At 55.2% G+C, this 121,896-nt stretch overlaps 3 protein-coding genes and 1 long non-coding RNA gene across 7 annotated transcripts; 2 read left to right on the forward strand and 2 right to left on the reverse strand.

Annotated features, from left to right (window-relative positions):
- The first annotated feature begins 39,813 nt into the window (after positions 1-39,813).
- On the forward strand, positions 39,814-103,392 carry NFIC (nuclear factor I C). 4 transcript variants are annotated; one of them, XM_025293164.3, is made up of 11 exons: positions 39,814-39,970; positions 49,716-50,247; positions 79,639-79,710; positions 83,904-83,978; positions 84,915-85,038; positions 85,670-85,794; positions 91,587-91,712; positions 93,663-93,847; positions 94,408-94,555; positions 96,472-96,557; positions 100,760-100,912. In XM_025293164.3, exons 1-11 carry the CDS (start codon positions 39,941-39,943, stop codon positions 100,775-100,777), a joined length of 1,521 nt encoding a protein of 506 aa, XP_025148949.1. In that variant the 5' UTR covers positions 39,814-39,940; the 3' UTR covers positions 100,778-100,912. The 4 variants fall into 4 exon arrangements, with proteins under 4 accessions (XP_025148949.1, XP_044803855.1, XP_025148950.1 ...); XM_044947920.2 differs by lacking the exon at positions 96,472-96,557 and having other exon boundaries at positions 100,760-103,392; XM_025293165.3 differs by lacking the exon at positions 94,408-94,555 and having other exon boundaries at positions 100,760-100,895.
- Positions 103,393-110,070: 6,678 nt separating this feature from the next.
- LOC123327510 (small integral membrane protein 24) lies at positions 110,071-111,911 on the reverse strand. Its single transcript, XM_044947924.1, has 3 exons — positions 111,679-111,911; positions 111,476-111,587; positions 110,071-110,489 (listed from the first exon to the last, which is right to left on the reverse strand). The coding sequence occupies exons 1-3, from the start codon at positions 111,755-111,757 to the stop codon at positions 110,369-110,371; spliced, it is 312 nt and encodes a 103-aa protein (XP_044803859.1). The 5' UTR covers positions 111,758-111,911; the 3' UTR covers positions 110,071-110,368.
- Positions 111,912-113,339: 1,428 nt separating this feature from the next.
- Positions 113,340-116,852, reverse strand: SMIM24 (small integral membrane protein 24). Its single transcript, XM_006047871.3, has 4 exons — positions 116,089-116,852; positions 115,243-115,348; positions 114,917-114,982; positions 113,340-113,702 (listed from the first exon to the last, which is right to left on the reverse strand). Exons 1-4 carry the CDS (start codon positions 116,153-116,155, stop codon positions 113,537-113,539), a joined length of 405 nt encoding a protein of 134 aa, XP_006047933.3. The 5' UTR covers positions 116,156-116,852; the 3' UTR covers positions 113,340-113,536.
- Positions 116,853-120,074: 3,222 nt separating this feature from the next.
- Positions 120,075-121,092, forward strand: LOC123335136. Its single transcript, XR_006553488.1, has 2 exons — positions 120,075-120,346; positions 120,995-121,092. It is a non-coding gene; the product is annotated as an uncharacterized LOC123335136 (long non-coding RNA).
- The last annotated feature ends 804 nt before the right edge of the window (positions 121,093-121,896 follow it).

The raw sequence follows: 121,896 nt of genomic DNA on the forward strand, positions 1-121,896 counted from the left end.
GCTCCGGTGCCGGCTGCACCCAGTCCCACTGCCGCCTCCCCCTCCCTCATCCACTCCTAATTGGAAGCCTTAAGGGCCAGCAGAAACCTAGCGGCCACGTGCTCTCCGGCTGGACCTCACCTCTGCCCCTTCAGAGCTCCCGGCAGCCCCTAGCCGGGTTGGGAAGTCTTGCCAGTCTCTCCTGCTGCCAGAGTGAGGCTAGGACATCGGCTCACACAGGGAATCGACTGGCCGCTTCTCATGGAGTTTAGGCACACACTCGGTGCTCCATAAATGCACAGCGATGATTAGATGATGAGATCAAAGGGATCCCCCTGACTCACTTCTGCTCAGAAGTTGGGAGAAGAAAGGGAAAAAGTCAACCAGTGACGATCGCATCCCCTTCTAAGGGCTTCTGTGTTTTGTCCCATCACCCCCTCCCACCCCACCATTGTCCTCAGTGACGTCATCTGACATCTTGAAGACAAGGAGAGTGAAGCCCAGAGAGGCCCAGGAACTGGTCTGGGATCACACAGCCAGCCTCGGAGGTCACCTTGTTTGTGCACCGGGAATGCCTCTCTCTCCCCAGCTCTCTAAAGGTACCATCTGCTGTCCCTGGCTTCAGGGCCCCACCTGGACTTAATGAGGCTTGGGGCCCCAGCACCACCCCAGCCAGCATCCAGCACAGGGTGGTGGGTGTGTGGGAGGGCAGGGGGGTTGACGCCCCCCACTGCACATACGCCAGCTCCCTCCCAGTCCAGCCTTTCTTCCCTGATAGAGCTGATGGGTGGCTGGTAGACAGGGGAGGGGGGAGACAAGCCACGCTCCTTCCGGGGGTGGGAGGGGGATTCCCAATCAGAGGCTCATTCACAAATCCTTGGTTGGTATGACAGTGCTGACTGCTCACACACACACATGAACACACACACACACACACACTCACACACACACAGGGCCTGCGACGGCCTCCTCGGGGTGTGGGTGGCCACTTGCAAGAGACCAGCCTGGTGTGTTTCAGACCAGTGCATCCGCGCCCCTCCCTCTCCCCCTCAAGCCTGTAATCTCCAGCTCTGAGTGTCCCTCAGAGAAAGCCCCTCGCCCCGGGGGGCTATGGAAGCCCGGACCCCGGACCTGCACCCCTGGCGGCCGGCCCAGCCTGCGCTTCTGACCGAGTGAGGCGGCTCGGGCCGCCCTCCCCTCCGTCCGAGCATGGAGGTGCCCGGGCCCCTCGTGTCCAGCAAGCCGGGCGAGACCTCGGTCAAATGGCAGCTCTGCTACGACATGACGGCCAAGATGTGGTGGATGGTGAGTGAGGAGGCGCCCGCCATTGCCGGGCAGGGGCTTGGGCAGGGGCTCAGACCGCCGTCTCGGGGGGCAGGAGGGGACGGAGGGCAGACGGGCGCTTCTCGCCACATTTTCCAGCCTCTCGGATTTGGGGACACTTGGACGTTGGTGAAGGGAATTCAGGCATGGTTAGCGGTTGGCGGTGACCCGTCCCTGAGTGTTTGGAAAATGGGGAAAGGTGATCAGAAGCGGGGAAACCAAGGCCAGACGATGGAGAGAAAGTCATTCCACTTGGAAGCATGGCCAGGTTGCCCAGAGGCAGCTGAGAGTCCGGATTTGACTGTGTCCAGAGCGGCCAAGGGCGCCAAGAGAGGCCATCCTCTGAGAAGGTTTTCAGCGAGTTGACTGGACCTGAAACCTTGCAGAGGCCGAGACTCAGTTGCCCTCAGGGCCTATGATGGGAAGTTCTGAGTGCAGGAAGGTATGGGGTCTGGGGGCTCTGGGGGCCAGATCAAAAGACAGAAGGCGGGAGGCTTGTGATCTGAGCCACTGTGGGACCCTGGCCGCACCTCTGCCCGTTTCTGTCCTCCCAGACCTAAGAGAGGGTATGGGCACCCCATAGTATCTGCTCCTAGGACTGGGCACCCTTCTGGAAGCTTCGAGGTAGATGGCCACATTCAGGTTCCAGCCGATGGGAGAGGAGACATTCTAGGGTAGGCTGTGGCACCTGGGGGCTGGGGGCTGGACATTTGCTGCGGCTCTCTGACCAGCATGAGGCCATAAGCCGGTGCACCATTGTCTGCCCCATTGTCCATCTATCCATCTGTCCCTCCAGCAGCTGGCCCGCCACCCAAAGTGGAATTGTGAAACCCTCTACCTACCTATACGGTTCTAGGTCTGAACCTGGGCGTGCTGTGTGACCTTGGGCCAGTGACTTGCCCTCTCTGGTCCTCAGGTTTCATCAGGTCCATCAGGGAAACGGTTTGGGGCCTGGACATCTCAGGCTTGGCAGCCAGTGTTCTCCAAGGAGAACTGAGCCTTAGATGGGAGATCTCCTATGATCCCTCATTACAGGCCCCCTGGAGTTGAGATGACTCAAGTTGGTTGGGGGCAGGAGGAGCTGGTTGATCTTAGAGTATGAAGGTTTTGGGGTCCACCAGTTCAGAGGTGTCCCCACCTTCCTGAGAAATGTTGTGCACTACTTTCACTTTTCATTCCTCATCTAGCCAACACTGATTAAACACTTACTGTGCCTCTAGGCCTGTTCTGCTGCTGAGGACACACCAGTGACCCAGACAAAGATCCCTTTCCTCTTGGGGCTGATGTTGCAATAAGGGAAAAAAGCAAAATCAGTGTGCAAAATCAGACTTAGTTATGATTGTGGAAGGGGTTCTAAGGAGCTGGAGGCTTTGAGTTAGGCTGGCCAATCTAGGAGGGCTTCACTGAGGAGATGACATACCATCTGAGACCAGGCAGATGACAGAATTCATTAGACGAGAAAAGGGGAAGAGTGGCCCCAGCTGCAGGCACAGCCCATGCAAAGACCCTGGGGCAGGACTGTGCCTGGTGTACTGGAGGAACAGTAAGGAGGCCGTGTGGAGCAGACTGAGCAAAGGGTAGAGAGGGAGGAAGGGAGGGCAGGGAGGGGATGGGGCCGGTCGTGCAGGGTCTTGGGAGCCATGGGGAGGACTCAGGCTTTTACCCCGAGGGAGGTCGGAGCCCTGAAGGGCTATGGGCAGAAGAGGGATGGGGCCTGTTTTACATTCTTTAAAGTTCCCTTGGACTTCTGTGGGGAGAAGGGATTGTCTGAGACTGACGTGGCAGCTGGTACCAAGGGGAGGCCGGGAAGATATGATGGGCACCTGGGGGATGGAGGGAAGTGGGTGGGTTGCAGATGAAGAAAAGCGAGAACCTGGTGATTAGATTGGAAGCTCAGATAATGGCGTAATTTGCTTAAAGTCACCCAGGAAGTGGCAGGCAGAGCTGGAAACTGGAGGAGAGAGCTGGGGCTGAAAGTCAGAAGTGAGGGGGCAATTTCCCATCACCTACCGCCAGGAACTTGGGAAAGTCAAGCACAACTGGCAGTTTGTTACAAGGAAAATGGTTCTGTGCAAACTTGAGGTCTTATCAATAGAGGTAGAAGCCCCAATACAGGGGAGGTTATGGATCAGCTATTGGGCTTCCCTTGTGGCTCAGCTTGTAAAGAATCTGCCTGCAATGTGGGAGACCTGGGTTCGATCCCTGGATTGGGAAGATCCCCTGGAAAAGGGAAAGGCTATCCACTCATTCTGGCCTTGAGATTTCCATGGACTGTATAGTCTATGGGACACAACTGAACAACTTTCACTTTCATGGATCAGCTAAGGACAGGTATCAAACCGGGATATATCCAGAAGAGGAAAGAGAATGGGGTTCAACAGCCTGCAGGTAAAGACTGAGACTTGGGACCTCAGCCCTAAAAAGCCTGGGCAAATTTGGTCAAATTCACCATCTTGTTCTGGATTCAAGTCTCAAGCTTGGTTACCTGGGCCCCACACAGAAGATCTGCCCCAGCCCCACCCACATGGAGCTCCCAACACAAGAGCTGAAACAGTGAGACCCAAGATAGGTTTTAAATCTCCCCAGGTGAGGCTGCCCTTGGGCACTGGGAGCCGAGGAAGTTGTGGGGGAGGGGGTTGAGGTCTGCGTAATGCCAGAGGGCAGGGTTCAGCCTCTGCAAGGGTCAGCTCATCCTTAGGAAGGAGGCTGAAAGGTAATAAGGCATCCATCACAGGAAGCATCCAAGCCCCACCTGGTGGGAACTGCATCCTCTTAAGTGGAGAGGACCAAGCGAGTCTAAAAAGGTCCCTTTATGCTCAGAGCTTCAAAGATCGCAAGGTGGGTGAAGGGACCAGGCAGCATTCAAAATGTGGGTCTGGACAGGGGAGTGTGGGGAGGTGTCCAAGATTTCAGTCTCAGTCCCCAGTACCCCAGGCAGCCTCTACGTCTCCTACAGTGACCGGGGTCTGTGGGACTGCCAGTGTCCTCAGAAATATTTTAACTGTTTTTTTCTTTTAATAATCAGAAGAACACTGAATATGATAATAATGAACATATAGCAATGAATCTAGCCCAGATTATGTTTATGTGTTTACCAACGCAGCCAGGAAGCATAATTGTTAATAATTTTAAGGAGGAAGGCAAAATGCACTGGGCCCTCAAAAGTCATAATGCAGCTCTGTTTGTTCACTCTCTGTTCATTCATTCAGAGAGCAAATTAGCTAACATTTCTGAGCCTCAATTTCCTCACCTGTAAAATGGGGGAGGGGAGCATGAATGATAAGGCCTCTCTACAGGGTCTTCGTGGGAAATCCAATGAGCTTATGAAGGTGGAGGTGTCTAGCAAGCTGTTAAGGGCTGTGCCCAGGTCAGGAACTGTGTGATACTCACACAGCTAAAGCAGGAGAGATTGTGGTTAGATTCTAGGAGGACTTCCATGGCTGCTCGCTCCATCTATTCAGCGGGTGCCTACTACGTGTGAGCAGTGAACCAGGCTGACCCAGCCCTGCCCTTTCTAGGCTCATGGTCCAGCTTGGGGTGGGGGTGGGGAGTAAGACAGAAAATGAATAAGCACAGGAGATAATTTCAAATTGACAGGGAAGCTGTAAAGACATAAGCAAAGAGAGCGTAGGACCTGACCAGGAAGCCCGGTGCGCAAGGAAGGTCTCTTTGAGTTGCAACCTGAGTGATCTCAGGGACTAAAGATCTGGAGGTAGTGAGCACAATGCATGCAAAAGCCCTGGGGCAGGACTGTGCCTGGTGTGTTGGAGGAACAGCGAGGAGGCCCCTTTGGCTGGAGCAGAGAGAGCAAGGGGGAGAGGGAGCGGGGGAAGGGGCAGGTCGTGCAGGGCCTTGTGGGCTTGTGGGGAGGACTTGGGGTTTTATGCAAGGGGCACTAGCGAGCCCTGGGAGGGCTGTGAGTAGCGGAGGGCCTCCCCATCTGCCGAGGAGGTCTCTCTGCCAGTCTGCGAGTACCGCCCGCTGCCTCCCCCGCCGTGTGCCCGGCGCTGGGGTGGGATTCGGGGGGCACGCAGTCTCCCCAGCCCCCGGCCCGCGCCCGCCCGGCCGCCGCCCACTCTGCCCACATCTGAGGGACTGAGGAGCCGGACAGTCTGCTGCAAACCACGGAATGTTTCCCGGAGCGCCCGAGCCGGGAATGTCGGCGGTGAGGAGGGGAAGGGCGGGGAGCCCCGGAGAAGAGAGTTGGGGAGACACAGAGAGCAGGGCCGGGGCGGGGGGTTGGGCAGTGCAGACCCGGACAGCACAGAGGGCAGAAGGGGTCACAGTATGCCACCCTCCACTTTACAGAGGGGGAAACTGAGGCATGGGATGGTAAATGGATTTGTCCATAGAGCTAGGGTTGAAGCAGCATAAGGATTCGAACCCAGGCCACCCGGCTGCAGAGCCTGGGGGCTTAGCCGCTAAAGAAGTCAGTGCGATATTTTGTGAATGAATGAAAGAAAGAAAGAATGAATGAATGGTCTCATAATTGAGTGAATGAAGGCAGCCGACACTGCCAGCCCCGCCTCTCACTTCAGCCCGAGACAACTAGTCCCTGACCACATGCATGAACCCCCCCCCCCCCCACCTCCACCCTGGCTCCAAATCCCAGCACTTTCCTACCTTCTAGGACTCCTGCCTCTCTTCCATCCTTTCTTCTCCTGGGCTGGCAAATGTGGGGTGTGAAGACCGTCCTCTGGGGGCCCCTGAGGCTGCCCCTCCAGGAGCAGGGTAGAGCTGGCTGCTGCTCATTCTAGAAGTCAAGAGAAGGGACAGAGTGGCCCAGAAAGGGACAGCACTTTTCCCACGATCACACAGCAAATCGCCATAACTTCACAATGCTGAGCCGACAGCTCAAGATAATAACCAACTGGAGTCTTCCCAACAAGCCCACGAAGGAGGCTTGTTCCCCACATTGCAGATGGGGATACAGGCTCAGAGAGGGGGCAGTAGCTGTATGAGGATGCAGAGATGTGCCAGGGCAACATAGTGGGGCAGGGCTTGGCTTCTGAAGCAGCCTCTGTCTCTGTCATCATGAGTGGCTGCTATTATGGGAGGTCAAGTCACCCAGGTGGTGAGTGTCACACCCTGGCCCTACACCAGCTGCTGACACGGTGCTCTGGTCCACCTCTACACCTGGTGGCCTTGTGAGGCTCTGAAAACCTGAGGGGCAGAGCCGAAGGCAGGGTGGAAGAGGCTGGTCCTTAGATGGAAACCCAGGGAACAGGCTCTGTTCGGGAGGGCTCCCTGGAGAAAGTGGCATGTGACCCAAGCCTGGGCGGGGGGATGCCAAGGCTTTCAGCTCAGCCAAGGCTTTCAGCTCAGAGAGATGGCAAGGAGGGCATTCCTGGCAGAAGGAGCCACACGGAAGCAGGTGTGGCGGTGGGGATGTGCTGGGTGTGACTGAGCTAAGGTGGGGAGGAAATGAGGTGGCAGAGGGAGGCGAGAGGGAAGTGTGAAGCCAGACCCTGGTGGGCCTAGCCTGCCGGGATGCAGAGCAAAGCCTTTCTTCTGGGGTAGCAGGGAGCCATAGAGGGTGTTTGAGCATGGAGGGGTGTGACCAGATTTCAGGCAGGTGTGAGATTTGGAAATGAGGCCAGGGGGAGATGGACGTGGTGATACACATGGCAGAAAATGAAAACTGGGCATGGGTGGGAGAGAGTCCCAAGGGGGTAAATGGGAAGAATGTGGGGGGGCCACAAGCTGTGGAGTGGGAGATGGGGGAGGATGTGAGGCTAATGCTGGGATCCCAGCTTCAGGGACGGAAAGCAAGGGTGGAATTGTTCCTGAGATGGGAGCATAGGGGGCAGGCAGGACTGTGGAGGAAGATGTTGAGTCTAGCGACCCTAAGGGATGGTCTGGGAGGGATACTAGGTAAGGTGTGGAGAAAACCACTGGGGCCCAAAGTAGTGCCTGGTTCATGTTATGTGATCAGTAACTGCTTGTCCATGGCAGGGAGGGACAAGGGGTCAGGGAGGGAGTGATAGAGGGATGGAGGGGTGGACAAGTGGGTGGATGGATAGATGAGTGAGTGGGTGGCTAGATGGATAGACTATGGGTGGATGAATAATTGAGTGGGTGGGTGGATGGATGGATGAGTGGATGGATGATAGACTGTGGGTGGATGGGTGGATGATGGATGGAAATAAGTGGATGGATAGATTGTGGATGATGGATGGATGGATGGATGGACATATGGACAACTGGATGGCTGAATGGACAGATGGGTGGGTGGAGGTTGAAGACAGAAGTGGCTGTCAGAGTGTGAAGGACAGAGGACCCAGTACAACCCGGGAAATCCCCACTGTAGGGCCAAGCTGGTGAGATTTGGGGGGGGGCAGAAATCATGTTAGTTGCCCCCTAACTGTCTCTCAGTGAGGCCCCCCAGGCCCTCTCCTCTGCCCTCACACCCTGTAGATGGCTGTGGGGCTGGATGCTCCTCTCCACACACACACATGGCTCAGCTCTGGGGGGCCCACCGCACACAAATCAGTGGAAAATTAAACTAGTGCCTGTGTGCTGGTTATCGGCGGCCTCAGCTGGGCCACTTAATGACCCCTTTCTGGGGATTGTTACCAGCTGGAGGTGGCTGGTGGCGGGGGGCGGGGGGGCGTCAGCACCAAGCCACCCATTCTGAAAGGGAGAGGGAGGGGGTGGTCCCTGGAAGCAGCGCTGTCGGGGAGAGGGGAAGGGCCATATCATGGAAAAGATGGCGCTGGATGCTAGGTATGGACCCACCTGGGCCGTGCATCCTGGTGGGGCTTCCCTTGGGACCTCTGCCCTGCAGTGCCTCCTGCAAAGGTGCCTGGTAGTTTCAGCTCATCTTTTAAGTCTCAGGTCCACCACCTCCAGACAGTGCTCCCAGACCAGATCAACTACTCCGGTCATTCACTCTCAGAAACATCTGCCCTGCCCACCCGTGTGTATAATCTTAGCCCCCTGGTTCTTATGCAAGGGAGTTAAGAGCAAGCACTTCACTTTGCCACTCGTCAGCTGTGTGTTCTTGAGTAAGTCACTTTCCCTCTTGGCGCCTCCTTTTCCTCATCTGTAAAACAGGGATGAGAATAACTCCTTCCTCATAGAGCTGTTGGGAGGATTCAGTGAGCTATTCAGGGCAAACTGGTAATTACTGAACACGTACTAAATGCTGGGCAGTGCCATTTGGGGGGGGGGGTCACTGAGGCCCACAGTTGGATAAACTGACCTGATACCATCATTGTGTCATTCAGTCCTGATTCCCCAGCTCCCATCCTGGTCTCCACAGTCTGTTATCCCCATAGTGGCCACCAGAGGGAGGCAGTGAGCATCCGAGTCAGGTTACACCTCCACCACGGCCCCTCCCTGTTCCCGACAGACTTCCAGGGCTTCTAACTCCCTGGGGGGAAAACCCAAGTCCTCCCTGTGGACCGCAAGGTCCTGCATAACCTGCCCCACCGCCTGCCTGCCCTTCCTTCCTCCCTTTCCCCTTCGCTCACTCTGCTCCAGCCACACAGTCCTCCTCTCTCTTCCACCAATGAACCTGTCACAGCCCTGCCCCAGGGCCTTTGCACGGACCGTGCCCTCTGCCCTAGATGCTGTTCATATCCCCTTTGCCAAGCTGGCTTAGTTTCATTCCTCTGTTTTCAGCTCAAATGGCCTTCAGAAAGCCCCACTTCCCAACTTTTGTCCTGTCCTTACTCCTCCCCCATTCTCCTGAATGCAGCAAGCACACGTTGCAATTATATTCTGTGTAATTCTGTATCCCCTACTGTGCCACAAGTGGGAGCGGGCATTTCTGCCCTGGCCTTCTCTGGGTTCCCAGTGTTCCGAATAAGGCATGACACACAGGAGGCACTGAAATTATGTATTGAAAAATGAATAAAGGAATATTAATAAATATCATGTAAATAATGTGGCTGACAAAGTGGTCACGCACTCCCATCTCTCCAAGCTCAAGCATCTTTATTCCCCCTCTGCTGGCTGACATCACTTTGCCGATTAAGGCCCATATAGTCAAAGCTGTGGTTTTTCCAGTAGTCATGTACAGATGTGAGATTTGGACCATAAGGAACGCTGAGCACTGGAGAACTGAAGCTTTCAAACTGTGGTGCTGGAGAAGACTCTTGAGAATCCCTTGGACTGCAAAGAGATCAAACCAGTCCATCCTAAAGGAAATCAACCCTGAATATTCACTGGAAGGACTGATGCTGCAGCAGAAGCTTCAATCCTTTGGCCACCTGACGCAAAGAGCTGACTCTTTGGAAAAGACCCTGATGCTGGGAAAGATTGAAGGCAGGAGGAGAAGGGGACAACAGAGGATGAGATGGCTGGATGGCATCACCAACTCGATGGACATGAGTTTGAGCAAACTATGGGAAATAATGAAGGACAGGGGAGCCTGGCGTGCAGCAGTCCATGGGGTTGCAAAGAGTCGGACACAACTGAGCGACTGAACAACAACAAAGGCCTTAATTGTGGCACGCAGGATCTTCCTTGTGTCATGGGGCATCTTTCATTGTGGCACACAGTCTTTAGTTGTTGCGTGTGGACTCCAGAGCACGTGGGCTTCAGTAGTTACAGTAGGTACATGGGCTTAGCTGCTCTGAAACACTTAGTTGCATTAGTTCCCCGACCAGGAATCAAATGCTCATACCCTGAATTGCAAGGTGGATTCTTAATCACTGGACCCACAGAGAAGTTTTTCATGTATCTTTTGAATTAGGGTTTTCTCTGGATATATATCCAGTGGGATATCCAGATGGAGTGGGATTGCTGGATCATATGGTAACTCTTATTTAGTTTTTTAAGGAACCTCCATGCTCCTCTTCATAGTGGTTGTATGAATTTACATTCCCACCGACAGTGTAGAAGAGTTTCTTTTTCTTCACACCCTCTCCAGGTGTGAAAGTAGGCCGTGGGGCCAGAGGCTGGGGGAGGAGACAGGGAGTCAGTTTTTAATGAGGATAGAGTTTCAGTTTGGGAAGATGAGAAAGTTCTGGAGATGATGGCAGGGATGGTTTGCATGACAGTATGAATGTGCTTAATGCCACTGAGCTGTGTGCTTTAAAATGATTAATATGGTAAATTTTATGTTCTGTGTATTTTACCACAATTTTTTAAGGTGCATCCATGCAGTCGGAGAAGGCGATGGCACCCCACTCTAGTACTCTGGCCTGGAAAACCCCATGGACGGAGGAGCCTGGTGGGCTGCAGTCCATGGGGTCGCGAAGAGTCAGACACGACTGAGCAACTTCATTTTCTCTTTTCACTTTCATGCATTGGAGAAGGAAATGGCAACCCATTCCAGTGTTCTTGCCTGGAGAATCCCAGGGACGAGGGAGCCTGGTGGGCTGTCGTCTATGGGGTCGCACAGAGTCGGACATGACTGAAGCGACTTAGCAGCAGCAGCATGCAGTGGACTTCAGCCCTTAACAAGTTGCTTTGGTTATTGATCGGTAACCATCTCTTGCTTGCACGTCAGGTGTGTCCAACTCTCTGCGACCCCGTGGACTGTAACCCACCAGGCTCTTCTGCCCATGGGATTTTCCAGGCAAGAGTACTGGAGTGGGTTGCCATTTCCCCCTCCAGGGCATCTTCCCGACCCAGAGATCGAACCTGCGTTTCTTGCATCTCCTGCATTGCAGACAGATTTTTACTGCTTGAGCCCTGGTAGAATCCCTCTGTTAGGACAAACCAAGTGATAGAGGCCGCAATGCTTATGGATCCCACGAGAGGGCAGCACGTGACCGGGAGACCTGCCCTAACCTTTTGATCCATATTCCCACGTTATCGAAGGTTTCCTTTCTGTTTCCTATCTTTGTTTTATTTACCTCTGGATTTCTGTCCTTTTTTCCTAATCCTGTCCTTCCATAGGCAAATGTCTTAAGTGTCAATGTGTATCTTCTTTACGTCTGTGTGTCCTTGAAAATGTATTTTGTTAGGCTGCACGTATAGGTAATAGGCCTGGAAGTGAAAGTGAATAGTGAGTGTTAGTGGCTCACTCATGTCTGACTTTGCAACCCCATGGACTGTAACCCCCCAGGCTCCTAGGTCGATGGGATTTTCCAGGAAAGAATACTGGAGTGGGTTGCCATTCCCTTCAGGGAATCTTCCCAACCCAGGGATCGAACCTGGGTTTCCTGCATTACAGGTGGATTCTTTACTGTCTGAGCCACCAGGGAAGCTAACAGGCCTGGGAAAATGATGCAAAAGTGAATGGTGTGGCTGTGTGCCAATAAAACTTTATTTATAAAAGGCAGGGCTGGGCTACATATTCGTCAAGGTTCTCCAGAGAAGCAGAACAAACAGGGGGTGTGTGGGTGTGTAGACATAAACAGACATAGGTATAAGTAGATAAATACATTTATTTTAAGAAATTGCCTCATGTACTGTGGGATCTGGCCAGTCTGGAATCTGTAGGGCAGGCCAGCATGCTGGAAATTCAGTTAAGAAGTGATGTTGCATCCTTGAGTCTGAAATCTGCAAGCTGGGCAGGCTGAAAACAGGCAGGACTTCTGTGTGACAGTTTTGTGGCAGAATTCCTCCTTTCGCCAGGAAACCTCAGCATTTGCAATTGGATCTTTCGACTGATTAGACGTTCGGCTGTTTCCAGTCTGGGGTTTTTAATGAGCAAAGCTGCTATGGCCATTCCTATGCGTGTCTTCTTGCGGGATGCTGCACCGCTGTTACGTGTTTATATCTACCTATGTCAACTGGTAGTGAGTGGCTGCTTTCCAGAGGGGCTGCCGTAGTCCACACACACATGGGCTCTCAGCAACCCTCAGCATCCCCCCTCTTTCTCATTTTTGCCTCCCTGACAGGTGTAAAGTGATACAACTGTGCTACTCTGCCCTGCTTATGGCGGACCATTTCTCCTCTCCTCTGAAAGCTGCTGGTTCATACACATTGTCCACTCTGCTCGAGGGGTACCATCTTTTTGAAATGGTTTGGAGGAGCAGGGCCACCATATTGTACACCTCCAGGGCAAACATTGTCTTGGAACTCAATTAGACTAGAGTGAGAATGACTCCACCTGCCACGTGCGATACAGCAGCCCTGATTAGGAGTTCCTGTACACTCCAGCTGTTGGTCCTGCCATTTCTCCTCCTGTCCCATCATCTCTCTATTCATTCTGTTCCTAGTGTCCTAGGAACAGAAATCTTTCATTTTAATGTCCTAGAACTTACACATCCTTTGCTGTCTCATGTAGCTCAGTTGGTAAAGCATATGCCTGCAACGTGGGAGACCTGGGTTCAATTCCTAGGTCAGGAAGATCCCCTGGAGAAGGAAATGGCAACCCACTCCAATATTCTTGCCTGGAGAAAACCATGGACAGAGGAGCCTGGCAGGCTACAGTTCACGGGATCACAAGAGTTGTACACAACTTAGCTCTATCTTTCTTTCTTTGCCTTCTGGTTTGTGCTTCAGAGGTTCTGTTTACAAAGTCATTTCCCACCCCCAGGTCCTAAAGTTCTTCTCCTACATCTTCTTCTGCCAATGGTCCCATTCTTTTTTTTCACATTTAGGTCTTTAATCCAGGGAGGCATCCATCTGTAGGTGACATCAGCCAGGGGGACAGTTTGAGTTTTCTCATGGACCAAGTCAGTTTTCCCCAAGACCATTTGTCCAGCCGCCCTAGTCTTTTCCTTGTTGGCTTGTGATGTCACGTCTGCAGATGTCCGAGGACACACCTCTAGGCTCTCAAATGTCTCTGATGAGTCTGTTTGAGTATTTTATTATAATTACTGTTAATTTTTTGGCTGTCCTGGGTTTTTGTTGCTGTGGGCGGGCTTTCTCCAGTTGTGATGAGTGAGGTCTACTCCCTAGTTGTGGGGCACAGGCTTCTCGTTGCAATGGCCTTTCTCTTGTTGCAGAGCAGGAGCTCTAGGGCACACGGGCTTCAGTAGTTGTGGCACATAGGCTTAGTTGCCCTGCAGGGCAGTGGAGTCTTCTCAGAACAGGGATCGCTCCCACATCCCCTGCATCGGAAGGCAGATTCTGAAGCCCTGGACCACCAGGGAAGTCCCATCATTTGATTATTTTAAACATCTTGACCCACTGGCTGCAATTGGTGAGATGTGAAAGCTTACTCTATTTGACAGTGGGGGAATCTGAGACTCAGGGGGAGGGAAGACAGTTCCTAAAGTTATTCTGTCAGAGGCTGAGGGGAGAGTCAGGACCGGAAGCTGGGCAGGTTGTTTTCTTTGGTTCTGTTACATCTGTTAGTTGTAAAGCAGGGGGAGGGGGATGGGGTCACAAGTTTTTTCTATTAAAAGGTAGATAGTCGATATTTTTAGCTTTGTGGACCATTCAGCCTCTGTCGCGGTTACTCAATCCTGCAGTTGTACCATAAAAGCAGCATATATGACATGTACCTAAACGGGATGGGTCCGTGCCAATAAAACTTTATTTATAAAAACAAGCAGTGGGCTGGATGTGGTCCCTGGGCCATAGTCTGCTGACCACTGGCCTAAATGTTTATCAGACTCCTACTGGGTGTCGAGCCCTGTTCCAGGCACTGGAGATACAGCAGTGACCAAGACAGGTGTACACAGACACAGCATCTAACAATGCTGAGGCTATGAAACAAACAAACAAAAAAAGCTAGGATGATAGGTGGGTGGCAAGTGGAAGGGGTGAAGGGAGGGACGGCCTTACAGAGAAAGTGTCCTGAAAGATGAGAAGCCAGCTTTAAGACATTGGGGGAATGTGTCCCTGGCAGAAAGCACAGTCTGTGCAAAGGTCTGGGCAAAGGACTGGTCCTGGTGTATTGGAGGAACAGGAAGGAGGCCCATGAGGTGCGAGCAGAGTGAGTGAAGGGGAGAGAGGGAGGAGGGGAGGGGAGGCAGGGGACGGGGCAGGTCATGCAGGGCCTTGTGGGCCGTGAAGATGACAGTGGATTTTATTCTTAGGGCGATGAGGAGCCATGGAGAAATTGGGGGACATTTTTCAGATGGGATTGGGTGGAGGCAGGAGTGAAATCCAGGAAACCAGAGAGGATCTGAATCATCCCCCACTGGGCAAATTTCTTCACCTCTCAGATTCTCAGTTTCCCCATCTGTAAAATGGGACCCATGAAATCCACTTAACCCCACAGCAAAGCAACAGCGCATGGAATGTTCATACCCGCAGGTTGTAAAGTCAGAGGCAGATCGGGGGTCTATCCTGAGCAGTTAGAAACCACGTGTGCTCGGTCAGTGCCCCACACACAGTGGACCCACAGGGATGTTACAGGCTATGAGCAGTGGAGGAAATTAGGTAACTGTCCATCTGGAAGATGGAAGAGCAGGAGGAGGGAGAGAGCAGAGGATGAAGGACTGAAGCCTGGCCCTGCTTGCCAACTCCTGCTCTGCCCCTCCTGCCCCCTCCCATCTCACTCTCCCTGAGTCTGCGCCAGTCACAGGGTGGGGGGATCCACAGAGCTGCCTGGTAGATTCAGTTACAGTGGTGAGTGTGTGTCCCGAAGGCTGGCGACAGGTGGCCAGCATGGGAGGAAGTGGATCATGGGCTGGACCAGCATGGAGTCTGCCCTGTATAACTGTCGGGGCCATATAGAGATCTAGGAGTCTCTCCTGCCCCCTCCCTGCCTCTGGGGACATCCAGCACCTGCAAGGAGGCAGCGGGAAGCCAGCCCAGGAGTTGGGAGGAGTGGGAATTCCACCCTCTCCCTCATCCAGTCCAGTTACTGCTGCTGGCCACGTCCCTGACCTTTCTCCCAGATCCCGGAGCTGAGTAATAGTTACCGGAAAAAGAAGTCAGCTCGCTGAGTGGTTGCAGCGCATCCTCCTTGGGGGTGGGAGTCATTCTGGATCCCCGGCCTGGTTATTGAAGGCCAGGGTACCATGGCTGTGATGTGTGATGGGAACAAGTTTCCTCTTCCCCTCCCCCTGCACTGTCTATCCCCTATTGCGCCCACAGTCCCCCAACACAGGCCCCCCAAAAAGTGACACTGCTGACCCCCCTTGGAGCTCCCCACAAGGCCTGATGGGTGGATGCAAAGGTCCAGGCATCTCTGGTTGCCCCATGTTTCCTTGCGCTTTAGTCCTGCAAGCGTCTGAGTCCAGGAGGAGCCAGGCAGCAACTTGGCCGGGAGCCTCGGACGGCAAAGGGAGCTGGATGCGAACCTCAGCTCCGTCACTTCTTTGCAGGATGACCTTGAGCAGGTGAGCCTCCCCTTCTGAGCATCAGTTTCTGCCTCTGGGAAATAGGAGCCATAAAACACCCCTTCCTGGTTTTGTGAGGTTGCCAAGGGATTCCCATGTGAGCGTCCCAGCACAGAGCATGTTCCCGAGTGGCTGTGCAGTACACATGAACAGCCCGCAGTTGTATGCAGGGTGCTTCCTGGGTGCCTGAGGAGCTGGCATTCCAGGGAGAGAGACAGACTACAGAGGAAAAACAACACATACTATCAAGGGACACTGAATGGCATAAGGAAAACTGAAATGATTGTTAGGCTTTATTATTATTGCAGTCAGCATTCGTTTTTAAAATATTTTTTATTTTTGGCTGCACTGGGTCTTCACTGCTGTGTGCGGGCTTTCTCTAGCTGCCGTGAGTGTGGGGCTGCTCTCTAGTTGTGGTTCGTGGGCTTCTCACTGCAGTGGCTGGCAGGCTCTAGAGCACAGTCTCAGTAGTTGTGGCCCTCAGCCTTAGTTACCAAGCAGCATGTGGAATCTTCCTAGACCAGGGATCAAACCCATGTCCCCTGCATTGGCAGGTGAATTCTTAACCACTGGGCCACCAGGGAAGTCCATCAGCAATGTTGATAGCCAATGGACAATGTGGCTAGCCCACGTTTCAGCTTCCAAGGCCTCCCAAGGTCTAGGATTATTCAGCACCAACTGTACACCATGCTCCAAATGTTTAAACCTGCAAAACCCATTCTCCAGAAGAGAACGTGAGGCCTCGGGTTTGTCCAGGGTCAGGAGCCGGTTGTGCAAGGCAGAACCTGGGAGTGGATCTGCCAGGTGGCACACTTCCTAGACCTGTCTCCCCCTCCTCGGGCAGAGCTGGCGCCCTCCCAGGGGAACCGGCCCCTGCAGCCCCAAGCTTCCCCCAGCAGGTGTCCAGGAGGGCTGGGTTGGGGAAGGGGTAGCCCCAGTGGAGCAGGGCAGAGCAGGAGCGGAATGCCACCTCCCTCAAGGCTGCCTGGGAGACGGCAGCACCTAATCCTGGCTCCAGAGGACACGTCGTACCCGAGATTATATAAACCAACCTCTCCAAGCGCTGGCTTAATTCTTTCAGGCTTTCCCCCGCATCTGTCATTCTTTAATCGGCCTGTTAACGGAGCTCTTGGCCAGGCTCCTCCCAGAAGGGGGCGGGGTCTGCAGCCTGACCTTAGCCACCGCCCCACCCCCACTCGGTGAAGCTCCAGTGGCCTCTGCCCACCCCCAAGTCCAGGTCTAGGTGGTGGAAGGGGCACAGGGGTGGGGGGCTGGGCGTGGTGGGTGCAGCGCGTGTCTGAGGGATGGGAGTGGTGATGGTGGTTGCTAAGTCGTGTCCGACTCTGTGATCCCATAGACTGTAAAGCCCGCCAGGCTCCTCTGTCCGTGGGATTTTCCTGGCAAGAATATTGGAGTGGGTTGCCATTTCCTCCTCCAGGGGATCTTCCCAACCCAGGGATGGAACCCGGGTCTCCTGCACTGCAGGCAGATTCTTTACCGACTGAGCTACCAAGGATGGAATCATAGGGCCTAAAGTGAGGACACCCAAGTCAGGCTCTGGCCCCTCTCTGACCCCAGATTTGTCCCCTCGGTTTCCTCTTCCAGAAAGTGGGGGTCCTGACCTCCAGGTTGTGAAGAAAGCCCCAGAAGGAGTGAATGCATAGCAGGTGCTCCGTTAACGCGGGCTGATGAACCGAGAGGTGGGATGCACACTGGGGCCGGGACAGCTTGGGACTGGACGTGAGGCCTCATGACCGTGGTGGTCCTCACCAAGACTCACTGTGTTCCTTTGTGAAGTGGAGAGGCCACCTCCCCTCAGCCCAGTCTGTTCAGAGAGTTCTCAACACAAGGAAAAAAAATTTTTTTCTATTTCTTTAACTTTGTATCTACATGATATGATAGATAAATGTACGGTGGTGGTGATGGTGGTTACGATGGGGGTGCTTTAGTCACTAAGTCTTGTCTGACTCTTTGCCACCCCATGGACTGTAGCTCGCCAGGCTCCTCTTTCCATGGGATTCTCCTGGCAAGAATACTGGAGTGGGTTGCCATTTCTTTCTCCAGGGCATCTTCCTAACCCAGGGATTGAACCCACATCTTCTGCATTGCTGGAGGATTCTTTACAACTGAGCCACCTGGGAAGCCCAAACATATAGTAGTCATCAAAAAAAAAAAAAAAAAATTAAATTAAAAAGTCTCTTATCCTTGAGAAAAAAAAAAAAAAAGAAAGAACAACAACAAAAATAAATAAATATGCAAGCCAGGCCTATTGCACAGACCGGCAAACCAAGACTGGGGTCCCCTGCCTCTGGGGCAGGGCCGGGAGAGTTGAGAAACCCAGAGGGCTGCCTCCCACCCCTCCACCTGATGGTGCCCAGTGGATGGGAGGCTGAGGAGGTGGAGAAATGAGCTGAGGGCATCAGTCCCCATGGTCCGATTCAAATTAGTGCCAACCTCTGCTCTGAAACTCTGTCCCTCCATTGTCAGCCAGGCCAGGTGGGCAACAATGTCGAGGTGCCCGCCCTCCCCACCCCGCGGCTCTGCCCTTTACATAACCCAGCAGCACAGCCGGAAATCACAGTGCCAACGACTCTCTCCCTCTGTAACCGACTTCCTGCCGTTATGACCCACCTTGGGTGCCAGCCACCCGCTCCCCGCCCCCCAGCCTAGGCGGCAGTGCTAGGACTTCAGTCCTCACCTAAGGCTCCCACTCCCAAGAAACGCCCCCCTAAGTGGCACGTCTACCTGGGTATGACCTGGGGCCCAATTACCAGGCTCCTACTGCCTTTCTGACTTGCTTTCCCTACTTGTTGGGTTCCCACTACCTGGCTGCTGGAGGTCGGAGGGCAAAGGGCGAAGGCCAAGGAGCTCCCTTTTAAGACCGAGAGGAGCAGGAGTTGCCCCCTAATTTTTAGAAGGCAAAGAAACTTCCCATTTGGCAGGACTTTTACGAGCAGCTGGCAGGAGGTGGGAGACAGCCCCCATGGTGGGAAGAGGAGACCCCCAACCCTACTCAGGGGATGTGGGAGGGCTGTCTCTGGGGCCCTCCTCTAGCCAGCAAGGCAGCCTGCAAAGAGTGGCAACTGTGATCATCATGTGGATGTGCCCATTTTACAGATGGGGAAACTGAGACAAGGATGCCTCCTGCTTGAGGCCACACCATCTGCGAGCAGCAGAGCTGGGGTCTGAGCCTTCAGTGGCCTGACTGTTGGGGCCTGGCAGGTGGGATTCAGGGGAAGAGGCCTCCTGGGCCCTGTGGGACTGGAAATCACAGTGTCACCTCTGCTCCTGTTGCTGCACGGAAGTGCGTGATATCTGTTACTTGCAGCAGCGCCCCCAGGCACGTCAGTGAGTTCCTCTCAGACCAATGGGGAAACCGAGGACCAGAAAACAGCAACTTGTCTGAGTTCCCATGCGACAGCGGGAGACAAGCAGCCTGGGGAGCCCTGAGCTGGGCGGTCATGGGGGCCAGGTGGGCTGTGTCCCCACGGCCATCCTGAATTGGTCAGTAGCTCCCACCTCACGAGGTCCCAGCCTCAGTTTCTCCATTCGAAGGAGAGATGCCAGAGACACAAGAGTGGGACTCTGGAGGCTGTGCCCAGGTCGGCATGTGTGGGCAGGCTCCAGAGTTCCAGGCGGTGCCCGAGTCCACACCCAGGTGCCTGTGCCAGGCCCTCTGGCAAAGGTGCTGGGTGGAGGCCTTCCCCAATGGCCTCTGTGGAAGTCTGGGCTTGACTCAGGCTACCACCCTCCATGGCATTCTCAATGTCCCCAGCAATGGCAAGCTCCCCCACAAAGTCACCAGGCAAACTAATGACCAAACCAGGATTCCAACCCAGTTCAGCCTGACTCTAGAGCCAAGGCATCTGGACAATATCAAAGCCCTCAGGGATACAGTTTCCCAGCTGCTGGGCATCCCCTGCCCATGGGGAAATGGTCATGCCTCCTGGAACTGCAGTCTCCCTGTCTTGTCCAGAAGGGTCGTCACTCACTTGCTCTTTGCTCTGCTCCAAGGGTATGAAATGTTTCCAGTAGGGGGAATATTTCAGGTACATTTCCTGCTCTATCAGTCTCCAAACCCAGGAAGTGCTACTAGGTGTCTAACCCCAGTCTCTCTTGCTGCTTTGCTTCCCTTGCCTCCTGTTTGGATGGCTTCAGGGATGAGCCCAGAGAAGCTGGGGGGCTGGAGGAACTGCACCCTGATTGGGTCAACAGCAGTGCCTCCCATCTTCCGGGAAGATTAGGGTGAAAGGCCGGGGAGCAGACCTAGCTTAGCAGAAACAGGGGTATGAGTACAAATGACCTGGGAAGCTAGCTGTATATTGCACAGAACCCTGGAACAGACCTGCTTGTCTCTGGGCCTCAATTTCCCCATCTATAAAATGGAGGCAACAGTCCTACACTCCTGAGAGGGCAGCTTTGAGAATTACTGCATTGAGTCTGTAAAAGAGTTAGCACAAAGTCGGGCCCCATCGGCTATTGATGTTCTTATTATGATACAAGTGAGTGAGTCTGTCTACACCCCAGGCACCAGAGGCAAAGGTGCTACCTGTGGTGACTGTGGGCAGGTGCCTCAATTTGTGCATCCGTGAAATGGGCTGAGTAATGGAAACATCAGTGGCAGGGGTAGAATGTGAGATAGTCACGTGTAGAAGAGGCATGGGAGGTACCTGGCACACAGTAGGTGCACAACAAAACCATCCTGCTTTCATTGTCCTCACATCCCTTAGCTGTCAGGAAGATGAATGAAGCCCACTCTGTAAAGGTCTGGCCCGCGGCAGGAGGATATATGCTTGTTGAGTAAATCGTGACCATCAGGCAGACTTTCTTGCACACAATGTTTTCCAGTTTCCAAAACACCTAGCCCTCTTTTGCAGAGTTTCTCCCCCGTGGACACTGAGGATATTTGGGGAGGGGGTCATTCTCTGTGGGGCTGTCTTGGGCACTGTGAGTAAGGAGCAGCATCCTTTCCACCCCCCACCCCCATCATGACAACCACAGATGTCCCCAGACACAGCCCAGTGTCCTCTGGAGGACAGAACCGCCCCGCTGAGAACCCTACAGCCTTGTTAGCACCCTCACGTTCAGAGAGGTCCTTTAGCAGAGGAGGGAATTAAGGCTCAGAGAGAGTGCACAGCACATCAGGGTGCAGCCAGGCTCTACAGTCTTCCCGGGCAACCCATTGCTCAGGACACTAGTCCCACCTGGGGAGGGTTGGGCAGTCAATGCGATCAGCCATGCCAAGGTTCCAGGAACTGGTAGAAGGAGCCCAAGGCATGCTACAGTTGCAAAATCTGAGGGCGGCATGCCTGGGCAGTGCCACTGCCTTGGCCCTGAGGGCACCATCAGGATAGAAAATGCAACTCAGAACTGGGCACCAGCACAAACAGTGGAATCCCGGGCCTGGGCATGGTGGGTGGAGAGGAAGGAGCCAATCAGCCTGCGCCTGGCCTCGAGGCCTATCAGAACATGCCTGGGTACGTGCTGGCCAATGACAATGCTCCAACAAGTCACGCCCCATCTCCAGGTGAAGCCCATTGGCCCAGCAAAGGGTTTCGGAGTGGCTCCCTTTAGGCCGCCAAATCTACCCCTCTTGGTCCCTTAGAGACATCCTTCTGCTGGTGCTTCCTAATCTGTGGGCCTCAGAGTTGGTTTGAGGGAGATCTTTGCTCAGATGTGTGCTCTTGGGCTGTTATCGCCTTAACAAAGCCGGAATTATACTTAAACGTTCAGTAAGTCATTCACTAAATACTTATTGAGCAATTGCCATGTGCCGGGCACTAAGGAAGTGAAGATGCAGAGGAAAAGCCACATTGGAAGGAGAGGAGTCAGGGCAGCAGGCATAGCACGTGCAAAGGCCCGGGAGCGGGACCTGACCGGGTGTGTTGGAGGAATAGCCCGGAGGCCTGTGTGTCTGGAACAGAGTGAGTGAAGGGGAGAGAGGGAGAAGGGGCAGGTCATGCAGGGCCTCATGGGCCGCGGGGAAGACTTATTCATCTTGAGGGCAACAGGGAGCCCTGGAGGGCTTTAGACACTGATAAGATGTGCTGTGCCACTTAAACACTGGGATTTGGGGTGCAGTCCTGCCTTTCTCTGGGCCTCCCAGTGGCGCTAGTGGTAAAGAACCTGCCTGTCAACGCAGGAGACGTAAGAGACTTCGGAGTTCAATCCCTGAATTGGGGAAATCCCTTGGAGGAGAAAATGGCAACCCACCCCAATATTCTTGCCTGGAGAATCCCATGGACAGAGGAGCCTGGCAAGCTACTGTCCATTGGGTCGCGGAGTCTGACACAACTGAAGCCACTTAGCACACACAGACACAATACGTACCTGTGGAGCTAATGAACATCCCAGCAAATAGCTAGTTTTACATAGTAGGTATACAACCTTCACCTGATCCAGCCCAGCCCCCTTTACCACCCACCTGGACCCAGCTCATCGCTCATCCTAGGCCCCGACTCCCACCTGTACCCTCAGTCTGTGCTCCCCGCAGCAGCTAGAGGGCGCCCGAGAGAACCTGAGTCCGGCCCCGCCCCCTCCTCTGCTCCTCGCGCTCCAGGGCTCCCATGTACCTGGGATAACAGTCCAAGTCCTCTCTGAGGCCGGGAGGCCCAGCTCGACCTGCCGCACCCTCTTCCTGCCCTCCCTTCCTCCCTCGCTCAGTATGCTCCATCCACAGGGACCTCCTTTCTGTTCCTCCAATACACCAGTTGTGGACCTGCCCCAGGGCCTTTGCAGGTGCTATGGCTTCTGAACCACTCTCCCTCTAGACACCCACATGGCTTCTTCTCCACCTCCTTTAGCTTATTAAATTGCACCCCCAAGCCTGACCTGCCCATTTCCCGTCCCCATCTCTCTCATTGTTTTTTCTCCAACTTACTCATCACCACCCAACATTGTACATTCCCCTTCCACGTCTTGCTCCCCACCTATCTCCCCGTTTGCACCATCAGCTCCATGAGGGCAAGAATTTTGCCCTTTTTTTGGTCCCCTATCGCATCCTCAGTGCCCAGAACAGTGCCTGGCACACAGAAGGTGCTGGATCAATGTTGATAGATGAATTAATGAAAGAAGACTATCTTTAACCCCTCTGCATATGTTCCAGTTCAGCCCCCACTCCCTTCCAGTATCCCCTCTGCCCCACCCCTGCCCCAACCCACCCCCCAGCTCTGAGGGAGCCCCCAGGGTTCCCTGGGCTGAGAGAGGGAAAAGCAGATGTGGTAAGAAGAACCAGGGCTCCAGAGTCTGGACAGAGCCCCCCCATACTCTGGCAATTGGGCAACCACCTCCAGCAGCCGTCAGCCACTTTGGCTCTCACCTGGAATGTGCTTTCTGAATTAGAGGAGGGGGAGTAATCGGGGTGGGTGTATTTGTGTTTGTGGGAAGGCTTCATGGCCTGGCGGCCTGGTGAGGTCTTGCTAGGTGACTGGCTGGGACTCAGTTCTGGCCCTATTCCCGGAATTGGGGGGACCGAGGAAACGGAACCGTGTGTGTGTGTGTGTGTGTGTGTGCGCGCGTGCAGATGTATGGAGGGGTCTCAAACCCCACCCAGCCCAGAAGCCCAGCATGGCCCATCTTAGGGGGCGCCAAGACCTGGGCAAGCCCTCTGCTCTTTCAGGGCCCAGGGTCCCTGCCCTGGAGCTCCAGAAATCTCTGTCAACCAAACCCAGTGCTGAGATTTCAATGATGAACAGATGGTCTCCGGCCTGGCAGGGAGCAAAGTGCCAGGCTGAGCCCAGGAGGGGCAGGGTGGGACCCCTAGAGGGCTCACCAGAGTCAGGAGCTCCTCTGTGTCCAAGGTGGGGAGAGTGCCATCCTCATAAGGTCCTCCCCGGTGTGGCCACGTCGTGCTTGGCAGAGGACTGCCTGGGGGAGGGCGGAGGCCTGGGCCTGCTGCCATGTCAAATTCCTCCCGGCAGCGGTGGGGGGTGGGGTGGGGAGGGAGAGGATTTTTGTTTTTTGTTTTTTTTCCAACAGAATCCAAAGGAGGAGAGAGAGCTGTTGGCAGGAGGAAGGGATTGGAGCTAAGCCTAGGCCGGGCCACTCTGAATCATACTCCTGGCCTTGCACTCTCGGCAGCTGGAAAGAGGGGGCAGGTGGTGGGGAGGATTGTGCTCTTCATCCTCTGCCTGCACCCCCTTTTCAGAATCGGGGGTAGCCGCCTCAAAGGACAGCAGACCTGGCCTTTAAGGTCCATGCCTGGCTGCTGCCCTGTCTCCCCCCATTTTTGCTTAGGCCGTTCCTTTGGCCTGGGGTGCCCTTTGCCACCATCTCAGGGTCTCCCCAAGCCACCTCGAATCTGGTCTTCCATCCCTGCCTACCTACAGGCCAGAGGTTGGAGCCTGAGGTAAAAAAAAAATTCAGTAATACCAATCCTGACTTTATTTAATTGTGACATTTTGTTGCTCCTAGATTTGCTGCAGATACTTTAAAAGATTATTTATCTTGATGACTGAGCTTTTGGTGCCATCTTAGATATCACACCCCTCGATAAGTGCCACATTGGCCTCACCCACATTGCAGCCCTGGGGATCTAGTTTGTGCCAGGCTGAAATCGAGGCCTGAGGATGGAGACAAGGCAAAGAATACAAAGGTCATGGGACTTCCCTGGTGGTTCAGTGGCTCAGATGTCATGCTCCCAGTGTAGGGTCCCCCCATTTGCTCCCTGATCGGGGAACTAAGATCCCACATGTTTCAAATAAGAGACCAAATGCCACAACTAAAGACCCCACACGTTTCAACTAAGACTTGGTGCAGCCAAATGAATGAATGAATGCAAAGGTCAGGCATCTAGTTCCTATCACTGGAGGCAGATGCTGAACCAGTGAGAGCCTCGGGCACCAGCAGTGATGGAGGAGCCCCAACATTGCACATATAGCTCAGCCGCTGCGTGACCCTGGGCAAATCATTTCCTTCCTTGGGCCTTAGTGATGTTTCTTCTATCACACAAGCTAATAAGGGTTTCCCTCCCTCTCCTTGAGGGCTCTTTGTGGATGAAATGGCTTAATAGCCGGAAATGGCTGCTTACACAATGTAAAGCTGTTATTAGGGCTTCAGGGCCACCTGTGGGCCTCAATTTACTCGTCTATAAAATGGGGGTAATGATACCTGCTACAGTTAACCTCCCAGGGACCCAGAGGATTCAAAGGGGAAGGATGGTGCTTTGTGGGGGAACTGTGTGAAGGCTGGGAAAGTAGGGATGGTGGTTTCTGTTTGGAAGACTGGACCCCCCGCCCCACCATCAAAGTAACACCTCCTGCAGAAACATTGAAAAGCTTACTGGCTGTGTGACCTTGGACAACTCCCTCAACTTCTCTGTGCTTCAGTTTCCTTATCTGTACTATGGGAATGATAACAGTACCTTCCACTCGGAGCCACGACAATGAGTTAAGGCAGAGATCAGCAAACTACGTCTCAAGGGCTAGATTTTTCTGTTCAGCCATTGACCTAAAGCTTTTTTGTAATAATTATTTTTAAAATTAATTAATCAATTGGCTGCACTGGGTTTTATTTGTGGTATGCAGAATCTTCATTGCAGTATGGGATTTAGTTCCCTAACTAAATCGAACCGGGGCCCCCTGCATAAGGAGGTTGAAGTCTTAGCCACTGGACTACCAGAGAAGTCCCTAAGCATGTTTAAATTGTTGAAGGAAATCATAAGAATACTATTTCATGACACATGAAAATGATGTGAAATTCACGTTTTGGTGTTTGTCAATAAAGTTTTGTTGGCACCCAGCCACACCCATGGATTGACAGGTTGTCCACAGCAGCTTTTAAACTACAAGGACAGAGAGAGTGGGTGCAACAGAGATCCTCTGGCCTGAAAGGCTGAACATAGTCATTCTCTGGCTCTTGGCTGGAAAAGTTTGCAAGCCCTGGGTTCCTTTGAACTGTGGTAGGCACAAAATGAGCCTGACCCAGGTGTGTTTGCTACTGTTATTAAATCTGGCCCAACCCCACCTCTGTTAACTTCAAACAGCCAGCATTTCCCTCACACCACTGAGGATTCTTGAGAGCCTGCCTTACTGCCTCATCCTATGCCATCTCCTCCACAATTGCCAATGGCTTGACACTTAGTTTGTTCCCAGTTGCTAAGGCAAATCTGCAGAGGACAGACTTGTGTCTCAGCTGATTTGTTGCTACAAACAAACACCTTCCATCATTCATTGGGTGTTAGGTCCCATTCTGCTGCTGCTAAGTCGATTCAGTCGTGTCCGACTCTGTACGACCCCAGAGACAGCAGCCCACCAGGCTCCCCCGTCCCTGGGATTCTCCAGGCAAGAACACTGGAGTGGGTTGCCATTTCACTCTCCAATGCATGAAAGTGAAAAGTGAAAGTGAAGTCGCTCAGTCGTCTCTGACTCTTAGTGACCCCCTGGACTGCAGCCCACCAGGCTCCTCCACCCATGGGATTTTCCAGGCAAGAGCACTGGAGTGGGTTGCCATTGCTTACTCCCATTCTACGCACTTGGCAAATATCAAATTATTTAATCCTCAGCATGACCCTCATGCTAGGAAAGATTGAAGGCAGGAGGAGAAGCAGATGACAGAGGATGAGATGGTTAAATGGCATCACCGACTCAATGGACATGAGTTTGAGCAAACTCATGGAGATGGTGAAGGATAGAGAAGTCTGGCTGGCTGCAGTCCATGGAGTTGCAAAGAGTTGGACACGACTGAGCGACTGAACAACAATGACTACTGTGTTCCCCTCCCCCATTTTACAGATGGGCAAACTGAGGCTCAGCAAGTTGAGTTGACTTGCCCAGGGTCACACTACAGCGATCTGAACCCAGGCTAGGCAGCTCCTGTCTGTGCCTTGAGGTAGAGATCCAGAAGCTCTAGTCCTTGTAGCAAAAGAAGCAAGGATTCAAAGCCTCTCTGGTTCACTGGCAAACTGTCCCCACCAGGTACATCTGAAGATCACTTAGGGCCAGCTCATTGATGTTTCACTCCCACCTATGGCCTCCCAAAAGCAGGCCCTGAACTCTGAGATTCTCCAGGAGAACTGGTCATCACTGCCAAGACAGGAAAGTGACAACCCCTGGGTACAATCCTGTTATGGATTTAGGTTGTTGTTCAGTCATTCAGTCATATCCGACTCTTTGTGGCCCCATGGGCTGCAGCACACCAGCTTCCCTGTCCTTCACTATCACCCAGAGCTTGCTCAAACTCAGGCCCATTGAGTCGGTGATGCCATCCAACCATATGATCCCCTGTCACCCCCTTCTCCTCCCGCCCTCAATCTTTCCCAGCATCAGGGTCTTTTCCAGTGAGCTCTTCATGTCAGGTGGCCAAAGTATTGGAGCTTCAGCTTCAGCATCAGTCCTTCCAATGGATTTAGGGGTCCAATCAGTAGCTGCTTTGCACCTGGACCTGATGGGGATGGGGGCAGCAGGGCTCTGCAGAATCCAGCAAGCCTTGGATTTATGGCTCACCTTGCCTGCTCCCCCACCCTTGCTGCCATCTGACTGGCACTCTCCCCATCACTCACCAGGTCTGCAATGATGCATCTGCTCCTGTGTTTGTTCAGTCTTGGCCAGTGGATGTAGAGCAACTGAAATTCCCTCTGGGGGGCGTGTCCCATGGTGCAACCACTTTGGCAAATAGTTTGGCAGGTTCTTATAAAGTCAAAAACACACCTACCACCGTGGGATCCAATCTTTGGCTGTGAGATCTTTGCCCAAGAGGAATGAAAGCTTATGGCCATGGAAGACTTTGACATAAATGCACTTGGCTATGACCATTCTACTCCCAGACCTTTACCACCACAAGGAGTGAAAGCAAATGTTCATAGGAAGGCTTGTGCCCGGAGGTTCATAGCAGCTTCATTTTTAAGAGTCCAGAACTGGAAACAACTCAGATGTCCATCAGCAGGTGAACGGATAGACACTGTGTAACATATCCAGACAGCGGAACACTAGCCCAGGATAGAAAGGCATGAGCTGTTGGTACAAGGGACAATGAGGATAAGCCTCAAAATAATTATGCCCAGTGAAAGAAGCCAGACACAAAGAATGTTATTGACACTTGGCCACACCCATTCGTTTACTTACTGTCTGGGTCTGCTTTTGTGCCAGAGGCAGAGCTGAGTGATCAGTGATTTAGAGTAGTTAGGAAGTAACTCTCTGGGCCTCCGTTCCCCCATCTGTAAAATGGGGCTAAGTCTATCACCTGCACACAGGGATGGGTATCTGCAGCTTTGGGACTGTGTGGCTTTCTTCATGTTCTTATGTAAGTGTTGAACACATGTTTTTAACATTCAGCAATTTGGGTTTTCTTTTTATTTTCCCTCTGCCTAACAAAAAATCTTGGAGATAAGTTCATTATCAGTGCTGTGGTTGAGGAACCCTAGTGTGTGTGTGTATGAATCTTTTAAATATACATTTAATACATACACATATTCTATAATGTACAAATATAAATTATATACTTAATAATAATTATACATGTTGTTGTTCAGTTTTTCAGTCATGTCTGGCTCTTTGAGACCCCATGGACTGCAGTACACCAGGCTTTCCTGTTCTTCACAATCTTCTGGAGCTTGCTCAAAGTCATGTCCATTGAGTCAGTGATGCCATCCAACCATCTCATTCTCTGTCATCCCCTTATCCTCCTGCTCTCAATCTTTCCCAGCATCAGGGTCTTTTGGCTCCTATGCATGTGTTTATATGTTTAGTATATATACATTTTATATGATACATTTTTTGTATATATAAGACTTAAGATACACACATGTGATTATTTTTAAAAATGGGATTTTAAACAGGCATTACCCCCTGAGACTTTCACTTATTCAGCAAATATGTACTGAGCCCCCACTGTGTGCCAGGCACTGTTCTCAGCATCAGGGACACAGCTGTGAACCAAGCAGACATCCTCCCCTCTCCCAACATGGAGCTGACAGTCTCTTCTCAGCACATCCTAATTTTGGGTTCATGATTTTGCTGTTTATTTGGGCTTTAGATGCTGGCATGAGTTTAATCCCAGCCTGACTCACGACTTGCACTTATCATTGTTCCATTTATTAGTAAATTTAAATGTTTGCTAATAGAATAAATATCCTAAATCCTCAAAATAAATACCACTAGGATAAACAGAACTTTCACAACAACTCACACCTCAGAAATGCTTCTCCCCCATCCTACTTTTTGGGCTCCTCTCCCCAGAGTTAATTACGCTTCTTAATCTGGAATGTTTCCTTTCTTTGCTTGAGAATAACTGTACCTCAAATATGTATTCCCCAAAAATGTTGTCTCATTTTAGTTATCTTAAATTCATAAAGACCCTGAGGCTGGGAAAGATTGAAGGCAGGAGGAGAACCAGACAATAGAGGATGAGGTAGTTGGATGGCATCACCAACTCAATGGACAGGCTGCTGCTGCTGCTAAGTCGCTTCAGTCGTGTCCGACCCCAGAGACAGCAGCCCACCAGGATCCCCCATCCCTGGGATTCTCCAGGCAAGAACACTGGAGTGGGTTGCCATTGCCTTCTCCAGTGCATCAAAGTGAAAAGTGAAAGTGAAGTCGCTTGGTCGTGTCCAACTCCTAGTGACCCCATGGACCGCAGCCTACCAGGCTCCTCCGTCCATGGGATTTGCCAGGCAAGAGTACTGGAGTGGGTTGCTATTGCCTTCTCTGCAATGGACATGAGTTTGAGCAAACTCCGGGAGTTGGTGATAGACAGGGAAGCCTGGTGTGCTGCAGTCTATGGAGTTGCAGAGTCAGACATAACTGAACAACTGAACTGAAATTCATAGAGAGACTCATGCTGTGCCTAATATTGGGGAGTTTTTGTTCCACTCCATGTAATATTGCTAAGTCCATCCCTACTGTTTGCCTGTGGCTGAGAACACCACTGTAGCTGATTACTATGCCATTGGGTGAATTTCCCAGAATGCATTTCTCTGTTTTCTTAGAGATGAGAATTTGGGTTGTTTCTGGGTGTCTGCCTTCTTCACAGTGCAGTAATGAACATTTGGGGGCATATTTCCTGGGGCAAAAAGTCAGGGTTTCTTGCGGTATTTATCTGGATGAGGAATGGCTAGGTTATGTGGCACATGAATGTTCAGTGTTGTGATTAATATCAGTCTGCTTTCCAAAATGGTTGCAGTGTGGAGGAGTCCTGTGTACCCACAGCCTCTCTAACATTTGATATTGTTGGACATTTTAAATTTGGAACAATGATACAGGGATGAAATTGGACCTTGATGTGGCTTTGTCATGCATTTTCGTGATCCCTAAAGAGGTCAGACATCTCCTCAACCTTCATGCACTTTCTGGCCACCCATGTGTCATCATTTGCATGCTTTCCTCATTTTCTTTTGGGGGTGGCTGCCTTTTTCATACTGAAACTTCTTTTTAAAGAACTGTACCACTCCATCAGAAGGCTATACTGTTCTATATAGCATGCATTCTCAGCACAGGCAAAAATCAGTTCTTGGGGAGTGAAAAAAATCTTACTCTTTTCAGGTAGAAAACATAGCTATACATATACTATATAAACAAATATTTGGTATATCTGTGGTATTAAAATTTCATAAGAGGTGATTAGGAAAAAAATGTCTAAAACAACCAGGGAGGGATAATGGAAAAAAGGCTGAGAAACACTGATTTATAGAAATTTGCCCAAGTCTGTGCCAATAAACATCATTGGGCATACCTTTTCCCAAGTTCAGGATAGACTCCCAGAAATTGAACCATAAGGTCTGAACTTGTCTTAGGCCTCTACCATGTGTGCCAAACTGCTTTCCCAGTTCATATATACTTTTACCTCCAAGTAATTTATGAAAATGCCTGTTTTACCACATCCTCACCAGCACTGGGTTTTATCAATTCAGAAATCTTTACTGATCTTGATGAGTGCCAAAACATGGTAAGTTCTTATTGTTATACTTTCTTTGGTCTCTATAAGGCTGGACATTTTTAATATGTTTGCTAATCAGTCTGTCTTTTGGGGATGTTCTAGGGTGGAAGAAACATAAGTCAACACATCCGGGAGAAAGGGGATCTTTTATATACAGTGGTGGTAACTTAACAGAGTAGTGTCCTACAGTTATCCAGAAAGCAGAACTTGTAAGTGATGAACTTGGATATTTAGCAGAGGGGAATTTCCAACTGTTGAAGGTGCAGATCAGTTTCTCCTTGCTGCTTATAGCAAAATGTGAGAGGAAAGAGATAGATGGAGAGAAGCACTGTTAAGCAAAAAGGAACCAAGACTTGATGATTTGGGAGAATCTCAGCTTATGCAGATTGCCAAAGAAGCCAAAATTAGGAGATACATTGTCAGGAAAGTGTCCTCTGGACCATTATCACTTACAGGTTGGGTGAAACTGGGCAAGAGTCTAAAACCTGGTCTGAGCCTCAGTTTCCTCATCTGTGAAATGGGGATATAGAGGTAATAGCACCCACCTCCTAGGGCTGCTGTAAGAGTAAATGAGTAGGTAGTCCTGTGTAAAGCATTTAACTCTATGCCCGCAGACCCAAGGATGGCCTTGTGGGCAAAATGACGGGTACGGGGGCAGCTTCCCGGCCTCCATGATAGCCCTCAAGACCCGAATCTCTGTCTGGCTGACATTAACCCACCCCTTCCCTCGTCTCCTTTCCCCTCTTCTCCTCCCAGGTACCTAATTCCCTGAGGCAAGGGAGGAGTGGAGTGTTCAAGCTGGGGATTAACAGAGGCCGATTAGAGAGGAGCTGGGAGCAGTGGGTCTCTGTCCTCCTCACCCTTTCCTCTCCAGAGCCAGAGCTGGGGTATGCGCCCTACTTTCTTTGGCTCCAGGTGTGTGCGACGGAAGGCCCACTCTAGAACCTCCCCATTCCGACCTGCGCGAAGCACCCGGTTAGAAACGTCAGGATCAGGACCCTTGGGTTTCTGATATCCTGGTTGTTGAGTTTCCCTCTCTTCTTAAAAATCCGGCAAGGGGGACTTCCCCAGCAATCCAGTGGTTAAGACTCTGCCTTCCAATGCTGGACGCAGGGGTTCGATCCCTGGTCTGGGAACAAGGATCCCACATGCAGCTGGGTGCGGCCAAAAAATTTTTTTTCAAGTGGAGAGAGGAAAGCGCAGAAGAAAGAAGAAAACTTCAGCGTCCCAGAGCGAACGCTCCCTGGACGCCTGAGATATAGGCTACTTACGTACCACTGAACATATGCTATGTTGGCAGGGCTGTTAACCACCGCTTGCCTGAGATTTTTTGGCCGGCCCCCGGTTTGCCCAGCAAGGCACAGAATGAACTTCCAGAAGCCCCCAGAGTCAGCTAGGGCTCTAGAAGGGCAGTCAGGGCCTGATTCTGCTCCCGGAGTGCTGCCTGCCCCGACTCGAAACCCTGGCGCTCTCCCTGTGGGAGCTGGGAATCATTTCCCCAAAGGGATCCCTGAATCCCCGAGCCCCAGCTGGGGGAAGTGAGGTCGCAGGCGGGAGGGGGGAACCCAGACGGAAGGACGGCCACAGAATCGCCTCCACCCCACCAGGTCTCAGCAAGCCCCCCTCGCATCGTCCCGGGGTTGCGCCAGACGCAGAGCCGGGGAGGAGGCGGGGAGAAGGGGGCGGTGCCTATTCTGCGGCTGCCCGAGGAGGGGGACTGCGGGAGAGCGCTCAGTGGGGTGGGGTGGGGTGGGGTGGGGGTGGGGGGGGCGCTGCGGCACGGCTTCCCAGCCCGCAGCGGCCCGCGCGGCAGGGGCGGGGGCGCTGACCCTCCCCGGTCCGGCCCCTCCCCCGCTGCGGAGGCTTCGCCATTAGTCCAGACCCAGGGAGGGGGCACCTGCTCCCCCCAACACCCACAGAGCCGCCGCGCGCGCTCCCCGCCCCCACCCCGCCTGGAGCCCCTGCGGGATCCCCAGGGAACCCCTGCCCCCCAGGTCTGTCACCCTCGCTGTCCGAGTCTGTCTGTGTCCCCATCTGTCCCGTCTCCCCGCTGTGCGTGTTTGTGTCTGTGTATCCGGGACACCTGCACTTGGGGGCAAGGGTGGCTGCGGCGATGGCCGGGGGGGAGGGGTCGTGGGGTCGGCATGGGGCTCAGACCGAGGTCTGAAGTGTCTTCCTGCGATTGTCAGTCTGTGTGGCTGTCTGAGTGACACCCTGCAGGCTGTGAATTTGTGTATGTGACAGCGTGGAGGCTGTGGGTGTCTAGGCGACCCCCTGCAGACTGTGAGCATGTGGGTCCCCTTGTATCTGGGTGACACCCGCAGGTTGTGAGTGTGTCTGTGTTGGTGGCATCCTGCAGAAGGTGTGCGTCCGAGAACCGAACCGAGCGTGGGCCCCGGGGTATCTAGGTGACACCCGCAGGCTGTGTGTGTCTGTAACACGTCTCAGGAGCGTCGCTGTGCTTTCTGTGTCGCTGTCGGAGTCGAGGAGGCCCGGGCCGCGAGTGTCCCCAGCTGCCTCTGTGTGTGTGTGTGTGTGAGCGCGCGCGCGCCGTAAAGGTGGATCCGCTCCCTCCGCAGCGAGCCCGACCCGGGCCCAGCGACCCGCTGCCGCGACCGTTCTCCCGGCCTCCCCTCGCGCGGGCCGGGCCGGGGATGGAGCCGCAGCCGGAGCCGCCGGAGCCGGGGCCGGGACGCGGAGCGGCCTGAGGCGCGGGCAGCGCGCGGGACCGGGGGGAGGGCGGGCCGAGGGGAGGGTCCTGAGCCGGGGGGGCGGGCACGGCGCGCCCCCTCCCTAGCGCGCTCGCTCCCTCCCCCGCGCGCCCTCCCTCGCCGCCTCCTCCCGCCGCCTCCGGCCCCCCCTCGCCGGGGACCGAGCGCGCTCGCTCCGGCGCCGGCCTCGCCTCCTCGCAGCAGCGCCATGGTACGTCGCCGCCCCCACTTTCGTTTTCGCCGGGGGAGTTTTTGGGGTGGTGCGTGGGCTCCCGGCGAAAGTTGCGAGGTCTAGGGGGGCAGGGGGCGGGGGCCGCCCGGGGGAGGGGCTCGATGCGGGGAACCCCCCTCCCGCCTGCCGCCCCGGGACCCCCGCCCGCCGATCCACCCCCCCGCGGCTGGGGGCGGAGCTGGCGCGCGGGGAGCAGCGGGGGACCCCAAGTGGGGGGCCCCTCACGGGCGCGGCGGAGTTAGAGGGGAGGGCGGGGCTCCCGAGAGAGGGTCCCCCCAGGCCAGGCCTCCGCCCCCTCCTTGGCCCAGCGGGAGGGCGCGGCTCCGGGCTCGAGACCCCCGAGCGCGCAGCCCGCTGGGGATCCGGGGTCGGGGAGGGGGCGCCCGCCGGGGCCGTGCGGCCCGGGGGTCGCGGCGGCCCCAGCGGGCTGCCCCGGCCCGGGCGAGCGCGGCGCGCCAGCTAGCGGAAAATGGCCGCTGCGGAGAGGGGCGGAGAGCGCGCAGCGGCCGCCGCCGGGCGCCTTGAACTTGGAGCCGGGCGGGCGGCCGCGCTCGGCGCCGCGCAGGGGCAGCCACCCGGCTGGCCCTAGCGCTGCCTGAGCCCCGCCCCCGGGCCGACCCCGGCCCTGCCGCGTCGCGCGACGGGTCCTAGCCGAGAGGGGTCACAGGGTCTAGGCCGGGCGCGCCCGAGGCCCGCAAGCGCCGGTAGCTGCACTTGAAGGTTCCGGTGTCCGGTCCGCCGGTGTCGGTGGCATCCACACTCGAGGGCTGCGTTTGGGGGCCCCTGTGCTCTGCAACGGGTCAACACGGGTTCCTGGGGGTGCATTCGAGGGTCTGTGCGGCTAGGTGGTCCCATCCCTGTCTGTGGGTCCCCAGGCATGGGGTCCTCTCCTTTATGAATCTGTGTATCTGCGCATCCACGTGGCTGTGTGTGTGTTGTGTTGCGTGTTGTTAGAGCATTGTTCAACTATGGGACAGTGTGTACGTGTTGGGGTAACTGGGCGACTGTGCCATGCGTCCCCGTGGGGCGATGTTGTGAAGCAGCGTGTCTGGGTTGTGTGTCCCCGGAGAATGTGATGTCCCTGGATGACCGTGGGGGTGTCCCCGTGTGAGTGGGAGGGGGGTTAGGGGGTTGCCACTGAGTGGGGAGCTGTGTCGTGTGACTGCGTCTCAGGGGACATTTCGGTGTCACTGTGTGCGTTTGACTGGCGCTGAGTGACTATTCCTGAGGATGGGTCTACGCTTTCTCCCCCACTCCCCCCAGTCCCTTTTTTCCCCCTAACCCGAGCTACCAGGTGGGGGACGGTGACTTCCTTCACTTTGCCAAAGCTCTGTCCCTTCCTCTCACTCCCCACCCAGTTCCTTCCAACTCCCCCTGCCTCGAGGTCCCCCATCCGCGCGCGTCCCCAGGTGGTCCCAGCTTGAGGTTTGGGCGCGAGGTGGCGCCGGGACGCGATCACTCGGCGGCGACGTCTCCCGCCAGGGGCTGCGCGTGCGCGGGGACCTGGCCCAGAGAGGGGCGGGGCAGCGGGGGTCCCCACTCCTCCTCTGAGGAGGTCCGGAGGGATGGGTGGTTACCCAAGCTCGCGTGGGTTAGGTCTGGACCAGGGAAGTGGCCAAGGAGACCCTCTGGGCTGGATGGACAGGGAGCCGCGCCGCAAGCCCTGCCTCCAGCACTAGTCTGGGACGGGCCAGACTCATGGGCACGCAGTGTTGTTTTCTCCCCTCCAGGGGAATCCCCACCGCGCCCCCACGCCCCACCCCAGGGCGCTTTATATAATTTTCTAAATATAAAAGCCCCAAGACTAGGTGCGAGTCTTTGGGTCTTACTTTGAACCTGCATCCCTTTTGGGGGTGTTGTTTGGGAAGGGGAGAAAAAGGGGTCCCACAGTGACATGGAATCATCCACACCCAATACTCGGGTCCTCAGCTCATGTGAGCTCCCCCACTCTCAGGCCCCTCCACAGCCTGTGCTCCCCACCCCGTACACCCACGGCCAGCGCTGAAACGCTGCCCTCCCCCACCCCCCACCCCCAGGCACTGCCCTCCACCACACTGGCCTCCTTCCCCACCTGTCACCGGGTGCGCAGGGGAACACCTTCGTGTAATCGCAGTCAGTAGCACACACCCGTGGCCCTCACAGCTATCTGTTCACAGCCACACATGTATAGAATTCTGCCCCTACACAGGTGCACACACAATCACACACAGGCAGGCAGCAGACACACAAACAGGCACCTGCATTTGTGGGAGGGGGAGGAGCCAAGCCCATCCCGCCCTCCCCCAGCACCATGTACAAGCCAGGGTCCCTGAAGATGTGGAGAGCAAAGACTCCATCTGTGGGGGCAACTTGGGCGGAGGCGTCAGCCATGAGGGAGGAGCAGGAATGCAGTGTGTTGTGTGTCACCGTGCGTGTATTGTGTGCGTGTGTGATAGTCACTCAGTTGTGTCCAACTCTTGGCGACCCCATGGACTATAGCTTCCCAGGCTCCCTCTGTCCATGGGATTCTCCAGGCAAGAATACTGGAGCGGGTTGCCATTTCTTCTTCAGGAGATCTTCCCAACTCAGGGATCCCGAATTGCAGGCGGATTCTTTACCGTCTGAGCCACCAGGGAAGCCTCTGAGTGAATGTGTGTGTGTGTGTGTGTGTGTACGCGCTGGTGTATAATCCTGGGAGGCATTCTGCCTATGGGTGCGTGTGCTCCTAAGCATGTATGGCTGTGTTGTGGTCTGAGTTTGTGATTGTGGCTGGTTGCACTTGTGTTGTATTTGGGGTTGTGCATGCCCTCGTATGGGTCTCTGTGTTTCTCTGTGAGTCTACGTGAGTCTGTGTGTGTGTCCCCTTGGGTCTGGGTATCTGTCGGAGTCTGTGTGACATGCGAGAATCTGTGTGTCTCCGTGTGAGGTGTTTCTGTACATCTGTGTATCTCTTCGTGACATGCTGGGTGTGTTTGTGTGCCTCTGTGTTGTATGTCTGTGTCAGCCTCAATGTCATCCCACCATCACTTCTCAAGGCTGAGGACCTTAACATCCCCCTTGGAGGTTCAATTTCTCATCTGTAAAATGGGGACACACAGGATGCCCTGCAAGGTTGGAGGAGGAATGGTCCTGCCCACCTGGCTGGAGCTCAGTTTGCTGCGTATGGCAGCTGGGGGGGTTCCCAGGCGGCTCCAGCTCTTATCTTTCCTCCCTGAGCTGCTCTTGCTTTTTAAAATTTTGCTGTGGATTCCACTCACATTTTAAAAGTTTGCCTTTTAATAACACAAGCCACTCATGAACATCTTAAGAGGATGTAGAAGTGCCCAGAGTAAAAATCAAACCTTCCTCATCACCCCCTCGTCACTTCCTCGTCACCTGTGGGACTCCCTACTCCAGAAAAGCCCTATTTTCACCCAGCTTTGTCTGAGCAGCTATACATGTAACAGGTACACATTCTCATAAAGGATATATGTATATTCTTTGAAAAAAAATTCCCAAATGCGATCTTGAGTCTGTTTGCTGAGTCTACAGCAGAGGTTCTCCCCAGGGCACACTGAGTGAGGTCTGGGGACACCCGTGGTTGTCACTGGGGGGCGGGGCTCCTGTTGTCCACCCCCGCATAGTGCTCAGGACAGCCCAATCAGAGAGGATGGTCCGAAGTGCTGAGTGGGGAGGAGCCCTGGGCTGTAGGGTATTTCTTGGAGGCGTCTCCAGGTAGGAGTCCCTTGTTCTTTTGTGGAGCTGTGTAGTATTTCTGGGTGGCACTGCTGAACTGGTCCCCATGACGACGGACACGGTAGCTGGTTCCAGATTGTTGGCATTAGTGTTATAGGATGACAGTCAACACCCTCTTGCATCTATAGCTGGGACAGTTACAGAGGAGCCTAAGAGTGAGTGATTGGGAGAGCATTTTTAAACAGATGAGTTAACATATGTTCCAAAGCGCCAGGAGCTAAAGTCATGCAATGCCCCCCTACCCAGATGTTTCACACATAGGTCCAATCCAGCAATTGTTGTGTTTCAAAAACACTATGTGCATTCCAAACATTGGAAGGTTTACCCACAACAGGCCAGAGGGGTAGAAACTATTATCACCCCATTTCTCAGAACGGGAAGCTGAGGCACAGGCACTTTGGGCTCCTGGCTAAAGGAGACGTAGACCCAAGGCTGTAACCCTGCACTAAAACTGCCCTGCTGTAGACCTATTGTTTACACTGTAAGGACCCCTTCCTGCTGAACTATATGATATAGATAGATAGATACAGACAAATGCATTGCTAAGTCGCTTCAGTCATGTCTGACTCTTTGCGACCCCATGGACTGTAGCCCACCAGGCTCCTCTGTCCATGGGATTCTACAGGCAAGAATACTGGACTGGGTTGCCATTTCCTTCTCCAGGGGATCTTCCCAACCCAGGGATCAAACCTTAATCTCTTATGTCTCCTGCATTGGCAGGCGGATTCTTTACAGCCAGCACCACCTGGGAAGCCTAGATAGATAGACAGATAGATAGACAGACAGATGGACAGAACTCTTCACTCTCAATTGTGAACTTGCACCCGCCACCACTAATGTATTAATACTGTCTTTCCACACCTTATCTCAAGGACTCCAATCTGCCTAACCTCCCAAAATGTGAGAGTTGCATCTATTGTAACCATTTTACAGATGTGGAAACTGAGGTTTAAAGAGAGACAGAGAGAGTCTGTGCTCTCCAAACTGTGTTCCAGAGTAACCCAAACTGCCTGGTGAAGGCTGCATGCCAGGTGGGTGTTGGGAACAGTCTGGCAGTCGCAGCCACCTGGGAGAAAGCTCCTAAGGCAACTTGAACTTGAAAATGTCTGTGAATTGGGGATTCTGCCCTCCAGGTGTTCACAATGGTTTTCAAAATAATAAAATATTGCTTTCTGTTATGTTGGCATTTGGATTCCTAGACACCTGTCTCTCCCTTTCATCCTGAGGTTTAAATGCCCCCCATGGTTGCACAGTGGGAATTTAGAAAAACAAAACATTAGTGAAGTGCCATTTGAGTGACTGTCACTCACAGCAGGGGGAGCCGGCAGGACGGAGGGCATATGTGTCCCGTGTGAATCATGCTTCCTTCTGGCCTAGCCCCGGGGCCCAGGTCAGTAGCATCCTTACCTCGGGCCTCAGGTTCCTCCCCTATAACATGGGGGAAAAACATTCTTTCTGGGCATGGGGCAGCTGCCCCAAGTTGGCGAGGGGTTATCATTTGTCCTTGGAGATGGGTCAGAACGGCCAAGCTTTCTAAGAGCATCTCAGTGCATATTTAACAGAAGGTCAAGGCGCTTCTAAGTGCTGTTCTTCTGTTGACCAACACCAGGGGGTGGGCACTGTTCATGCACTTCACAGGGGAGGATGCCAAGGGGGAAGCATCCTGCTCTTTGAGGTGGCAGAAGTGCCTGAGAGAGGCTGGGAGGGTGTGCAGGATGAACACAGGGAGGGGTGAGGCCAGGTCCGTCAGGCTCCCTGGGGGCTCAGACTGGAGGAGGGCAGGTCTGTTCTCCAGAGGGAGAACAACAGAGCCTGCCATGGGGGCTCAGGGGCCAGGTAACTGGGCTCCAAGCCACTCCAGTGCCTCAGTTTCTGGATCCAGTCAAATGGGTCCACTGTGGGTGGGGGTAAGAATCACTGGACACCCAGGAAGAGGCTGCAAGGGTTTATCTGGCCAGCCTGAGGTTCTTCCTGGACACCTTCCTCCTGGGGTACTGGGGAAACATATAGGGGAGGCCCAAACCGCCCCCCCTGCCAGCTCCCAGTTCTCCTTTGGTGCTGGCTGAGGAAGCAAGAGCAGAGTTCTGGAGGCTCCCCTGTTGGTTGGGGCCCTTCTGGCTACGGAAGGGCAATTGTAGCCAAGCCCCTCTGCCTGGGAACTGCAGTCCCGGTCTGGCTTCCCGGGGCTATCAGGGGGAGAGGATACCATGAGACCCCCTTCTCCCGCCATGCACCCCGGGTTGTACATCTTTAAGGGGAAAAGCGCGCTCGCGCCGGGCCTCTGCACACGTCACTTCTTCATTCTTTCCCTCCCCCCCACCTTGGCTCCTTTCTCCAACTTCCCGGCCAGCTTGGGGCGGGTTGGGGGGGGCCTTCAAAATCCACCTTCGGCCCCCAAATGTCCCGCAAGAGCCACCAACCCCTACCCACTCGACTCGGGCGGGCGATCCAGGGGGACCCGCTGCGGTTGGGGTGTGCGCAGGCCCGTTGGTCCCCGTCCGGTGCCCCGGCACAGGGCGGCTCGAAATTCGTAATCATAAGCAATGATGGGGGTTCAGGAGGCATGGGGAGCGCGGGGTGGGGGCGGCTTTCCTTTCTCGCTCGCGCTCTTTTTTTACCCCCCTCGTTTCTTTGAAAGTTGGATATTGAGAAGTGGGAGGTTCGGGGTGGGAGGGGAGAGAAATTGGGGGAGGGAGGGAGGTGGTTGTCGGAGGGAGGAGAGACAGAGACACAGAGAGAGACAGAGACGGGGGGGCTGGAAAGGAAGAGAGAAAGACTGAGGGAGAGAGAGAGGGAGTCGGGCGCAGGAGAGAGGGAGAGCGCGGGAGGAGGGAGGGAGGCAGACCGAGGGAGGAGGCGGCGAGGAGCGCGCCGGCCGCGGCCGCGGGAGGGGGGGGGGGGGTTTGGAAAAATGACTCAGTAAGTTCAGCGCGCCCGCTCCGGCCGGCCCTGCGCCTCCCGCCGCGCCCGGGATGTATTCGTCCCCGCTCTGCCTGACCCAGGTACGCCCCCCGCCCGGCCCCGGGTGCGTGCCCCCGGTGCCCCGGCCCCGCGCCCCCCGCCACCGGGCCCCAGAGTTTGGAAGCCCGAGGAGGCGGGACGGAAAAGGCGCGCGTCCCTCCCGCCCCCGCCTCAGGCCAGGGTCCGGTAGGCGGCGGGGGGATGGGCCGGGACCCTCACCCGGGACGCCTGCCCTGCGTGCCCCACGGGACCTCTCCCCCTGGCGGACGTGGGGGCTCACCCTGCAGTCTCGCCCTCCCTAGACGCAGGGAGGCGCACCCCCACCCAACCCGGGAAGGTCGAGGGGTGCCCGGGAGAAGGCCAAAGGCGGGGTTCTGTGCGAACCCCCGGACTGGACCCAGGCCTGCTCATAGGAGGAATCGAGGGGGTCCCCGTTGGACCCTGGATGACAGGAGACTCTGGAGGGGAGAACCCCTCTGATACGGGGACAAACGCCCCCCCCCATAAGGTGGTGCCCGGCCACCCCGGCCCTGGCCGCCTTTCCCCCCATTATTGGCCCACGTGTGCGCGGAGGGGGAGGGGGCACGCGAAGTTGGAGGCACCAGCGGTGGGGGGAGGGGGTGCTCCAACTTCCCGTCGGGTCTCCCACTCCCCGCGCGCCCCCAACACCGCCCGATATTTTCGCTGCATCGATTGTGGGTTATTGAGCCGCCGCCGCCGGCGGGAGGAGCCGGGAGGCCGGGCGAGCCCGGGTCTGGCCCGGGCACTGCGGCGCTGCAGACGCCCTCGCCAGCCCGGCACCTGCCCCTGCCCCCTCCTGTAGCCTCTCACCCCTGGCTGCGCTCCCAGGCTACCTGGACTCGGTCCTTGTGCAATGACCCAGGGGGTGTGTGGGGAGGGGGCTGCTGTGCCCGGGGTTGCCCCAGGGGACCCCTTCTCTCCCCCAGCTTCCTCCAGGGGGACCCTCCCAGGTCTGCTGGTTCCACTCTCCAGCTCCGCCCCCACCCCACGTCCTTGGATGTCTTTAACACATGGGGGTCGGGCCTCAGTTTCCCTCAAAGTGACAAGCGGCTGCGGAGGCAGTTTCTGGAGGGAGAGGCAGTGTCAAATGCGGGGCCGCAGAAGCTGGGCATCCAGCGGGCCACCGACTATCCTGAGGACCAACTACTGTGTGGGGAGCACGTGGATGCTAGTCTCTGCTGGGCGTCCCCGCCACCATTCACGATCCTGGGGTGCCCCTCCCGCATAGCAGGCTCTTTCTCACAGGCCCCCTCTAGCCCCCGCAGTTTCTGGCTCCCCACAGGGAATGTGAGGGCCCAGGCCAAGGGGGTCTCAGGGCCTGTCTTACCCCTTATCCTCCGAGTGACCTTGGGGATGTCCCTGCCCCTCTCCAGACCTCCCTTCCCCTTCAGAGCAATTTTTGGGGTCCCCCAAAGCAGTCATCGCTGGCTCCCCTCTGCCGCTTGTTGCCCTAAAGCTCACCAAGTACCATAAGGGTCCTAGTCAGGGTTGCTGGGTGACCTTGGGCCTCAAGGGGTGGCCTGGGTGGCCCCAAGGTGCCCCCGCCCCCTCCGTCCTTCCCGCACTTGCTGGCTCCCTCCCTCTGGGAACCGCCCAGGGGGGCTGAGCCCAGGGAGGCTATTCCAGGCGAGGAGATTGGACGGCAGCCTATTGTCACTGCGCCCTGGAATTCCCCCATCAGGACTCCTTGGGAGACAGGCCTTGGTCCACGTTGCCCGGGGGTGGGGGGTGGCAGTGAGAAGCAGAGCTGGCCTTCCTCTGCTCCCTGGGCCTGGCTTTCCCCGGGCACAGGGCAAGGATCAGCCAGGCGGGCTCTCGGTGGAAACATGGTAATGAAAAATACCTGAGGTTCTGTGTGCAAAGGACAGGGCGACAGGGAGACAGTCCGGTGGAGAGAGGACCTGGGAGCTCCCAGGCCAGGGTGGGGATGGGGTGATCCAGAGGCAAGGGGATCCCTCTCCTCTGCTTATTCTCCCATGGGTGCCCCTCACCCTGGAGGGATGCCTGGGACCCCCTTCAGCACAGCCTCGGTGTAATCTCCAAAGCTGCATGCAGGCTCAGTCTGGTCTGGGCTTTCCATCTGGGGGATCTGGAAAGACTGTTCACGGAGGACCCCCACTCCTGGCTGCATCTTAATCTCGCCCTACCCACCTCTCTCTGACTGCCTGCATCTCTCCCTGTCTCTCTCCCTCTCCATCTCTGGGCCTCTGTCTCCCCTCCTCTACTGACTAATTTTACGACCTGAGCCCATCCGAAAATAGCTCCCTTTTAGCTGATCCGACCCGGATCTTCTCAGAGCCGAGACTGGATGGGGGTGTGTGAAGGGGGGGAGCCGGGCTGCTCCGGTGCCAGCCCGCCCTGTACCCCCAAGGTCCTGCCCACCTGGGGTGGGGGTAGTGCGGCCACGGCCCGGGCGGCCCTGGAGGATTCTGGGAGCGCCGTCCTTGTTTCAATGGTGACTCAAACGCTTTTCACTTTTACTCTTAAGAGGAACTGTGTGGAGCAGCCGTTACTTCCATAAATCCTGCCGGCGGGAAGGCCGGCCTCCCCACGCTTGCCCCGCTCTGGGCCTCCCTCCCTGCCTCCCTCCCGCCCGCCTCTACCGCCACGTTAGTTATTCCGGGTTTGGGGCCAAATCCCTCTTGGCTGCAGTGCCCAGGATTCCCCGGGGCTGAGGCTGGGCCTGGGCCGTGGCCACAGCAGCGCCGGCTGCCAGGGCCCCCCTCATTCATTCATTCTTCCCTTCATTGCTTCACCCTATTGCCTGGTGGGGCAACACTCTTTTTTAAAAAATCACTGTTTCTCCAGTGGGGAGACTGAGGCTAGGAGAGGGTCCCCGACTCTGTCTTGATTGAATATGATAGATCTTCATTAAGCGCCTCCTATGGGCCAGATGTATGTGGTGGCGACTTGTGGCAGGGCACAGAAGGCACGAAGTGCCAGCCTAGTATGAGTTCATGGAGGGTCTGCTGGGATTTGGGGGCTGGGTCTCCCAGCATTTCAGGACTGGGAGAGGGGCCAAGACCAGAGAGAGCTAGGGCCTGCCCCCGGGTGGCACAGCATGGCTGGTGAGTCTGGAACTGGAGCCACTGCCCTCCTGACTGTTTGGTCAGGCCTGGGCAGGTGGGTGCTCCCTGAGATTACCCCTCCACGACCTGTGGTATGGTGGTCTCCGATTGGCTCCTGTACAAGGCACGACCTCGCCCCATGTTTCTCTCCCTCTCTCTGTCTCTCTCTGAGTCTAAGTCCGTGTCTCTACCCCTCCCTCCTCTGCAGCGGAGGTGCTTCAGCGCGTCAGGGTCGGGTGCCTTGTAAATCACGACACTGGGCTTCTGGCCGAGTCAGCGTTCTCTCCCTTCCTCCCCTCCTCGCTCGCTCTCTGCCTGAGCTGACCTACCTTCCTGTCTCCCACCTAACGGATGGGACCCACCAAATGTCCTGGGGCTTCCTGTCCCATGAGCAGGTGGGTTCGCAGTGACCCGCACACATGTGTACTGGCTCGTGGCCTGGGTGCGAGTGAACCCTGGATGTGCCGTCCCCAAAGCTCACACTCCCACACAGGTAGGCACACAGATGTGCACACACGTGTGCCCTGCCTGGGGTCAAGAGGCAGGAACCCAGGTTGGCCTTGGATATGCATGTAGATCCTGCCTAGGTGGCTGTGTATCTCTAGGCAGGTGACCTAGTCCTTCCTTGCATGCTTCAACCTTAGCTTGGGGCCTGGTATACAGTCGGTGCCAAATAAGCTTGGCTGTGATGATGGTTGTCACTAAACTAAGAACTGCAGCTTCCCAGGTGGCACTAGTGGTAAAGAACCTGCTTGCCAAGGCAGGAGATGCAAGAGACACAGGTTCGATCTCTGGGTCAGGAAGATCCTCTGGCGGAGGGCATAGCAACCCACTCCAGTATCCTTGCCTGGAGAATCCCATGAACAGAGGAGCCTGGTGGGCTATAGTCCATGGGGTGGCAAAGAGTCAGACACGACTGAAGTGACTTAGCACAGAAACTGATAGCTGGATTAAACACCCCATAGGCATTTTCCAGCTCGTCCTCCTTGCCTTCTGTCACTATCTGCTCGGGGCAAGCTGGGAGCCAGGGGCAACCGTGACTCCCCAGAACCTTGAGCCCTAACCACCACCACCACCACCAGGGTTTTTCTCTTGGTCTTTCCTCCCCTACCTGCCTAGCCCTGTACAGGGTCTCCCTGAGTTTGACCAGACCCATGTGGGAACCGGCTTCCTTCGTCGACTGGGGTGTGTGCCTTGGGAACAAGCAGAGGATGAAGTTGGTGCTTTCTAATCTGGATGCCATTGAAGCAGCAGTGAAGAAACAGATCAAAGCCACGCCCTCGAGGGGCTGCAGTGTAGTGAGGGGATGGCAGGACCCGGCTGCTGCTTTGGCTTCCCGAGGAGGAGGTGGCACGTGACCCAGGGCTGAGCAGCAGAAGGGGGCCACATGGGATTCAGAGAAAGCAGGTGGGGTACAGAACAGGAAGCCCTGAGGAATGACCAGACCCCGAGCTTGGGGGGTTGGGGGAGCTGGCAGTGGGGCCAAGGATCAGGAAGTTCAAGGTCATGGGACCCAGGTTCAAGTCCCAGCTCAGCTCCTTCCTGGCTCTGTGGCTGTGGGCCAGTGGCTTCAGGGCTCTGTGCCTCAGTCTTTCCCTCTGGACAGTGGGTACAACAATTTTTCCCATTTTGTAGAGTTGAGAGGTCAGTAAATGTTCAGCTTTGCTCCCCGTCTCTCTCCCTCACACCCGAACCTTCTGGCTCAGCATCCACCCAGGACCACAGGGCACAGAGAGTAAAGTCAGGAGATTCAGGGCTCAGACTCACTGGTCACTTTGCCAGGTTTTCTACTCCCTGGACTTAGTTTACCCAAGGCCTTCCCAGGAGATCCTCAAAGGCCCTGCCTGACCTGCCCATCCCCTCCCTGCCCGCCCTCTTTTCCTCTCCCTCTCACTCACTCTGCTCCAGCCTCACTGTCCTCCCCCCCGTTCTCTCCAAACATAAGGCATGATCCTGCCTTAGGACCTTTGCATGTGCTGTGTTCTCCACTTGGAAAGCTCCTACCATGGATGCTCATCTTTTAGGTCTTTGTTCAAGTGTCCTCTCCTATGAGAGACCCTCCCTGACTACCTCCAACTAAAAAGAACCATCCCCAGGGGACTCCTTGGACCGCTCCCCCACAAACTCCTTTAAATTTCTTTAGAGCACATTGTTCAACTTGACATTTCCTTTTTTGTTCCATCCTTCCTTTCTTTCGCTTTCTTTCCTTCTTTCTGTCTTTCATTTATTTATTTTTTTAGCCACACCTCCAAGCTTGTGGGATCTTAGTCCCCCAACCAGGGGTGAAACCCAGACCCTCAGCATTGAGAGTGTGGAGGCGGAGTCCTAACCCCTGGATCACCAGGGAATTCCCTGTTTTATTTATTTATTGGCTGCAGCTTGTGGGATCTTAGTCCCCCAACCAGGGATTGAACCCATGCCCCCTGCAGTTGAAGTGCAAAGTCTTAACCACTGGACAACCAACCTGACATTTTATTACATTTCCTAGCTTGTTTAATATCCATCCCTGTCCAAATCAGGATCCAGGTGAGGGCTGAGCCCAGGGCTCTGCTGGGCCCCAGCATCATGCATGGAGCTGGCACTCAAGAGATGTTTGTTGAACCATCAAATGTATTTTTCCCTCACTGGATAAGAGCTGTTCATAAGCTATGATGCTCTGAACTTGGAAGGAGGAATCACTAGCAAGAACACTTAGTCTGGCACCAAATGGGCCTGCATTCAAATATGAGTTCTGCTGTTTGACACTTAACAGTGGGCTTACCTGGAGGAAGGGACATTGGAACCTGAGCTTTGAAGGATGCACAGGAGTTTTGGGATGAGCACTTAGGAGGTGGACAAGAGATTCTCAGTAACATTCGTTGAGTCACTGAGGAGAGAAATGCTTTGTGGAAAACTTTTGGTTTGGAAATTGGAGCTTGACATCCTGGTTTGCTGTCCTGGACTCTCAGAGTGGGTGAGCCACGGGGAGGCCCAGTAAGGGACACAGCCCAGAGCACAGTTGGCCAGTCCATAGTGCCCAGCGAAGGCTTGGACCCAAGTGTCTGCCTGCCAGCTGCTGCTGTCTTCTTTGGCCAAGTAAAATTTTCGGAATTCTTAGTCCCCAAACCAGGAATCAAACCCATGTCCCCTGCAGTCAAAGCACAGAGTCTTAACCACTGGACCACCAAAGAAGTCCAGCTTGACATTTTATTATACTTTTTAGCTTGTGAAGTCCCAGTGGGCCAAGTAAGGTTTCTGGGGTTTCTTGCTGTCTTCCTTAACCTTGCATCTGTGATTACCAGAGCAGTGAATAAGCTCCCCACTGATCCCCAGCAGGGTGCCAGGTCCCTTTTTGCCCATTGTACAGGATGAGAAACTGATGCCCAAGGCATGGCAGTGATCTGTTCCTGGATCATACAGAAGGTGAAAATGGAGGCCATTGTCATCCAAGCTCGTTCCCTCCAGTCTGCCTGGCGGCAGGTGCCTCAACCCTGGGCCTCAGGGTTAGGGGAGACCGACTGAGCTGGACTTGAAAATGCCCAGCTGTGTGGTCCAGGCTAGTTCTGGGAGAACCCTGAGGAAAGCAGGAAAGGCTGCCTTAAGGAAGGAACATTGGAGATGGGGTTTTGAGGGATGTGTAGGAGTTCAGGAGGATTCTTGGCTTCTAGCTTTCCTTGGCTGTCTCCCTTGCCCTGTCAACCAGTGAGGGCATTGGGAAATGTCTGGGGAAGAGGCCTTGGTTGTCACAGGTCTTGTGGGACAAAGAGAGCGTCAGGCCTGCCTCTCACCTGGGTTGACCTCCCTGGGAGGACGTGGAGGCTCAGGCAGCAGGTCCATGACCCAGTTACAGGCTGTTTGTCTTCCTTCCTCCAGAACCAGCTGGGGTCACCAGTGACGTGGGCTCCCGCCCCTGCCCACCTCCCTGGCATCTTTCCCCAGAGAGGGCCCAGGGAGGAGGGGGTAGGCATACGGCAGGGGTGAGGGGGCTTGGAGAGGGGAGGAGAAGGAAAAGGAGAGAACTCATCAAACGGGAGGGGGCTCAGAGGCAAAGGGGTTCAGGGAGAGGTAGGATCTGGGCCCAAAATAATCCTAGCAACAACAACAATAATAATAGCATAATTCAGGCTTTTGAGAGCTGGGCAGATAAGGGGGTTCCTATGCTAGAAGGAGATAGCACCCCCGTTCAGCTGGCTGACACCCCAACTGCCCCTTCCCAGCTCCCTCTGATCACTCCCCCAATAAGCTCCAGGCCTCGGATGACAGGCCTCCTTCTACCATGGTGTTCCCTCCATGGGGGACAGTGCGCCATGCCTCCATGTATTCCCTGCCCCGATTCTCTGGCCAGACTCCCAGGCTCTGGACCCAGGTCTGCAGATCAGCTGTGTGACCCTGGGCGAGCCGCTCCCCACCCCTGGGGCTGGCATGTTGGGTGACATGGTGACACAGGAAAAGCGCCTCTGAGGTTGGAGGGGACCTGGCAGGAGACAGCCCCTCAGCAGGTCAGCCGGGGCACGGTAGGGTGGGGGAAAGGGGCTGTAAGGTCCAGTCCCTGCCACAGCTGTTACGGTGACTCACATGTCGGGGGACATTGGCATAGAGGGGGCTGGGCTGGCACAAACAGTACCCCATCCTGCCCCACCCCATGAGGACAGAAGGCTATTTTCAGACCCTCAGTAATAGAGGAGATCTGAGGTCGTCTCCCACCCCCAGCACCCATGGTACAGGTGGCCCAGGGGAGTTGGGGTACAGGACAGGGAGGGGGCACCTGAGGCGGGGAGTACCATGTGCATCCAGGCTTGGAGGTGGGACCGAGCCTGGCCACATCCACCTGGAAACCAGCTGGTAGCCCAGAGCAACTGTGTCACCATCTTCCTGAGAGACCCCTGCCTCATGGAGAGCAGGCTGTTCCGAGAAAGGGGCAGACAGGGTCTTGGTTCATGTCCTCACACAGACCCTGAGAGCCTCCGGGACCTCAGTCAGGTCTCTGCCTGTCTCTGAGCTTAGCCTCCCCGTCATACAAGGCATAGTGGAGCCTCGGGCCTTTTCCTGCTGCTAGAAGATTGTAAGCAACTAATCGTTACGGCGACAACAATAATAACAATAATAATAATAGCATAATGCAGGCTTTGGAGAGCTGGGCAGATAATGAGATTCACATGCCAGGGAGAGACGTAACCTCCATTCAAGAAGCCCAGTGCAGCCCCCAGGCGAGAGTAGGGATTGAAATTTCTCTTCTCTGTCTTCCTTTCTCCTTGAATTTCTCACCCCTTGAGAAATTCTCACCCCTTGAGAACATCCCAGGGATGTTCTGCAGACTCAGTTTCCCTTGTTGAAAATGGCAAGAATGAGACAGCCTCCTCCCACCCCCAGAGAAGAGGAAAGGGGCCTCCCATGGCCCCATTATTCTCCTAGGGGCCCAACAGTGGGGAGGGCTGCTGTTGTTTCCATGGAGAAGTTGGTTAGGTGTGGCTTCCTGTCCCAGCTGTGCTCCTCGTGACTGAGTCTCTTCTTGGGGTCTCAGTTTCTTCATCCGTAAAATGGGTGTTGCGGCTGCTCAGTAGCCCCACTCAGGCAGTGGGGCCGGGGGTATTGAAATCACAGCTCTGGGCAGGTCTCTGGCCCTCCTCGGGCCTCAGTTTTTCCATCTGTGGAATGGGTCTGTGGGGGGCAGGCTAGGGTGAACTGGCCCCCAGGAACCCCTCTCTCCAGCTCTGAATCTCCATGCCTGAGCTCCCTTTCTCTGCTGCATTCTGATCTTGCCTCCTTGGGCCTCAGCTCTCCCTGCCCCTGCAATGGGTCTATATAGGAACTGCCCCACCCCACCCCACCCTTTCATTAGCCCCTGACATACAGTAGGCCCCAGTGGACCTGTGGACCTCTTGGCCTGTGGACCTCAGCTGGTTCTGTCTGTATCTCTGGGCTATAGAAAAGATATCTTGTCCTCATTTTTTCATCACTGCCAAGAGCCAGTAGAGGCAGCCCTTGAACCTCCATCTCATGTCAGCTTCCTCTGCCGAGCAGTGGGTCTGGCAGACAAGTGACGCTGCGAGCCGTCTGTTCCTGAATTGTCAGTGTCCAGTGTGTGCTCAGCCCTGCTTTGGACATTTGAGTTCACGCTCTAGTTCAGTGCTTTGCAAAGTACAGTCCCAGGGCCCAAGGCCCACTCTCTGTGTTCATAAATAAAGTTTTACAGAAACACTGCCATGTGGTCACATCTCTGTGGCGTCTTGCAACAGAGACTAAAATACTCACTACCAGTTCTTTATGGTACTTTTAAAGTTTGCTGACCCCAGTTCTAGAAGGCAGAGAATGGATCCATGCCGCTACTATTCTATCAACCTCAGTTTTCCCCATCTGTTCAGTGGGTCCACATCAATTTCCACCTGGGACCCTCAGCTTGTACTGCCTGTACATTGGAGTTCAAGACAGCCCTCCATGACTGGCTTCCTTGGCCTGTGCCTTCCACCATGATCAGAGCCTCAGTTTCCCCATCGGGGCAATGGGTTCTCAGATGATCCAGTGAACTTCTGCTGGACCCCTCTGGCCCTGTTTTTTCCCTGGGAGTTTGGAGGTATCTGCAGAGAACCTCTGCACACCTCTGCTCCACCATCCCTCCAATGTGTCTGCCTGGGGCCTCTGCAGCCTCAGTCTTCTGGGCCGGGCAGTGGGTCCACGGGCCCCAGGCGCCTCCTGATCTCTGGCCTCTCCCGCCCCGCAGGATGAGTTCCACCCTTTCATCGAGGCGCTGCTGCCTCACGTCCGCGCCTTCGCCTACACCTGGTTCAACCTGCAGGCGCGGAAGCGCAAGTACTTCAAGAAGCATGAGAAGCGGATGTCAAAGGATGAGGAGCGGGCGGTGAAGGACGAGCTGCTGGGTGAGAAGGCCGAAGTCAAGCAGAAGTGGGCATCGCGGCTGCTGGCCAAGCTGCGCAAGGACATCCGGCCCGAGTGCCGCGAGGACTTCGTGCTGGCCATCACCGGCAAGAAGGCGCCGGGCTGTGTGCTCTCCAACCCTGACCAGAAGGGCAAGATGCGCCGCATCGACTGCCTGCGTCAGGCTGACAAGGTGTGGCGGCTGGACCTGGTCATGGTCATCCTCTTCAAGGGCATCCCCCTGGAGAGCACCGACGGCGAGCGCCTGGTCAAGGCGGCGCAGTGCGGCCACCCGGTGCTCTGCGTGCAGCCGCACCACATCGGCGTGGCGGTCAAGGAGCTCGACCTCTACCTGGCCTACTTCGTGCGGGAGCGAGGTAAGGGCGTGTGCATGCACCGGGCTGGAGGTGGAGAGGGCTGGGGATGTGCCTGTCTCAGGGGCATGAACCAGGCTCGCAGGTCTGAGCGAGGAGGCAGGTCCAGTGGCCTGCGAGGGGTTGGTGGGGGTGGAGGAGGCTGACCTATTAGAGGTCCAAGGAGGGAGGCGTGTCTCGCAAGGTTTGAGCAAGGAGGCGGGCCTTCTTCAAGTCAAAGGGAGGAGGCAGGTGCGGGGAAAGTCAGATGGACTAGGCACGTGCCATGTGAAGTGTAAGGGAAAGAGATCCGGTTCATGGGGAGAGTGAGGTAGGGGGCAGGTGTGTCCTGGGGGTCCAAGCGGGGTGGCAGGCCACAGGAAATGAGATGCTGTCCCAGAAGGTCTGTTGGCAACAGGGGTGAGGATGGGCCACTGACAGGTGGGAGAGGGGCAGCCTTATCCTTCCTGCGAAAGCTGGAAGGGTGCTGGGTGGCCCACTGAATGCTGGTTGATCGACTCAGACCTTCCCCAGAGTCCTGACAGGTGTCATGTTGATGCCAAGTGGGAAGCTGGGGCACTGTGTGACTTGAGCTGTGTCATCAATCTCTCTGGTCGTCGGGGTTCCCTACTCCCGCCCTTCTAGCTAGGTGTTTCTGGTGTTTGCTGGCTCTGTGGTCAAATGGTCCACATGGAGACCAGTGGGGTTTGTGAGGATGGAGAAATCCAGGACAGCTTCCTGGAGAAGGAGGCTCCCCTGAGCTGAGCTCTGCAGGATGACTGGGCAGTGATGAGCATGGGGCTCTCCCAGGGGGTCAGCAGCCTGGGCAGAGGTGCAGAGGCTGGACGGGTGGCCCAGTCCTGAACGTCAACAGGTCCTGGTGGTCGTGGGCAGGGCCTGGTTGCGCGGGCAGTGGGCTTCACGGACCCACTGCTTCCTGGTGGTGTGCCCAGTGGAGCTGTCACATGAGGTTATCCAAGTTCCTACCTGGATTGGGCCTGGGGAGATTCTTGGAGATGGTGTGTGTCGCGTGTTGAACTCTGGTCTGCTGTGTGGCGGGTGGCAGCTGTGACTGTCTTCATGTGGATGGAATCAGGTGTGCCCTGGAGAACCTAACTGGCACAAGTCCCGTGCCCTGCTATTCCCACCCAAGCTGAGCCTGGTACCCTTGTGGGCGTGAACCTGCACACACCCGGGCTGCCTGAGCGTGTCAGGTGGGTGCACTCGGTTTGAGACCCAGTCCCACCACCGGTAGCCCCACAGGCACCCACTTGATCACACAACCAGAAATGATTGGGGAGGGCTTGGGAGGAGCGGGGGTGGGGCAATGAGAAGAAGTGGGGACTCCAGGCAGGACCGCCCAGCTTCTGATCACAGCCCTGTCCTGTGTCGTGTGCCGGCTGCGTGACTCTGGACTGTAACTCAGTTTCCTCCTCTGTACAGTGGGAGGAACAACGAGGCCAACTCCCAGCGGTGCTGTGAGCCTTCCATGAGGTCTCCTGGTCACCATGGTGTGTAGGGGGGAAAGCCAGGCCAGAGTTCCCAGTCTTGACCTTGATTCCTTGACCTTGACCCCATCTGCCCCATCCCTCACCCCTCTCCGGAATTCGATGGGGCCAGAAGCAGAGGGGTAGACAAGGTGACTGTTGAGGCCGTTGTGATGGGGGAAGGGGAGGGCACGGGCAGCCTAGGGGCTGCAGCGTTCATTACCATGCAGGTCCCGGTCTCTCCCACCACATCCATCCTCCTCGCCCAGCCCCACCCCCACCTCCTCCGCGCTGAGCTGATAAAATTTTGAAGCAAGTTTTCTGCCGGCGTCAGCACAATCTCCGGGCGCCTCCCCTCCCCCATCGACCCCCTCCCCCACTCAGCTCAGCAGGCAGGCGGGGCCTCCAGGCCTCCACTGACACCTTCATGTCCGTCGGCCATGCTTTTGCTAGCCGATCTGGTCAACCTCCTCGCATGAGGGCTGGGGAAGGTCAAGGCTGAACCCTCTCCTGCTTCCAGCCAGCTCCATCATCCCAGGGGACTGTCACTCAAACACGCCCCAGCTGACCCGGAGTGAGGGTCGGGTTCGAGGGCTGGGCAGGGAGCCCAACCCCAGCTCAGCCTCCTGCCTGACTGCCTGGCGGCTGGGTTACCCAAAACAAGTCACTGAATCTCTCTGTGCCTGCTTTCCTTGTCTTTAAAATGAGACAATCAAAAATAGCTGTAGGAATGTTTGATTCTTATGATAAAAGTGTTCGACAAATAACCCCTGTGGGGTCATGGAGAGAAGTACCCAACACAGGGATAAGACTTTGTGGACCGTTATTTATTTTTTTTCTTGGACCATTATTATTATCATCCTTACTAGGGTTATAATTTCCCACCTCCATGCCTTTGCCCATATGGTTCCCTCTGCTGTGGATGTCATTCCCATCTGGAAGACTCCTACTTATGCTTCTAAACCCCAACTCCCAGTGCCACTTTCTTTCTGTCAAGCAGTTTTTCTGAGGACTTAGCAATTATTTTCCATTCTCATGGCAAGCCTGCGAGGCAGGAATCGTATCCATTGTACAGATGAGGAAACGGAAGCCTCAAAAGAAGGAAAGTAAAAAGTACCCTGGAAGATGTTACCTGCGCTGCCCAAGGTCACAGTTAGCAAAGGGCAGAATTAGGGTTTGGACATGGGCAACTTCTGTTGCTGGGGCTTCCCTGGTAGCTCAGCTGGTAAAGAATTTGCCAGCAATGCAAGAGACCCAGGTTCGATTCCTGGATTGGGAAGATCCCCTGGAGAAGGGTTAGGCTACCCACTCCAGTATTCTTGGGCTTCCCTGGTGGCTCAGACGGTAAAAATCCGCCTGAAATGCGGGAGACCTGAATTCGATCCCTGGGCTAGGCAGATCCCCTGGAGGAGGGCATGGCAATCTACTCCAGTATTCTTGCCTGGAGAATTCCCATGGACAGAGGAGCCTGGTGGGGCACAGTCCATGGGGTCACAAAGAGTCGGACACGACTGAGCGACTAAGCACAGCACCGCTTCTGTTGCTGGCAACCCTGCTAGCCCTCCATGCTCAGTGGCAGAAGGGGATGGAAGCGAGTTGCAGTGTAGGATGTGGATGTCTAGTCTATGTGGCTTAGCCACCTCTGGGCTGGGTCTGTGTTCTAGGCTTCTACTAACCAGAGCTTCCTCCAGGATTCCCAAGCTGAGGCTGCCACCCAGAACCCCCTGCTGAGCCCCAGATCCCCGACTTCCATCGCAGGACCCCCATCCCCATCTGGACCAGAGTTACGTCTCTGTTCTTAGCCAAGCAGTCATCTGATGGCAGAGAGAACTGGCCACCTCTTCTCTCCTCTCCCCTTGTGGGTCTCAGGGCTGCATGGCGTTTGGGCTAAGGTCAGAGCACAGTGGCCACTCAAACCAGCCCTGCAGGGAGGCCATGGGGTTGATGGGGAGTGAGGAAAGCAGGCCTTGCTTGACTTCTGGGACAGGTCACAGGCAGGATGTTGAGATGGGTACCTGCCATTTGTCTGGAAGGAGGTATACCACCTCGGGTGTCAGATGTGGGGCCTCGGGGCCAACAGAATGCCAGTGAGAGAGACCCAGAGACACAGGAGGACCCAGAGACAGGAAGAGACACACGGAGACCCACACACTCGGCCATCCCCTGTCCCCAGACCCGGGGATGAGGCTCGGCTCCCCCCACCCCCACAGCCTCTGTTTCTCCCTGGGGCTGTCAGATGGATTGCTGGGGCCCCACCCCAAGGAGGAATCCCAAGCCTCCCTCCCCAGGTTTATTTTGGAGGATTGAAGAGTGGGGACGAGCTGGGAGAAGATCCCTTTGGCTCTGGGGATGCCAGGCTCCTCAGAGCCCAGGGCACCACCTTGGGCCGAACTTGGCTGCCTTGGGCATCGATCTGGCATCGTTGCAGACACGGGGCCCTGATTCCAGGAGTGGACTCCATGTGTGCCCTGAGGGTGGCCTAGGGGACAGCTGGGGGACCCTGATGAGGGGAGTGACATGAGCTCTGCCTTGGGACAGTGGGGCTGCTTGTTGCTTGCATGCCCTTTGTGGGTGGATGTGCCATTGAGCAGGAGATGGGGAAGCTGACAATTCTCAGTTAAATTAATAAAAAGCTAAGGACAGGGAGGGGCGTGGAGAGGCATGGCAGGTACTCTGGCTGGACCACAGGGAGATTTGAGTGAGAGTGTGCCAGGCCATTGGGGGAGCATAGCCAGTGCAAAGGCCCTGGGGCTGGAATGGTCCCAAGCACAAGGGCTGGAGGGTGGGGCTGAGGACCGCTGCCTGGCAGTGGGAAGGCCGGGCCTCCTCCCCGGCCTCTCGTTTGGGAAGGAGCCCGGAGGAAGCAGGGCCCAGAGAGAGAAGCTGTCTGCCCAGCCCCAGAGCCCAGCCAGGCCTCCCCGCCCCCTCTGGCGGCCTGAGAAACCTGAGGCGGGCGGGCACCGTGCCAGGGCGGGTGGGGGAGGGGCTGCCAGGCCCGCCCGCTCCGGCAGCTGCCAGCCCGCCCCAAGCCGCCAGCCCAGATGGTGCCCATCTGCTGACGCCGCTGTGGGCTGGCCTCCCATTCCCGCCTCCTGTTCCCGCCTTGTTCGGTGCCAACCTCCTGGAACGGCACTGTGGGCAGGGGCCTGCTTGGGAAGCTCACAGCTGCTCAAGGGGCTGCCCAGGGTGCCCAGGAAGGGGGCAGAAGGATCGAGGGGGGAGGGGTCCCCACCCCTCTTGGATGAACCTGGGAAGCAATCATAGCAACAGATGATAGTAACAGCGGACGTGTATTGCATACCCGATGCTGAGCCTGCCCCACATCTGGTTTAATTCTCTCCACCACCCAGGGAGACCATCCTGGTGGCTCAGATGGTAAAGAATCTGCCTGCAATGCAGGAGACCCAGGTTCGATCCGTGGATCGGGAAGATCCCCTGGAGGAGAGCATGTCCACCCATTCCAATATTCTTGCCTGGAGAATTCCACGGACAGAGGAGCCTGGTGGGCTACATTCCATGGAGTTGCAAAGAGTTAACACGACTGAGCGACTAACACTTTCACTTTCACCACCCAGGGAGGCAGCAACTATTACCTACTCCCATGTTTCAGTAAGAAAACAGGCCCAGAGATGGTCAATCACTTGTCTAGGGTCACATGGCTCCTAAGAGGTAGAGCAGAATTAGAACCCACAGATCCTGAGTCCTCAAAACCACTAAAGGAAAAAACGGAAAACTGCTTTTGGGGTTACTGAATGGAACCACACCCTCCCAGTTGTACAGATGGTGAAGAGAGCTGGCCCAGAATACATAGTGAACAAATGAATGAATATTGGTGAACCTCCCTGAAGTGGCTACCGTGCCCCAGCCTGGGGGCCGGGATCCTCATAAAGTGCAGCCTGGGCTCGGATGGCAGGAGAAAGGGTCTGGATTGAAGGAGCCTGGGTCGGCTTCAGCCCTGCCTGGGCTTGCTGTGTGACTTAGGGCAGAGCCCTGCCCTCTCTGTTCTGAGGTTGGAGGAGAGCTGAGCCAGGAAGGTAGGGCCTTGTGGGGCCACGGAGAGAAGCAAGCTGGACCATGATGGAGGGAGGGTCCCCCATCTCTTCGAACCTCTGTTAATCTCCATTCCAGCCCAGGACACTGTGCCGGGGAGACAGGATGGATGTGGACAGGAGAGCATGTGAGGGTGGGCATTTGCTTGTATGATGGACACAATTTGTGTCCACACTTGTTCCAGGCTATGTGAGATGTACTCCTCTCTCTGACCCTTCATTTTCCCACCTAGAGAGTGGAAAAAGTAACTGTGTTGTGTCCACTGCATTGACAGTTGGAGTCCGTGACCCCTAGATAGCATAAAACAGGTGCTCAATAAATGCTCAATTCCTTCCCAGATCCTCTCCCCAGCCCCAGGAGGCAAAGCGGGAAAGAACCTCAGAGCATCTAGAGAACCATCCGGGGTGCCTGTAACCGAGGATGGGCCCCCACTGGAAGCCAGGTGTCTGGGTGGTGGAGGAGTGAGGGGCTCCTCGCAGCTTGGACTCCCCCAGGGCAGGGAAGCCAGGTGGACCAGCTGTCTGTCCGTGCAGGGGAGGTGACTGCCCAGGGGTGAGGTCCAGACACCAGCTGATGATGTATTTATAGTGGTGGTGGGAGGCCTCTGGGCTCCTGGTTAGCGGTGCCGAGGATGCTGCTAATGCAGCAGGTGGGAACCCTGTGTCAGGAAGAGGTAGGGATGACATCTGTAGCCAGACGGCCCAGGTTGAGATCCCACCGCTCATGTGCCATGTGGCCTTGGGCAGGTGACATCACTGCTCTGGGCCTCAGTTGCCTTCCCTCTGAAAAGGGAGTGAAACAGATGGTGCCTGCTTCGCTGGGCTATATGGGGTTAAGTAAGATAATGCATGAAGAGTGCTAGGAGAGGGCCTGGCATACAGTAGGTGCTCAAACATACGTGCTAAGTCACTTCACTGGTGTCCGACTCTTTGCAACCCCGTGGACTGTAGCCCACCAGGCTCCTCTGTCCATGGGATTCCCCACGCAAGAATACTGGAGTGGATTGCCATGTCCTCCTCCAGGCTCAAACATAATTTGGTGCCTTAAAAACGAAAGAGATCCTGACCCACGTTACATCGTGGATGGACCCTGAGAACATGATGCTCAATGAGAGAAGCAGACACAAAAGGACACATTGTCTGGTTCCACTCACAGGAGGTCTTAGAGGAGCCAGATCTAGAGAGACAGGAAGTAGATGGTGGGCCCAGGGGCTCTGGCGGGGGGGGGTCAGTTAATGGGGACCGTTTTCCTTTGGGAAAATGAGGCAGTTCTGGAGATGATGGTGGGGGTGGTTGCAAGGCAGTGTGAAGGTATCCAGTGCCACTGAACTGTGCACTTAGAAATGGCCAAGGTGGTGAATTTGGGGGACTCCGCTGGTGGTTCCAATGGTTAGGACCCTGTGCTTCCAATGCCAGGGGCATGGGTTCAATCCCTGGTTGGGAAACTAAGATCCCACGTGCCAAAAAATAAATAAAATAACAATGGAAATGGTGGTGTTAGTTGCTCAGTCATGTCCGACTCTTTGCAACCCTATGGACTGTAGCCCGCCAGGCTCCTCTAGGTCTGTGGGATTCTCCAGGTTAGAATACTGGAGTGGGTAGCCATTCCCTTCTCCAGGAGATCTTGTCAACCTGGGATCAAACCTGGGTCTCTCAAATTGCAGGCAGATTCTTTACTGCTGAGCCACCAGGGGAATTTTATGCTATTGATATTCTGCTAAGTCACTTCAGTCATGTCCAACTCTGTGCGACCCCAGAGATGGCAGCCCACCAGGCTCCCCTATCCCTGGGATTCTCCAGGCAAGAACACTGGAGTGGGTTGCCATTTCCTTCTCCAATGCATGAAAATGAAAAGTGAAAGTGAAGTCGCTCAGTTGTGTCTGACTCTTAGCAACCCCATGGACTGCAGCCCACCAGGCTCCTCCACCCATGGGATTTTCCAGGCAAGAGTACTGGAGTGGGGTGCCATCACCTTCTCCGATTGATATTCTACCACAATTTAAAAAAAAATTCTTTGTTGTTAGTGATAATTTGTAACTCAACTAGGCTTCATTTTCAAAATTTTTAAAAAATGATAGTAATAATGAATAATGCTGCTGCTGCTGCATCACTTCAGTCGTGTCCGACTCTGTGTGACCCCAGAGATGGCAGCCCACCAGGCTCCCCCGTCCCTGGGATTCTCCAGGCAAGAACACTGGAGTGGGTTGCCATTTCCTTCTCCAATGCATGAAAGTGAAAAGTGAAAGTGATGTCGCTCAGTTGTGTCCGACTCTTAGCGACCCCATGGACTGCAGCCTACCAGGCTCCTCCGCCCATGGGATTTTCCAGGCAAGATATACATCCTCTATTATTATGCAATGATAAGTAATAAAAACAAAACCAGTGATGGTAATATAATCATAGTTACTATTAGGGCTTCCCTCGTGGCTCAATTGGTAAAAAATCTGCCTGCAATGCAAGAGACCCAGGTTCAATCCCTGGGTGGGGAAAATACCCTGGAGAAGGAAATGGCAACCCACTCCTGTATTCTTGCCTGAAAAATCTCACGGACAGGCTACAGTCCATGGGGTCACAAAAGTGTTGGACACGACTGAGCATTACCGCCTTTATCATCATCATCACCATTACTGTGTTTCCAGCTCCAGTTCTGCCCTCTGGCCAGCTGGGCAACCTTGGGCAAGTTAATGCCCATCTCTGGGCTTCTGCTTTCTTCATCTGCAGGCTGAGTGGAGGCAGTGTTCAGAGACTGAAGTTAAGTTATGATCTCTGAGAAAGGAACCTCTCAGCATGACAAGTGCTCAGAAATTTTAAGTTCTTTCCTGGAGAAGGGAATGGCTACCCACTCCAGTGTTCTTGCCTGGAGAAACCCATGAACAAAGGAGCCTGGCGGGCAGCAGTCCATGGGGTTGCAAAGAGTCGGACAGGACTGAGCGAGTAACACTTTCCTGAGTAGATCACCCCTCCCCCACGGACCGAGCACCTCTGCTGGGGTGCCCAGCTTGCGCGCCCACACCTGCTGAGGCTCCCGATGACCCGAGAGATGTGGAGCCGGCAGAAAGCAGGAAGCATCTTGATGCACCTGTGGCGGCCACCCCAGTGTGGCGGGGCTGCAGTTGCCACTCTGGCCATGCGCCCGGCCAGCCAGGGGGGGCTGAGGGCAGCTAGGGACATCTCCGGGCACCCCCCACCCCCGCAGACAGCTGCCAGTCCAGCCCCTCTCTCTCCAGCTGGGTGTGGGCAGGAAGTCGCAGATGGTCAGAGTCAGTGAGGGACAAGGGAGGGGGCGTGTGGGAACACTGCGTTTCTTGTCCACATCAGGAAACTGAGGCCCAGAGAGGGTCCTTCCTCAGGTCCGTTCTATCCTGCCTTCTGTCCCAGGCTGTCTTGTGTGGGCGTCAGGATAGGGGGACAAGGGGGGCTCTGCAGGAGATCTGTGTTCGATCCCTGGGTTAGGAAGATTCCCTGGAGAAGGGAATGGCTACCCACTCCAGTATTCTTGCCTGGAGAATCCCCATGGACAGAGGAGCCTGGTGGGCTACAGTCCTTGGGATTGCAAAGAGTTGGTCATGACTGAGCAAATACCACTGGTACCTCAGGGTAAATGGCTTGCAAGTGGGAAAGAGGTTTCAAGAGAGGCAGGGGGGCTGTTCTAGATCCTCCACAGGACAAGTTTTGGAGTTCCCAAGGCCTGTTTTTAGACCCTTCACAGCTAGGATCTTAGGACTTCCCTGGTGGTCCAGTGGCTAAGACGCCATGCTCCCAACATAGGGGACTCAGGTTTGATCCCGGGTCAGGGAACTAGATCTTACATGCTGCAAACTAAGACTCGATGCAGCCAAATAAATATTAAAACAAACAAACAAACAACGCTGGGATCTTCATTTGACAATTCTAGAATTCTCCCAGGGAGGTTCAGAGCCACATGGTCAGAATTTCAGAATTTCCAGAATTCCACCTGTGGGATTTTCTCATGTCCAAGGACGGGCTCTGAAATTTCTCAACTTGGGTTCTAGAACATCCAGGGCAAGTTCTAGAATTCTCTTTCTGGCAGGGATCCAGAACGTTCAGGTCAGAGTTGAGTAAGCCTGTCCTCAGACGTCTAGTGACTGAGCAGAGTATTCTAGAAAAGACCCTCACAGAGGGAGACAGAAGTAGATTTGGGAGATTTTTTAAGGCTTTTTCCAGACTTGCTGAGGCAGGGGCTGCCTGCTTGAATGGGGGCCCCTTTGTGGGGAAAGGTTTGGTAGCAGGACTGTGAGAAGCTGGGACTAAGGGGCCCAGGAATAAGTCGGGATTTTGTTTAATCCGCAATAAAAGTCTGTTGTTTATCACATGTAGGGACATGGAACCCCGGGTGTTTCCAGAGGCTGTGGGGGAACAGAGCACATAGTAGGTCCTCGCTGGAAGGCAGCAGCTCTAATTGACCCTGGTGACCTCTGGCAGGAGGAAGGGGTTGTCTGTATGTGTCTGGGATGTTGGGGTGCATTATGGGGGGGGAACTGCAGGCATACTGAGGGCTTGCTAAGAAGTAAATCCTCAGTACATATCAGGGATTATTCACACCATTTTGTTTCACCTTAATCCCACAAAGGTAGGGATTATCATGAACCACATTTCACACATGGGAAAATTGAGACCCAGGGAGGGTAAGACAACAACCTGAGGCCACACAGCTAAATGGTAGAGTCAGGATTCGAACGCAGGTGGTAAAGAATCTGCTTCCAGTGCAGGAGACCTGGGTTCGCTCTCTGGGTCCGGAAGATCCCCTGGAGAAGGGCATGGCAACCCAGTATTCTTGCCTGGAGAATCCCATGGACAGAGGAGCCTGGCAGGCTACAGTCCACAGGTGGTCGAAAAGAGTTGGTTATGACTAAGTGACTAACACTTTCACTTTTCGATTTCACTGGCAGATCTGAGGGAATACAGAAGTCCCCTAGGAAGGGGCTGTTTGGGGTGTGTCAGGGACCTCTCTTAGAATGTCCTAGGATCCCTCCTTTGGGCCTAGAGAGTTTGGGTGCTGGTGAGCAGGTGCCAGGCTCAGCTGGATCAAGTTGGGGCTGCAGCCTGGCTGGGAGTAGGCCGGCCTCAAACCCTTGATGTGGTGGAAGCAGGGAGGCAAGAGATGCAGCCCAGGCCAGGAGTCTCCCTGTCTGGGTCTCTGTCTCTTTGTCTGTCTCAGCCCCCGGTCTCTCTCCCCCGGTCCTGGCCAGTCTCCTCCCCTCACCACCCAGGCCAGCCTGTGGGCTGCCCGGAGGCGGCAACAGCAATTGAATGGGCCCCTTGTTCCTGACCACACCCGCCCCTTGGGGTCACTCCAGGACAAGCCCTGGCAGCCTGCTGGCTTAAAGGGCCAGTGCCCAGAGAAAGGGGAAAGGAGGGGGCCACCGCTTTGCTCCCAAGCCCCACCCCCCAGCCTCCCAAAGATGGAGGAGCTGAAGTGCCTGCGTGGGGGTGGGGGTGGGCAGCATCGCATCCAGACGTCCCAGCCCCACATGGTCAGATGGTGGCTGCATGTGTCTGGTGGCGTGTGGGTTTCATCTGGGAAAAATTCCTTCTCTTCTCTCGGCCACTAGGCAGATGGAATGGTATCTGGGTCAGGGTTTGGTACACAGTTGGTGCTCCTCTGTGCTCATGGCATTGCTTGAGCCTCGTGGTGTTCCCCCACCCTTGGGATTGGGCAGTTACCTCTTCATCTTCCTTCGTTACCTCTGCTTCTCAAATGTCAAATGAGGCAAGGGTTAGGCTGGTTAACAGTATTAAAAGGGTTTTAATTGCAGCTGAGTTTCAGGCTGCATTTATTGAGTACCGGCTGCACACCAGGCCCTGTTGAGAAAGGTCCTGTCTGCAGCCCCATTTTACAGAGGCACTGAGAGGTTATGTGGCCCAGGTGTCAGTCAGCCCTGCCACCTCCACCCTCTCTACCCAGGGCTGTGAAGCTGCAGGCTGCTCGCTTGCCTTCTCTGGGCCTCAGTTCCCCTTCAGAGCAATGGGAATATCCCCTGTCCACTTTCAGGCTGGAAATCGTTCACTTCTCCTGCCCAGGGGATGCTGTGGCTGGGGGAGTCTGGGACATCCTCCACACAGGGGCCACCCTAGAAGGCCTTGAATTGGGCTGCACCCGCTGGCCGCTCTGGGCGGCCTCGGCGCTCCTATGCCCCAGGCCGGCCCCTCAGACAGCCTGGGACAGGTTGCTGCCGGATGGACAAGCCTGTTCCCTGCTTCCTTATGTAACCGGGTTATGCAAGGGCAGCTGGCCTGCTTACATAAGGGGAGGCCGGGCCAGCCCCATCTGGGGAGGGGGAGGCTCTTAAAGGGGCTGGCGTCCCCCAAGTCTCCCCTCCAGGACTCTGCACCAACCCATGGAGGAAACCCTTTATCAACTCTCGTCAACTCTATTGTTAGAATGCACCATCATTATTATTATTGTTGTTGATGTTGTTCATCATCGCTCTGCTCTTTCCCAGGAAGCACAGAGCCCACTCTGCTTCTGATCCTCAGCTAGTCCCTTCTGTCCCTGAGCCTCAGTTTCCCCATCTGGGCAAGGGAGTATCAGCAAAGTAAGGCAGTGGGTCTTAACCGGGGTGCTGGCCCTGCCACCTGCTTGCTGTATGACCTCAGGAAAATGGCAACCCTCTCTGGGCCTCCATATCACCATCTGTAAAACACGCTGCCTTTCAGGGTTGCCCGGGGAAATGAGTTCAGACGTGTGAAGGGTTAAGATAGCATGGGGCATGCATGCACTCAGTCAGTACAACTTCTTGGTAGTTGATAAATATTTATTAAGTACTTACTGTATGCCAAGCCCTTTTCCAGGTCCTGGGGACACCACCATGAACAAGACAGACAGAAATCCAGCCCTGGTGAGGTTCCCAGTCGTGTGGGGGAGATGGACAAAGAACAAGTTCATGATGAGGGCTGTTGAGAAAAATAAAGTTAAGGAATACAGAGTGATGGACTATTTGGGGAGGGACTGTCTGAGGACCTGATATTTGAGCTGAGACCTGAGCAGTGAGGAGGAACCAGTTGTGCAAAGAACTGGGGGAAGGGCACCCGAAGCAGAGGGCACAGCCAGTGCAAAGGCCCTGGGGCAAGACTGGACCTGGCAGGTTGGAGGAACAGCCGGGAGGCCCGGGTGGACAGAGCGGACTGAGTGAGGGGGAGACAGGGAGGAAGGGAGGACAGGGAGGGGAACTGGTCTTTTACCACCAGGGAGGTGGGAGCCCTGGAGGGGTGTGGGCAGAGGAGGCGCAGGGCCTGACTCAGTGCTCACTGGCGCCCTCTGGCCACTGTGGGGAGAACAGGCTTTGGGGGACAAGGGTGGGAGTTGAGAAGACAGGGCTGGTTTCGGCTCAGGCCAGGGATGGCCAGGGGCCAGCCAGGCAGAGGCGGACTCCAGAAGCATGAGAATTCAGTGGCATTGGTCAGTCTGGGCAGAGCAAGACCATGCACTTCACTTGGACGGTCACTTGGATCATGAGGCCCCTTCCAAGGCTGGTGCTGGCCCTCCTGTCCCCTGGCCTCCTGCCTGGACCCAGGCAGGGAAAAGGGGGAGCAGGTCGGCCCCCAGACATACCCAGGGCCCTCTCCTGGAGTCAGGATATTGTTTGTGGGCAAGCTGGGGTAGGGCAGTGGTTCCCCAGGTGGCCCGCAGGGCTCTGGGTGGGTTGGGCAGGCAACTGTGGGGCCCCCAGCCTCAAGCTGGGTGTTCTGCATGGCTGCATTGTTCCCGTTTTTTTATTCCTGATCCCACCTGGTGGGCTTGGGCTGGCACCTCAGTTTCCTTGGCTGTGAAATGGGAATGATCGTCTGTAACTGCTCCGTGGGTTCCAGGAGCACTGGCACACAGTGGGCACCAATTCAGGGATCAGCAGCAATAATGTAGGAGGCTTGGGAGGCAGAAAGTGCCACTCCTCCATGCCTGACATGGGAGACAGGTATGAGGAAACCCATGATGCTCATTGAGATGGGCCACTGGGCAACTAAGTGACTCCCCCATCTGAGCCCATTTTGTCCCTGTAAAATGAGACCACAGCAATGGAACCCCTGTGGCATGTTGCATGTTCAGTCGCTCAGTCATATTCAACTCTGTGACCCCACAGACTGTAGCCCTTCAGGCTCTTCTGTCCATGGGATTTCCCAGGCAAGAATACTAGAGTGGGTTGCCATTTCCTTCTCCAGGGGATCTTCCAGACCCAGGAATTGAACCTGCATCTCCTGCATTGGCAGGTGGATTCTTTACCTCTATACTACCTGGAAAGTACAGAAGCCCTGTGACACCTGGTCAAAGGCCAGCACAGAAAGCTGTTTAGACTGTTACTATGCTGTCCCAGCCCCATGTGCCACGTGGGAAAATAGACCCAGAGAGAACCAGGGGCTTAACCTGGAGTCACACAGTCAGTTGGGCAAGGAGTTGTCCCTGAAACAGATAGCCTGGCTCCAAGCCACTCCAGTGCCTCAATTTCTGGATCCATGAAATGGGTACACTGTGAGGGTCAGTGGGAATAACTGGACACCCAAGTAGAGGCTGCAGGGTTTATGTGGCCAGCCTGAGATTCTGCCTGGACACCTTCCTCCTGGGGTACTGAGGTGACATATGGAGGGTCTTTGGCCTCCACCCCCCTAGTTTCCCTTAGGTGCTGACTGAGGAGATTCTTGGAGGCTCCTGGGTTCACTGGGGCCATTCTGGCCAAGGAGAGGCAGTAGGAGCCATGCCCCTCTTCCCAGAAACTGCAGCCCTCTCTCTCTGGGGAAAGCAGGCCTATAGGGTCCTCCTCTGCCCTGCAGAATGTCTAAAGCTGGACAGTCTGGCCTACCCCATACAGACAGGGCTGTCTGTCTTTGCTACACACCCACCATGTGCTGCCTGCCCAGACTCTGCCAGACCCAGACACATTCAGTGAGGCGGCAGGTGGTGAGGCCAAATCTCTGCGTGGGTTCAAGTCCTGGCTGCATGCACTGGACCCAATTGCTTGACCTCCCTGACACCTCTTCTGCCCCTCTGTAAATCTGTACATAGCTCTTGTGATTGTATGCTGCTGCTGCTGCTGCTGCTAAGTCGCTTCAGTCATGACCCCATAGACAGCAGCCCATCAGGTTCCCCCGTCCCTGGGATTCTCCAGGCAAGAACACTGGAGCGGGTTGCCATTTCCTTCTCCAATGCATGACAGTGAAAAGTGAAAGGGAAGTTGCTCTGTCGTGTCTGACTCAGCGACTCCATGGACTGCAGCCTACCAGGCTCCTCCATCCATGGGATTTTCCAAGCAAGAGTACTGGAGTGGGGTACCATTGCCTTCTCCGGTGATTGTATGCAGCTCCTGGCATATAAGGACTCAATAAATGGCAGTTATGATTATCATTATTTTCATACACTGTCTCTACAATGTATGACAATGTATTTCATACTCCGTCATTACAAGCCCCTTCTGTACCTGGCAAACTCCTACTCAAGACATCAAGGCCCCAGCTCCAATGTGCCCTCTAACAGAAAGCCTTCCTGGGTCCCCAAGCCAAGTTTCTATTATTTTGGGGGGTTCCTCCTGCCCTGAGGTCCTGCCTTTGATAGCTAGGCCTGGAGCAGTTGGGTGGGCTTTGCAAAAGAGGATTTCTGCTGATCCTCAAAAGACCAGGGGGGCCTGAGATGGGCAAAGCTTGGATGACATTTCATACCCTGCCCTGGCCTGTTGTGGAAATACACTGTATCACCACTGGTTGGAGTCTACACTCCTAAACCTGGTCTTTCCCTGTGAATATCCCCATTTTCCCAACAGGGGATTCCCGTGTCCTACAAGCATTTATTTTGTGCCTGTTGTATACCAGGCCCTAGCAGGATCATCCCAATTATTCATGCTATAGGCACGTATTGAGTGCCTACCATGTGCCAGGCTCTGCAGGAATATTCACACTCACTTGTCTACAAACATCTGTTGACTGCCAGCTATGTGTAAGCACTGTTTGAGCACCAATTGCATGCCAGGGTCCATGAAGAGAGGCCACAGGAGGAGCAGGGAAGAAAAGTCTCCCCACCAACTATGACGCCAACTATGACCTCCTCCTGCATTTCAGGCAGCAGGTTACAAATGTGGGCAGCAGAACCAGAGTAACTGAGTTTCCATCCGATTGTCCACTTACCGACATGAGACCTGGGACAAGTCCCTTCCCATCTCTGACCCCTCTGGAAGATGGGGCTCCCAGCAGTCTGAAAGGTTTGCATCTCAAAATCTACTTTCTGCATAGAAGGAAACTGAGGTAGTCAGCAGGCTCCCCATTCGCTGCGGGTATGATTCCCCCCAGGCAACACTGGGGAGAGCACCCAGTCTTAGTTCAGAGAGGGGGAGTGCTGGCCCAAGGGCACACAGCTCAGGGCGGGCCTCTGCCCTGTTCTGGAGGCCTCCCCTTGGTGCCTGCCTCCCTGGCCCAGGCTGCCAGCCCCCGGCCTCCCCCGAACACCTCCCCCACCCCTCCCTGGGGCTGCTGAGTTGGTGACGCGAAGCCCGAGAAACTTCAGAAAGAAGGGAAACTGGGAGGGGCCGGGCGCCCCCACCCCGTCCTTGGCATGGGGGATGCTCTGGGCTTCCGCCGCCTCCATCCACCGCGTGGCCTCAGACGGCTTCCGGGGCCGCGTCCCCTCCCGCGGCCGCACGTGCGCGCTCAGCCCTTGGGCACATGCGGCTCCACAGCTCCCAACCCTTGGCGGGGCTGCCAGGGAGGCAGGCCGAGGCCTTGGCTTGGCTGCGGGCGAAGCCAGGAATTCACTCCAAATGTAAACAGCGAGTTATTTTAAGTCTGCCCCCCTCCCCGGGTGGCGCTGACACATTTGACATTGGAGGGGATGGGGGGGGAGGGGGGTGTTGCGCGTGTGGGTATTTTTAACCTTGTTTTTCACATCCTTGGTGCCACCCGGAGTCTGGTTTGTGCCGAGCGAGTGGCGGGGGGCACCGGGCCCCGGGTGGCAGCAGGCGGGTTCCTACCCCTGCCTGGCACAGCCACCGCCCTCCTGGCACAAGAGCCTTTAACCCCGCGGAGGCCGCAGAGGAGGCCCAGCACCCCCCACCAAGGCCGCCGCCGACCCCCACCCCAGGGGATCCCAGACTCCAGGCCCAGCCAGCCCGCTCCTCCCGCGCCCACAAAATGGCCGCCTAGGTCGGAGAAGCATCTGGAAGCCGGGAGGAAGCGTTGACAAAATGGCCGCCAGAGCGCTGATGTCATAGGTGGCGTGGCCGCCAAGAGCGGCCGGGGTGGGACGAGCCCTGGCCTGCAGGCCTCAGAGTGGGCCCCGCGGCCTACGGGGGCCTCCCTGCCAGCTTCTCGGGCCAGACACCCCCAAACCGCCTGTGCCAAAGCCCCCCAGAGCCCACCGGATGCCCCAAGTTCGGCCCAAAGCCACGCGTTAGCACCTCCCAGGCCTGGCGCTGTGGCCGGCCGGGGGGTGGTGGACGGCCGCTGTCCTGACCCGCTGGCGAGGTGTCCACGAGTGCCCGGCGGGGCCCATAGCCAGGCCGCGGAGCAGGCGGGGGCGAGACCCGGGCTGGGTGGGAAGAAAAAAGAAACTTTTCTTTGAAAGTGATTCCGAAGCAGGTTGGCTGGGGCCCAGGCGGCCGGCAGCAGGGCAGAGGGAGATGGAAAGTGTGGTCCAGACTCGAGGAACGTGGCGGGTCAGGAAGGACAAGGCGGGGGGGGGGCCTTGGGGGGGGGCGGGGCGGGGGGCGGCGCCCGGGAGGTCACCCCGGCCGTGGCCTTCTGCCTCTCCGCCTGGACGCCTTGTCCAGATTTCCCCCTGAGGGCCAAGGATGTCTAGCATCTTGCCGTTTTCCCCTTTGATTTATCCAAATATCCCTGTAGGAGGGCCACCAGGGGGTGGTTTAGAACCTCTGTATCAGGATGTGGAGGCTCAGAGAGGGAAAGTACTTTTGCTGAGATCACACAGCATTGGTGAGACTGACATCCAGTTCTCCTGATTGTTGGCCTTGGGAGTTCTGCAGTCCTGAGCCTGCAGGTGCAAGACGGGGTGTCCCCAGGGAGACTCAGGATTTGTACTAGAATTCCTTGAAGCCCAGAGTAATTTCGGTTCTGGGCCTTCCTCCTGCTACTCTGCCAGGGAAGTCCAAGTTCAGTCTGTTAGTTGCTCAGTGGGTCCAACTGTTTGCAACCCCATGGACTGTAGCACACCAGTCTTCTCTGTCCAGGGGATTTCCCAGACAAGGATACTGAAGTGGGTTGCTATTTCCTTCTCCAGGGGATCTTCCCCACCTAGGGGTCAATGCAGGTCCCCTGCATTGCAGATGGATTCTTAACCATGGGAGCCACCAGGGAAGTCCAGGTTCAGTTTAGCTTGAAGCCTTCCTGCTGTGACTGATCTGGCCTTCCTCAAGATGGCCTAGAAGAAACCTTGACCTCAAACTTCATGGGGCAGAACTTTGTGTCTCTTTGGTACATTGCTGTGTCCCTGGACTCGAGGACAGAGCCTGGTATACTGTAGGTGGTCAATACATGAGTGAAAGAATCAACCTTTCCCCTTATGCTTGGGTTTGCACAGAGACTCATGCGGGAGGCAGGTGGAGGCTTGGGACACAAAGCAGGTTGTAAGATTATGGGACATACCCGGGAATCCATGGTCACATTTCTTAGGAGGGACACGAGGGTGTGAACCCCCAAACTTACAGAGCATCAAGTCCAGGTCCTGTGGACATGAAACCCCACTTGAACAGAAACCTGAATAAAGATCTCTTGAGCCAAGCAGGCATTTGCAAGAAAGGCATTCCAGGCAGTGCAAAGGCCCTGAGGCAGGACCAATGCCTGGCATGTTGGAGAACTAGGAAGGACCCCATTTGGCTAGAGCAGAGTGAACAAGGGGGAGAGAGAGGAGAGGAGAGCAGGAAGGGGATGGGGCAGGTCATGCAGAACATTGTGGGCCACAAGAAGGACTTGGGACTTTCATACGTTTAAAGACCCACACTTGGGAATTCCCTGGTGGTCCAGTGTCTAAGACGCCACATTCCCAACGCTAGGGGCCTGGGTTTGAGCCCTGATTGGGGAACTAGGTCCTGCACGCTGCAACTAAGAGTTTGAATGCCACAGCTAAGACCCAGTGCAGCCAAATAAATATATTTTTTTATTTTTTTAAATTAAAAAAAGACCCAGGCTCAGTCCAGTGTGATGAGAACTCAGACAAAAGTGGGACAAAGTACGAAAGGAGGGTGTTCCAAAAGAGATTTTAGATCCGGGCTTGGAGAGATGGTTGGAGTTGGCATGAGAGCAAGAGGGGCAGGGAAGCTTCCATGGCAAGAACGAGGAGGATGAAGGCCAGGGTCGCCTGACCGGTGTGGCCTTCCAGGACAAAGTTGAACCTCGGCCGGCGATGTTTAAAAATGACCGGTGACACCCAGGAGCTGGGAATTCCAGGACCTGGCTTTGGTTCTCTCTCTAGCTGGCCGGTGCTGGGAGGCGGACGTGGCAGCCCGGCAGAGCCAGCTCCATTTGGAAGCCCGCTGAGGTTGGACAAGAAATCCCGTGTGCGAGCTCACTGTGGCAGCCGAGGCTAGCCCAGCGCATGCACCGTGGGGCCTGAACGGGAACCGTAGGCTCTTCTGTATCCTGCCAGGTTTAAGTGGGTGTAATCATAGTTTCAGCAAGTCCTGTCCTTTCTACATCCAAAAGATGAATTAAATGTGACCCACTCTGTCCACCCCTGGCTGTCACCCTAGGCCAAGCTGTTATGCCCACTGGGATCCTTGTCCGCCCCTCCTTCCTGGACCTCCAGCCTCTGAGAGTGCAGAAATCACTGAGCAGCCAGATTTAATGCGTGTTTGCTTTATTATGGTAAATATATATATAATATAAAGTTCACTGTCTTAACCATTTATGAGTGCGTAGCTCAGTGGTATTAAGCACGTTCACACTGTCCTGCAACCAACCCCACCATCATTTCCAGAACTTTCTCATCTTCTGAAACTGAAACTCTGTCCCCATTGAACATTCACTCCTTTCCCCTCCCCCAGCCCCTGGCCCCACCATCTACTTCCTCTATATGTGAATCTGACTCCTCTAGGACCTCGTATGAGTGGAACCAGACAGTATTTGTCCTTTTTTGTCTGGCTTCTCTTATAAGCATCACATCTTCAAGGTCCTTCCACATTGTAGCAGGTGCCAGAACCTCCTTCCTTTTTTAAGGCTGAGTAATATTCCATTTCGTGGCTGGACCACAATTTGTTTATCCTTTGTGCTTTGATGGACTCTTGGTGTGTTTCTGTCTTTTGACTTCTCTGAGTCTAGCTGCTGTGAACATGGGTGGGCAAGTATCTGCTTGAGCCCTGTTTTCAGTTCTTTGGGGTATAGACATAGGTGTGGGTCACATGGTGATTCTATGTTTAACTTTTGGAGGGACCTGTGCCAAGCTGTTTTCCACCATGGCCGCACCATCTTATGTTCCCACCAGCAATGCACGAGGGTTCCAATTTCTCCACATCCTTATAGCCAGAGACGTTTTAAAATGTAACGTAGATCCAGTCATCACCCTTGCGACCAAAATTGAAGCTTCCCACAGGGCCCAGGATGGGGGGTGGTGCCCTGAGTGGCCTGAGGTCTCCTGGCTTTGTGTACTGCATTTGGGCCAGGTGCTCTGTTCCTCAAACATCCTGTATTTGTTCCTGCCCCAGGGCCTTTGCACTTGCCGTGCCATCTGCCCTCAGCTCTCCACACAGCTGGCTCCTTCCCTTCCCTATGTCTTTATAAAGAGTTTTTGCCTGACTTTTTGGTTAAAAGTCACCTCCGCCCCCACCAGCCATTCTCCGTCCCCTGACCCAGCTTTATTGCCTCGGTGGAACTTAGAACCAGCGAAATTATCTCGGTCTCCTTCTGTTGGGTCACTTCCTGTCTGTCTCCCCTCCCTTGGCTCCCTGCCACTTCCCCAGTGCCCGGAAAGCATAGGTGGTCAGTAAACATCTGGGAGATGAATGCCGGGGCGGTGTCTGGACGTCCCAGTTAGGAACTGCTGGAGTCTCAGCCACCAGGATAGTGGCAAGAGTTGTTTGGTGCAGAGGGGGGTGGGTGCTCCAGGGCGGGAAGGGCTGGACCGGAGGCCATGGCAGCGCCTTTGTCACGGGCTAGGACAGACCAAATTTGGGCTCGTGGCCACGGACAGGAAAGAACAGTTTGTACACGCTGTCAATGGGATCCAGTTTACATTTCTGTTGCTGCTGTGATCATGTGTTTGTTTGAAGGAAAGGCCATGGGAGGTGATGACGTTCCGGCTGCCGACAAACACCCCGCGAACCTGGGAAGTCGAGAGAACTGGTGCCAGGCCAAGCCAGGGTGTCGCTTGAGACACATCCGCTGTCTGTCCAGGGCCAGTCTCACTTATACTAGCATGAGCGTGGTTAGCTGCGCTTTGGGAATGGTGCTGGAGAGCTTTGAGTGTCTCTCAGAGAAGAAACCTTTCAGGAAGGTCCCAGAGAGAGAAGAGAATGTGAGCCATGTAGATACAGAGGGAACAGTGTTCTAGGCAGTGGACACAGCCGGTGCAAAGGCCCTGGGGCAGGACAATGTTGGAGGAACAGCCAGGAGGCCTGTGTGGCCAGAACAGAGTGAGCGATGGGGAGAACAGTAGAAGGGGAGGGGAGAGAGGGCTGGGGCAGGTCGTGCAGGGCCTACGAGCCACAAGGAGGACTCGAGCTTTTACCCCGAGGGAGGTGTGAGCCCTGGAGGGCTGTGGGCAGAGGAGGGACAAAGTTCATGTAACTTCTGAACTTGGAAATATGCTGTCACACAAACAGTATTTATCCTTTATGTGATGGACCCCTCCCCTCCTGAGGCTCCTCTGATTTCAGCCTCACACGCATATGAAGTAAGGCAGAAACAGAGAAAGCCCACTTTATAGATGGGGAAAACTGAGGCTCAGAGGGAGAGAGGCCTGACTCATCCCAGGTCACAGGCCAACTTGTGTCAGGGCTGAGTCTCCAACACAGGAGGGCTCCAGGACTCCAGCTTCTAAAACACGCTCCAGGATCATACAAGTTTGGGCCCCACAGCCTGTTCTTCATGACCCCAGGGTGCCTAAAAGACTCTGAGGAGTCCCACAGCTGCCCAAGAGGCCCACAGCAAGGCTCAGGCTTTTTGACTACAAACCCCCGGGTCAGGTGGAGTCTGTGGACAGCCAAGGGACCCCTGTAGGTGCCCCACTCCCCAGGTCGAGAATGTGCATTTTGGTTCTGTGGTACTTCTCTGGAGTGTCCACGTTTTTCTCACACAGTCTGGAATGTAATCTGAGCAGCACCAAGTGCCAGATCGAACGTCTGATCTGAGTGGGGCTGCAGAAAATCACGTCTTCGGGGATGGGCAGTGGGGGACTCCGGGGATGGCAGCAGGTCAGGAGAAAGCTTGTCAACAGGCAAATGTCTTAAAGCCAGCAATCGACATGATATAAAATTCAATGAGACATTCAAGGATGTTTCCCCTGGCCCCCTCTTTCTAAAAATAAATGTTACTGGAGAATAGTTGATTTACAGTGTTGTATTAGTTTCAAAGGTACAGCAAAGCGATTCAGTTATACATTTGCATGTATCTGTTATTTTCAGATTTGTTGCCCATATAGGTTATTACAGAATATTGAGTACAGTTTCCTGTGTTATTCAGTAGGTCCTTGTTGTGTATCTATTTTATATATAGTTGTGCACAAGTTAAGGCTTTTCAGGTGGTGCTAGTGGTAAAGAACCCACCTGCCAATTCAGGAGACCTAAGAGATGCTGGTTTGATCCCTGGGTCGGGAAGATCCCCTGAAGCAGGGCATGGCAACCCACTCCAGTATCCTTGCCTGGAGAATCACATAGACAGAGGAGCCTGGCGGGCTACGGTCCACAGGGTCTCCAAGAGTCAGACACAGCTGAACACACTCACACTAACACACTCACGGTGTATGTTAATCCCAGACTCCTAATTTATTCCTCCCCATCACGTTTCTCCTTTGGTAACCATAATTTTATTTTTGAAATCTGTTTCTGTTTTGTAAATTAAGTTCATTTATATCATCTTTTATATTAGATTCCACATGTGAGTGACATCATTCGATATTTGTCTTTCTGTGTCTGACTTCACTTGGTGTGATGATCTCTAGGTCCATCCACGCTGCTGCATGTGGCATTTGCTTCATTCTTTTCATGGCCAGATGGTATTGCCTTGCGTATATACCCCACATGGTCTTTACCCACTCATCTGTCTGTGGACACTTCAGCAGTTTCCATGTCCTGGCTGTTGTAAATAGTGCTGCTGTGAACACTGAGGTGCATGTATCTCTTTAAATGATGGCTTTTTACGGATAGGTTCTTTAAGAGAGGAGCAGATAAATCCGTGTTGGCCCATTGGCTTTCCTTGCAGTGTGACCTTGGGTAACTTACTTACCCTCTCTGGGTCACGTGTGGTTGTCAGCCTCAGTCAAGGATTGCTGCAGGGTGTTAGGACTGTCAAATGCACAGCCTGCCACCTGGCCTTTGGTAGGCCGTCTGTGCTTGGTTGTTGCCACTATTTTATTATTATTATTATTTAGCATCATCATCTCCTATCTTCTCACTCTACACCTTAGCTCTCTGCTCAGTGAGGTGAGGGTGCTCTGAAATTTCCTTGACCCATGCAGCAGGGTCTGGGGCATCTGCTCCCATGGATATTAGGGTCTGGGGGCTCTTCTCCCATGAGGGGCTTGTTGGCATAAGTGAAATGGCTGTTCCCCACTGCCCCCAGCTATCCCAACACCACATTTAGTAACAGAAAGAACTTTGGCAAAAGCTGAGCATCAAGGGACTCCCAGCTAGGGGCTTTATCTGGTCAGACAACAGGGTTCAAACACGGGGGAATCGCCCCAAACTACTAACAAAGAAGGGGTTCTGTCGGGGGGTACTGAGCCCCCCTCCAAGGGCCCCCACTGGATCCCTCCTAGTCAAAAGCACCGGACTCAAGTGTGAGGCCTCAGGGTGTCTGGGCGTTGACCCCAGGTCCCACTGCTGCCACCTGGTGTTGTGTAAGTTTGCGTATGTCGCCACCTCGCTTTGTGCCTCAGTTTCCCCATCTGGAAAATGGGGGTGATTACCACACATCCCTCCTGGGAGAGTTTCAAAGATTAGATGAGTCAGTGGAGGTGAAACATGCATTCCCAACACAGCTAAAGGGGTGACTCACTAAGTATTAATTACTGGAATGTACCGTTTCACATGATGTGGGCTTGATGACCCTCCCAGGAGCTCCAGTCACAGCCCTTCACCCACCAGGGGCTGCCACTCTCATCTCTGGGTTGAATGACTTCCCTTGCACCTGACCCAGCTGAAATGATATACTCCTGGTTAATTTGCTTCCTTGTTGATTGCCTGGCACTCCACCATTAGGACATCAGTACCATGAGGGCAGAGAATTTTCCTCCTCTTGTTTGTTGCTGTGTTCCCCCAGGCAGGTGGCACCCAGAGGTGCTCAGCAGTCAATTCGCCAAGTGCTCAAAGGAGAGAGGTTAACAGTAGTATAGTTCAGCCCTGATTCACGGATGAGGAGATGGAGGCTCAGAGATGTCAGGCGCTTGTGCGAGGACTCACAGCAGAAGTTGGCAGACTTTGAGTAAAGTAAATGCTTCAGACCACGTAGGTCACTTTCGGTTTCTGTTGCATATTCTTTCTCTTTTGACAGCCCTTTAAAATTGTACGGGACACTTTTCTTTCATTATTACCTCCCCCTAAAGAGTCTTTTCGGGCTTCCCAGGTGGCACTAGTGGTAAAGAACCTGTAGGTTTGATCCCTGGGTCGGGAAGATCCCCTGGAGGAGGGCATGGCAGCCCACTCCAGTATTCTTGCCAGGAGAATCCCATAGACAGGGGAGCCTGGCGGGCAACAGTCCACGGGGTCACAAAGAGTTGGAAAAGACTGAAGTGATTTAGCACACACACAAAAAGCCTTTTTAGACAGATTTTTCCCTAATCAGTGAACCTCATGAAATTTTAATAGCACAGGTATATTATATATTTATATATTGTATCTATGTCTATATATCTGTGTTTTATTTAAAAAAAGATAAAAAAATTCTTAGCCCCCTCCCTGCCCCAAGAGCCAGTTTTTGCTCCTACTGAGAATGGTTGGATCTGGACTGGACTCCCTCCCCAGTCCAGACATCAGAGGCTGGGCAACTCTCAGTGGGATTCTCCCAGGCCGGCATCCCTGGCCCAACCCCTCAATGCCAGGAGCTCCTTCCCCTGTCATGACAACTGCAGATGTCCCCAGACATCGTCTTGGGGAGCAGGAATGTCCTAGTCAAGTCCCTCTGTGCTAGGCAATTTCTTTCCATAGACATCAACTTCGAAATATAGACTCTCTGAGCTGGGCCTCAGTTTACAAACCTCATCAACTGGGTAGATTTAGTCAGATAGTGACATGAAGCTCATTACACAGTAAAAGCTCAACAAATGAAAGCTGCCCGCTTGGGGACTGGGATGTCAGACATTAGCCAGCCTTTAGGCATTATCCACTCTGGGTCTCGAAGTAGAAAGGAGGTGGAAGAATTATCTGTGCTCTTTTTCTGATTTTTCATGGAAATATCCAGAGCAGCTCAGCCTGATAGAACTTTCTGTGATGATGGCGTGTTCAGTGCTGGCCAATTCAGTCACCACTGACCAAGTGTGTCTGTCCAACATTGAAAGGTAACTGGCATGGCTGAAGTCCTGAAAATTGCATTTAATTTCAGTTTAACCAATTTAAATTTCAAGTCACACGTTGCTCAGGGCTCCCACACTGGACAGCTCCAGAAGATTTGGAGTTTCCAGAAGCCAAATGATTGGCAAGTGGTCAGCAGGTGGGTGAGAAATAGTTTGAGGTTTTTAGGGATGATTAAAAATAAGATGGCATAATAGAAAGGAAGGAGGTTCCGACACCTGCTACAATGTAGATGAACCTCAGAGGACGTGATGTTCAGTGAGAGAAGCCAGACACAGAAGGAGTCAAATCTATAGAGATAACAAGTAGATGGTGGGGGCCAGGGGTTGGGGTAGGGGACAGAGAATCAGTGTTTCATGGGAACAGAGTTTCGGTTTGAGAAGATAAGGAAGTTCTGGAGATAGATGGTGGAATGGTCACAAGACAGTCTGAATTTACTTAGTGCCACTAAGCTGTACGCTGAGAAACAGTTAAATGGAAGAGTACATGTAATGTATATTTCAAAACAATCTAAAAATCAATTAAAAAAATTTTAATGAGATGTCATATAAGTATAGCATCATATAATTTAGGAACTATACTTATTTAAATAAAAAAAAAAACTCCCAGGAGTATAGGAAACAAGAGAGAAAGAGAGGCGGGGGAGGGGGTGGTGGTGGGGCGGGGGGCGGGGGAATGAGCTTCTTCAACCCAGTAAAGGAATTTGCAGAAACCCACAGCTAACATAGTTCTTAGCGGTGAGAGACTGAATGGGTTTCCTCTAAGGTTAAAAGCAAGACGAGGACACCTGCTCCCACTACTTGTAGGGTTTTGGAAGGCCTGTTGCTGCTACTGCTACCAAGTTGCTTCAGTCGTGTCCTATTCTGTGTGAGCCCATCGACCTCAGCCCACCAGGCTCCCCCATCCCTGGGATTCTCCAGGCAAGAACACTGGAGTGAGTTGCCATTTCCTTCTCCAATGCATGAAAGTGAAAAGTGAAAGTGAAGTCACTCAGTCGTGTCTGACCCTTAGCGACCCCATGAACTGCAGCCTACCAGGCTCCTCCGTCCATGGGAGTTTCCAGCCAAGAGTACTGGAGTGGGGTGCCATTTCCTTCTCCGTTTGGAAGGCCTAGCCAGTGCAATAAGGCAAGAAAAAAATCAAGGCATACTGATTGGGAAGGAAGAAATAAAATGAGCTCTGCTTGCAAGTGATACAATTGTCTACACAGATAATCCCTAGCAATCTATTAAAAAAAAAGGGGGGGGGCGGAGTCTTAGAACTAATACATGAATTCAGCAAGGTTGCAGGATACAAAATGTTGTTGTTGTTGTTTAGTCACTAAGTCAGGTTGGACTCTTTTGCAACCCCGTGGACTATAGCCCGCCAGGCTCCTCTGTCCATGGGATTTCTCAGGCAAGAATACTGGAATGAGTTATGATTTCCTTCTCCAACAAGCTTAACACCCCCCAAACCAATTCCATTTCTAAATTTTAGCAATGATCAATTAGAAACCTAAATTAAAAGGACTTCCCTGGTGGTCCCGTGGTTAAGACTCCATGCTTCCCCTACAGGAAGTGTGGTTTTGGTCCATGGTCAGGGAACTAAGATCCTGCATGCTGTGCAGTCAAAAGAAAGAAAGGCCTTAACCAATTTTTCGTCCATAAGAAAAAAAAAGGAAAGAAACTTAAAAACACACTCTCATTTAGGTCCCCAAACCTACCCTGTATTGAATGTCGGTTTGGCACCAACATTTTACAATTGTTATTAGCTGACATGGAGACCTGACAAACACTGGGAGGTGGGTTGTGTTAAATCCTCATTTTACAGATGAGGAAGGTGAGGCTCAGACACATGATATGGCCCGCCTGAGGTCAAGAGCAAAGGGTAAGGGCGCCAGACTAGAGCCAGCCATAGCCTAGCGCCATGGCTTTCAATCCATAGGAAGTAAAGGCACCCAAGGCAGAAACAACCAGAGAGTGACAACAGTAATGAAACTCTCCTCTGGTGGGTGAAGGGCTCACAGCTTTGAGGGAGACGCTGTAATGGTGCCCATTTCACAGATGTGGGGAGTGAGGCACGGGGAGAGGCCCGCAGTGCCCGGCTGCCTGGTTCCAAAGCAGGAACACACAGACAGCACTTGAGAAATACCCCCACCTCCTTCGGTAGGCGTCTGAGTGCCAGTCGGGCACCGCTGCCCGCTGAGTCCATATGGGCACTGGTTCTGGAAGAGGGTCTGTGCCCGAGGCCTGGAGCCCGACGGCTGGCTGCCCGGGCTGGGCCCTTCCCAGCAGTGGCCACCCATGCCCAGCCACGCGGCCATTCAAGCAGGACAGGCTGGCTCCAAGGGGCCGCTGGCTGCCCAGCCTGGGAGTTGCCACGGGGCGTGGGGCCCAGCCGGGCACAATCCCCTCGCTGCTGCCCAGCCTTGCCCAGCCGAGCTGGCCACACAGGGGGCTGCTCAGCCAAGCCAAGGAGGGCTGCCTGCACGCGCTTCTGTCGTGGATGGGACGTGGAGGCGGGGTGGGGGGGGCACTCCTGGGCTTTTTACAGCATCCACGGTCTTGGCTGCCAGCAGGTGCTCAGCACACAGTGTGTACAAAGCTGCAGGTTCCATGCCAGGCGGGTGGCACGGGCTCAGTAACTCTTGTGAGCAGTGTCATCATTACTATTATCCCCAGCAACCCTGGGTGAACTGAGGCCCCAGGAGGGGAAGTGACCTCCCCAGGACCATGTGGCCTTGGATGTTCCCAGTGCTGGGATGGGAACTCAGGCACTGAACTGCAGATGCCAAGCAGTTTATGTTGGTCGCGCTGCACGTTTGGATACATGTGCAGAGTATGAATTAAATTAACAAGGGGAGGCTTCCCCGGTGGGCTGTTAGAATTCTGTGCTTCCACTGCCAGGACCATGGGTTTGATCCCTGACCAGGGAACTAAGATCCCCACAAGTTGCTTCCCTGGTTGGGGGGCAGGGATTAAAAAGTAAGTAAAATAAAATGATACACTACTGTAAAAAAAAAAAATTAACAACAAGGGGTGTAGTGCAGGCACTTTTTCGTCATTCTAAGCATCTATTTCCTTGTCTATAAAATGGGTACACTAATAATGCCAGAGAAGTAGCTCTTAATGGTTTAAGGGAAGGTATGAAATGAGAACAACGAAGCGCCATATCTACGGTCATCTCAGGGACTTAAAAATAATAATAATAATGGGATAGATGTTACCATGTATATAGAGCTCAATATGCCCTAAGTGCTTAATATATACTGTTAATATCCCCTTGCCACCTCCTGCCAACCCAGTCGGGCCTGTGAAATGCTTTCACACATTTGAAAGAGAAAACTCTGAGGCTCAGGGCAGGTAAGCAACTTGCCTGAGGTCACACAGCGAACAGCCCTGGGCTTGGAGTGTGGCAGGTGGCAGGGGCCTGATTCTTTCTCCGTCATTTGATGGTGCTTCCGGCCACCTTTGTCCTTGACCTGAGACATAAATGAATAGGGCTCTAGGGGTTCTGTCCATCTGGGCTTGGCCAAGTGCTCCCCTGCCCCCAACCCAGGGTGGAGGGTGGGGGTGGGGACTGCAGAGGGGGCTGGCGTGACTCGCCCTCCATCTAGTTCTCCGGAGCCAATAACGCTGAGCTCAGCGTCTGTCTGCTTCACCCGGCTGCCAAGGAGCCTGATTATTTTTAGATAAGATGGGGGGGCAGGCGCCGGAGTGGGAGGGAGCCCCCAAGTTGGGCAGGGGAGGGGGACATCACAGCTGCGGAAATGTGCCCCTCAGCCCCCTCGCTGGGGACCCTGAATAGCAACCCAAGACCATGGGCTGGGCTCCTGGGACTCTGAAGGCAGAGGAAGATGGGAGTGGGCCTGAGGGGTCAAAGACTCACCTGTCTGGCCCTCAGTTTTCCCATCTGTAAAATGGGCATGAGGGTTCCCACCTCATACAGTGGAGGCAGGATTAAATGAGTTATCCTTACTTGACAGAAGAGGAAACTGAGGCTCAGAGAGCACTTCCCTATGACTGAGCCAGCTCCTGCACTTGGGTTCTCACCTGTGACCCCAGTGACGGAAGACATCCATGACCCTCTGTGGCAGCAGCCAGGGAACACCATGCTCCAGACCATTGTCTCCATGGTGTTGGTCCCAGCTAGTGCTGGGCTGACGCCTCCTCCCTTCGGGATGGGGACCCCTGTGGCAACGTCACCAATTCCCCCTCCCTCTCTTTGCAGATGCAGAGCAGAGTGGCAGTCCTCGGGCAGGGATGGGCTCCGACCAGGAGGACAGCAAGCCCATCACACTGGGTGAGTCTGGAGGTGGCGGGGTGGAGGGCCCGGTTGCATTCCCATCTTTTATTTAGGAGTAATCTTGGGAACACCCTTTGTGGGTTCTGTGTGGTCCTGTGTGAGTACCTGAGTCATTCCTGGAATAGGTGCTGCTGTTGTTCTATTTTGCAGAGGAGGAGACTGAGGCCCAAAGAGGCATATGAACCTTCCAGGGGCATCCAGGGAGCTGGGGTTGGAACCCATGACCCTGAGCTCCAGCATCTGGGCTCAGAGGTGCTCCCCCAACAGTCTCACAGGTGCTCCCCCAACAGTCTCACAGGATGTTCAATGAATAAGTAGGACAAGTCAGTTCTGTGTTGGGGTGGGGGGATAGGAAGCAGGAGAATTTGCCTGCTTCAGGGCTGGGAGCAGACACCTGAAGGACAGAAAGGTTTTGGAAGCTGCAGAGGCCCTGCTTCTACTCTATCCCCTGGCTCCTGTCTGTCACAGTCTTGTCTTCCCTGAAGTGGTCAGAGAGCTCCTGTGAGCACTTGAGTCATGTGTTGCCCCTCCCCCACCCACAGCCCTCAGGGTAAAAGCTCAAGTCCTTCCTGCAGACTAGGAGGCCCTGTACAACCTGCCCCATGCCCTCCATCCCCCACCTCCTCCTTCTCTGCCCCTTGTCACTCTGGTCCAGCCACAGGGGGCCTCCTCACTTCTCGTCCAATATGCCAGGCACCAGCCTGTCCCAGGCCCTTTGCACAGGCTGTACCCTCTGTCTGGACAGCTAACTGCTCTGTCTCTCTCAGATCACCCAAGTCTTAGCTCAAATGCCTCCCTCTCAGAGAGATCTTCTCTGAGCTCCTTAGCTCAAGCCGCCTGGCCACTCTCAATCCCAGCCCTCTGTTTTAGTTCCTTTAGAGGAAGTTAGTGATTGCATATGTATTTGCTTAGCTGCTTAGTGATTGCATATGTGTTTGCTTATCTCACCTGGTGGAACATCCCCTCCTACAAGGCAGAGGTGTTTGTCTTGATCACTGCCCTGTCCTCAGTACCTAGAATAGGACACAGTACACAGCACATGCTCAAAAAACATTGATAGAAAGAAAAAAAAAAGGAGAGGAGGGATAAAGCAGAGAGGAAAAGGGAAGCTAGAGAGATAGTACACCAGGAGAGAGGACAGAGGGGAGATGAAAAGGGAGAGGGGAAGAAACACCCGGTGGATGAGGGCATCCCCCATGGAACATCCGTCACAGGCATGCACAGGGAGGCTGGATGGTTCCAGGAGGTTCACAGGCCCCGGGGCCACATCTCACTGGCCATCTGTGACCTGAGTCCTCCTTGGCCTCCTGTGATCCCCACGTGCCTCCTTCCAAGCCAGATGTTCGAGGCAGGCGGCGGGGGCTGCGGCGTTTGGCCGGGTCCCACGGGGAGCTCCAGCGTCTGGTGGAGGAAGTCACTTCCTCCCCGCCCGCCAGGGAGTCCCCTGGAGATGGAGCTGGGCGAGCGCTGCACAAACAGGAAACCCCTGTGGGGGGAGGGTGGAGGGGCGTGCTGACAGCCGCTGGCCAGCTGGGTCAGCAGGAAATGGCCATGGCCACTTCCCCTGGACACTGGGAGCCACCGCCCTGTCCTCCTCGGGAATGTTGTGGTCCCCAGCCTTCCATCATGGGCCTGGGCAGGCAGTAATTGCTCAATAAATGGTGGACACAAAGCTCGTAAGCAAGGAGGGGGCTTAAGTGATGGACAGCGGGGGAGCCCGCCGCGGCTCGGCGCTCCCTGCGGCTAGTGCTGCCCCCTAGGGGCCTGGACAAGAACTGCTCCCACCACCGCCTCGAAACCGAGAGCTGCCACCTCTACTCTGACAGCTCTCCCGGCTCCTTCAACTCCAGCCCTGTCAGCCTCCAATTCACCAAGTGTATCCCCACCCCAGGGCCTTGGACTTCCCTGATGGTCCAGTGTTCCACGCTCCCACTGCAGGGCACGCGGGTTCGATCCCTGGTCAGGGATTTTCCGTATGCTGGTTGAAAGTGAAAGTCACTCAGTCATGTCCAACTCTTTACGACCCCATGAACTATACAGGCCAGAATACTGGAATGGGTATCCAGTCTCTTCTCCAGGGCATCTTTCCAACCCAGGGATAAAACCTAGGTCTCCCGCATTGCAGGACGATTCTTTACCAGCTGAGCCACTAGGGAAGCCCAAGAATACTGGAGTGGGTAGCCTATCACTTCTCCAGCAGATCTTCCCAACCCAGGAATTGAACCGGATCTCCTGCATTGCAGGTGGATTATTTACCAGCTGAGCTACCAGGGAATCTCCACACGCTGTGCGGTGCATCCAAAAAAAAAAAAAAAAAAAAGCCCTATGTTCCAACCCTAGGGCCTTTACATAAGCCATCTCCACTGCTGGGAACATTGTAGCCCACAGGCAGGTGGCAAAACATTGAGTTTAAGATCATCCTAATCAAGGCAGCCAACTTCTCACAAGGCAGTTTCATTGTGCCAGGGGCTGTCTGGGCACTTCTCAAATTTAAACTCACATTTCTCTTTTCCACCCCTACCCTGATGTCTTGGTTGAATGTCACCCTCCCAGGGAAGCCTTCTCTGAGCCCTTTGTGCAAAATAGGTCTCTTCCCCATCAGGCTCCCCCACCTTGCCTGCCTCACTACCCCCTGACACAGCTCATGTTTAACTTAATGATCTTTAAAAGTTTTTTTAAATTGTGGTACAACACATATAAAATGTATCATTTTAACCATATTAAAGTGCACCGTTCGGTGGTATTAAGTACATTCACCAAACTGTGCACACATCACCTGTCTAGTTCCAGAACATTTGCATTACTCCCAAAGCAACCCCACCTCCATTAGCTACTCCCCTTCCTTAGGTGACCACTCATCCACTCTCAGTGTCTGTGGATCGGCCTGTTCTGGATCTGTCTCCCATCAGTGGAATCACACCTTGTGTGTCCTTCTGTGTCTGCTTCTCTCACTGAGCATCGTGTTCTCAGGGTCCTCTCAGGGTCCGTCCACGTGGTGGCAAGTGTCAGGGCTTCTCTCCTTTTCATGGCTGAGTGATGCTCCCATGTGTGGAGGGACCACATTCTGTCTATCCATTATCACTGATGGACATTTGGGTGTTCTCTGATTTCAGCTACTGTAAATCATGCTGCTATGAACATTCATGTAGAAGGGTTTTTGACTTCCTGCTCTTATGTGGCTTCCTTTGCCCACTCCACAGTGTGGGTCCTGGAGAGCAGTGGCCTCTGTTAGTCTTGTTCCCCATGGTTTCCCCAGTGTCCAGCTCGGAGGCAGATACAGGAAGTGCCTGGGAAACACTTGCTGAGAGAGTGGGTCCTGCCTGTGAGGGCCTCTGGGCAGGACAGGCCTGTTCAAGGGCCAGCTCTCCATGCGGGTCAGGGCTCCTGACCTCTTGGGGCCAGCCTCAGTTTCCAAATCCATGAAATGGGTCTAAACCACCCCATCCTGGTGAGAAGGCTGTCTAAGTGTCCAGACAGCCCCTGGAACAGTGAAACTGCCTTTAACATTAGGCAGGAGTGGGTCTAGGCACACTGGAGATTTTAACTGCTGCCTGTGTACCCTCCATTCAGCCCATGGTTCTGAGCCCCTGCTGTCTTCTAGGTTCTGGTCCAGGAACTGGGGATGCCACAGAGCTCCCAGCCTGGCAGCAGAAAGCTAAAAGACTGCAGTGTTACATGGGGCGATAAGTGAGGCAAAAGGACCGAGCTGGTCCCTCTTGGGTTGTAGCATTCATATCTCACAATTGCCCAAGCTGTCGGGGTGTATGGTCCCCACTTTTGAGACCAAAGAGGTAAAGTGACTTGTCCAGAATCACACACCAAGTGGGCACCCTAGCTGGGATGTGAACCCAGGTCTGGCCTCCACTCGTGTGTGCAGCCTGCCATGCCACAAAGACCCTGGAGGAAGGCTGGGAGGCTGGAGGACAGGAGGCTGGCTGCAGCTGCGCTGAGAAGGATGGAGCAGAGACTCAGGAAAGAAGATCTGCTCCAGCTGCGTTAGGGCAGAGGACTCCTCCTCAGCCTGGAGGGGTTGAAACAGCCATCCTCCCCCTGCGGTCAAGGAGAATGGGGTAGACGGGGGTGCCTCGTCAGGCACCCCAGAGTCTGGGCAGCCCAGAGGTGTCAAGGTCGGGTAACAGACCCGGCTCAACCGGACGCCTGCTGAGCCCCATCCTCTGTCTCTTTTCCAGACACCACCGACTTCCAGGAGAGCTTCGTCACCTCCGGTGTGTTCAGTGTCACTGAGCTCATCCAAGTGTCCCGGAGTAAGTGTCCCCGCCCACCCTCTTCTGGGACTTGCCGGGGAAGGGGGGCAGCTGTCAGGAAGAAGAAGTAGCTTTGGGATGGGGGCTCCCAGGGGGAAAGGGACTCAGGGAGGGAGGAAGAAGGAACCCATATCCCTGCCCCACTCCCCCTTGTCCTCTCCAGCCACCCCTATCACTAAACTAAGGTTCCTAGGAAGGGCAGAATCCAGGCCCTTTCCAGAGTCCAAGGTCAGGCTGACATGCGCTTCCCCAGGAAGGACTCTAGATGCTGGGTGGAGGGCCAAACGAACTTCCGCCCCAACATCCCCCTCTGGGGGCCTCCCTCACTCCATAAGGAGGAGACCCCAGAGGGTCTCCTAATCTGCTTTGCCTCTTGTCCTTTTGCCTTACCTATGGACCTGCTGGGGACCCACCCTCCAGACACCTCCATTTCAAATCCACACCTCAGGGAGCCCTGGTGGCTCAGATGGTAAAGAATCCACCCGCAATGTGGGAGACCTGGGTTCAATCCCTGGGTTGGGAACATCCCCTGGAAAAGGAAACAGCAACCCACTCCAGTATTCTGGCCTGGAGAATCCCATGGACAGAGGAGCCTCATGGGCTATAGTCCATGGGGTTGCAAAGAGTCAGACACAACTGAGTGACTAAGCACAGCACAGCACCCTACCTTAACCCTAACCATCTCCCTCCCTATCCAGATCAGCAGAGCCTGGCCTCAGAATGCTGGGAAGCTTGGCCTCTGGCTCAGGCTATGTCTCTGCCTCACAGTGTGACCTTGGCCTCTCTCAATGGCCTTGTTCTTCTGATACATAGAATTTAGGCCAGTTTCAGCCAAACTAGTGCCAGCCCCCAAAGGGCTCTCCCCACCCCTCCAGGGCAAATCACAGCCCTGGACCTTGTTCCCTCCCTCACCCTCCTCTCTGTCGCCTTCTGCAGCACCTGTGGTGACTGGAACAGGACCCAACTTCTCCCTGGGGGAGCTGCAGGGACACCTGGCATATGACCTAAATCCAGCCAGCACCGGCATGAGAAGAACGCTACCCAGCACATCCTCCAGCGGGTATGTCCCCCGGGCCCCACCTCTGGGCATTCCATAACCCCACCCACCCACCTCCATCCAGCCCCAGCTGGTTCATTCGTTTCCGTTTCCACATTCCACCTGGAAAACTCTTATTTATCCTTAAAAATCCAGGACCCAAGTGACTCTTTTCCCCAGTCCTGACACCCCACACTAGACTCCTGCAGCCTAGAGCCCTACAGGCCCAGCCCTTGAGATAAGAACACAGCCAATGATTCTTGCTGAGATATGTTATGTGATCGTGAGCCAGTCACATTATGTTTGCCTCGGTTTCCTCATGTGTAAAATGGGATCATGATCCTACCAGGTTGTTCTGGGGATTACAGCAGCTCAAGAGATGAGCCAGGTCTTCTGGGCTTTAGTCTCCACTCTGCTAATTTTCTAGCTTGGACCTCAGCCGAGTCCCTGCCTGTCTCTGGTCCCAGGTGTCCCATCCAAGTAACGGGCAGATCGTAACAGGTGTTATCTGAGGGCCGGGGGCAAGTCCGCGTGCAGTCTCGCGATAGCACCCTCCTCGCCCCGCCCCCCGCCAAGGGCCGGAAGTAGCGACGCCCGCTGGGCCCCCTGCGTCTCCGTGGTAACCGCCCTGCTGGCTTCCTCCTTCGCCCTTTAGGAGCAAGCGGCACAAATCCGGCTCGATGGAGGAAGACGTGGACACAAGCCCCGGCGGCGATTACTACACTTCGCCCAGTTCTCCCACGAGTAGCAGCCGCAACTGGACGGAGGACATGGAAGGAGGTGGGCCTGGCGGCGGGAGCTGGCCGGCTTTCCGGTTGGGGTTACCGCGGCTGGGACTACGTATTCCGACAGGCACTGCGCGGGCGCCAGAGAGTCGGGAGTCGGCCTGGAGCCATGGGGCCTCCTGGGGATTGTAGTCGCGCGGGTTGCGTTCGGCTGGACGTAAACTCCGGGTTTGCATTCCCGGAGCTCTTTGGTTCCACTTTGGCCGGCTTTCTTGCCCTCTGCCTGTAAACAGGCTATCTCTGTGAGTTTCTTGCTTTACAGAATTGACTCAGTATAGATTCGATCAGCAGGGTGCTTCTTCTTGGGGTTCCCCATAGACCCTCCAATATAGGGTCGCCGCTAGAGGGTCCTGATACATAGGTTGCCTACTCACGGGGGTCCTTTCTGGAGTTCCTTACCCCCCAACCAAGATTCGCATCTCCACGGGAGCTTGGTATGGGTGATTCCAGTTCCATAGGAGCCCCTCTTCTCTTATAGCATCCTATTCCTGGCAGGTTTTCTTGTTGCTCCTTTGTCTTCCTAGGGTCCTCTCCAGAATGTGTCTCTCATGAGGCCCCTGTTTTGTAGGGTCAGCTGTTTCATAGAGGCTCTTTTCTGTTGAGCGCTGGCTCCTCCGGATTCTTTGTTTACTAACCGTCTCCCCAAGGGCATTCTCCAAAGGCTTCCCTTCTTTGGCGTTTCCATCTCCACCGTCGTTGTCATCTAAAGAATCCCTTTATGGGAATTCCCTAGCGATTCAGTGGTTAGAACTTGGCGCTTTCACTGCAGAGGGCCCTGGTTGGATCCCACAAACCGCGGGGCGCAGCCAGGGGGAAAAAAGAGAGAAGCAGTCTCTTTCACCTTAAGATTCCGCTCTCTAGTGAGCTAGCGCTAGCCATAAAGGAAGTGGTTTGCAGAGTGGCCTGTGGAGAGGACGTCCCTGGCATTCCTCAGATTCTCTTGTCCCCCAGTTTTAGAAGCTTGGCTTTACTCGATGTCTTTTCCCTTATCAAGGGTTCACCCCATCATATAGCCTAGTGGTTATGAACGGTGGACTCTTGAGTCCCCCAACCCTTAGCAGCTTCCTGGTGCCCCCACCTGTCTGTGCCTCAGTTTCTTCATCTGTAAAATGGGGGGTGTTAATGCCTACATTACCCACTCCATAGGGTTGTTGTGGGGATTAAGTAAATTTATGACAACTAATGTTCCTAAAACATGCCTGACACATAATAAGTACCCAATATACCTTTACAATTTATTTTCTTCCCTCCTCCTTTTCCTGTTTCCCTCTTCCCTACTTATGTAGAGCCTGATGTCTTATAGAGATCTGTCTATACAAAGTGCCATACCTATAGGATCCTTGATAAGTAACCTAAGATTACAATTAAAAGGGCAGATTCACTAAAATGGAAAAGAATCTGATATATATATATATGAAATTGAATCATTTTACTGTATACCTGAATCATCATAAATAAACTATTCTTCAGTAAAAAGAAAAGAAGGAAGGAAGAAAAAAAAAGGCAGGTTCAGGCATCAGAGAAACAAGGGTACAAATCCCAGCCCTGCCTTTTGCTCACTGTGTAGGCTGTGTACCCTTGGACAGGTGACTTAACTTCTCTGAGCCTCAGTTGCCTCATCTCCAAAGTGGGAAGATGAGAACGATCATTCTTTTGGAGAGTTGGAAGGAGGACATGGTGGAATGTGAGTAAAGCAACCATCTGGCATGTGATAAGTGACCAGGAAACAGGAGGGTTTCTCGGTGTGCACGTCCTTATAAAATTCCCATCTCTTTGAATCAGTCTGTAACACAGCTGGTTGTGACATCTGAGGTCCCAAGGGTCCTCCCTCTTCCTCACTGTGGACTCCCAGAGCAGGTACCTAATGCTGGGGGGGACCTCTCTCTATTAGGCTCTAATTTATGAATCAGAGTGTCTCTATGGTTCTGTCTCTTTGAGTTCCCTCTCTCTCTCAAGTTTGTCTCTATAAAGACCTGCATTTAATAAGCTTTAGGTCTGATTGCAGATAATAGAAAACTCAAAAGGAAGTACATTTCTCTCTCAAATAGATGTCCAGCCATCAGCAGCCCTGGGCAAGTGTGATGTGAGGGTTTTAGTCTCCTGCATTATGCAGCACTGAATATGGTTTTTATTCCTACGTTGTGGTCCAGAGTAACTGCTGGAGCTCCAACCATCATGTATCATATCCAGCCATCAGGAAAGAAGGGTCAAGTATGGGCATGTCCTCCCCCTTTAAACATAATTCTCAGAAGACTCACTTAGTTCTTCTGCTTGTCTCTGAGCCCCTGAGTTAGTCCTAAGGCCATAGTTGGCTGTGTGATGGATGCTGGGAAATGTAGTTTTACTTGGGGCAGTCGTGTGCCATCTCAAATTAATGGTTCTGGTACTAAGAAAGAAGGATAAAGTAGATATTGGGAGACAGTGAACTTCTGCCCTGTCATTTCCTGATTGGAAACTCAAAAGCACTTCTCATTAACTCTGTAATTGAAGAGATTGTCTACATATAAAGTGTATACTATTTAGAGCTGAAAGACAGCCTGTGCTGGGGTAGCCATAGCAGTCCTGAGAGGAAAAATTATAGCCTTCAGTCTATTGATTAAAAAAAGAGAAAGGCTGGAAATAAAGAGCCCAGCTTTCAATACAGGATGCTCAAAAAAGAAAAACAGCATTTTAAAAGGAAGGGAGTACTGGAGAGAGTCACTAAGGCTGGATCTGACCTTCCTGCCCTGAGAATGACATGGCCGTGACAGGGGAGGACAAGAAGGAAGCCTGTATCAGCTTCTGGTGTGTGATAGGGAATCACAGAGCCAGAAGGGGATGTCAGAGGGGGTCAGTCCCCCTGGAGCTCCCATTGGTTGCCTCAGATAATGACAAACTTGCTTCCTTCTGTGGGTATCTCAGTGGGCATCACACACAAACACAAACACACAAATCTCTAGTGTGTGCCTGTCCCTGCTTTCCTGGTGCTCACAGTCTGTTGACGAGATGGATTCTGTCTTTTCCTCCCTCCTCCTCCTCCCCCTTCCTCTCCTTCCCTTCTTACACCGCCTTCTCCTCTTTCTCCTCCTCCTGACTTCCTCCAGCTTCCTGTCTAGACAGCCCCCAATTAGCTGTTCATTAAGGGGGTTAAGCTGATTAGAGCAGTCTCTCCCTTCCTCCGCTGTGGCCTCCATGGGCAGCAGGCAGCGCTCAGCTAACTCCCCAACCCCAGCCTCCACACTCCAGTGCCTTAGAAGAGCAAAGGCCTATTGCGGGAGCAGCGGGGGGATCCAGCCCCTCCAGGACAAGACCACCCCGCCCAGTCTAGGCAAGACCCCCTGCCTAGGCAAGACCCCCCTCTCCACCCAGGCAAGACCCCTGCAGCCACATCTCTCAGGCCTTCTATACCAGCTTCCAGGCCTTTGCACATTCCATGCCCAGGCCAGGAATGCCAAGAGTGCCTATTCACGTGGCCACCTCCTCCCCGAGGCCTTCCCCGATTACTCAGCCAAGCCTGGCAAAGAGGGGATCCCAGAGTGCTCTGCTCTCGCTGCTTCTGTGGCCCTTCGCCAGGGGACATAGGCCCTTCACAGGCAGTTATTCCATTGTGGGGAGGGGGGGTTGGCTTACCTCATCCCTTTTTTAACTTTGCAGTGGGGTGGGGGGGGCAGGCAGGTGGGGGTGGCAGAGCATTGCCTGTGGTTATGGATTGGGTTTGAGTCCCAGCTCCACCACTTAGTGGCTCCTCAGGGTCTCACAGAGGGTCCTCACCCAGGTCATCTGTGCCCCCAAGGGACACTGGGTGATGTCTGGGACATCTCTGGTCATCATGACTGGGGGTGCTCCTGGCTTTGAGTGGGTGGGGCCAAAGAGGCTGCTCCACACCCCATAGAGCCCAGGATGGTTCCACAGAGGGTGACTGGCTGAGATCAGCAGTGCTGGGGAGAGCATCCCACATAGTAAGTGCCCACTGAGTGGTGGCGGTTCCTACCAGAACTGTGCTCTGTCTGCCCACCTATCCACTCTGCACACCCTCTGCCCATGCTGTGTTGTGGGCCCTGGAGACTAGAAGGCTCCACCACGGTGGGCTGCAGGGGTATGGGCTAGTTTGTGGGTCTCAGATGGGGGAGGTACAGGCCTACCTGTTAGATGAAGAGTGTGTGCTTAAATGGGGGACAGACAGGCATGTGTGACAAGCAAGTGGAAAGATGCTGAGGGGAGTGGGGCACCTACTCTCACCTGTCTCTAGTTAGGTGTGTATCTTCCACTGGCGGCACAGGGATGCTCAAGGAGGACGTATATGTATGTGTATTGAACAGAAAGCTGGCCAAGGGCACACCTGCTAAGTGGAGAGATGCTTACTTTAATGGGGCGCCTAGGGTCCTCACCCAGGTGAGGCACCATGTTGACTGCCACGGTTGCGCCTGTGGGGCTGTTCCTGGTGTGTTTGTTGGACGAACTAGAGATGTTCAGATGCAGGAGCATCATATGGGGTGTGCGGTACATGAGGGTGACTCTTTCTTGCAATGCGGGTGCCTCCCTGCCCCCACCCCACGCCCTGGCTCCTTCAAGCCCTGGAAACTCTAGAAAGGCCTTGCAGAGGTGTGGCTGGGGGTGGGTCTGCGCCGGGCTATTTCCATGCAGGACAGGCTGTTGTAGGAGATCCTAGGTGAGCGTCTCACAGCCCTAACCTCATTCTTGCCACAGCCATGCCCCAGCCGGGTGCCCACTGTGCATGCAAACATGCGCGCGTGCACACACACACCCTCCATGGCTGCAGGGACACACACACACCCTGCCCTGGGTCCTGCCAACTCTTCCTATCCCTGGGAAAGCCCAGACCTGCTCCCAAGCCCAGCTTGGCTGCCTGGTCCCTCTGGACCGCCAGCCCCATCCCAGGACATGCCACCAATCCCCGCCCCCCCCCCCCCCGACACACACACACAGCAGGTGCACACCCAGAGCCATCAAGGGCAGGGGTCTGGCCTGAATGCCTTTAATGGGCCTGACACTTGGATCGGGCTCACGCCCCGCCCCCACCCCCGGCGGTGCCAGTGCAGCAACCAGAAGCGCCGTCTGAGGAGATGCCTCAGGGAAGAGGGTGCACCAGGTGTCCCAGATGGGACAGCGCTAGGACACATGCAGGCGTCCGCTCACAGAACGATGGGCAGGAGACCACAGAAACAGGGCCCACTTACTTTATCCCATTGTTTCATTCACTGAGGCTGAGCTGGAGACCTTCTGGGTTCCCCCAGGGCATTCAGGGTAGGTAGTGAGACCCCCATCTGCAGAGGAATGGAAGCAGGTGATTCCAGTGCATGGGTTTGTGCTGGATCCTGCTCTGACGACTTTACCTGTCGTATCTCATTTAATAGCCACTATGACCCCACAGGGAAGGTTCTGCACCCCCAGGAAGGATGCCGGGGGCACAAGCACAGAGCCACTCGGACTTTGGGCCAGACCTTCCCCTCTGCCCACCCTGCTGCCTTCTCCAGGACTCTGGCGTTCCCCAGGGGGTGAGGGCAGCCCTGAGCTCACCCACGTCTGGAAGAAGAGAATATGCGGGCCAGGCTCTGTCATCCAGGGGCCCATGGGGCATTAGACCCCTCATCCCCGTGGGCCACATGACCCTGGGTGGCCCCCTGCCCTGCTCTGAACCTCAGTTTGCCCTCTCTGCAATGGGTTCCCATCCTCTCGCCCACAAGTGGCTGGTGGAAGGATGAGCAGAGGCTCCACGGGGAGGCCCAAGGGTCCTAGGAGTGGAGAGACCCTGCCTGCAGGCCCTTGACTGTCTGGCTCTCCTCACAGGCATCTCATCCCCAGTGAAGAAAACAGAGATGGACAAGTCTCCTTTCAACAGCCCATCTCCCCAGGACTCACCTCGCCTCTCCAGCTTCACCCAGCACCACCGGCCCGTCATCGCCGTGCACAGTGGTGAGCACTGCGGGCCCCGGGAGCGGAGGGGTGGCTGGGCCTTCTCAACAGGCCCCTCGCAGCCAGGGAAGTCCCACCAGTTGTCTGACCACAAGTCCTATTGCTGTAGCCTCCCATCCAGGCAAGAAAGCCTGCAGGTGCTGTGGCAGAGAGCACCCAGGCCTGACTCTTTGGAGGCCTCAGTTTCCCCTTTTGTACCAAGAGGTGCAGCCGGGGGCTCACCTCCCAACCTGATCCCCATATAGTATGACATATGACCTGTCATGGGTCACATCTGTCCAAGTGACCCATGGACAGATCCTGGGGTTGGACCGCCACAAAAAGAGGCAGACACACGGGACACACGGTGTGTCACACACGGACTTCCCTGGCGGTCCAGCGGTTACGACTCTGTGCTTCCACTGCAGAGGGCATGTGTTGATCCCTAGTTGGGGAACTAAAATCCCACATGCTTGGTGTGGCAAAAAGAGTAAAAAAAATTTTTTTTTAAGTTTAAAAAAAAGAAGGCCACACAGGAATATGGGCGCTCCTGGCCACCCACATGGGCAGCATCACACTCAGAGCAGCAGAGACAGGACTCTAGCCACCATGGGGCTTGAGCTAAGCCAGTCACCCGTCCATCAGGGCTCCTAAATGTCCCCCACCCAAGGCCGTCTGTAGAACCAAATGAGTTAAATCTATTAAACAGGAACCTGAATGTCATCTGTTGTCCCTTGGTTGTGATAATAATGATTTCGTGCCATACAAAGGCAGATATGTATACAGGACAGAGGCAAAAGTCAAGATAGCACAGCAATTTAGACTGGGACCCAGCAAAGCAGGGCCCCCAACTGCCACCTATTCTTGTAAATAAAGTTTTATTGGCACAGGGCCACACCCATCCGTGTACACATCATCTGTGGCAGCTTTCAGGTGACAAGGGCAGAGTTGAGTAGCCCTATCAGAAGCCCTATGGCCTGGAAAGCCAAAAATATTTACTGTCTGGCCAGAGAGAGAGAGAATAAAGGAGAGTGACCACTAATAGATACAGGGCTTCTTTTGTGGGGAAAGAAGATGTTCTGGAATTAAAAGTGTCACTGAATTATTTAGAACAAGAAAAAAAAAAAAGCAAATGCCACACTGGACTGTTACTGAGCAATGAAAAGGGGTGAAGCCCTGACACTTGCTACCAGTTGGACGGACCCTGTGGACACGATGCTCAGTGAGAGAGGCAGGCACAGGACACACAGGGTGTGACTCCACTGACGGGACACGTGCGGGGCAGGCCGATCCGCAGACACGGAGACTGGGTTCCTGGTGGTCAGGCTGGGGAGGGAATAGGAGTGTTGCTAATGGGAACAGGGCTTCTTTTGGTGGATATGAGAATATTCTAAAAGATTATAGTGATGGTTGCACAGCTCCGTGAAGGCGCTAAGAAAGAAAGTGAATGTACACTTTAACAGGGTGTATTTTATAGTATGCAAATGATATCTCAATTTTTTAAAAAAATGGGCCCACCTTCCATTTATGGAAAGAGCTAGCTGAGCCCTGGGTCAAGGTGCGGGCTGTGGGGCCAGTCAGTGTGGGCTCAGACCCCCGGGTCTGCCACCTGCCTGCTGTGTGGCTAGAACAGGGGACGGTCCCTCTGAGAGTCACAGTCGTCCTCTGTTTAACAAAAGGGCCGGTGGAATTTCCTGGTGGTCCAGTGGTTCGGACTCCACACTTTCACTGCCGAGGCCTGGGCTCAATCCCTGGTCAGGGAACTAAGATCCCATTAGCTACGCAGCATGGCAAAATAACAATAGTAAATTTTAAAAAATGAATAAAAATTGTAAAAGGGGTGGTTCCAGGCCCCCATGCGCTCATGGTGGAGATGTAGGCGTAACCCACTTGCATAAACATGGTGACTCTGAGACAGGGCAGCCCAGTGGGAGCCCCTGATGACCACTGCCCACCCCGCAATCTCTACAGGGATCGCCCGAAGCCCTCACCCGTCCTCAGCCCTGCACTTCCCCACCACCTCCATCCTGCCCCAGACGGCCTCTACCTACTTCCCGCACACGGCCATCCGCTACCCGCCTCACCTCAACCCCCAGGACCCGCTCAAAGATCTCGTCTCGCTGGCCTGTGACCCAGCCAGTCAGCAGCCTGGACCGGTGAGTGTGGGGCGGTGCGACCACCCCAGGGACCCCTGGGCATCGTTTATGAGTGTCAGGCGGCCCTTCCTCCAACTGGGCAGCTTCTGTTTTGCAAACACCTGGGTCCGCAGCTCCTGGAGTCAGACCAGTGGGAACTTAAGTCTGTTTCAAATGTCGGAGTGGATGACCCCGAAATCAGACATGATTACTGCTGAGCTCAGGCTGGCTTTGGCCAAACGTCCACCAAAGCTTTGATGTTCGGAGGCTTTTGGACCTGGGGACTGTGGGCGAGGTGATGGATGAAGGGGTACTTGTGGCAAACGCGGGGAGATGTGTCCAGGCCGCCCATGCGGTCTGGTGGTGCTGATCCTGATTAGGAGAAAGTGGGCGTGAAGTGGCTTGAGGAGGTGGCGATGATACAGCCATCCCAGGATGCTGGAGGCCTGCGGGGCCAGGCGAGCCCCGGGTACCCACCAAACTCGTCCCGGCCAGGCCCATCCACAGCCCCAGGGTGGACAGCAGCCCGAGGCGGAGGGGGCACCCGCCGCCTTAACCACCTGTCTCTCTGTTCCCCCCAGTTAAATGGAAGTGGCCAGCTCAAAATGTCCAGTCACTGCCTTTCTGCTCAGATGCTGGCACCCCCGCCCCCCGGGCTGCCGCGGCTGGCGCTCCCCCCTGCCACCAAACCCACCTCCGAGGGAGGAAGCTCGTCGCCGACCTCGCCCTGTAAGCACCCAGGAAGGCGTCCCCCAGGGGCCCCTCCCCTCCCCGGCCCCGCTGCTGGGGTTGGGGGCTTAGGCCCACCCGGTGCGTGCCGGCGAGTTTGGTGGGTCCCCAGACGGAGGCCTGGTCCACGCAGGGCCAAGGCAGCCTGAGGAGATGGTTGGGGGCGAGTCTGGGGTCTGCCTCCGCTGGCTGAGTGGCCTGGGGCCCGCCGTGTGCCACCCCACCCCCACTCCCATACCCAGGCTCCAAACCCTCCTCTGTACAACAAGCAGTAAGGGAAGATCTCAAACTGGAGGCGGGAGGGCCAGACCCGGCCCCCAGGTGCCTTCTGTCTGTGAAAAAGGGGACTCTGTTATGATGGTTGCTGTTTTAAAGTCAGGACATTTCACGTAAAATTTCCAGATTTCCCCTGGATTGTCAGGGAAAACTGGCCACAGCGGGCTCTGTTCCTAGCTGCCAGACTGGGCCACACCTTCAGGCGGGACAGTCCCCGCTTGCCCATCTGTCCCCAGGAGGCCAGGGGTGGCTGCCCTGCCTTCTAAAACTTTCTGCCCTCTAGATGTAGGTCTAGGTGGTAGCCTAGTGGGAGGCCCTGTCTGGGTCTCCTAACCTTCCCGAGCTTTCCACTTTCGGGATGTGGCTGGAGAGATTACAGCTCACCAGCCCCCAGTGGACGCCCCTACCCTGGTCCAGGTATCCCCATCAGCCATGGCTCTGCCCCCAGCCTCTCCCTGAACCCCATCTTTTTTAATGTCTCTCTCTCTCCCTCACTCCCCAAATGAGCTTTCTCACCCCCAGCAGGAGGGGCCAGCCCTCCCTCTGGGCCCTGTTGGCCCCCCTCCCCACACACAGCACCCCCACCCCTAGTGTTTCTTCCCCAGTATCCACTGCCTCCCAAGACCCGGGGGCAGCCTCACATGTAGACATCTTTCACCAAACACCAAGACGCAGCACTGGAACACTGGGCTCCAATCCCACCCCTGAAGCTCCTTCCCTGTGTGACCTTGGGCAACTGTCCTCCCCTCTCTGAGCCTCAGTTTTCTCAGCCGCAAAATGGGACAGTCACCAGGGGCGGTGCAGAGCGAGTCAGTGAAACAGATCAGGGAGAACACTTAGCAGGAGGCAGGCGCAGGGCACAGAGTTGGCATGGGGGGCTGGTCATCACCTTCTCGCCCTACTTCCTCATCTGTGAATGGGCAGAAGAGTTTTGTCTGCTGTGTTGAGGCCACTGAGTTAACCCTGGAATGCTGCCCACTGCGTGGTATACAGTAGACACTTAATAGACGGGGAGTGAACGTGGATTTCTTCTCTTTTGCCTTGTACCAACTTCTCTACTGCAGGTCCAGCCTGCTTTCCCCTCGCAAGCTCCCCAAGCCTCACTGCCTTCCACTTACCTTGCTCCAGTGGAGACCACATGGGGACACTCCCGCCACCCCCTTCCCCGCACCCCAGCCTGGATTTCGAATCATTGCCTCACCCACAAAGCGTGATCAGTGAGATTAAAATATAAAGATGCTGCGTGTGTGCACCCAGCCTTCCCCGAGCCCTCTCCAGGCGGGAAATTAATAAATAAAATGCCCTCAATAATTCATGGCACCCCGCACGGCGGGAGGCAGGCCACGGGAGCAGGATGGACCAGGCACTGGAACTCTGAATAATTCACAGGCGGTTTCTGGATTATGAATCTTTCATCCCGCACCTTCCCTCCTGGCAGACACCTGCCTGCGCGACCCCTGGGGCCTGAGCCTGTGGGCTTTTCGGGGTGCCCGGACCGTCCGGGGGAGGGCGGCCAGCTCAGAGGTGCCAGGTGCTGGGCGCGCAGGCCTGGCTGTCTGACCCTGAGCAGCGGCCACCCTCTCTGGTGCTCCCGCGCCGCCCCCGCGCTAACGGGCTCTCGGTCTCTCTCCTCCTCGCAGCCTACTCTACGCCCGGCACGTCCCCTGCAAACCGTTCCTTTGTGGGATTAGGACCAAGGGATCCAGCGGGCATTTATCAGGCACAGGTAGGGGCCAAGAGGCCGGCTGGCGGGGGGGTGGGAGGGGCAGGGCAGAGGGGCCGGCCGGGCGTGCAGGGAGCCTTCCCCCAGCTGTACCCCTGGCATGGCAGCTGTTGAGCGTGGCTGGAGGACCCACCTGCCAGGTCCTTCCAGGGCCTTGAGCCCATAGCGGGGGATGTGGTAAAGCCCCAAATCCCGCCAGGGGATGTGGGGCTGGGCTTGTCACTGCCCCAGTCCTATTTGTACAGATGGGAAGACTGAGGCTCACAGAGGAGAGGGGCTTTGCCCAGGATCACATACTGCATCAGCCCAAGCTTTCAGACCCCCAACCTTCATCCCCTCCCACGCCGGCCAGAGGGAGGCAAGGGGTGGCAAGGGATCCCAGGATGCCAGAGGAAGCTGGGGAAACCAAGGCAGCCCACGGCAGGGGGGTGGGGCCTCCTGGTAGAGCATGCAGGCCCCCACCCCAGGCTCCAGCCCGCGAGGTGGGAGGGAGACAGCAGAGGTGGGGTTGGCATCACTGCCACTGAGTGTGCACCAGGTTGGGGGGACCAAGGCTGGCTGAGGACAAGACAAGGAGGCTCAGAGAGGAGGAGTGAGTTGCCTGAGGCTGCACAGCACTGCGGGGCCAAGCCTCAATGTGTCTGGAACTGAGACCCGTGGCTCCCAGCATCTCTCGAGGCAGGAGGTGGCCTCAGCCCCTCCCTGTGTGTCCCCAACTCCCACCTTTGGTCTGGCATCTGTATCCGTGTCGTGTGCAGGCCAGGAAGGTGCTGGCAGCTGGTGTTCGATGGTGGTGGCTGTACCCCTGAGCCCTGCTCCCTGGTTGGTGCATGTTGAGGAGGGGATCACGGGATGTAAAACAGCTGCTGCAGCCCCTCTGAGTCCCAGATGCACAGAGAAACGTCCTGGGGCTCCCCAGTAACCATAGAGCATGGGGATTTGCAGGGTCCCCAGGGGTCACGTTTGGATCCTCAAGCCACCATGAGAGAGTGATCTCTTGCAACAGAGTCCATGGCCAGGGGGCAGGGGTGAGGGCGAGGTGGACAGGTAGCCACGTCCCCCTTCTCCGCTGAGATCAGAATTGGCCACTCTGGGGAGGCCCAAGGAACCTTCCGCCACAGCCTGGCCCCCTGGGGACCATTTGACCTGCCCCGGCTGCTGCTGGCAGCTCAGGAGGTCCAGAGTTGGGGGGACCTGGCAGTCCCCCTCCCTCCCTTCACAGACTTTAGCTGGGGGTCCTGGGATCAGGAGATGAGGGCTTGTGCCCAGCTCTCCTTCACCCACTCTGAACCTCAGTCTCTTCTTCCAGCCTTGGGTACCTCCTGGGGAGTCCTTGAAGGTTCTGGAGCATCAGGGTACCAGTTTGATCCAAAAAGGGCATGGAAAGGCCAGGGCCACCCCTCGCATACCCAAAACATTAAGTGTCCCACCTCACTGAGCCCTGGCCAGGATCCAGACAGAGGGATTGCTTGGTCAGGGTCACCCACTGAGCTGGCGCAGCCCCAGGCCACCCCCCTTTCAATTGGGTTTTGAGTTCTATCCCAGTGTGGACACCCCTGCCCCCAGAGTGCTCAGGGAGCCAGAATCTTCCTCTTCCACTCTCACCTGACAGCCCTCCCCACTGGAGGCTGGGCATGTCCTAATTGCTTCCGAAACCAAAGCTAATAAAAGCAACGGGCGGGTGTGGGCTGCCCTCTTCACCCTGCCCCGGTCTCCCCCATCCATGGTGTCACCTCCCCTATCATCAGCCTCTGCATGGGGGGAGAGGGGACCACCCCAAGTGGACGGCCTGGGAAGGGAGGGAAATCAAGGCAGGCAGGTAGGGGGAACCTTTGTTTCTCTGTGCCTATGGTCACCCCCTGCTTGGTGAGCAGGCCCTGCCAGGGGACCAGAGAGGGTGGGACTGGGACTGTGGAGGACCCTGGGGGAGGGGGCATCTGGGCCCCTGCCTGGGAGGGGAGAGGTTGGAGCCTGGCGTCTGACAGAGGATAAGGATGTCCAGGCAGGGGGCTCAGCGCTGCCAAGGGCTGGAAATAATGGGGAAGCAGCCTGAGCATAGCTGGCAGACCTGAAACGTGGGCTTGGCCTGGGGGCCCAGGGGAGCCATGGAAGAGGTTAGAGGGAGGCGGGGTCTGCACAGCCAGGGCTGGCAGCCAGAAAGAACTTTGTGGGGCTGGTGTCAGGGGGCAGCAAAGGTGTTGGATGGAGGACCCTGCCAGAATTGTGTAGGCAGGACCTTGGGTCCCTGGACCTTTAAGGGGTCCCCCAACCCTGGCAGACCCCAAAGGGAGGGAAGGGGAGGAAGGAACCGCGAGACCCATTCCCCCCTCTCGGAGCCCCTGTGCTAAAGGCTCAGAGCGGAGAGGCCTCCTCTTTGGCGCAGTCAGCACTTCCTCCGCCTTCCTTGTTCCTGGCGGGTTGGCTCTCCTCTGCACGCGGCCCCCCACCTCCGCCCCACCTCCCAGCCTGCATTGGCTTCTCCCCTTCCCACTTCCATCTCCTGCCCTCACCCTCATCATTGCCTGGCCCCCTGATCAATATTCTCTGACCCCAATCAGCGCCCGTCCTCTAATCAATGGCAATTGATCTCTCCCTGATCAATTGCCTACCTTCTTCATCTCCCCACCCCCATCTCTCACCATCCTACCCCTCCCCCGCAGCCCTGAGCCAGCCATCACTTTGTCCTCCAGAGTAGGGTTCTGTGGGGTCTGACACCTCCCCCGCTTCCCTGTGTGAAGGGGTGGGTCCGCCTGGCCTAGCATTTTCCCCCAATCCTTCTCTGCCCATCACACCTGGTCAGCAGATGAGCAGAGGGCCTGAGTGGTTAAGCCGTGTGCCCAGAGCCACACTGAGGGCTCCAGCCAGGCCAGGGGGTGACAGAGCCCAGACCTCACTGTTGGCACCATGCGGCCTCAGTCTCCCCCTCAGCTGATGGGAGAGGATGTTGAGTTGAGGGTGCCTTCCCCCCTCCCACCATTACGGGGGCCAGAGTCGGGAGGGCAGAGAGCTTAGGAGGGGAGGAGGCAGGGAGGAAGGGCCTGGGGAGGCCGGCCACCACAGGGGAGGGTCACGCCCAGAATCTGTCTGGTTGCCAACGGAAACCAGACATGAGGTAATGGCCAAGATGAACTTGAACTTGGCTGGAGGTGGGGGGCTGGGAGCCACGGCGCCAGTTCGATGGAATGGCCCAGCGGCTACAGGCGGCCTGGTGGGATTGATCGCCCGGTTGGAGGGAGTGTGACTAGTTTACAGCAGGGGTGGGGGCACAGCGCTGCTGTGACCTCAGTGGGATGGGGCAGGGGGGTCCCTACCCCAGTCCCACTCCCCAGGTGGATTGGATGTATTTCCAGGGGAAGGGTCTGTACAGCAGCTTCCCTGTGGGGACCCAGGCCAGAGCTGTCCCTATAGACCTGACTGCCTGACCCCAAGCCTCGGTCTTCTCCTCTGTAAAGTGGAAGTCATGACCCCCTCAATGGCCAGGCTAAGGGGTCAGCCCCAGGCAGGGGGACAAGCAAGTAGCTTCTCAGGCCCTAGTTCAAATTCTGTCTTCTTCCCTCAAACGCTGGTGGACTTAGGCAAGTTACTTTACCTCTCTGAGCCCCTGTCTTCTTCACTGCAAAACGGGGTCGGGGGGCAGTAGTCCCTCTTTCATGAGGGTTCTAGGGGAACCATTAAATGCAAAAATGTTAAAAGTAAAAAAGAAACAAACAACCCAGGTCACAGTGCCTGAACATGGTGCCTGTCTGTAAAGATTCACCAGTGGCCCTCCTCTGACAAGGGGGAGTATCCCCTCCTGCATTTTATACTCAGGGTTGGAGGTGGGGTTGCCAGATTTAGCAAACAAAGCTACAGAGTTCAGGTAGATTGCAGTTCCAGATAAAGAATTTAAAAAGAAAAAAAATTTTTTAAAGCACAAGTATATCCCAAAAGTTGCATGGGATATACTTATACTAAAAGGCTTATCTAGGATTCAGGTGTAACTGAACTTCCTGAGTTTTATCCAGCAGCCCTGTTTAGGGGCCCAATCACTCGCCCAGGGTCACCTAGCAGGTTACACAAGTCTGGGACAGAGGTCATAGGTTCCAGGGGTCGAGGGGGCCGCAGTGGGTATAGGCTGTGGCCCACAGAGCCTGACCCCCGTCTCTCTCTCTCTCTCTCTCTCTCTCTCTCTCTCTCTCTCTCTCTGTCCCCCTCTGGCTGCCCAGTCCTGGTATCTGGGATAAGAAAGATTTCTTCCCAAGCCCTGCTCCTTCGTCCCAGGAATCCCAGGGGGCCGCATGGTCGGCCCCCGGCCCACGTTTTCGGTGGAAAGCTACAGCAAGCAAGAACGCCCCGCCGCCGACTCCCAGCCCGGCCGAAAGACAAAATCACACAGACACATAAACACAGGAGGAAAAAAAGAAAAAAAAAAAACGGAAAAAAAAAAAAGACAAACGGGGGAAAAAATTACAATACATAAAGATAAACCCACCCAACCAAGAAGATAGACGGTAAAGATGACAACGCTTCGGACTCTCGGGACACCACGGCCGGACGGACCGGACGCTCGGGATCGTCCTAAGTTATTCATCTCCTCTCGCTGCTGCTGCTGCCGGTCAGGGAGGCCCAGCCACGCCCGCCTCCTCCCAGGACCAGGTGAGCGCAGCCTGGAGCCCGCGCCAGGCCCACGGGGCAGGGCACCCAGTGAGGCCTCCGCTCCACCCGCGCGCCCACCGCCACCTCCAGGACAGTGTTTGCCAGGCTGGGGAGGCTGGCCCTGGGGGGCTGGCAGGGACCCCAGCAGCAGGCAGCGGAGGCGGCTGGGTGGGCAGGGGGCGACGGGGCCAGAAGAGGGTGGCAGGGAGACCCCGGCAAGGCCAGGGCACTAGCACGTGGCGGATGCTCGGCGAAGGCACGCCCGGCAGGCGTGGACCTCTACCTGCTCTTTTGCGTGAAGCCCCTCCGCACCTGCCGGGTTTGGGAGCCGTCTCTATGCAAATGACCCCCAGCCCCACCCCAGGCATAGGAGGCCACCCCAGCGCACCCCAGCCCCCCTCCCACTGGCTCCACACCCCCATCCCCACCCTGGGAGGGCCCCACGTTGCACACACTGTAAGAAATGCACTTTTCCAAGGAAGGGGCTGGGGGCGGTGGAGCGGAGAGGCCTGGGGGCTGCTCTGGTCTCTCTATCCACCCAACCCTTGAACTGGGGAGGACCCCCCTCACTTAGCCCGTGGAGGTGGGAGGTGAGAGCGAGTGGTTTAAGTGCCTGATTTCCACCGCCCGCCCCCCTCCCCTGTGTCCAGCTGGGACGAGAGTGGCCGTGGGCCTCCCCCCTCCCTCCTCTCCCACAACCTGACCCCTTCCAGTCGCTGACCCCTCATTGCTATGACCCCATCAGAGCTAGAGAGATGGAACCCCTGCCCCCAGCAGGCCCAAGGGGCAGAGCTGGGCCTCCTCCCAGTGTCCTGCCCCGCTGGGGTATGGGGCCTGGGGTCTCGAGAAGCTGGTGTGCCCCCTCTGCCCCCACGTCTCCTCTGCCAGTGCCTTACATCCTGGAGCGACAGCCCCTCCCTGGTGCCTCCCGGCCCAAAGGGGGACCACGGTTTGCACTTTCATCCCCCATCCCTGCCGAAGTGGGGCACAGCCAGGAGGCGTCGCCCGCTGGGTGGCCAGAAGGAGAGGGGCCAGGCCACCTGTGGTCCAGAACAGGGCCGGGGGCTCCGGCTGGGGGCGGGCAAGTCGGCGCCTTGGGGCTCCCTGCTGCCATGTAGGGGGGCCTCCCATCTGCTAAACATTTTCCGTTGAGCCGCTCCAAAAACACTAAACCTGGGGACATGGGGTGCCCCTTTACCCCAGCTCCCCGGCCCCATCCATGCCTCCTCCCCGGGATGGCCATCTTGGGAAGGGGGGCCTGGGAAAGGGTGTTAGGTGTTCTGGGGTCTCCAGGCCCAAACACAAAGACCCCTTCTGGCCATCTGTCTGAATCCCAACTGGTCTCCATGCCTGGCGCTGGGGAATGCCGACCCCCATCCCCGGCCTAGGCCAAAGCCATGGCCCTGGGAGGGCCTCTGCCCACTGCTCCTAGCCTGACCCACCCCTCCCTCTCCTGGTAAACCCCTCGTGCCCCGGGCCTGGCCAGCCTCCTCCCACCTCCCCAGACACCGGACTTTCCTCCCAAACCAGCCCAAGGGGCTTGGTGAACCCACTGGATCATAAAGAGAAAGACACCCCCCACACACAAGACCCTTCCCCACCAGCCGCACTCCCACTGTCCGGAGGGGTTCGAGAACCCTTGGTCCGTCCGTCTGTCCCCAGGGCCCCTCCAGCAGGTGGCTGTTGGGGACCAAAGCATGGGCCGCTCTGGGGGAGGGCAGGAGGGGTGGGTCGTGCAGTTGGGGTATCCGGAAGCTTGTCAGCCGGGAACCTGAGGGTGCGGGTAGGCAGGGAAGGGGAAGGGGCACCCGGCAGCCCCCAGCTTCCTAACTTTGCATGGTGCTTAGTCGAGGATTTCTGTGACCTGGCTCCTGACTTCAGCTCGCGGCGGCTGAAACTGCATGGCAATTGATACTGGCTCTATCTCCCTCCCTACGCCACCCCCGACTCCAGCCCTTCACCACCACCCTCCTTCTCTTTAAAAGAAAACAAAAAAAAGATACAGAAAAAAAAAACCCTTAAAAAAATTCCATGTTTCCTAATTTGCACGAAATTTTCTATCACATGATGTGCCTTGCCTTCCAAGAATAAGTATTACCTTTAAACAATATCAGCGCACACAGATAGCTGCATGCACTGCTCGTGTAGTTTAAAAGAAAAAATGACAAAACAATGACATGAAATAAAAAGTAAAAATTGAAAAGGGATGTATTTCTATTTGTAAAAAAAAAAATTAAGAATTAAAAAAAAAATCACACGCTTAAAAATCACATTGCTTAAAAAAAACAAAGCAATGCACGCAACAATCACCCCACAGTTTGCCCTGCCCCCAGCCTGCCCTGGGCTCTTGTCTCCCTATCTCCTGCTGCATTGGGGGTGCCCCCTGGTGCTCTGCAACCCCCCCGGCCCCATCCTCGGGCTCCAGAGGGGTCATTTCGCATCCCCTGCCCACAGCAGCGGACAGACCTCAGGGGTGTGCCCTGGCCCCAGGCAAGGGTTTCTCCCCTCACTGGGCCACAGGCCAGCCCCCCGCAGACGCCACGCATGCACCTACGCATTCTCACCCCCCAACCCTGGGGCGGCCACCCTGCCGACAGCCAGACTCCCCCCGCCACCTCTCCCACAGGCTGGCATCCCCCTGGCTCAGGGTTGCATCGCTGTGTCACTACCCCTCTGCAGCCCCCTCCTTCTTGCCAAAGGACCCATCCCCATAGACTGGCCTTGGGGTGGCAGGAAGGACCCTCCTGCCAACCCTCCCCCCCGGTTCTACTATGTCTTCCAGCTGTGACTGCAGAGGGGGTCTGGTGTGAAACAAACAAAAAGACAAAACCAAACCCGATATATGCAATATTTGTCTGTCTGTACCTGTTAAGGTCTAGCTCAGCCATGGAGGCCCGGCCGGGGGGTTGGGGCCAGGGGCAGGGATGGCCGGGGGGCACCGTGTCACAGGCCCCGTCCAAGGGGCCAGCCATTGCTGTTGTCTTTTCTTCGGTTTTATTTTCTCTTGTTTTCCTTTCTGCCTTCTTTTTCTTTCTCTCTTTCTTTTTTTTATTTTTCCTCCAATTTTCTCTGCCTTTAACTCTACCAAAGCCGAGACAGTAGCAGTCAGTGAAGTGTCCAGGCAAGAGACCCCGAGGCTGGGTCCACCAACCTTGGGCCCATCTCTCCTCGCCATCTCCGGCCCGCCCAGTCCCTGGGCCCCTTGAACATCTCCTGTCGGCGTACGCTTGGCGAGCAGTCCCCATTCGCTCTTCAGCCACCACCTTGGATGTTAGAACTGTCTCCAGAGCTGGGTGGGGCCTTGCAGCCAGACCCTGGCTTTCGTCTGCCACTCTTTGCTCACGCCATGTTTTATTCCAAAAAGACACCTCAACTAGCCGCAGGGCCAGGGAGAGAGACCAGGCCCCGGCCTTGACCCTGCCCTTGAGAACGGCCCTTTGGCCCAAGAGCCCAAGGCCCTGCTTGTCAGTTTCCACAGGGCCCATTTCCGGCTTTCTTCCCCCCCCATCCCACCCCCGCCACCAGGGAAGTGGGGACAGCCAGTGGCACAGGGGAGTGGGTGGCACGTCCCTGTGGGACCCCTCCTCCACAGGCTCGCCTCGGACCCTGGTGTCCCTCATGACTGCACCCCACAGCACCCCGGGCCTCGGAGCCCCTCCCTTCCTTGCCTGCTGTGCGTCAGAATAGGCAGAAACACTAGGAATCAGGCTCCCACCTGCCAGTGCAGTTGGGGTTCATGCCCTGGGAGGGAGGTGGGCAGGGTGTTGGGTTTTTTTGTTTTTTTTGACACTTATGAAACTGACATCTCAAACCCCATCCCCTCCCAAGCCCACCGTCACCCCCTCAATCATAGCCCATCTCATGCAGAGTCCCCTAGCCTGACCTTGGGGTCCAGCCCTTGCTGTGGAAAAGACTAAGGGAGACCTCCCCAATATATGCAGATCACCTCCATCCCTCTCTTTGGAGGGAGGTAGCAGACCCTGACCAGGGTGGAGAGGGAGGTGTGGAGCGGCAAGCCAGCCCCACCCTGTCTGACCTGGGGAGGGAGGGTAGGTCCAGGGTCCCCAGTGCCCAGGTCTGGAACCCACATTCTGGCCGGGTTATGAGCCCTGATTCCCACCCTGAGCTAGACAATCAGACTGGAAGGGAACCCCAAGGGAGGCTGTGGGGAGGGGGCCCTGCTGCCGCTCCCCAAGCAGCAGTTTCAGCCTCAGGACCCCCCACACCCCCAGCTCCGGAACTTTCCCTCTGTCCCCGGAGACAGCAGCATTCCAGGAGCAGACAGATTGGGCTGGACAGCTACCAGTGAGGCAGGATCCCGGGGCCAGGAGCAGCCATCCAGCCCTCTGGGAGAGACGGGACCCCAGCCACCCACTCCCTTTGGCTTCTCTGATGGTACTTTGACCTCCAGTGTAGGGCTATACTATACATTATATATATATGTATAATTTTGGAATTTTTTTCTCATAATACAGATTATACAGTGGCTACTTTTTATTTTGGCCTGGAGTCTCTCTCTCTCTGAGACCCCTGATTTTTACTTTTTGTGTGTGGGGGGGTGGGTTAGGAAGGGTGATGGGAGAGAGGTTCCAGAGACACGCCCTCAGGTCCTACATCTCCTGCATCCTTCAATCTTTCTGCCCCTTCGGACACTCCCTGAGAGCCGCATCTCCAAACTGACACCACCTCTCCACCCCCCCCCACCCATTGATCTATCCCTAAGCATTTCAGAGTGTGTGGGGTCCGAGCTGGCCCCGGAGGCCCACCCCCACCCCACCCCGCTCCCCAAGTGAAGCAAGGAGACCCAAAGCAATCCCAGCAGGACTTGTTGCCAGCGATACCAAAACAGACTTCCCAAGCAGTGCCTCACACGTCTGCTGGTATAGCTTTGAGGTCCTCCTTCCCAGCTCCCAGGGGGTCCCTCAGGCCTCAGGAAAGAGGAGGCGGGATCCAACAGGAACATGGGCTCCAGGAGAGGAAGACCCACTCCCCCCGCAAATTCCCGCCCTTCACACCACCTGGCTAGAAGGAGACCCGCTGGAAAGGGGCCAGGAGCTACCCAGCCCCCCTCCGGTTGTGAGCCCCCAAAGCTCACTCCCTAAGTGCATCAGCACCCCAGCCTCCCATCTTGGATCCCAGCCAGGCCCCCTGAAACCAAAGCCCCTTCCAGTCCAGGGGTCCTGGCCCCTACCCCAAACTTCTTACCCTCTCCCCCTTGCCAGGGCCACACATGGGGGGTGGGAGGGCGAGACAGCAGGGTGTCTGAGGGACAGAACACGTGGTCGGGGCGGGGCAACAGGGAGAAAGGAGGGAAACTCGTTTTCTCTCTGAATTTTCTTTCTTTCTCTCTTTTTTTCTCTCACATTTTTTGGTGGTGTTGCTGTTTCATTTCCTGTCGCCTTGGAGATATTTTTTGAGTTTTTTTCCCCATTTTGTATTTTACCAATATTACCAGGATAGTTTACTCTGTCTCTCGCTTTCTGCTTGCCACACATACCGGATCTCTCTCTCTCTCTCTCTCTCTCTCTCTCTCACACACACACACACACACACACCATGCTCATGAACCTATGTCAGGAGAAGGTTGGTGCCAGGCCAGCCCACTGCCCATCTCCTCTCCCCTCTCCTCCTCCCCAAGGCAGGGATGGGGAACAAGGAGCCGGACATCCGGGCTGACCCAGGCCCAGCCTTCTCCTTGCCTGCTCCCCTGCCCCGTGCCCCCACATCATACTCCGTTCATAACCTTGTATATTATGCAGTCGTTTCAGTTTCCGCGGACGCGCCTACCTAAGTACCATTTACAGAAAGTGACTCTGGCTGTTATTATTTTGTTTGTTTGTTTCCCTATGCAAAAAAAAAAAAAATGAAAAAAAAATGAAAAAGGGGGGGTTCCATAAAAGATTCAATAAAAGGCAAAAAAAAAAAGAAAAAAGAAAAAATGTATAAAAATTAAACAAGCTATGCTTCGACTCTTTCTAGCTGTCTTGGGTCCTCCTTTCTGTGTTGCGTTCAGGCTGTTCCGGCTGTTCCAGGTTCTTGTCAAAGTTCAGGGAAGAGGCTGGAAGGGGAGGTAGCCTCAGAAAACCAGTCTTGGAATTCCTCAGCACCTTTGATCAACAAGTTCCATGGGCATCTATGGAGCACCTGCTCTGTGCCAGCTCAGGTAATTCCACCTCCTGCCTGGCTCCAGGGACAAAGCCTGGCACATAGTCAGTGTTCCATAAATGTACAGACTGCCTTCCTTCCTTGTTTTTCCCCCACCTAGCAAAACCCCATTCATTCAGCAAAGATTCCCTGAGTATCTTCTGGGTACCTAGCCCTTGGGACACAGTGGAGAACAAAATGCCCTAAATGATCTGTCTTCGTGGCACAGTTCAAAGTTGGGAAAACAAAATAAACAATAAAAATAAATATGTCAGAGGAGATAAATGCCAGGGAGACAAATAGAGCAGAGTACGGGATAGGAGAGTTGGCCGCATGTGAGGAAGTAACCTTTCAACAGAAGTTTGAATGGAGAGAAGAAACAGCCCCCTGAAAATCTGACAGAAGAGTTTTCCAGGCAGAGGGCACACACCATGCAAAGGCCCTGGGGCAGGACTGTGCTTGGTGTGTTGGGGGAACAGTGAGGAGGCCTGTGTGGCTTGAGCGGAGAGAGGGAGGGGGCAAGAGGGAGGGGAGGGCAAGGAGGAGACAAGGCAGATCATTCAGGGGTTTGTGGGTCACAGGAGGACTTGGGACTTTTAACCCCAAGGAGGTGGGAGCCCTGGAGGGCTATGGGCAGAGGAGGGGATGGGGCTTGGCTTGGTTCCTCTACCCTCACCTCCAGGAGGCCCTACCCACCTGCCTAGGCCTGCCATGCTTGCCCTCCCAGCACCCCAGCATCCCTGTCTCTCCAACCCCACCGCTGACCACTCAGAACTATTCATATCCAGCTCTCCCCAGAGCCACAGGAGGGTGGCGGTACGGAAGTACCATGCCTATCAAAGTCGCTCAGTTGTGTCTGACTCTGAGACCCCATGGACTGTAGCGTACTGGGTTCCCCTATCCATGGGATTCTCCAGGCAAGAATAATGGAGTGGGTAAGCCATTCCCTTCTCCAGGGGATCTTCCCGACCAGGGACTGAACCTGGTCTCCTGCATTGCGGGTGGATTCTTTACCATCTGAGCCATCAGGGAAGCTCGCCATGCCTGTGAGGGGCAGTCACTACCCCTTCTTGGGGGGGAGGTCTTCCATCCTACCCCCCAGCAGTCCCCCAGAGACCCCAAGACGTGCAATCAAAGCTCTCCAGCTGCCCAGGCTCCTTGCATCTTACCCACACGCCACCCCGCACACCGGGGAGGGACGTTTCTGTCTCTGTTCACTGATGGGGAAACTGAGGCACAAAAAGACAGCAAGGTGAGCGGAGAGGGACTCAGGTAGGGTGCGCTGACGCGGACACCCAGGAACGCAGCCCACACCGCCGCCCGGTAACAGGCGCAGAAGAAACATTCGGGAGGCAGGGATGAGGGATCCCAGGACCCCCGGGTGGACGCGCACCCTTCCCATGCCCCTGCTGCATTCCCAGAAGAGATGGTCGCTTCTGCGGTCAGCGAAGAGGTTCTGGCGCCCCCTTGTGGTCAGACCTAGGATCCAGAAACCAGGTCCCGGGTGGAGGAGTCAGCTGACCCCCAACCCCACAGTCCCGCTTGGGAGGAAGGGGCGGGGGGCGGGAAGAAGGGAAGAGGGGATCTAGAAGGAGCTTCTTTTGCGGGATGGGGCTCTCATTTCGGGTGAGGCTCAACTTGGTGGGGGTTCAGCTGGAATGGAGGGTTCAGCCGGAGGCTGGAGGTTCATCCCAGGTTCGAGGCTCAGTCGGGGTAGGGGGACTCAATCTGGCCTTTAACCTCAAGGAAAGCCGAGTCTTTTTCATCCATTGGCCCCTGGGGTAAAACAATTTGGGGGCTTTGAAAGGGCTGTCCCAGCACTGACTCCCCCCTAAACGCCATAAAAGGGGAAGGCTTGCGACAACCTAAAAACGCCCCTGAAATGCCCCCAGACGCCTTCTAGTAGGGAAGTCCCGCCCCTGCGGAAAGGGAGGAGCCCAGACAGCACCTCCCTTCTCCCTTCCCGCCCCACCCTCCGCACGGCCACCCACGCGGAAGCCCCGGGCCTCGCCTGGAGGAAACTGGAGGACTGAAAACTACGCTCCCAGAACTGCCGTCTGAAAACACACCCTCTGACCTTCCGGATCCCCCAAGTCTGAGGCGGCAGGCTCCTTTGCCCCCACCCCCATCCTCACCATTTCAGCATACAGAAAGCTGATACTTGTTAGATGCCTTTAGGGTGCTGGGTCCTGCGCTCCGGAGTTTTGTAGGCAGTATTTCATTCAGTTCCTCGTGACAACTTAAGAAGGATTTATTCTTTCCTTTTACAGAACTAGACTCTTGGGCACAGAGAGGTTAAGTTACTTGCTCCGGGATACACAGCAAAGAAGTGAGGACTCCAGCTCCTTCTCTATGGAGCCTCCCCACCAGGAGTGCAGGATAGGAAGAGGGGATAATGATCCTGTGTCGCCCCCCTACTCCCACCCCTGCACCCTCACCCCACCCCCTGGGAGTGCTAGCGTGCAGGACAGAGTGCTGAAACTCAGCACAGGGTAGGAGAAGCCCTCATCTCCCAGGAAACGGCCCTGCACGCTGAGCCAGCCCAAAGTTCATGTTCAGGGACAGCGTACAGCAGCAAGGAGAGGGACTGGGACTCAAAGAAAGCTCTTGGAAGAGCTTACACCTGGGCAACAGGAGGACCTGCCTTCTCTGATGAAATCCAAAACCTGACAGAAATTGGAGGTGGGAAAAGAAATCAGGCTCTGCGTAAAAAGATGCCTGCGGTGGACTGGGTAAAGAGACAGGAGACAGTGGGGGGTGGGGGGTTCTTGGGGAGATGTGGGCGGCTCCTTCTCCAGGGGCGCCCTCCAAGCTCAAGAAGAATCATCAGGTGGAGACCAAGCTTGAGAAGGGATACGGGACCACCAGGTAACACACAGAGAGCCCTCTGAGAGGGATTTGGGGTGGGTTCTGAGACCTCTGAATCCGAGAGAGTCATCTTACTGGCCCCAGGACCAGGTCCTTTGCTGATAGGGTGGGGAGAAGGCATTGGGGCATCCCTGGAGGACTGCCTGGAGGAGATGAGTGGGAAGACTTCATGTGGAGGAACTTGCCATTGCTTCATGGGTCGGAGGCCCCTCTGTCTCCTCCAGTTCCAGCCCCCAGTCGTCCTCTCCCTTCTCCTTTCTCACAGTCTCCTCTTCCTTCTCTTCACTGCTGTGGAGACCAGAAGAGCCCAGATAATCGGAGTTAATAAGGACAGACAGTGCTCCAGGCCTCTGACAATTCTCCCAGAAGCTCTGAGTCCTGCAGGCACCCTTACTGTTCCCATGACACAGAAGGGGACGAGACTCAGGCAGCTTAGGACACTCGCCCCCTTAGAACACGAAGGAAGTTCAGGAGCTCGAACTGTATGAGCCAAAACTGAGCTCTTAATTTCTGGCCTCTTTGGCTTCCTGGGTTTCAGAACTGTGGGTGAGTGGATGGGCAGAGAGATGAAGGACTTGACCGACGGATGGATGGATGGATTAATGAGTGTGTGGATAGATGAACGAATGGACGCATGGATGAGTAGTGGGAAGGTGGGTGGATGGATAGATGGACAGATAAGAGGGATGGATGATGGAGGGAGGGAAGGAGAGAGAAAAGGTGGGAGACAGGTCGGGGGGATGATGGATGGATGATGGACAGGTAGATAGATAAATGGGTGGTATTGGCATTGGGGTGATACTTTATAGACCCCCCCTATTAAAACACATCCTAGGGATGGGGGATCTCTGTGAGGAAGCCACCCTCGTTTTGCAGGTAGGTAGTCAGGAGCGAAGCCAGTGAGGTCCTGTGAGGCACCCCTGGGGACTTCTCAGAATCAGAGTATTACCCCGCTGGTCCTGCCCAGTCTTGGAGGATGCTCGGAGAGGGAAGGGGCTCCTAGAGGGGAGGGGCTTAGAGGGGAGGTGCTTGGCTCGAGGAGGGGCTTAGAGGGGCAGGACTCAAAGAAGGGAGGGGCTCGGTAGAGGAGGAGCTTAGAGGGGAGGGGCCGGCGAGGGGCGGGGCTCAGAAGGGCGGGACTCATAGAGAAGAGGGGCTAGTAAGGGAGAGGCTCGGCACGAGGAGGAGCTTAGAGGGGTGGGATTCAGAGAGGGGCGGAGCTGAGATGCTAAAGAGTAAGCTATGGGGAGGGGCTCAGAAGGATGAGAACCCACCTGTCATGGGACTCCCGGCACCAGACGGCATAGACCAAGGTGAGGACAAAGATGAGGAAGAGGAAGGCCAGTGCAGCCCCCAGTCCCACCAGCCACGACTTCCGCTGGGCCACTGCGGGCGGGAGCAGGGTTGGGTCAGCGTCGGGGCCGCCAGGTTGGGACTGTTTTCCCTACTCCACCCCCACTCCCTCCCAAGGCCTTACGGGGTTGGGCCTGCACCAGCCTTGGGACCAGAGCTGCGAGAAGAGAGAGTTGACCGGGGGTCGTCCAGAATTTACCCATCCTGCGCCCTCTTGTCCTCGCCCCTATCCAGCAGATTCTGGGGTTGCAGCCCCAGCGGGAGAAGGAAGTGGCCTGCCCAGCGCACCCCAGGGCAGGGTGTGGCCGGGGCCCCAGGAAGTAGGAGGTGGGGTCCCCTCCCTGAGTTCCGGGCACCATGGGGAGGGGCTCAGGGTCCTGAGCTTCCTTGGCCATGAATCCCTGAGGCCCATCCTGACCCTCACTCTCCACGGTCAGAGCCCCTAGGTCAGAGCCACAGTAGGGGCGGCTCGAGAAGGGTGGGGAACTCATTTCCTGACCACCAGGCATTGTACTGGCTCTGAAGTCCCAGCACCTCCATCAAGTCTCACACTCTGGTGGTCAGGACTCTTGTCCTCACATTGCAAAAGAGGAGCCAACTCGAGGCTCAGAGAAGTTAGGGCACTTCCCTGGGACCACACAGCATCCCAGAGGAACACAATTCTCCCAGCTAGGAACACCCCCTACCACAACCCTCTCCCGTCCTAGGACATGAACCTCCAAATCTGACTTGAGCCAGCCCCTGCATGTGCCCGTCCCTTGGGCAGCCTAGGCTTCCATCCCAGGGCTGCCAACAACAGCCAGGGAGACCTGGGCTGGTGGCATCCTTCTTTCTAAGTCTCAGTGTTTTCAGCTGGAAAATGGGATGAATTGCAAACCGACAGAGACTGAGACCATAAGGATGCTAGGCGTTCAGTGGAAGCATCTTTTAGGGAGATTATATATTTTTATTTACAACTTCTCTGCCCCCTGGTGGCCGGTCCTGGGATAGTCTCAGAAGCTCCCCGCCTTCTGGGCTACCACCCCAGCTACTGGCTTCACAAGAGAGCCCTAATGCAACTACTGAAGCCTGCTCCGCAACAAGATAAGCCAACGCAACGAGAAGCCTGCACAGCAAGAGAGTAGCCCCCACTGGCCACAACTAGAGAAAAACCTGCGCAGCAACGGAGACCCAGCACAGCCAATAAATAAATAAAATGATAAACACCAGCCTTTATCCAAGTTCTCATTAGGAAATGGTTAACATCCAGGGCAAGGTCCAGGGCCTGAAGAAAGTGAGGAGAGCAGGGGAGGCTTGTCCCCTCCCAAGATGGTGCACCCAGGGGCACCCCACCCTTCAAGACCCAGTTTCTGGAAATGGAGTCACGTGAGCCAAAAACCTGGGGGTGGAGGGAACAAGGCTTTCCCAGGAGACAGCCCTCGGGGCTCAAAGTTCAGGGTTCAGGACGGCAGGATCAAGATTGCAAGGGGAGCGTCTGATCTGCCCAGCACCTGGGCACAGTGGAGTTTGGTCTCCCACAGCTGCCCGGGCCTTGCTCCCAGCCCCCAAAGCTGTCTCCTCCTGGGGAAACTGAGTCCCAGGGGACAATGGAAGCCCTTTTGAAAGGCTCTCCCCCAGTCCCTGGCCTATACTGGTCCTGAAGCTGAACAGGAGGAAGGAGGTTTTGGTCAATAGATGTCAGGCAGTGGGGAAAAGCAGGTAGAGCGGTGAGATTGTGGGGGTTGGGGGTTTCTCGGGAACCAGGGATGGTCTCCGAGTGCAAGAAGAATCACCAGACAGAACAAATCATAACAATATAGACTGTATAACACACGAAGAGCCCTCCTTGGTGGGGGGTGGGTAGGGTCCCAAGCCTCTTCATTCAGGGCCCCGTACTCTCAACCACAGATGGAGTCACCACAGTGGCTTCAGGTTCAGTTCATTGCTTCTAGGGTGTGGAAGGGGCATCTCTGGCGGGTTTCTTGGAGGAGGTGACTGAATCTTCACATGGCCGTGTTCTTGACTTTCTCGTAGTCCCTGCCCTCCTCCTTTTCCTCTAGCTCCAGCCCGAAGTTTCTCTTTCCTTTCTTCTTGGCCTTTTTCCCCTTCCCAGCTTTTTTCTCCTCGGCCTTTTCCTCCTTCTCTTCCTTCCCTTTCTTGTCTTCTTTTCTGTAGGGACACAAAGACCCCAAACCATGGTAACAAAACAGAGTCATTCCCATTTAACAGACCCTCACCTGTGCCAGGCCTTTACCTGTGCCAATGCTTTACAAAAAGTCTTTGCTGAATCTTCAAAACAGCCCTTACAAGGCACCCTTGTGATTTCCCTTTCACAAAGGCAGAAACTAAGGTTAAGTTGTTCAGTGGAAGAATGGATGAATGGATAGGAGAATGGATGGATGGATGGATGGGAGAATGGATGAATGGATAGATGGATGGGTGGATGGATAGATGGATAGGTGGATGGATGGGAGAATGGATGTATGGATGGATGGATAGATGGGAGAATGGATGGGAGGATTTGTGGGTGGGAGTGTAAATGGATGGATGGGGAAGGAATGAACCTGGCAGGGAGCAAACTATGAATTAGGAGCACTTATTGGACCTGGAGCCTCCAGCACATCCTGAGAGCAGGAATCACACTTTACTGGGACTGAGCTGGGTCTAAACAAAGCATAGTCCATCCCAGACCCCTCCCTCAGGCATCTTGGGCTCAGCTGAGAATCTTCCAGCCAGGATAGTCTCCTCCCAGCTCCCAGCTCCTACTCCTGTCCCCAAACCTTTGCCCAAGTTGGGGTGCTTGCTCCGTAAGAGCCTCCAGCCCTGCCCGCATCCCTGAGCTCTCATCAGAGTCACATCTGGAAACAGGATCATGGGAGACGCTGAATCCAGGAGAGTCACCCACACCAAATCACACGCACACAGTCCCTGCACTATCCCACACCACCATCTTGTTCAACAGGTATTTAGTAAGTGCCTACTGCATGCCAGGCCCTGGGCAGGGCCCTGGGGACACAGCCTGGACCAAAGCTAAGTTCTGTTCAGAAACTGGTAAATGACTTAGATAATTTCATTTGGCAATACGTGCAAAGAAAGATGCAGGGCTGTGTCAGAGAGAGCATCAGGAAGGCTGTTGGTCAGGTTGGGCTTCTGTGGGGAGGAACCAACTGAGCAGGGACTGGAGGAGAGACAGAGCCAGCCAGAAGATATGGGCAAAGGTGTACAAATCAGAACAAACAGTAGGTGCTAAGGCCCTGGGGCCAGAGTGTGGCTGAGGTGTTCAAGGACGGAAAGAGGTCATCAGTACACACCCACCCCTCCTGTCCCTGAGAGGGGGACAGGAAGAGCTGACCATACACACGCACATGCTCACACAGCAGTACCTCAGATTCACTTCCTCGTACGGGTTGGGATTCATCCTCAATGTAGGCCTCTCTTCATCCTCAGCTCTGCAGAAGAGATGGGAGTCAGAGGGGTGGGGATGGATAAAGGGCAGGAAGTGGAGGCAGCCTCAGTCTCCCCCAGATTGAAGGAACTCCAGGAAGCAAGAGCCAGCGGGGGGAACTGCATGATTGTCCTGGGCTGTGGGGGCAAGGGGAGCAGGGAAATGGGGAGACAAGGAAAGGGACCAGAGAGGGTCATGAAGTGGGAAGAGGTGCCCAGCACTTTGGGAGTAGGGAGGGGAAGGGGTGAGGAATGGGGCTCCCACCTTGCTTTGGAGCACCAGAGGCGGTTGGCCAACATGAGGATGAAGACAATGAACAGGAACCCCACGACCGCAGCCAGGCCCACCAGCCAGGGCTTCAGTTGGCGCTCTGTGGGGAGGTGGGGGGAGTGGGGACTCAGAAATGGGAAGGGTGGAAAGTGGAGTGTTAGTCCCTCAGTTGTGTCCGACTCATTGACTGTAGCCTGCCAGGCTCCTCTCTGTCTGTGGGATTCTCCAGGCAGGAATACTGGAGTGGGTTGCCATGCCCTCCTCCAGGGGGTCTTCCCGACCCAGGGGTCAATCCCAGGTCTCCCTGCATTGCAGGTGGATTCTTTACCATCTGAGCCACCAGGGAAGCACCAGGGAAAGGTGGGGGGCCCCCCGAAAGGACAGGGAAAGAAGAGTGCGGGAGATGCTCAGACATTAGCATGTGTGATCTAGTTCCCCAACCAGGATGGAACCCGTGCCCGGGGCGGTGGAGGTGTGGAGTCCTAACCACTGGACTGCCAGGGAAGTCCTTTTCATTTGTTTGCTTGTTTTTTGCAACACCGCAGCTTGTGGGCTCTTAGTCCCCTGACCAGGGGTTGAATCCAGGCCTCGGGCAGTGAGAGAGCAGAGCCCTCAACACTGGACCGCAGGGAAGTGCCTCAGAGATGGGGGTGCTCAGAGATGGGGTGGGAAGCCCTGAGGGAGTGGGGGAGTTGGGGAGGGGGCCTCCCTTCTCTTCTGCCTGTCCCCTCTCTTCTCAGGGTCCTTGGTTTCTCATCAAGTGGGGAGGGGGCAAGCCCATGTCCGAGCCCATCCCCCAACCCCTCCTCCCACCCGCCAAATCAGAGGTCAGAGCCTTACGCTTCTGGGCCTCAACTGGCGACAGGAGCAGACCCATGAGCAGAAGCAGGATCCCTAAGGTCCCCATCGTGCAGAGGAGCCAGCAGCTGGGGAGCTGGAGTGTGCCGTCCCCTTGTCAGGGTCAGAGGAGGCCCTGCCCAGCTCCTGATAAGGGGGCAGGCGGGTCTGGGGGCGGGGCAGGCCCCGAGTGAGGGCCCCTCCCTTTGCCCCACCTGGTTGGCATCCCACACCCTCTCCCCCACCTTCCAGGAGGGCAGACTCTGGACCTGGTTGTAACGATTAACTTGGGAGTCCAGCCTCTCTGCTCTGTGTCCCACCCCTGGACAGCCATCCAGCGGGGCCCCCAGGCTAGCCCCACAGGGGCCTAGTTGAGATGGCCCTGACCTTGTTTCCTGACTCAGTGCTTTTACACTTCATTACACTTCTTTCTCTGCACACACCACAGACTTTTGCCACCTGCATTTTACAGGGAGGCCAGGAGTGCCAGGCTGGGCAGAAACAGCCAGCACTGGGATGTGAACAGGGTCTCTCTCATCACCAGCTTATGCTACTTCATTGTGGCTCCCTGACCCTGGGGCACCCACAGCCAACTCCAGGGAGAGGACAAGGAGCAAGAAGGGAGGGGCCACCATCCACCTTCAAGCCCTGGAGAACGGGGCCCAGAGCAGCCGATGACTCAGGCCCCAAGCTCTCCTGTGTGTCTACCCTGATCACTAAGTTGATTAGATAGACGGCCCTGTCTGGCAGAAGGGGGACCCTACCCCCCAGCCGCCATGGGACAGCCACGGCCCAGGCACGTGGCAGGAAGACTGGGGTGGGGAGGCCTGGCCCTTCTCCAGGCCTCCAGCATCACTGCCTCCTCCCTTCCTGAGGTCTGACCATGGCTGCGGTGCATGAGGGCCACTTAGTGGAGCCCAAGGCAAGCCCAGTCAGCCCAGCCCATCAGGCACACTTGAAGTCCGTACTGTGTGCCCTGCCCTATGCAAAGCTCAGGAGGGAAGGAGGCCCCTGTCCTCGGGGTGCCCTCAGGCTAGTTAGGAAGTCAGGACCCCCAGAGACAGACCACCCCATAATCTAGCTGAGAGGACCTGGAGATGGAAGAGCCCAGGGGGCACGCCTCTGCTTCCCCAGGCAGGTCACTGGCTGGGCTGGCCTCATCCCGCAAAAAATTCTCTCTGCTCCAACCAAGTCACGTCTGGGCTGCATGCCTCCGTTTTCCCATCTGATAAATGGGTGGATAAGTCTCGCACAGAGTCAGACACGACTGAAGCGACTTAGCAGCAGCAGCAGCAGCAAGTCCCACCTCGGAGGATTGAATGAAATAAAATACAGAAAGGCCTTGCTTAGCATCCCACAACTCTAGCTAAGGGTTGGCCGCTATTGTTGTGAGATTTTATTTTTTTTAATCTCCTTAGTGTTTTTGGTTTACAGGTTGCCCAGGGCTTGGTGGAAACTGGGCTGGGTTAGGCTCTGGCAGAATGGGGGAAGCCAGAGCATGCAAATAAAACAGTGTCCAACCTCTGGAGCCTGCGAGCCAAGAAAGACCATGTTTTCTGTCGAGACAGCGCGGATCAGTGGAGAAAAGGCTCTGATGGACATGAGTCCACTTTATATTAATACAACCACCAAAGGGGTTGGAGCTGGCCTCCTGGGCCCCCGGGCAGGGCCCAGCTCAGCCCAGCTTCCAAAAGGAGCTCCGGACTGGTGGATCTTTGAAGGCAATGGAGGGGCGGCGGGGGGCCCGGTTGGGGGCTTCTGCGGGGGCCCCCTCACCACCCCCACCCGTGTCTTCCTCGCCTCGCCAGGCCAGAGCCAGCTGCAGATCCAATTCTTCCAGGTCTTCACCCTCGGGGCTCTCGGGCAGCTCCCGGGGGGCGTCCTCCTGGTCCGGCTTCGGGCCAAAAGCCCAGTCTGCGACAGGAAGGTGATGAGGAGCGTCCCCAGACATGGCCACCTTCCGCCCTCTTCCCTGGCTACGGGAGACCCTTGGGACCTCCCTCCCCCCATGATCCTGCACTAGCCCACGCCAGGTGTGGTGGATAGTGGCTCACCAGCCAGATCGTGGGCAAGGTCCTTGATGAGATGGCCCACAATGGCGTAGGCCACGGCCACCACCAGGAACGCAGCCAGCAGCAGGTACAGCACGTACCTGGGCAGGCGGATGGTGTCCAGTGGTGGCGGGCGGTACTCCTCATAGAGTGGCGGGGCTGGGCTCCAGTCATCCATTCCCTCCTCGGCCGCCAGCCCCGGCATGACAGCCACCCGGAGCAGGAGAGGCCCGGAGGTGACCTGCCTGGCGGAAGTATTAAGGAGCTTTGGGTAAGAGGATTGGGGCTCCCCTGTGGCCACCATCTGCCTGGGTGATCACATTGCAAATCACTTCCGCCCACTGCCCCCCTCCCTCACTCAGCAACAGCCACTGCCAGGTGCTACCCTGCACATCTATCACCCCCCACAGGGCCTTAGCACAGGTTGCTCCCTCTTCTGGGGAAATCCCTGCCCTCCTGGAGCTGACGGTCAAGATGGGGAGATAGGGGGTTTCCCAAGTGACTCAGTGGTAAAGCATCCACCTGCACTGCAGAAGATCCAGGAGATGTGGGTTCAATCCTGGGTCGGGAAGATCCCCCGGGAGGAGGGCATGGCAACCCACTCTAGTATTCTTGCCTGGAGAACCCCATGGACAGAGGAGCCTGGCAGGCTATAGTCCACAGGGTTGCAAAGAGTCAGACGTGACTGAAGTGATTTAGCATGCATGCATGCGTGCACATGGTGAGACAGACTCTGAGAAAAGCATAACTGTAGAGTAATGATTGTGTTGTGTTAGAAAGTGAACCGTGGGGGCGGCCCTGGTGGTCCAGTGGTTCCAAATCCTCCGGCAAACGCAGGGGACACAGGTTCAGTCCCTGGTCTAGGAAGATTCTACATGCCACAGGGCAACTAAGCCCATGCCAGTGCCTGCAAGCTGCAACTAATGAACCCATGTGCCACAGGTACCAAAGCCTATACGCCCTAAAGCCCGTGCTCTGCGGCTGGAAGCCACTGTTCCCCACAACTAGAGAAAGCTCCTGTGTGCAGCAATGAAGACCCAGTGCAGCCAAAATAAATGTTATTAAATTAAAAAAAAAAGAGAAAGTGAACAGTGGTTTGAGGGCAGCATAGAGCTGCTAGGAGGGAAGTTCACGTTTGCAATAGGGCAGCCAAGGTCATGTTTAGCTGATATTTGACCAGAGACCCAGAGGAGGAAAGGACCAGCCATGGCAGTACCAGAGGGAAGAAGTTTCAGTTCAGTTCATTTCAGTCGCTCAGTCATGTCCGACTCTTTGTGACCCCATGAATCGCAGCACGCCAGGCCTCCCTGTCCATCACCAACTCCCGGAGTTCACTCAGACTCACGTCCATCGAGTCAGTGATGCCATCCAGCCATCTCATCCTCTGTCGTCCCCTTCTCCTCCTGCCCCCAATCCCTCCCAGCAACAGTCTTTTCCAATGAATCAACTCTTCGCACGAGGTGGCCAAAGTATTGGAGTTTCAGCTTTAGCATCATTCCTTCCAAAGAAATCCCAGGGCTGATCTCCTTCCCAGATGGAAGAAGTTTATTGGATGCAAAAGCCCTGGAGCAGGACCGACTTGGACTTGTTGGACATGACCGGACTCGGGTGCTTACAGGCGCCCTCCGGTGGCTGCTGTGGGAAAGACAGACTGTGGAGGTGAGGGTGGGATCTCACTCAGGTGCTCACAGGCGCCCTCCGGTGGCTGTTGTGGGGAGGACAGATCCTGGAGGTGAGATTGGGAGCCAGGGATGGGCCAGAGGGATTGCGCTGGTTCAGATGGCCAATATTGAGGCTGGACCAGGTGCAGGCAGAAAAGTGGGGCGGAGTAGGCAGAGCTGGGGCAGATTTTAAACTGATCAAACCCTGGTGTTGGCAGGCTGAACACCTGGAATGACAGGAGTTTCCATTTCCTGTAGGAGGAGCCACTATGGGAGGTAATAAGTCTAAGCGCTGCTAAGTTTGGGAAGCCTCATCAGCTAATTGGAGATATCCAGACTGGACCCTGCGGAGAAGGCAATGGCAACCCACTCCAGTACTCTTTCCTGGCAAATCCCATGGACGGAGGAGCCTGGTGGGCTGCAGTCCATGGGGTCGCTAGGAGTCGGACACGACTGAAGCGACTTAGCAGCAGCAGCAGCAGACTGGACCCTGAGTCAAGAGCTCCGAGGACGTTCCCCCACCCCCACCCAACGGCTGGAGTCAGAACGGTGGGTATCATTGAAGCATAGATGGGATTTAAGCCCCAATAGTGGATGAAGCTGCCCGGCTGGGATGTGGGTGGTGCTTGAGGACCCAGCCCTGGGCCAATGAAGGATAGGAAGGGGAGATGAAGGCGGGCCGGAGGCGGGGTCCCTGAGAAATTCCCAGGAACAGAGGGGCTGGGCGGTCAGAGGCTGCCCCGAGTGGGGAGAGTGCAGACTGTGATGTGACAACCAGATTTGGACACTGGGAGGCCACCTGTGGGCTTCCCCAGTGGCTCAGCAGTAAAGAATCCCCCTGCAGAGCAGGAGCTGCAGGAAACCTGGGTTCAATCCCTAGGTCAGGAAGATCTCCTGGAGGAGGGCATGGCAACCCATTCTTACCTGGAGAATTCTCATGGACAAAGCCTGGAAGGCTACAGTCCATAGGGTCGCACATACTCGGACACGATGAAGGGACTTAGCACACACTCACAGGTCATCTGCGGGCAAGGACAGTTCTGGGGACTTGAGGGGCAGTCCTAGTTGGCGCCGGTTTGGGAGAGAACCGGCTGGCGAGGGTCTGACAACTTCCTAGGGCTTATGGGGGCCAGAGCTGGAAGGCATGGGGTCAGGACTGTGTGTGATGGTGGTTGTTTTTCTGCTCTTAAATTACAGGGACTTCCCTGATGGTCCAGAGGTTGGGAATTTGCCTTGCAGTGTGGGGGCCATGGGTTTGATCCTTGGTCAAGGTACTAAGATCCCACATGCCACAGGGCCAAGTTGACGAGACGGGCTGGGGCCCTGGGGTAAAATGGGGGAGAGGGCTCGCAGCTAGCACCCGAGGGTGACGCTGTAGGATAACAGGAAATCTGTTTGTTCTTCGTCCTGGCACCTGACTCAGAGCTCCCAAGAACCTGTAATTTCCCTAGTGATGGGATGAAGGAAGCCTCCTCTGAGGTGCGTAATCAGCCTCTTTCCACCACACCTGGGTGTCAGCTGATGCAGACGAGGTGGGGCAGCTTTGGGTTGGGGGGGGGGCTCCCAGTGGCATGGGGAACCTACTCTGGGATAGAGGGATGGAACTTTCAGCTCCACCACCCCAGGGAGAGGGCTTCGGGGTGGCTCAGATGGTAAGGAATCTGCCTCCAATGCAACAGACCATGGTTCAATCCCTGGGTCAAGATTCCCCGGAGGAGAGCATGGCAACCCACTCCAGTATTCTTACCTGGAGAATTCCATGGACAGAAGAGCCTGGCAGGCTACAGTCCACGGGGTCGCAGAGTCGGGTACGACTGAGACACAACTGAGTATACCCGGGGAGAGGGGCTGGGAACTGAGCTAATTGCCAATGGCGAATGATTTAACAGACCACGCCCATGTTGAAAACCCTACCGGAAGGGGCTTAGAGAGCTTCCGGGCGTGTGAGAGCATCCGCCCCAAACTCCAGGAGGACAACAGATCCTCCTGTGCTAGGGACCCTCCCGGACTTTGCCCCTCTTCATCTGGCTGTTCATTTGTCTCCTTTATGATAAATAGTTAAGTAAACTGTTTTCCCGACTTGAGGGGGTGGTGGGAGC

This window comes from Bubalus bubalis, chromosome 9 (assembly GCF_019923935.1).
Source record: "Bubalus bubalis isolate 160015118507 breed Murrah chromosome 9, NDDB_SH_1, whole genome shotgun sequence".
Taxonomy (NCBI): domain Eukaryota; kingdom Metazoa; phylum Chordata; class Mammalia; order Artiodactyla; family Bovidae; genus Bubalus; species Bubalus bubalis.

Excerpts from the sequence above, each read along its gene's own strand:
- NFIC (XM_044947920.2), top strand. The coding sequence starts at position 39,941 with ATGTATTCGTCCCCGCTCTGCCTGACCCAG. Across the intron at positions 50,248-79,638 it reads CTACTTCGTGCGGGAGCGAG|ATGCAGAGCAGAGTGGCAGT; the intron begins GTAAGGGCGTGT and ends CTCTCTTTGCAG. Across the intron at positions 93,848-94,407 it reads CCAGTCAGCAGCCTGGACCG|TTAAATGGAAGTGGCCAGCT; the intron begins GTGAGTGTGGGG and ends TGTTCCCCCCAG.
- LOC123327510 (XM_044947924.1), bottom strand. The coding sequence starts at position 111,757 with ATGGGTAAATTCTGGACGACCCCCGGTCAACTCTCTCTTCTCGCAGCT. Across the intron at positions 111,588-111,678 it reads GCTGGTGCAGGCCCAACCCC|TGGCCCAGCGGAAGTCGTGG; the intron begins GTAAGGCCTTGG and ends TCCCGCCCGCAG. Across the intron at positions 110,490-111,475 it reads TGCCGGGAGTCCCATGACAG|CAGTGAAGAGAAGGAAGAGG; the intron begins GTGGGTTCTCAT and ends TGGTCTCCACAG.
- SMIM24 (XM_006047871.3), bottom strand. The coding sequence starts at position 116,155 with ATGGGGACCTTAGGGATCCTGCTTCTGCTCATGGGTCTGCTCCTGTCG. Across the intron at positions 115,349-116,088 it reads GCCAGTTGAGGCCCAGAAGC|AGCGCCAACTGAAGCCCTGG; the intron begins GTAAGGCTCTGA and ends ACCTCCCCACAG. Across the intron at positions 114,983-115,242 it reads CTCTGGTGCTCCAAAGCAAG|AGCTGAGGATGAAGAGAGGC; the intron begins GTGGGAGCCCCA and ends TCTCTTCTGCAG.